Source organism: Oryza glaberrima, chromosome 1 (genome assembly GCF_000147395.1).
Source record: "Oryza glaberrima chromosome 1, OglaRS2, whole genome shotgun sequence".
NCBI classification, from domain to species: Eukaryota; Viridiplantae; Streptophyta; class Magnoliopsida; order Poales; family Poaceae; genus Oryza; species Oryza glaberrima.
In genome coordinates, this window is record NC_068326.1 from 27,798,726 (window position 1) to 27,909,210 (window position 110,485).

Sequence of the window (110,485 nt, forward strand, 5' to 3'; positions counted from 1 at the left end):
GGTGAAGTAAGTTACATCATGTAGTGGCATTAGACAATTTAATAGTTTACTGACACTAGCAATACGGTAGGGAGGGGACAAAAATTGAGTTGCTGCTGCGAGGTGCAAAGAGCAGCGATGTGCGGCGCCATTTCGCGTTGAATCTTCAGTACTATTATTCACTAATCCGATTAAGCAGACGACCCTAGTACAGTACAGGTATGGGTAGGAGTTTACGCGCGGTTACGCCGTGCAAGTGCGAAAGCTCAGCGGTGGGCGATCGCTGCCAAGTCGGTTGATACCAGCAGAAGTGCTCGTCCCAGGAGCCAATGATAAGAGCCAAAACCGACGGGCTCATTCTCCAGCTTAACTCTCACAGGTGGTACTAACTGCTGGCCTCTGGCATAACTCCGACTGGCCGCCTGCCACCACCCCCACGCTTAGTAGCATTCAAACAAGATGCACGCCAAGCCTGGGTCAGCCAGCATCCAAATCCAACTCACTCGAGCGCGAGCTAGCCCAGCCGTCACATGGGAGATATCGTGCGTACGCTTAACTAACGAGACAAAGGGCCACATAATTATGCGGGGGCTCATGACCAATTAATTAACGGTGTTTTGCATGCGAGTGCGACGCCGCAGCGCTGCACTGCACTCCACTCCACTCCACGGCAGTCTGCAGACGCGGATAAGCGTTTCGACCGATCGGGCCGCGGCGCGAGGGAGGGGATCGGTGCGCGCGTCGTAGTCACGCCCGTGTCGGTGGTCTCCCTCCCCCTCGCGAGCGATTCAGGTCGCTTTCCGTGGTCGAACCCGGCAAATCCCATCGTCCCATTCATTCGCTCACTCATCGACCCGCCCTCCCCCTCCGCCGCTGCCAGATTCGCCGCGCCCCCTACCAGGCTACCACCTTTGCCACACCCTCCCAGACCTCGCATCGCACACTGATGCGTGATGCCCGCACCGTGCCATCTCTCTCTCTTTTTTACTTCTCGGGCTTTCCTTAGTTTCCTTCGTTTTCCCACACGCCCACGCGCGGACGCCGCGTACTTAGCTAGCAAGGCTAGCTAGAAGCTCCCATACTTGCACGTACGCTTTCCCATTCTCTTTTGCTTAAACCGAGCTAGAGCTTTGCTAGCTCAGTTCGTCCATGAGAGCAGCAGCGGCGGGTCGGCAGTCTCGCTTGTAGCTAGCGATAATGAAGGTCTACATCACGTCGGCGGCGCCGCTGGCTGGCGAGGCAACGAAGGCGATGGCGTCGCCGCCGTCGCCGCCGCCGCACCAGCACCAGCAAGCGGCAACAAGGCGCGGGTGCCGGTCGGCTGTCGTGACGGGGCTCCTCGCCGGCGTGCTCCTCTTCCGCGCCGCGCTCCTCACCATCGAGGCCGGCGCATCCCTCTGCCCTTCCACCACCGGTAAGTTTTCACTTCGCACGCACCGAGGCCACCGGCGGCTGCTTGGTGAATTGCCCATTTTCGTTTGCGATATGATCATCTCTGACGCGATTGGCCAATGCTCCAGGATGCTTGGACTGGAGGGCCGGTCTCGGGGACTGGCTGTACGGCGGCAGCGGCGACGCGATGGAGGTGAGTCTTTACTGGTCACTGGTGGTGTGCTAGTGTTAGGCCGGCGCGTGCACTGACTGCACCTTCGATCGTGCGAGTAACACAGTCAGAGTGCGTTAGGAAACAGGGTGACTTTTATGCGCCGGGGTTTTGACATTTGTTTTACTACTTTTGCGCGCGGCGGGGGAAAGCTGTAGTACGGGATGAAACACGCCGTTGGGCACGGAGCTCCTCACGCGGTTGGGGCGATTTTTTTTTCCGCATGGTTCGGCTCGCTAGCAGTAAGCGCCATTCACGGGAAGGGGAATGGAATGTCAGGGCCGCGTCGGCAACACGTCGCGGCGTTCCTACCACGTGCCCCGCGGCCGCCCACGCTGACAGGTGGGGCCAGTCGATCCGATCCAGAGTGCTGCATGCTCTGGATTCTCAGTTTTTTGTTAACCACTGTCACAGTCGGCCGTTGTCAGCTCTCGCCTCTCGGTCATTGGTCAATCCATTTCGCCCCCAGCTACGGCTCACCGGCTGAATTCAAATGCAGACCAGTAAGCCAAGTACCACCCACTAGTGTTGTTTTGCTCTTGGAGAAGTACCCCAAGTTGAATTACACAAAAAATTCGTGAAATTAGTAGTACTCCAGTACCTTTCTCAGTCAACTTGTACCAGAAAAACGGCCTAATCCGACGAGGAGTTATCTATGCACTGGTTGGCGATTTGCGCGACCCTTGCCATTGGCATCATTCCTCGAGGGCCCTAACATAGTTGGTGGCGGCTTGGGATATTGTGTTGCCAGCCGCTACGGTGCCCGGCACTTGTGACGTGCTCGTGAGGATTCTCTCGCGCTGGTGGCCTGCGCTCCAGCTAGGACATGCTCGTAAAGATGGCGCCCTTGCGTTTGGAGCTACGTGGCCTTTTCAGTTCCGACTATACAGCGGCCCTTTTGGCCCGTGACCGTGAGCCTGAGCCACTAGCTATTCATGAACGCGTACGGTAGGCATAACCCCTGTGGTTTTTAGTGCTCTCGTGTCACATTGTACATGGACTGGACGCCTAATGTACGGGATCCAATCAACGATGAGCTAATCAGTACTCTAGTACTAATGACCATTTTAAGCAAGACCATGTACTGTGACAGTTTGTGTTTTTTTTCACTGGGTGTGACTAGTTATATACTATATCCATGTTTTTCCTTTTCTTTTTTTGAGAACATACTATATCCATTTTGATTGAGTTTATGAATATAAGAATGCTGATTTTCGATCGATGCGTGGAATGGTCAGGAATTCATGAAGGAGTGGAGGAGAGGTCGCAGGGAGGCCAGCCTGTTGGATCCCGTGGTGGTGGAGGCGGCACCGGATTCGCTGGACGGCCTCATGGCGGAGATGGACACCATGCTGGCGTCCTACGATCGGCTGGACATGGAAGCCGTGGTGCTCAAGATTATGGCCATGGTATAAAACTTATCAGCCCATATTCCGACGCGCTTTCTCTATTACGAACTTTGCTAATCTTTACTGAACTTTTTATTAGTCTTGTATCATGCTTGCATGTTACTGGCACCTTTGCTGAAACGAGTGCTTTCCACGCCTAAAGACCACACATCATATGGTCCATGTGTCTTCCATCCTGCCTTGAAATTAGAGAAGCGGAACGTATGGTCATGCATGCTCTCCACTAAATCTCCGGTTAAACATGCAAACGTCACTTTTTTAGGCGTGTCCAGTTGAAATGACTGCAACTAGAAGCGTTCTTTGGCTGTGTTTACTTCCTAAAATTAGAAAGAAGTTTGGTGAAAATTGCTAGTTTTAAAAAAAAGTTAAGAGTTTATGTGTGTAGAAAAGTTTTAGATGTGATGTGATATGATGGAAAGTTGAGGGTTGGGGGAAAGTTTGGTGTGAACTAAACATGGCCTCTTTTGTAGGAGTAGGATTAGATTCTTTTGTAGCTAGGGTTAGGATTAGACCGTGTTGACACTTGACACTACAATCCAAAAATGAATTATCGAGCTTTGATCCATTAATAGTACTCCTATATTGCAAGTTGCAACAACTATATTCGTCGATTTTTTATTGGGGATAATCTTGAAGCAGCTGCTGAAAATGGATCGGAAGGTTAAGTCGTCCAGGATCAGAGCCCTGTTCAACCGGCACCTGGCCTCGCTGGGCATCCCCAAGAGCATGCACTGCCTCACACTGCGGCTTGCCGAGGAGTTCTCGGTGAACTCCGCGGCCCGCTCGCCGGTGCCGCTGCCGGAGCACGCGCCTCGCCTGGCCGACGCCTCGTACCTCCACGTCGCCATCGTGACAGACAACGTGCTCGCCGCCGCCGTCGCCGTGGCTTCCGCCGTCAGGAGCTCGGCCGAGCCGGCGAGGCTGGTGTTCCACGTCGTCACCGACAAGAAGAGCTACGTGCCGATGCACTCGTGGTTCGCGCTGCACCCGGTTTCCCCGGCGGTGGTCGAGGTCAAGGGCCTCCACCAGTTCGACTGGCGCGACGGCGGTGCCATCGCCTCTGTCATGAGGACGATCGAAGAGGTTCAGAGGAGCTCAATGGAGTATCACCAGTGTGACGCGTCAGTTGTCAGGGAATACAGGAGGCTCGAAGCCTCCAAGCCAAGCACGTTCTCTCTTCTCAACTACCTCAAGATCCACCTCCCAGAGGTATAAATCAAGGCAACAATTGGACAAAGATCACGCCTACATGCCTACATTTGCCTGACATTAATTTGACGTCTGGAGATATATCTGATGCGTTTTGCTTGAGCAGTTCTTCCCGGAGCTCGGGAGGGTGATACTTCTTGACGACGACGTCGTGGTGCGAAAGGACCTGACCGGGCTGTGGGAGCAGCACCTCGGCGAGAACATCATAGGCGCCGTCGGCGGGCACAACCCCGGCGAAGACGGGGTCGTCTGCATCGAGAAGACGCTCGGTGATCACCTGAATTTCACTGACCCCGAAGTGTCAAACGTACTCGAAAGTGCGAGATGCGCGTGGTCGTGGGGTGTCAACGTCGTCAACCTCGACGCATGGCGAAGAACAAATGTCACCGACACGTACCAGCTCTGGCTAGAAAAGGCAATTAGCTCTCTGATTCTCTTGAACATGGATGCCGTTTTCTTGGTTACAGTACTAATGACAAAACATTTTTTTCCCCTGTGACTGTCGCGTGCAATGCAGAACCGGGAGTCGGGATTCAGGCTGTGGAAGATGGGCTCGCTGCCGCCAGCGCTGATAGCGTTCGACGGCCGGGTGCAGGCGGTGGAGCCGCGGTGGCATCTGCGGGGCCTCGGCTGGCACACGCCGGACGGCGAGCAGCTGCAGCGCTCAGCCGTGCTGCATTTCAGCGGGCCGAGGAAGCCCTGGCTGGAGGTCGCGTTCCCGGAGCTCCGGGAACTATGGCTCGGCCACCTCAACAGATCAGACAGCTTTCTACAAGGATGCGGCGTAGTCGAGTAACACAGTAAACGACACAGCAGCAATTGAGCTGAGAAAGAGTTTAAGTATAGACGATTTGGTTCGAGATCTCCATGTGGCGCAGAGCTGGGTTCATGTCTTCATGAGGAGAGGGAAGTAGGTGCTGCCTTCAGTCTCTCCTCGCTCTGGCTCTACGTGCAACACGTTCAGTGACACAGTGTAGAATTGTATAGTGACGATGTATATAAGGGCTGTTATCTATTTCTTGGTTATAGAACTAAATGAAAAACTAGATGCAACCACACGCATTTATAGAATAACTATGTCACTGAATGAAAAACTAAATGAAAAATGATGCTAGACATGGTAGAATAACTATGCTAAACATATTAGAACAATACTAAAATTGAATATCAAGCACAGTGTAGTGCTGGTGCATTTGTTTGGTAACTTAGCAGATGTACAATATGAATGTGCTAGTATATGATTAGTGATTACACTGTAATATAAAACTACTTTTCTGAGAACAAAACACAATCAATTAATCACGCTCTCTCAGAAAGACTCCACTTGAGTAGTAGAATAGATCATTCTTAATATTTTCCGATACGGCCAGACATATATAATTATGGGGAAAAAAGGCTTGAAATTTACAGCCAAATGTTAAGAACTGACAGAAAAAATGGTAGCTTTGGAACCTTGATCGATTGCTACTCCATCCGCTTGAGATTATAAGTCGTTGTGACTTTCATCAAAGTCAAACTACGCAAAGTTTGACTTACACAAAGTTTATAGACAAATACAGTAATATTTACAACACCAAATTAGTTTCGTCAAATCAATAATCTATTATATTATTAAAGGAATAGAAAAAGAAGCCTCCAAGTTCACTCTAATGGCCTAGAAATTCTCACATTAATCGGAGAAAAAGAAACAAACAGAGTCCATATAGGAATACAATTTAATAATAGCTGAAATTCAGAATTAAGAATAAGAAATATAGGAAGGTAAGACTAGAGTCTATATCAGTATACAATAGAACTAATGGAAATTCGGAATTAAAAAATAAGAAAAAATAAATGTAGAGGTTAGAGTCCATCTAGAAATATAATTTAGAAATTAAAAAATTCAAAATTAAAAAAATATTGGATGAAGACTATAGAGTTCAGATAGAAATAGAATTTAAAAATAATTAAAATTCAGAATTTAAAAATATTGAAAGATAAGTTTAGAATCCATATATAATATAATTTAGAAATAATAGAAATTAGGAATTAAAATAAGGAATATTGGAAGAAGAGTATAGAATCCATACAAGAATTTAAAATTCAGAATAAAACTAATAAAATTAAAGTAGAATTTGGAGTACTAAAATTAGAAATTTAAAAAAGGAATATTGGAAGTTCGCTCTCATGAGACACGCAAAATTATGTTGTCATTTTAATATATTTGAATAATACATTGAGAAAACATATATATTATTATAAGACAGAAAATATAATATGATGCTAGCCGCGCAATCTGCGCGGGCCACCATGCTAGTTAAATATATTTTAACAATATAGTTGTCTTGGATTAAAAATGTTACTACCTTTTTCTACAAGCTCAATCAAACTTGGAGTAGTTTGACTTTGATTAAAGTCAAAATGACTTATAATCTGAAATGGAGGGAGTACTTCTTAGAATCAGTAGCACAAGTAAGGTTGATGTAGCAGGAAAAAAATCAGCTGTTTGAGTTGCTGAATAATGCCACATGATTCTTGTATTTTACCTGTTAAGATAAATTGTTTTAACAGGTAAAATACAAATAAGTTCCTGATGTTAGCTCCAACGGCCGAGATAGCAAAATATTAGAGAATATACTTTCTGCATTCTAGTATCACATGGCAAACCAAATGTTGGCATGTTGCCAAATAATTGAAGTGATGGTGGTAATACTGAAAAAGAAGTTGTATCATCTGATTCAACGTATTAGCTCATCGCAGGATATTTCTTAGATAAAATTTGCTACAAGACATCCAAAGATTATGGCCTTACGAGACACCCGAAGAACGTGAATTTTTTCATGGACACTGTAAAAATGTGGTAATTAGCTGCTGGACACTTCTTTCATTATTTTATTATTTCTAGCTGAAACGGAGAGGGAAATATTTGTAAAAGGCAACTTTGCCCTTGGGTCAATAGTGTTTAGCCCGCTGTAGTTGGTTTGAACAGACCCATTCCCCATTCAGTCTGATGATCCCCTATCCTCCAAACCCTAGGGTTAGGTGCGGCGGCGATCTGCGGCAACGGCGGCGAGCTCCGGTGACTACGGTGGCAGATTGAGGTGGCCGGCGAGCTGGGCCGCTAGCAGATTCGAGCAGAGAAGTACGATGGAGGGGAGCAGCGGTGGAAGCGGTGGAATCGAGCGGTTGATTCGAGCAGCAGGGGAAGAATCAAGAAGCGAGATGGATCAATCATTGTACACGGGCTCATCGTCAACGCGTAACCCAGTCACAGGCGAGGCCGCGGAGGCAGATGCAGCAACGTGAGGATGGGCGGCGGCGGTGGAGGCCGCGGGCTGTGCCTACGTCTGCTCAGGCTCCGGTGGCTCCGCCGCGCTGTGGCGCTGTGTGGCGGCTCGCGGAGCTCTGCGTCGTGGCGCTGTCTGGCCCGCTCGTGGCCGGGGCGGCGGCGGCGCCCGACGCGCCAGTACCGTGCGCCGTCGTCGCCGTTGACTCCTACGCCTTCGCCGCGCCGTTCGTCCCGGCCGTGCTGCTGAAGCGCGCGAGAAAAGGCTACTAATTACACAACGCCTAAGTACATATACATATACGTGACAGTTTATTAACACCAATTATATGAAAGCTATGAACGCTATAAATTCTGTCCAATTCTGTACTTCTGGGTGTATACAAGCCAGCCGATTGTTGATCCATCATTGAACCGATTTGGTGCCTGAAAGTTGTGACGTTAAATCATGTCGACCAGCGTTTACGAGCAAATCGGCGCAGGGGGCATTTTGGTACTTTCATCATTCTTTCTCTCTCCGCTTCAGCTAAAAATAATAAAATAATGAGAGGAGTGTCCAGCAGCTAATTATCACATTTTTATAGTGTCAACGGAAAGATTCACGTTCTTCAGGTGTCTCACAGCAAAGACCACAATCTTTAAGTGTCTTGTAGCAAATTTTGCCTATTTCTTATACTAAGGCTAAGCCAAAACTTGAAGTTTTTTTTAATAGCTACTCCTCTCCTCTCTCCCACCGCCGCACCGCGTGCTGCTCCTCTCGGCCACTGAGTTTGCGCGCTCCATGGCCGACAACAGCCTTGGTGCGACTATCATTGCCGGATCCGACAGAGAACTCGACAGCTCTCCTTCTTTGCATGTGGAGAGGGAAAAAGGTGGCGGGAGGCAGTGGCCAACCCTTCTCGCCATCGAGGGGAGTGGGGAGGGAGGAGGCAGGGAGGCTGGCGAGCGGGCGGAAAAGAAATGAGGCCAGCGAGGGGGGCATGGAGGCCGGGAGACGAGGAAACCGGACTACCCCGCGACCGTCGCCTTCAGACATCGATCCTGGCGAGCAGGCATCAGGGAAGCCCGGAAGGGCACGGGGATCGTCGTCGGGCCAAAGGTGGTCGTCGCAGCAGCAGGGGAGGTTGGGCTCGTTGTACTTCGGCGGGAGCAGCTCGGACGACTGCAGCAACAACGGGGATGACTCCGATGACTCTCCTGGCCTCGCCGCCTCCTTCCTCTCCACACGCTCGTCTGGTTTTGACTCACCGGCCATTGCCCTTCTCCCTCTCCGTCTCTCCATGTGCTCTCGCACGTGGAGATAGAGAGGAGAGTGGGACCCACTGACATGTGGGTCCCATTTTTATTTTTCCTTTTGTTTGACTGGCATGTGGGCCCATATTTTAAAAATAATTTATACTCCTACTTTATATTTTGCTTACAATGCCACATCACAGCCACCACGTAGGATAATGACCAAGTCAAATCAGCTATGTAGATGCCACGTCAGTCAGAACCGCCATCCAAACCGCCGAGATTCCTCATCCACACCGGTTTATCTGTATTGCAGTTAAGGGATGAAAATTGAACTCGCGTCAAGTAAAGGGCCCACGGGGATTTCGGCCCGCCCGAAATGAACAAGCCCTCGGCGTCGGCGCTCTCCTCCTCCTCGTGAGTTCGCCCGCCGCCTGCGCCGATCCCCATCCATCCCGCGAGCTAGCAGAGGCGCCGTCGTGGTCGCCGTCGTTCGTCCTGCTGCTTCCGCCGCATCCCGGTGAGCATCCATCAGTTACGCGCATCCTCTTGCTCATCTCTCCCTACCCACGCGCTTTTTCCTCCAATTTGAACACCCTTTGTTTCTCTTCTAGACCTGGAAGCTCTTCTCTTAATTTGCCTTAAACCTCAATACTAATAGCAGTTTGTTTGTTCCCCCAGATCCGCCACTGCTGAACGGGGTGCTTTCGCCATGTCGAGGCTGCGGGCGCTGTGGCAAGCCTCCGTTAACGCCACCAGGCGAGGTAGCTGCCTGCCGCAAACCTAATTTTGCCGCGCTAGTCGTATGCTGGGTTTATTTCCTCAAACGAAACTCCTTTACCTGCGTTTGCTCATTTTTAAGGCCATTTGAAATGTTTACTGGAAAGGCCATATGAGATCCTCAAATGATGAATAACTATGGCATAAGGATTTTAGACACGGGATGGGAATTCAAGTGTGTAACAGCTCAGTACTAGTTATGTTGATGTTTATCCAGACAGTTGGAGGTTTCTTCTAGCATTTTGATTTATTTAAAATGGATGCTGCTGGATCGCAAGTTGGCTTCAGTTGTTAGCTATGACATTCTAAGATGCTTTTAATCTTCATTTCGAGTAATAACTCATTATGTTTGTCTATGTCATAATTCTTTCATCCTACATACGAAATTTGCAGCCATTGTGTGGAATTCAGAAGACCTAATCCCACCAAGTGAAAAGTACATCTTCAATTTTAATTCAAAAGATGAGCTGAAAAGGTGGCACTTGTATTCAGATTCCGAGTATGGAGGTAATGCCTCACTTTCAAGTTTTTCTTTGCACGAATATTAGTTTTCGTGATTGTCCTGAATAACTGAACGGTAGAATAGACTAACTTATATTGTATATGTTGTGATTGTGAGGTACTCATGGAATATTCATGTTCTAAGACTTTGCCTGGCACTGGAAATGTTCCTTTGTTTTTATTCTCAGAATACATGGGAAAAATATGCAAATTCCCAAGGGCTCAATTTTTATATGTATATGTTACGATTCAAAGTTTCATTGTGATTCTAATTCTATGCATAGAACAAAAATGAATAAAGCTAGGAAAGTTCTCTTTCAGAGAACATCAGAAAAAAAAGTTTTCTCTTGAATTCTTGTAGCTCTTGCAGCTTTCTAACATAGCTCCTGGATATTCTGACATAGTTACTGGATTAGTCGATCACTTTTAGCTCCATTCTTGTCAAGAGGCTTCATTGTATACTTCTCTCAGACGATACATTTCACTATTTCAGTGTAAATATTGCATGCCAATAACTCATTGATTTAATGAGTTTTCCCTTCGTTTTTCACCTACATTTGGTCTTTTACTTTGTATTACCAAGAATGTTCCACAAAGGGCTATATCTAATACAAATATATGTGGCTTACTATCTGCTATAGTGATCCAAATGGGAATCTGCCTGCTCCTTGTGCTTTCATTCCCTGGATGTTCTACAACGGATACATCAGTGTAGTATCAGTTGGTAGTTGCTAAACCAGTGGATTAGATAGTCTGGGATGTAAACCTCCTTCAATATGATGGGTAGATCGTTAATGCTTCAGTGTGTTGTGATATGCTGGTGCCTTAGCCTCACAATAGTACCTGGAATAAACAAATGTTTATTTCTTTGTGTCTTTTGGGTGGGTGACCTTTCTGGCATGTTCATTAAACTTCACTAATATTTGTTGGCACATTTTGTAACTGATAGGCAAGCTCTTTATTCACATCTATGGAATGATTTGATTGAAAGGAATTGTTATCCAGGTTTATCATCTGCATCATTGGAGATAACTGATGGTGGTGCTGGTGGGGATACTTCATCAACTGGTACTCTGAAGTTTTGACGTCCCCTTTTTCAGGGTTTCCTTAGAGTGCATTTTCAGTACAAAGAGGGAAAACTGGAAAATAGTTTATTTATCTGCTGTTATATATAGCTTATGAGTACAAATTAACCTGTTGAACTATGGAGTGTCTTCTAGTGTTGTTATTCTCATGAATCTCATATGTCCTTGCCAACTTACCAGATAATACCAGCTTGCTGTCTTGGCTTTTGTAATTGGAAAGAAAGCGGCCTTTTTTCATGGTTTTGTTAGATTGCATGCCTGATTCACTTAATTTAATTTTTATAAGCTTTGACAGTTTTGCAACTATTTTTCCAACATATGCATTCTGGAAGGTCTCTTTTCTGGCAATCTCTCTTTGGATATGTCTGAGGGATCAACATGGAAGATAAGGCGTAGTGGTTTCTGTGGAATGAGATCAAAGAAGGTAAAGTGATATTGACTTGGTCATTGCTCAATATCTGTAGATGCTATTATGCTGATAAACCCTTATTTCTTTCTCCGTTTCAGTTTAATGGTTTCATTGATCTTGATGCATATGATACTATAGCGATGAAACTCAGAGGGGATGGAAGATGCTACATATCTACTGTATGTATCCTCATCCTGAGACAGTATTGAATGTGCGATATCAAGTTAATACGTTGCTATATAATCTGAATCTTAATTAAACAGATATACACAGAGAACTGGGTGAATTCACCTGGACAACAGGAAGATAATTCGTGGCAAGCCTTTGTGTACTTACCCCAGGACAGATGGCAAATCATGAAGGTAATTTCAATTCGAAGTTGAAAGATATGGTTTTTGATGATACGACAGCACTTGTCCTTTCTTTCAGATCCCTCTTGATTTGTATCTACCCACATGGAGAGGAAATGTGATCGAAGCAAAGATGGAAATGAACCCTGCTCGTGTTGTGGGAATGTCTCTATCCGTAAATGCTGAGGGCGGTGTACCTGGTGCAAAGACTGGACCAGGTGATTTTAGGCTAGAGGTTGATTGGATCAAGGCATTGAGGACACTCTGAATTTGTGGTTTCCACAAATCGGTCTTTTTGTAGGATTTCTCAGGGCTGGAAATTTCTTACCGGCACTTTTTCATGTGATAATTGCTGAATATCACGAGGCATGGAGATGCGTCATGCAGTTTGTATTACTCCTAGTCAATACAATGGGACATCGAAAGGAGGCAACTCTTCGGCGCAGATGAATAATGAGGTCTCTTTTGCTTTTGGGGGAAATGAATATACAAATGTATCACCTGTTTCTTATGGCTGTCTGAACATACGTTACTTCCTTGCTACTGTGTCCGATGAATTTTTATCCATTCCGCATCAACTGATACCTGCAGGAGACGGTTTGTACTTGGCTTCCCATTTTGCGGTGGAACTGGCGAGCTCGTGCTTGGTGGCGGCTTTGCCCGCCTGCTAAATTTGCACGTTTTGGTCAAACAACACATGCATTCATTTTCAGGTTTCCGTAGCAGCAAAAACACCATGATAAATTGGCAGTGCACAGCCGCAACGGAAACTTCTCAGTGCAATCGTGCGTGGATAAACAAACAACGGTGGATATTTCAAAAACGATCTTTCAAACAAAAAGGTTGATATTTCAAAATGCATTTTCAGGAACTGTACACAAGACACACTTGAATTAGTCCATAATCAGAATCCTAACTCAGGCACACATGGTGAAGCTTCCTTTCCTACAAGAGCAATATTTGCTCATGGACCACACGTCCACACCATGACACCGCAACTAATTAAGGGGAACGAACAAAAATGGGAGCACCCAGTGCAAGCCGAGAGGACGACGGACGGGTGTTTGGCGACCAGTCGTCGTCCACTCCTCTGCATGCATGTGTGCACAAACGACGGGTCAGCCGTGCCGGGTCATCCTTCAATGAACCCGGTCATCCGCAGCACGGAGTTGCGCAGGTGGCTGAGGTCGCGGCGCGCCCGCCCGGTCCCCGTCCGCAGCGAGAACGCCTGATCCCCCTCCTCCGTCGACCGCCTCCGGGACACCATCACGTGGGGCGGCACCATCGTCCCCCCGCCGCAGTCGTCGCCCTGGTCGCCGCCGCTCCACCGCTGCGCGGCCCTGGGAATGTCCACCGGCCGAGAGCTCGCCGTGGAGCAGTGGCGCGTGATCTGCTGCTGGCCCCGCCGAGCCGGCGTCGGCGCGGTCGCCGTCGCCGTCGCCGGGACGACGTCGTGTGGCGACTGGTGATCCGGCCACAGCACGTCGGACTCGTACAGCTCCTCTCCCATCGTCGCCATGCGCGCGCACGCACGCACAAACCAAGCTACCTGTGAAGCGTCGATGCGTTTGGGGTTTGGACGTTTGGGCCTTGGTAGTTTGGTTTAGCTTTTCTCTCTGTGCGACGACGAGCGCCCGCGGGGCGTATATATAGGCGTGGTGCGGCTGGCGCCACCTACGTGTCGAGTAGCTTGCGACGTACGACTAGCCGCCCGCCGAGCCGCGCGAGGAAGGAAGAGATGCGCCCACGGAAAGGGATCCGGGTTCTATCGGGTCCGGTCGTTCGGATCGGATCAGATGACGAATTCAATTACGGAGTCAACAAAAGGCTCGTGTCGGTCAATACAACCAAAATAAACGTGGCTCGTCTCTTTGCCAGAGCGGCCGCCTCCATCTTTTACTGCCCGACATGATGATGAAACGGAAATTGGTCGTACGTGCATGCGAGGTAAGGAAGGTGCATGCTTGCCACCTGCACTGTACAGCTAGTACATAACACAGCGGGCACGGGCAATGTGCTTATTACTCGTGTGGGTAAGTTCTGACGGGATTAAAGATTTCATTTGTGATTACAGACTTGAACCCAGGTTAAATCGAAGACTAACCTCGGGTGCCTCAGGGTCATCATCGCGGAGCGTCCACGCGTCCTCTGCCACGCATGTACTCCTACTCGCGTAATCTCTTGCATGCCTTCCGCTGGGAAGCAAGAGGAATCTAGGGGTTGGCATTCTTAATTCCAGCTTTACCTTTCTCTTAACCATCTATATCACCGCTAAATATTGCAAATTTATTCGTGGTTCCTTGCTAGCAACGCACGATCGCGATCTCTGTTTCGTCGTTTGCGTGCGGCCACCGAGTCCGCACGCACCACACGCGGATATGCGTACGCGGCGCCCGGACGGAAGAAGCATCAGGCTACAGGCTGGGAAGGCTTCCACGTACGCTGCACTCAACGCGTCCTGTGCCGAATTTTTTATTTATAATAATAAGTAATATTTAAATTAAATAATTAGTAATTCTCTAAGAGGATTAACCAAAATATGATGGACGATCATTCAAACAGCGTCCAGACATGGACGCTACTAGAAACAACGTCCACCTTCCTGGTGCAGTCAGACCATCACTACGCCACCAATACGCTAAGAGAAGTATCTATCTATCTATTATATATTAAAAGTCCATTAAACTTTCTATAAACGCTCTCAAGCCGCCACGTGGCGCTCCTACAAACGCTCCTAGATCGGCACGTGGAGCTTTAACATCCAACCATCGGTTTTCATTTAATCTGGTGGACCCATTATTTTTAACCACTAGATTTTTATTTTAAGAAAAAAAACAAATCAATCTATCTAAAAAAATCCCACGTTACTCGGCCGTGTCCCCTGGACCTGTACGTCCGTATGTCTGATGTACGTACATATCCCCTCTATGTCCTTTTCTTTTTCTTTCTTATATACTTAGATTAGATGAAAAACTAAAAAGTTTATGTTAACCATATGTTTTAAGTTGTAAAAATATATGTTATTTTAAGTTTTATTCTAAATAGCGCATCTCATTGAAACATCCATAAAAAATATTAATAATTAACATTATAGACTATATGATTGTATATCACAATTAAATTGGACTTATAATTAAAAAACAATTTAAATTTTGAGTAGCATTTTAAAAATTTACTCACTCCCTATTGTGTAATACTGATATATCCAAATAACATTATTAAATTTATCAAGAATGTATTTTCATATATTCTATGTTTCTGTATTCATATTTTTTTTTGAAAAATTAACAACCATATATATTTTTTACACCATGTGGATGCCCTTTTATCTCTTAAGCTTCATTCGGTCTATCTCATTGGATGAGCTTATCTAGGACACGCGAAACAAAGCATGCCATCAACGTAAGATTAATTAAGTATCAAATATTGCATATCCCGTGCTTATCTAAGAAAAAATATATAGAAAAATGGTTCTATATACACCCAGGAGTACGTACTGTATATATATAAGGGTCATCCTATATATAAAAAATAAAATCTAGCTACTTATTTATACATAACCCGTGGATATATTATTTTCAACCATTATTTTATATCTATATCTACACAAGAGATGTCATAAAGGAAAAAAAAGAAGAATGTGTACAAGATCAGCTCCATCGAGTAGTTTTTTCTTTCTTTCTTTGTGGCTCTGAGATTTTCCTCAAATTGTGCATATGAGTAGCAACCACCCTTGGCGAGTTTGTCAAAGAATTCATGCGGCCGCAGCACCGCTTCACGCCATCTCGCTAAATTTTTTGAAAGTATTTTTTTACTAATGATTTATAAGGCAATCACGTTTCCTTAAAAAAAGCAATCACGAGCGCATATATAAACGTGTGCTCACCCATCATATAAATACACATACACACACCTACCCTAAGAGAAAAAATATTTGTCTCCAAAAAAGGGAAAAAGTATGTGCTTAGTATTTGCTAGAAAAAACATATACACATATCATCGAAAATGCCGCATAGAACCACATTATATCTTTGTAATTATGTCATTCTCATCTATATAATGTTAATAATTAGGACAAATAATTTTGACAATATAGATTATTCCATCGTATATTACCCATGAACATACATAGGTAAATCAGATGTATAATAAAAGAAAAAACAAAACAAAAAATATATTAGTTTATATGTTTGCGAATGATGGTGAGAGATCAGATTATATATAACCGGGACAATTCGTACCGTTCTTATTATTTAAGGGTGTAATTCAGACTTTTTCCTTAAAAGTCTTCCACATAAGGATTTATAATAAAAAAATAATCAACACTAAACTTCCTACAAACGCTTCTAAGCCTCCACGTGGCATCCTATAAATGTTCCTAAGTCGCCACGTGGCATCCTATAAATTAGAGAAATTCTTAAAAGGACACAACATATAACCGTTGATTTTTATTAAATTTTGTGGACCATTATTTGTAACCATTAGATTTATTAGAAAAAAACATATACTTATCCCTAGGCCCACCTCGGCCTTGGCAATTGCATGTACGTACGTCTGCTCAACCCCCCCCCCCCCCTAATTCTTTCACCCCTTTTTTCACCTATTTTTTCTCCTATTTTTAATCTTTTAGAAAAGAAAAAAATTGTATGCCAAACAATTAAGCAAATGCAGCATCTAAATTATAATGCTAATATTTGATCTGCTTATGTCTTTAGATATTTTACATTTTAAAACTCATGTCCTCTTTAATTCAATTTAATTCAACTGTAAAGAGATAAATGTCATATTAATTGGGGCTACATTTTTTGACTTTTGCGTGTCATTTAAGCAATTTTAAAACTATAAAAATTAATGATATATATTTTTGTCATCGTATATAACTTGATAATAATTAAATTATATCTAATAAAAGTAAAATGAACAGATCTATGAGTAATATTAAAAAAATAGCCCCCGCCCCAACGTTGTAACACAGTAAAAAGTACGCATCTTATAAATACTTCTAAGATATTATGCCGTTCTCTTAAATCAGAGAAAATACACTCTTAAGATATTACGTCGTTCTTTTAAATAAGAGAAAATCGTAAAAATTCTGACAAGAAAACAAAACATTCAACCATCAGCTTCGACTTAAACATCTGACACATAATTTTAGTTTGTTAGATTAATCATTTAGAAAAAGAACATCTGAAATCTCCCTTCCTCCCTGCTCGCGTACAACGTGCGCCATTCTTTTCTCTCTATTTTTTATCTCCTTATCAACTGAAATTAAAATTATCTTTATGTAAAAAAGACACAAATGGACCTCCATCTATTACTTATATCTTGTCAGGCATCTAACGACTTTCTACTAACTTAATTAATTTCTGTTAACATGCCTATGAGGGCTATGTACCTATACAAATTGACCTTGATACTTTTAAAACGATCTTATTAGGAGATAAATAAATATTCATAAGAAAGATGATCATAGCATCCCAATTACACATATGATCTATGAAGTCACTAATCATAATAGGTATTCATCTAGCAATATAGACAATAGGTTAAAAATAAATGTGTGGCCAGTTGAACATCATACAAATAAGTATGTGGGTTGCACCTAGAAATCTTAACAGTGAAACAACCTTGAGGCGGCCTTTACAATTGGAAATTGAGCAAATGTTGCTAGATTTAAAACCCACTGTAAATAGAAAAATTCAAACATTTTACGAGTTCTGTTTGAATGAAAAAATATATAAAATAAAATACAATCAATCAAAAAATTGATATTATTGGATTTTTTTTGGGTTGTAAGATATCCTACTGGGGAGTTAAATATCCTGAATTTTCTTATAGGAACCACCTCCTTTGTTTCGACACAATATTTTCTCATCAATTGAAAACCGCATGTTCTCAAGTAATTTTATTTTAGAATTTAAATGTTACGAGGGTAATTATAAGAAAATAATCAGCGCTCAAATCACACAAAATACATTTAACTTTATAATATAATAAAAAATATTTTAATAAAAAACACCCACACATAAATATTCATAATAAAATTTCACTCATTATATAAGAAGGTGCCCGCGCATGTGTGCGGGCTATCTTTCTAGTTGAAACAAAAGTTGTTCAACCTAGCTAGGGTCAGGGATCACCGGTGTCGTCGTATTCGCCTTCGATCGGGGGGCTATATTCCATACGCTTCACCCTGCAAACCACGTCGCCACTGTTACTGTCCTTGTCGACGCTGGCGCCTTGGATTTGTCCATTACTCAGCGCCATCAATCCAGCCACGGCGTCTTGAGCGGCAAGTTCATTGGCTGCTCGCCGGCGACAGGTGAACTGCAAGACATGCATGTCTTTCACATTGATCTACTTATGTCTTTCGGTGGGAGGCAACAGGTGCCCATGCATATGTTAGCTAATTACCATTGATCAGCTGCTGTATACATTGTGTTCATACGTACTTTATCAGGATAACGGAATTCAATGGTCTCCCAGGAGTCGAGCAGATAGCAACAGCAGCCTTCGGGGAGGACAACAACCTTCGGCCACCCCAATTGGAAGCCGCCAATGGCAACCTCCTCTGGAATCGATGCGGGCGGTCGTGAGGGCCTCCCGGGGGGGGGGGGGGGGGGGGGGCGGTCGTGAGGCAAACGGTGGAAGGAGGCAACGGCGGCGGCGGCAACCTACCCTAGCGCCGCCGTAATTTTTCTTCTTTTTTTTCTTTCGCTTGGTTCGCTGCATTTGAAGTGGCTACACCAGTCTAGACGTCGTTTGGATTAGCGTCCATCCGCGGACGCTGTTTACAGGAGCGTCCTGATGCGGAAGCTGTTTAGAATAGCGTCCTTCTTATTTTGGTAAATACTCACAAGGAATTACTAATTATTTAATTTAAATATTATTAATTATTATAAATAAAAAATTCGGCGTCCTGTGACAAGGAAAGGGGAAAAAGGGGGACAAAAACTAAACGAGAAGAAAGCAAAAGCTATTGGCTGTGCGAGACATGGCCAAATGGGAGGGTTTAACTTAGCGTACGTGAGGCTTGGAGAGTAGCCAGATGTCCAGATAGACGCTCTCTATCAGGCATTTTAATTCTCCAGTTTCCGTTTCCCTTGAAGCAATGGTTTTGCTCTGCACTTCGGTAGTGGAGTAGTACTTTCAGTTTCATATTCTAAAGATGATGAATTGATGAATTACGATATATGATGGATGGTGTTCAATGCTGATGCAGGTCAAGTTATGAAGTTAATGTTTTACATTTATCTTTAAGCTAGACATGCGCCAGAGTCTGATGGAGCAAAGCATTTCAGATTTTCAGTAACAACTTGGGTTTTCTTCAGTCGCATTTCCAAGCCGAAAATGGAGATGGTTGACAGTGACACCATAAAAGAAAAAGAGGTACTTCATCCGTTTTTTAATAGTTAACACTGTTGACATTTTAACACATGTTTGACCATTCATCTTATTCAAATTTTTTTATATAAATATACAAGGTATAAATCATACTTAAAGTATTTTAAATGATAAAATAACTCATAAAAATAAATTATAATCTATTATATACTAAAAGTCCATTAAACTTACTATAAACGCTCTCAAGCCGCCACGTGGTACTACTACAAACGCTACTGGGTTGCCATGTGGCTATCTAATAAATTGGTGGACCCACTATTTTAAACTATTAGATTTATCTCAATAAACTTTTAAAACCTCACGATCCATCTCTCTCCTTTCCCTAATCGGCCGATGTCTACGTACGTAGGTTTTTCTCCGGTTCTATGCCGGTGGACCCAAAAGGAAAAGGGCCGGGAAAAAAAAACGGAAAGAACAGATTTGTACGTACATACCCGGGGAGCCAAAAACAAGCACCACTATTCGATGGGAAAAAAAAACGTGCATAGGCACCAACGATCGAGTAAAACAAACGATCAATAATTTCAATAAATCAGTGAATCCACTATTTTTACCCCAACAAAACAAGTACACTATTCGTTATTTGACAAAAACAACACGAAGAAGAATTGTACGTACACATGCGTATACTATCTGGAATAACAACGATCAATCCAACTATATGACTATTTAAAACATGGCATATTTATCTTATCTATAATAAAGAAAAATATATATTACATCACTTCTACAAACACACCTAAGCTATCACGTGACACTCTAATAAATTAGATAAACCTTACAAATTCTGAGAAAAAAAATCCAATCATCGATTTTTATTTAATAAAAAAGGAAATAAAACGTAATTACGATTTAGAGAAGGATTAGCCCTACCACAGTCCCACCTAATTGCTACGAGAGAAACGTACTGTTCACCAAAAAAAAAAATGAAAAATACGTACATACTACGCACTGTCTTTCCCTACTTGAATCTTTATGCATACAAGTAACATCCAATTGTCCCTAATAAACTTATCTAAATTAGATGTGTATAGTGAAAATATTATGACTATATTTGATATTAACTATATTTCAATTTAAAAATTATCACATGTAAGCATATTTAGCTCTTTGTCCATTAAACATCCTATAAACGCTCTCAAGCCGCCACGTAATACTTCTACAAACGCTCCTACACCGCTACTTGGCATTTTAATAAATTAGAAAAATAAAAAATTATGAGAATAAACAAAACATCTCGCAGTCAATTTTCACTAATATACGGTGGACTCATTGTGCTTACGTACCTCCCCACATATTTCCTTTCTCTCCTATTGTCCTCTCTTAGTTAGATGGAAAAAATATTTTACGATAAAGAATTTTAAACAACTATATTATCTAAATCATATATAGCTAACTTTTTAATTAGTGTACGCCATTATATTATCTACTATAAAACTTAAAATTGAAGATCCAAGTTAACTATATTATTATAAAAAAATTCATTACTTCGAGTCATATATATTCTGTGGACTAGCTATTGTTCACCGATCCATACATTTTTAAGAAAAAATCAAATAAATTTTTAAACCTTCTGATTAATAACATACACTTAAATTAGAACAATTTAAAACATTTTAAGTAGTTTAATTAAAATACAATACCCAAAGTATTTTCTAATAGATCTAAGATAAAATTATAAAAATAGAAAACTCAAAACTATGACATATTCAATCTATCTTAAAAACAATAATCTCCTCCCATCCTCCTGCTTTACTTACACCTCTACCCTCCCCCTATGACTCTCACATCCTCTCCTCTCCAATTCCATTATCTCCATTTCTACTTTTTTTTAACTAACATAATGCAGAAATAGTCATAACTATTATTTTATTTATAACTAAATAATAAATCAAGATCACACTAGCTATATTTTACTATATAAAAGTTAAAATACATCATTTGAGGGTAGACCCTACCATTTACCTTACAAATAAATAACAACAAAAATTAATTGAACATATGTATTACGTTATACTAAATCACTGTACATAATAAAAATCAATTAAATGCCCCCAAAGCGCTCATAAAACACAATATATTATGTCTTAAGATTCTAAGAAAAACCAAATAAATTGGCGTATCCATTATTTTAACTATTAGATCTATTTTTAAAAGAAGTCTTAAGTCGCCATGTGTCACGTCATATAAAAAACAGAAAAACCTTAGAAATTCTTAGAAAAAAATGAAACACCCTTTCATCGGCTTTCACTTAAATCATTTAGAAAAATTAGAAAAATAAAATCTCCTACACCCCCTCCTTGCCTTCGCACGCACACAACATTGTCCGTCCCCTCCCTATTTTTTATCTATTAAATTAAAAGAGAAACGATCAATAATATTGGATATTTTTTTGAGAAACAAAGTACAAACGTACGCAGGCGCTCACAACGCATGCACACTCACCACTATGAACGCACACACGCACATCCTACCCCTATGAGTACTTCTGAGAGACTGGGTCCACATATTTTCATATTGACAAAGTTGCCACGAGCACCTCATTATCGACGAGTATATCGTCTACCACTGAAAGAATTTGATAGTGTAGGACTTGAACCCGAGTGGGCAAGTTCCACCACAAGGAACCTAACCAGTTGAGACACGTCTACTTCGCAATAATGTTGGATATTAAAACAACCATAATTTTTAAGCTACATTTTTGGAATATTCCTATGCCTTTTAAATCGGTGGAACCATTATTTCTAAGAAAAACTAGCGTGTATGTATGGTACATCACATTTCAAAAATATTATTGTGCAATTATATTTTATCATTATTGTATTCATGTTAGGTTGCGTAGAACCTCTTACCCACTCTACATAAAATGTTCATAGATAGACCACCTCTCAAACTACATCAATCATACTAGGCTATATAGAATTTAGTGGAGCTTCATGTCTGACCCAATTTATCCTCTAATAAACCATGATAATATATATACATTTAGAAAAAAAAAAACCTTACTTTTACTTTATGCTTACTTTTACTTTCGGTGACATATTTTCTAAAGAAAATTAGTCTACCTTCTTTTCAATGAAGAAGATTATAAATAATTGCTTATAGATATTACTTATGTAATATAAAGCTAATAGGTTAGAAAATTATAAAAGCAATTAATGCCAATGAAAAAGACGGAGAAATCATGGCATATGTTCTCCGGTTAATATTTTGCTCTTATAAGTATCTCAAACTTAGTGTACGATGCATATCCGCGTATTCGCGCGGGCTAACTTCCTAGTTATGTAAATTTTTAATAAAACGAATGAGCGTGTAAAAAAGAGCCAACAACATCATCTAGGTAATAGTACTAATTTTCAAGCTCCAATGTACTCTTGCTAATTCAATCCGACTGCATTATCCATCGTCTTGCCACGCAAGACAGTTGTGGTTGTTGCGTTTTGGATGAAGACACAATCGACGCTTCCGGTAAGTCAACGATCAATTGATGAGTTGTTTAGTACAGCACACTACTGCCACTGAAAAGGATATGAGGACACAAGGATGAACAGGCGGATTGCAAGCTGAAAGAAAAATAATGCATATTTTTCCTCAACCTTGCCATTCTAAGCAAGAAACGTCAAACATCACGCTTACGCTGCTCACATTCCGATTGGGCCCAGGAAACCAATGGGGATAATCAGTGCACTGAAGTAAGCCACAGGTTAATGTGAATATGTGATGTTCACATCTCACAAGATGCCAATGAATCAACAGGCACTTGTACAGGATGAATTGCATGTAGGCACCTGTACCGATCTGCATCTGTGGGGATACTTCAGATGGAGGTAGGAGAGAAATGTCGACCAATTATTGCGTGCAGGAAGAAGATAAGGTTTTATATGACAGTCCAATTGTATGTTAATTTGGGAGGACGTAATTTAATCCATAGTTACTTATGCATAGGTATATACACGTCCTTAACAGCTGTAAATCTTATCAAGAGTGTTCACAATGAAACTTTCCAAGATGTCTTGAAAATATATTATAGTAAATTTAACAAAACTACAGATATTTTGATAAAATTAGCATAGAGGTACATATTTAAGCTATAGTATCATAAGACTATAGATTTAGAAATGATTTAATTACAAGACTACATATTTAAGCCATTGTGTCTCAAAAGTTTAGATTTAATATTGCATTTTCACAAAACTATATATTTTTAAGATATGCTATCCCTACACGTCTCATCATGGTAAAGTTTTAAAATGTATAGTTTTGCAAGAAAATCGATCATCCATCTGTAGTTTTGTGAAAAAAAAAACATGACATCAAATTTGTAGTTTTGAGATATAATGATTTAAATCTATAATTTTTTGATAAATATATTCTTAAATTTGTAGTTTCGTGATAATTTTATCAAAATATATGTAGTTTTGCAAAATTTACTCAATATATTAATTCCTTGTTGATGCATAAGTTACTACTCTTAACTTTTTGACAGAAGGGATTTTAACCCTACTTAGTTTTGGTACTAAAATTGTACTGGTAATTTTTCAAACTTCTACTCTTTTTTTATGTTGGTCTTCGTGTCCATAACCAACACCAACAGAGAAACTTTCTTGGATGACCTTCTCTTATTTTTGTATGAAATTCTCACGGACATTAACCAACAACTGACTTCAAAATAGATGACGTGAATATTTATATGAGCGTCAGTCTTTGCTTTTGTACCAAACTTATGAAAAATAAAATTAAACTAAATAACTTTTTCTGAGGAGGAAGGTAGGGGCCACATAAACTTATTTACAAAAATATACTACTACACGTTTATATCTCGTTACCTTCACAGAAAAGGAGAGATGTAAACAGATACTCTGTTTTAAGCAAATACGACGATCATAAGGGATTTTACTTAATAGAACACAACGATGACAAATGACAGTGAAGAGCGGAGAAGCAATAGGCCTGTAAAGGAGTAGAGTGCTGGCGGTTGATGAAATATCTAAAAACTATAAACAAAACCCCAAATAGAATCCCAATGCTGATCAAGAGGAGTGACGACGGGCATGCCGTTAAGTAACATGGTCACGACGGTTGGCGGGACTTATGGAGAGTAAAAATAAACTCCAATAATAATTATGTTCGATTTTTAAAATTTCAATGACAATAGGGAGGTGAGGCAGCAGGCGGGCTGTAGAGGAGTATAGTGTCGAAGCCACTAACGATTCGGCGAGACTTATAGAAAGTAAAAAAGAACATGAACAATAGTTATGTACTTATGTTCGATTTCTAAAATCCCAATGATAATAAAGAGATGTGGTAGCGGACATGCCGTAGAGTAGTAAATTGGAGATGTTTGATGATACTTCTAAAAATTATGAAAATGAAACCCAACAAAACAATGAACTCTAAAAGCTATAAGACCTAATTTTTAAAATTCTAAAGAGGATGAATAGAAATAATGGTAGATCGAGTAAGCAAATAAAAAGGTAACAAAGGAGTAAGGGGTAGCGACTGACGTGGCTTTTAAAAACTATAAAATTATTGGAATCATGGGAATGATAATTTTAAATAAAATCATGTGTAAAAAATAGATAATTTTAAATTGATACTAGCTGCGCAATTGCGCGGGCCGCCCACTAGGTGATATATCTAAACCATTGATATATCTATCTATCTATTATATTATTAAAACAGCTTTGAAAGAAGACATCATGTTCGTGGAGGCTAGAAATTCCCACCTTAATCGAAAAAAGAAAAAGAGAGTCCATAAAGGAATACAATTTAGAAATATCTAAAATTCGGAATTAAAAATAAGCAATATTGAAAGAAGAGTCCACATAAGAACCAAATACGAGATTAATTAAAATTCTGAATAAAAATAAAATAAATTCTGAAATTATAAAAAAAGAAAAGAAAAGTTCAAGTAAAAATTCAATTTAAAAATAACTGAAATTCGAAATTAAAATAAGCAATATTGAAAGTATAAGAACACAATACGATATTAAAAAAATTCGGAATAAAAAATAAAATAAAATCCAAAACTAGAAATATAAAAAAGAGAGTTCAAATAAGTATGCAATTTTGAAACAACTGAAATTAGAAATAAAAAATAATAAATATTAAAAGAATAATCATATAGAACACAATGCGAGATTAATTAAAATTCAAGGAATACAATTTATAAATAGCGAAAATTCGTAATAGAAAATAAAGACTAATAAAAGAAACAACCATCTAGAACGCATGACGAGATTAAAAATAGATAATTTTATATGAATGCTATCCGCGCAATTGCGCGGGCCACCCAGCTAGTTAACCTGAAAGTATACCTACTTAATAGAATTATAGCATGATATGTTTGGAACAGAAACAGCTGGCTTCAAAATATTTATATGAGCATCAGTCTTTGCTTTCCGTACCAAACTTATAAAAAAATAAAATTGAACTAAACAACTTTTCTGAGGAGGAAGGTAGGGGCCACGTGAACTTATTTACAAAAATATACTACTCCACGTTTAAGAGGAAACTTAGATTCAGGCGCCCGATGGTTTGGGGGAAAAATCGGGCGCTGACGTCAGCATGACGCATGCAAGAAAAACATTTTAAACTATTTTTTCTCTTAAATTATTTATCCAAATCATGATCCGCTTGCACCATTAAATTCGTTACAATTGAATCTTTAAAACAAGACCACACATGGATATATTCTGTTGAAATTTTTTTTAGCTTATTATTGAATTATTTTTAAATGTCGCACGATGTTCCACCAGGTATATCGGTGTTGTTTCACTAAGTAGATCGAAAATGTTTCAATCGTTTAAACCGGGCGTTGTTTTACCTTATATAAAAATAATGTTTTAGCAAATAGCGAAATAATGTTTCACTTCACTGCAACATTTGATCCATACATAGTGAAATATTATAAGTACACTAGGTGAAATATTTTTGGTGGAACAAAAAATGAAACGAATTCCCTTAATAGAGCATTTTCAAAAATATGTGGGTGATCTGTTGCAAAAGAATGTTTCAATTCACTACAACATTAGATCTATACATAGTGAAACATTATGAATACACTAGGTGAAACATTTTTTGTGGAACAAAAAATGAAACGAATTCCCTTAATAGAGGGTTTCCAAAATATATAGGTGATTTGTTGCAAAAGAATGTTTCAATTCACTTCAAACATTAGATCTATACATAGTGAAACATTTTTTTTGAAGACACGTGGTAGGTGGGGGCAGAGACCATGGTGGGGCCCAGGCGTCACGTGTCACGCGCGTGAGGGGGGGAGCGCTTGATTTTTTTCTCCCCCCACCGGTCCACCGATCGCTGGCATTCTCCCTTTTAAAACCTCTCATCGCAAGGAACGGAACGGAACGGGCTCGCACCGCACGCACGCACGCTCGCTCGATCGTCGATGGGAAACGAGTGATGCGTGAGGAAGGGGCGTCGCACCAACGGAAACGGAAAAGAAGGGGGCCTAAATTTACTGGAGGCAGAGGTAATAGAAGAAGGATGGTAGCGGATATGAGTGGTTAAAATTTTTTTTAGCTTATTATTGAATTATTTTTAAATGTCGCACGATGTTCCACCAGGTATATCGGTGTTGTTTCACTAAGTAGATCGAAAATGTTTCAATCGTTTAAACCGGGCGTTGTTTTACCTTATATAAAAATAATGTTTTAGCAAATAGTGAAATAATGTTTCACTTCACTGCAACATTTGATCCATACATAGTGAAATATTATAAGTACACTAGGTGAAATATTTTTGGTGGAACAAAAAATGAAACGAATTCCTTAATAGAACATTTTCAAAAATATGTGGGTGATCTGTTGCAAAAGAATGTTTCAATTCACTACAACATTAGATCTATACATAGTGAAACATTATGAATACACTAGGTGAAACATTTTTTGTGGAACAAAAAATGAAACGAATTCCCTTAATAGAGGGTTTCCTCAAAATATACGGGTGATTTGTTGCAAAAGAATGTTTCAATTCACTGCAAACATTAGATCTATACATAGTGAAACATTTTTTTTTGAAGACACGTGGCAGGTGGGGGCAGAGACCATGGTGGGGCCCAGGCGTCATGTGTCACGCGCGTGGGGGGGGGAGCGCTCGATTTTTTCTCCCCCCACCGGTCCACCGATCGCTGGCATTCTCCCTTTTAAAACCTCTCATCGCAAGGAACGGAACGGAACGGGCTCGCACCGCATGCACGCACGCTCGCTCGATCGTCGATGGGAAACGAGTGATGCGTGAGGAAGGGGCGTCGCACCAACGGAAACGGAAAAGAAGGGGGCCTAAATTTACTGGAGGCAGAGGTAATAGAAGAAGGATGGTAGCGGATATGAGTGGTTAAAATTAGGATCCCAGAGGATTGTGGGAGGCAACTTAGAATCGGTCGCCCGATGGGGAGGGGGAAAAATCGGGCGCTGATATTAGCATGACGCATGCGTGCAAAAACACTTTTAACTATTTTTTCTCTTAAATTATTTATCCAAATCATTATCCGATTACACCATTAAATTCATTGCAATTAAATCTTCAAAACAAGACTACACATGGATATATTCCGACGAATTTTTTTAGCTTATTATTGAATTATTTTTAAATGTTGCACGATGTTCCACCAAGTATATCGGAATTGTTTCACTAAGTAGATCGAAAATGTTTCAATCGTTTAAATCGGGTGTTGTTTCACCTTATATAAAAACAATGTTTCAGCAAATAGCGAAATAATGTTTCAGTTCACTGCAACATTAGATCTCTCTACATAGTGAAACATTGTAAATGCACTAGGTGAAATATTTTTGGTGGAAAAAAATGAAATGTATTCCCTTAGTATAGGGTTTCTAAAATATGTGGGTGATTTGTTGCAAAAGAATATTTCAGTTCACTGTAACATTAGATCTATACATAGTGAAACATTATGAGTGCACTAGATGAAACATTTTTTGTAGAATAAAAAATAAAACGAATTCCCTTAATATAGAGTTTCCAAAATATGTGGGTGATTTGTTGCAACAGCGTATATGCTAAGGTGAGGCGGCGTGTGAGCTGGAGGCGAAGGCACGCGAGTGAGGCGTGGGCGCCCGAGGCGGCCGATTTTTTCTGCTGGTGTCGGGCGCCCAACTATATATTCTTAAATTTGTAGTTTCGTGATAATTTTTATCAAAGTATGTGTAGATTTGCAAAATTTACTCAATATATTAATTCCTTGTTGATGCATAAGTTAGTACTCTTTTAACTTTTTGAGAGAAGAGATTTCAACCCTACTTGTTCTTGGTAGTTTTGGTACTTAAATTGTACTGGTAATTTTTCAAGCATTTACTCTTTTTCTTATGTTGGTCTTCGTGTCCGTAACCAACAGAGAAACTTTCTTGGATGTAACTTTGTCATATTTTTATATAAAATTCTCACGGACATTAACCTGAAAGTACACCTACTTAATAGAATTATAGCACGATAATGTTAGGAACAGAAATAGCCGGCTTCAAAATAGATGACTTCAAAATATTTATATAAGCGTCAATATTTTGCTTTCTGTACTAAACTTATGCAAAAATAAAATTAAACTAAACAACTTTTCTGAGGAGGAAGGTAGGGACCACATAAACTTATTTACAAAAATATACTACTCCACGTTTATATCTCATTAACTTCACAGAAATGAGATAAAAGGAAAGATGTAAGCAGATACTCTGTTTTAAGCAAATACGACGATAAAAGGGATTTTTCAGTTTTTTGCAATACGACGATCAAATTAGAACGGTGGGAGTAGATTTGAATACGTCATACAATGTTAATTAAGCTCTTTGCTTAAAAGCACCACAAATCCTGAAGCAATAATCCAAGCGGAGCGATGCTTTTGGAATTCATTTAACTTTTGAATTAATAGGATGAGTCCAAAAAGAATTTGCAAAAGAAACCAGGAAAAATAGCTGATCTGAACTGCATTTTACAGCACGGAAAAAACTGCGTTTTCACCTTCATCGCTCGTTCTTCCTCTGCAATGTTCAGTCACTATTTGACAATGGATACATGCATCACGGAAAGAACAAACATTACACGAACTTGGTTGCACCCACGTGAATTCATCAATTCAAACAAAACGAACTCAAAAACTGTTCAGAGCGAAACGAACATTTCCCTCAAAAATTTTCAGCACTACTCACACATCACCATCTTCCTCGCCCTCCCCTTCGGCACGACGAGCATCATCATCGCCTTCTCTCTCTTGGCCCTCCGGTGATCAACGATGACATGCGGCGGCACGAAGACATGACTGCCAACGAAGAAGCTTCCGCCACCGGCGCCGGCGAGGGTCTGGCCGAATTTGCTGAATCCCGCCGGTGCTCTCGCGCCTTTCGCACCGGCAGAGCTGACCTTCCGGGCGGGGATGTCGATAGGGGAAGAAGCTTTCTGCCGGTTGCCATGCTGCTTCACGGAGAGGTGCTCGTCGTCGTCCTCGTCGGCGTCGACGAGAGAGTAGTACATCTGGGGAAAATCCAGGTCTTGTGCTGCATCTGGCCATAGGATATCTGCCTCTTGGAATTCCTCTTTGTCCAGCTGCTGCTGCTCAATGCGTAGCATCTTCTTGCTTGGGGTGTAACTAGAATTAGGAGAGGATAAGCACGTATTAAGTAGTACTAGTAATATGTACACACAGCTCGAGTGAGTGAGCGACCAGTCATATATTTTGCGTGTCGTGATTTAATAATAGTTGGGGAGGGCTAGAAGTTATTACTGCCCAAGTGCCCATAGATATCTTGGCTGTCTGAATGCGTCATTCCTGAACTACATCATGCGAGTCACAGTTACTGAATCAGCAGCAAGTCAGCAACGTGTACACGTACGCGGGTACAAATTACCCCGTAATTAACCACAACTTGCATTATATTTTTTGACAATCATTCGTTAGTCTCATCGATACGTTTGCAGCCATCAACAGACATATATATATTCACCTCACATTTCGAACCAATTTTACAAAATGTCATCGAGGAAAATGCCTCGCAGATATGACATAATAAACCAACTAATTAATCTGGTCGCGTGACCATTTCGGCCAGGCCAAGTCTCGCGCGCGCGCGCATGGCCGCCCGCCGCCCGCGCGGCGCGCTAGCTCTCGATGAAGCCGGTCATGCGGAGGACGGAGTCGCGCACGCGGCGGAGGTCCCGGCCCTTGAGCGTCCGCCCCTGCCCCGAGCACATCGAGAACGCCGCCCTGCGCCGCGCCAGCAGCACGTGCGGCGGCACCACCTCGCCGCCGCAGCCGCTGCCGCTGCCGCCGTAGTCACCCTCCCCGTACTCCGTGTCCTCCCGCCTCGCCGTCGCCGCGCCCGAGGGCGCCGGGATCTCGATCGGGTCCGTGAACGGACGCCGCTCCTCCGCCCACGACGCGGCGGCGCATTTCGCCGACACGGCCACGCTCCGCTGCGACGCCGCCATATCGCTCGCCGATCGATCACTCCGCGGTTACAAGCAGCTAGTATCAGCGCTATGAGCAGGAGCGGAAACAGATGCGACAAACTATCGCACGCGCGCCTGTCGAAATCTCTAGCCAACCTTTCGCCACAGCTGGTGCGGCGAGGCGAGAGATTTATAGGAGACGGCGCGAGAGCGAGCTGGCGCGGCGAGCGGGGCAACCAAGCTATCCTGCCCATAGGCGCCCTAGGTAGGCAGGTGCCGTGTGGAGCTGCACCGCTTTGTGTGACAGAGAAGTATGCGGCTTTGAGCTTTGACGGGGAAGGGAAGGAATAATTCCATTGATCAGGCTGGAGAGATTAACCCCTAACTCAGCTTAGATCAAATGCCTTTGCGCTAATTCATCGCCAACTAATGCGAATCATTTTGCTTTCTGAACCAAAAACTATTGCAAAAACTAGCCGATTGGCATTGGCTTTCGGTACGGTTCAGGTTCAGACGCTCTTAGTTTTTTATCGCTTCGTCGCGTCTATTGTTTGGTTGCATAACGGCGCAAGTTTACTGAACCGCGCGTGCTACCAAGGTGCTTAATTAATTGAAAGATAAATCAATAATCTCGTGTGCCTTGTTGAGATCCCATGTGTTTGTCGTAACGCAAAGAAAGCCAGTACACTCCTGCTCCCGCGATGTTAGCTGATGATTGGTTTAGTGATCTGATCCGAAGTGTTTGATTTCGTGATTACACCGTATTCCCACGTGTATATATATGCATCTGCGCTGCATGTGCACGTTATGATGATGCACACTGATGCAGACGCCTCGAGAGAAGGATTTGCACGCGCGGCACTGCGTGGTGCGTGCACAACTACACACTCCCATATTGGCCCCCCCAAAGAAAATGTCATGTGTTGCACTCAACCGCCAAAACTGTGACCTAACTGGTATTCTTTAGATGCGCGGATTGGTTAGAGGAAGCTAGGTATCCCTTGTTTGGAAAATTGCACATGGCTATAAGCCTATTCGATGTCTGGCACGAGTGTACTGTGCACGGTTTTCATGCCAAAGTTCACTTCACCGACCGAAATGAGAGCTTTTGCTAGCGTGGTGCTTTCAGTCTTTCAGCTATGGCCTAGGGTCGATCGATATGTATAGCTTATAACTGACAAAGGGACCGGTATTGAAAGGGAAAAAAAATCTACAGCTGAAATCGTCTCATGTCCATTATTAATGTGTTAAACTCTCCTTAGAATAAGGGAGGCAAAATTGTTTATTTACTATTTATATGCAACCTAATAAAATGATTTCAGTGGCGTGTCATACGGACGTACAACGACAGTTAATTATGAGTAACCAAGCAACAGGCGCCAGCTGCAGGTCAGATAGGTTGCATAACACAGCTAGATCTATAACTGCTACTTGTAGCATGCCAAACACGCAACTTTCTAATGAGCAGTTTGATTATGACAAGAACCATCAACCATACAGTTCACACTCGCCTGCCCATAACGAACTTAACGTACATAAACGGGTTTAAGTTAGGGATGGGAGCTAAACACGTCGATGTCTCAGACTGAAAAGCAAAAGCAAAAGTGTTGTGTCACGTTGCTTGACTCGATGGGCCGGTCTTGAGATTTTTAAGCTTCTGCACGTACGTTAATAGGCTTATCCGTCAGGGCATACGTGCATCCATAGATCGACACACGGAAGTGCATGCTTCTGCTGAAAATGCTTTCGTTTGATTATCCTCTTTTGCATGATACGCCCCTCCATTTCGTGGTTACATTTTATAACCCTGTTCATGAATTCAGATTGTGTCAGATCATTTGATCAGTACTGATCCCTAGTGATCATCTGTTCTTGTGGGAACGACTGAAATTAAAAGATCTGATAATGGGGCATATGCTCCCTGCATACTAATTAAGTCTGGCGATCAATGTTCAGCAAACCACTGATCAAGGGAACTGTAGGTTCTGGATAAACATGTCAAACAAATCCTCTGTCATTAACGCAAACGCGAAACGTGCATGCATCACGCGTGCCGTCGTTTTCGAGTACTTTATGTAGACAAGAACCAAGTTACACCAAAGCAGCCGATGAATTTTCAGCGTCTTATTACTCGCGAACGGACAAACCTAGCTACCCGACGGTCCGTACAGATGAACTCATCGATCGAATATCCTGCGATCCTGTTCTGTAAGTAGCTACGTGTCCCGCGTCGACGGGATTCTACCGTGGCAGCGATTCAACGCGCACGGTGTCGTGATGGCCTACGCTACCGCCGTGGATCATACACCTGTAACGCTTGTTGCAGCTTGGACGAGGGGACAGGACAAATGGCGGATTGGCGCGCTCAGCCTGTGGTAATCTGCACGCCACAGGCACCGAGCGAGGAATGAGACGGTATTACTGCGTTTTGGATAAGGATATGGGTAAGGATTGACGTTGAATGATTGTTAGACAACAATGTTATGTCAAATTTGGAGCGGATTAGTTTTACAAGGATTTTGTGGGACATGGAATTTTGCTCTGAACACTTAAGTTTGCACTTTGCAGACAACGACACAACGTATACTACGGATCCTATCAAAGAGGGAAGAATATATATAAGTCGTGTTCGCTTTCTTTTCGCTGAATTTATCTGCCACAACATGGTTCCAGCCTTCCAGGCTTTCGGCTAGATTTCACTTCTTTCAAGCAATGCATCCTAAGCAGTAAAGAGTAATCAATCTAACCTAAGAATGAATCACGCGACAAGAACGACAAGAGGGCTCCTCACAACATGGACACCGTCGCTCCACGTATACGATCCCGCCACGAACTGCCCGTTTACACGCCAACCGCCTCTCCCTTTGGTGGCCTCGATCTTTATCCTGAACGACTTCTTCTCGCCGGTGCGCGCGAAGCTGAGGCTCCTCGGAGACACCTTCACCGAGACCCCCATCGGCTCGACCACGGCGACGCTGTAGCGGGCGCTGCCCTGGCCGACGTTGGTCACCGTCCGCTGCACGGTGACGGAGCCGTTGAGGCCGTGGATGGCCAGGGACGGGTGGTTGAGCTGGTACGGCGGCGGCGGGGTCGCCGGGCAGGGGAGGGAGTGGTCGAGCTGCGCGCCGCCGCTGGCGCACGCGAAGAGGAGGTAGTCCTGGTACGACGCGTCGTAGACGAGGCCCGGGTCCAGCGCGTGCTTGGGCCTGATGTGGCCCGAGCCGTAGTCCATGGGCCCCGCGACCGTCCCGTCCGCATCCATCATTGGGCCGCCCTCCGCGTTGCTCGTTGTGGCTGCGAATCGAATCGATACATATGTACGTGCAAATGGGTTATAACGCCGGTGAGCGATGAACGGGGAAAGTTGAATTGTACTAGTCAGGACGAGACGTCACCGGTGGTCATGATGGCCGATCGGATCGCGGCGGAGCTCCAGCCCGGGTGGGCGGACTTGAGGAGGACGGCGGTGGCGGAGACGTGCGGGCACGACATGGATGTCCCCGACATGATGTTGTACTTGACGACGCGGTTGTCGCCGTCGAGCTTCGTCGGCGACGATGCCTCGCTCCACGCCGCCAGGATGTTCAGCCCCGGGGCCGTAACGTCAGGCTGCGTAATACACAGGCTAGCATCAGCTCATAGTCAATGTTTGCCGTAATCCGACACGGGCATTGAAACGATCGAGATGCACCTTGAGAATGTTGGGCTCATTCACGTTGGGGCCGCGCGACGAGAACTGCGCCATCACCGGCGACGGCTTGACGTCCACGACGGTCCTCGAGGGATCCAGCACCGCTGTCGGGCTCGAGCTGGAGTTGATGTAGCGGATGATGGCGTTAACGTCGACCGAGGAGACTGCGGTGCCCGGGAGCACATGCGCGTCGACGGGGACCTCGCCTCCGAACGCCGGCGGGTTGCCGAGGATAATGGCCGCGCCGCCCGCCTGCTTCACCTCCAGGCCCTTCTCCACCCTCAAGCCAGTACCCCTCAAGCACACGACGATCTTGCCCCGCACCTTCTCCGGCGCCAGCGATTTCGGCAGGCATTGGCTGCAACCATATCGTAGAAAACAGTAAGATCACATTGGATTTCAGAAAATGTGTTACTAATTCAGTTGGTTGTGAGTTGCTGTACTTGGAAACGTTAGCGGGAGTGCCGGGGACAACGGCGTCTGCTGCATAAACCAACGGATACGGCTTGTTGCCTGGTAGCTGGTACGGCGTCACAGTTTGACCCTGACACGCACGTACAACAAAAAGAACAAGTCAGGACAGATGAACAAGACAAATATTTGTTGGTGGACGTGCCACGCATAGTACGGTCGATGTTGCGTTTAGCAGGTAAGGAAATTTGTAGCGTGGTGTTTATTACCATGATCACCATGCCGTTGCCGAGCTTGATCGGCGAGATGAACGCGCGGTCGATGCTGCTCGCGGCGACCGTGAGCATCCACGGGGCGAGGTTCGACACGGTGGCCGGCTTGGGGCCGGAGTTCCCGCCGCTGCACACGAGCACCACGCCGCGCATCGCGGCGTGCAGCGCGCCCACCGCGATGCCGTCCTCCGCGAACGGCAGCGGCTTCCCCGTGGACCCGATGGAGACGCTCATCACGTCGACGCCGTCGCCGACCGCGTCGTCGATGGCGGCGAGCATGTCGGCCTCAAAGCAGGTGTTCTCGATGTTGGGGTTGGGCCCCGGGATGGGCCAGCACACCTTGTAGACGGCCACGCGGGCCAGCGGCGCCCCGCCCGAGGCCGTGCCCGGCGCGAACCCGCCGAGCGCCGCCACGCCGGGCACCGTGCGCCCCGCGACGGTGGACGCGGTGTGCGTGCCGTGGCCGTCGTGGTCGCGCGGCGAGCGGTACGCGTTCGTGGTGTTCACCGCGCCGTACCTGGCCTCGTACGCCTTGACGTAGTACCTCGCACCGATGATCTTCCTGCGTACACACGCATGTACAGTACGTACGTTGGCGCCAATCAGAATCAGGTCATTTTACCACATCTACATTGTCTAACCTACGGATTAGTATTAGGCGAAGTTTAGTTCCAATTCTTTAAACTTTCAACTTTTCTATCACATCAAAACTTTTCTACACACGTAAACTTCAAACTTTTTTATCACATCATTTCAATTTCATCTGAACTTCTAATTTTGACGTGAACTAAACATACCCTTAGTTTGATTAAACAAATGTGAACTGCGCATGAATCTTATGTCGAACTGCAGAGCTCGCTGATGCCGAGGGAGGAACATTTGACAGGGATCTCGTTTGGGGCACGGTGCTAGGATGGTGTCACGGGGTCACCACCTACCATGTTCTGATTCGTGCAGTTGCTTCAGAGGAAAACCTACTCTGCTGCAGAGGTTTGTACGTATGCTAAGGTCACGTCTCGGTGCCGTCCCGTTGTTTGTCTCGTTGCATGCATGGGTAGGGGTCAATGACAATCTGCAGTGACTCGAGAAGATGCCAAGCTGGAGACTTGCTCCTGCGTGGCCCACACAGCCTTGGGTTTTCGTTTGGAAGTGTATGCTGGTCCTGGATGGCTGGATCACAGCATGATTTATCTTGTTTTTCCAAACATTTTGAAATAGGAATCAGTGGTCGAAGTTGTATTCGATCGTATCGATATAAAGATAACATGTTTAGGGATCGGATTGGATTATGTTTAATCTTTTTTTTTTGTATTTTAAAGACGGAATCGATGAAAACAATAATACTACTATGTTTTAGCTAGCTGACCTGTTGCAGGAAGAGGGAGAGAAGGAATCCCCTCCTTGGCACACCCCTTTCCACCGAGCCGGCATTGGTCCTAAACCTTCGTCGCCGAAGCTCCTCGACTCCGGCCAAATCCCTGTAAAAAAAAAATCACTTTTCATGCACATCCATATCAATGTTACCCAATGATAGCCTCCTTTTCTTATGCATGTCACCCCATGTTAATAGAAAAGCAATGCAAGATGTAGTAAGAGCACCCGTAATGATAAAGTAAGGTGTTCTCTATAAAATATGTACATCTCAGCAATAGACTAGATTAATAGTAAACCACCTTAATAGTAAGTCTATATGGGTATCTATAGCTTTCTAATCCATTGTCTCGTTTTTCTCTATAGACTATCTCCAGGTTAATAGATAGCTTTGCTCTCTCTCTTCATTTAATCTCTTCCAAGTAGGAAAATATGCTGATATGAATCTCTTGTAGAGAGCCTATAAATAACCATTGCGGATGCCCTAACACACAGCAAACAATTTTTTTATATTTTTTTAGAGAATGGTATTTTTACCCGGTCTCTATATCTAACCGGATATATGCTTTATCATATTAGTCAAATCGACGAAATATGTATGATTTAATTGATAGATAGACATACATCGGACTACTCACCGGAGTCCAACACGCCCACGATGACATCCTCGCCGCCGGCTTTGTCGCCGGGCGGCAGCCGGCCGGTGTCGTCCGGACCTCGCACCCCTTCCTCCAACCCCACAAACTCCCAAGACCTCGTGGTGTGCGGGCTCCATCTCCCGTTACTCGGAAAGGCAGACACCACCTCTGTCCTCGCTGCACACACAGCACTAATCAAGCATGAGTACGAGCACAAAGATACAATCTATCACTTGCAGGCCACATGTAATTGATTGTTTTAGCCACTCCTGAATAAAACACAAAGCATTCATTTCATCATTTGTACTAGTACTGTATTACATACATGTACAGTCAGCATTCGAATTGTTCTCATCATCTCTGCGTGTCACTGTGCGTGTGACATGTACGTACCTGACAGCGCTGTGGCCTCTTCCTCGGAGAGAAGGGCCGCGAAGCCATTCAGGCTGTGCTTGTAGCTGTACAACAGCGACGCCCGTGCCTCCTCCTCACTGTTCGATGGACAGAGAGCGTGTTGCATGATTAGTTTAGTTACTGACTTTTAATCGAAGCAAGTATAATCCGTCAATCTCACATCAGACAGCTGATGGAGCTACAGGAGAAGCGCATAATTAGATGTCAATGATGGTTTTTGTATAATTGATTTATTGCATTTTTGTTTACCTGCCCTTGACGGAGAGCAGGAGGCCATGGTGACCGGCGAGGATTTCTTCCTCTACCTTCGCTCCGGCATGCTCGCCCAGGTACACCACGTACACCTATTGGCAATGGCGAGATGAAAGAGGAGTTCGTCTATTCAGTTCATGGAAAGTAGGAGGCCGGAGACTGGAGACTACGGCGCCATCATAGCCGGACCGGAGAAATGAACTGACGATCGATTACCTGGCGTGGCTTGGTGAAGGCAGCTGAGGCTGTGGAGAAGGAAGAGAGAACAAGGAGGAACAGAAGGCTCGACGTGGCCATTGACCCTCCCATCGTCTTCTTCTGAAGATGCCCGTATCCTGCTCTGTAATTTGGCTGATAGGCCGCTTGGTTAGGACTTAGGAGTAGGACTTCAGGTGTTTATATAGTACACAAAGCAAGTGCTGCCGATTACAGTAGGTGTTTATATAGTAGTACATTGCAAGTGCTGCCGATTAGGTGATAGATAATATATCGAAAAGATATGTTACATAGTATGTATAGGACGGGGAAGCAGAGAAATCAGAGATGGACAGTGGAATCTGAATGACTGATCCTCCGGGGCTGACATGATACGAGAGTATCTTTCATTTTCTAAACCTTTTTTTTACCCGCGTTTCTAGTGCTCCCTATCTCGTTCATTGCTTGCAACTTGGAGTAGTGGTGAACCTATACTTGGGAAAATCTCTAAGGCTGGATTGGACCAAGCATACACTACTACAGTGTTCTGACACTGCAACGCACACATGTATTCACCATCCACTAGTTTGATGCCTGCGTGACAGCGTGAGTGTTCTCATCAGAAGGACTGAAAGAGCGAAGAGAATCATCATCAGGCATGCAGTGCCTTGTTCGAAGGGGAACTGAGTACCGATTGATGCTGTGACGATTGGTTGCATCGGCCGTATTGGAATACGAATACGATGGCTCGACGCCGAGCACGTACGTCTCGGCGTCTCCTATTGCACATACTTCTCTTTGGGCGTCCACATCGCCCTTTTTGTCCAGCGTCAGGCACGCCGCACGCTCGCAAAGCTACGATCGGAGACGGTTTGGTTTGGCTGATCGGCGTTTGGATAGATGGAAACCGACCGGTTCGTCGTCTCCTTCTATATGTGCCATACTGGCATGCGTGTGTATGTATAGTTGACCCGATACGAAGGCTCTCTATCTATTATCCGGGCTGATCACCGGGCATTGTTCAGTGGATAAAAACATGGAGGAGTCACTCAGAGTGATATGGCCGCTGGTCCCTCGTCACTTAGCAGTGCCTATCACCTATCTTTGACAAGAAGGTTGTCAAACCTAGATGGAGTTGTGCAGATAAATCTATGAGGTGTCAGGCCAATCTATGGTAAGCACGCCTTGCTCGAAGTCTACTTGCATACGCTCCGTGCAATCCTTTTCAAAACAGACAATACACATCGTGAAACTACTCGCTTTGTAGTTGAGAGTCCGAGATCAAAACGACCTTGGTTTCATAGGGAATTTCTTACTAGGTCGTAACTATGGACATGTGCCACATCCAACCTATAAATAGTCCAGTTTAACAGAGCAGCAGAGTTTGACAACAAATCAAAGCATATGCTTGGCAAACAGTAGTGTTATCTTCTTTTTTTTTAAGGAAACCGAAGTGTTTGTATGTATACAGAAACACATATTTTGTACGGGTTAACACTTAATGAATGGGATATATAGGTCAGAAGTCCTAAAATGCTTAGCATTATTGTGAGGAATAAGTTCACTTTGACTCCCATAATTAGCGACCGAATCTGATTTGTATCCTTAACCATAATACCGGATATCTCGATCCTCCAACTATTAAAATCATTGCAATTTGACTTAGCGGTTTTGGAGGATGGTTTTGCTAACGTGACGTCTACGTGGCACTGTTGATCTAGTCTGCAATATTGACGTGGCATTAGAATTAAAAACATATATGTGGGACCTATTTGTCATTCACACAAAAAGAGCCCTACTGACATGTGGGGCCCACATTTCCATCCCCTATCTCATTCCTCCTCCCTCTCTCTCCCTTCTCTCTCTTTATGTTTCTCGGTCGTCTCCAGGGGGATCCAGAGCGGCGGTGGCGGGCGGGCGAGAGCCGGAGCAGCGGTGTCGGCGTGAGCATGGGAGCTGGAGCGCGGCGGTAGCAACGGCCTCATGGCTCGTCAAGTCATGCATCCCAGCCGACCTCACTGGCCACATCGCCATCCCCATTCTTTGCCCCCACCCCGCAACCACTGCGTCGTCCCTCGTCACTAGTCCTAATCTCCACCCTTCCCAACGTCGAGTGCCTTGCCCGTGTCCCTTCCGCCTCCCTCCCTCCGCTCCCCGCGGTCTACCACAGTCCACAGCTTTGCCGTGCTCCTCGTCTCCGATGCCTTCCTCCACCTCTGTCGCGCCCACACCTACCTCCACCCCTCCCTCCTCACTCTCTCCATCTTCGAGGACGGTTGCATCGTGCAAGCACTGCTCTAATTCGACGCCTCCGTGCCCATGATCGAGGTCGCCATGCTGCTGTTGCCCCTGACCCCGCTGCATTGCGACGGCTTCTTGTTCATGCATGCCCGCGCAGTGTGATAGGCCAGGATGTCTTCCTCATCGGCCGCGGGGCCGACGAGCTCACCGGTGTGACTCAAGAGTGCGTGCCCACTGGAGCCAGAAGCTGACGCGTGGCACGTGGTCGGCGAGGCGCTGCGGCGGAGGGACGGGTGCACCGGTGCAAGTGCGGGAGGGGTGTTGTACGTCGCTAGGGGCATCGTGGTGTCTGGCCTAGAGATGGCCGAGAAAGAGAGAGAAGGGAGAGAGAGAGAGGAGGAAGAAGGAGAGAGTGGGCCCTACATTTTTTTTGGTGTGTGTGAATGACAAATGGGTCTCACATATATGTTTTCAATCCTAATGCCACCTAAACGCCACGTCAACATCACATATTAGGTCACACACTGCCATGTAGACGCCACGTCAGCAAAACTGTCCTCCAAAATCTTCAAGGTAGTCAAATTGTACCGGTTGTAATAGTTGAGGGATCGAGATATCCGATATTGTGATTTAAGGATACGAATCAGATTCGATCACTAGTTAAGGGAGTCAAGATGAACTTATTCCTTCTTCAGATCCACTTACGAAGGCGGTAAGGCCCATGAAAAGAATGGGCTAGTAGCTTAACTTCCATAATTCTTTTCTCCAGCCCAAAACCTCCCCTTCGGCTCTTCGCCCCTCGCTACCTCCGATTTCCAATGGCCCTAGCCGGAGCCCCTCGCCGCCGGCGAGCTACACGTTCGCGTCTCCCCCCCACTCTCCTCCTCATCGTCCTCCTCCTCCTCGGCGGGGCTCCTCGTGCTTCCGCGCTCCGCGTCCCGCTTCGCGAGGTCGCCACCCTCCTCAACCTCTCCCGCTCCCTCCTCAACCGCGTCGCCGCCGCCCGCGCGGCCCGTGGAGACGACTTTGCGGCGTCCCGCGCGCGCAGGATCGCCTCCCATCTCTCCCTCTTCTCATCCCGCGGCGCGTGGGCACTCTCTTGGGACTACCTCCGCCACTACGCCTTCTCGTCGGCTGCCGGGTGCGGCCTCTCCTGCGCCACCGCCGCTGCTCGCCTCCTCGCTGCTGCTGCGGAGGTCTCGCGCCTGCATTCCGACACCGACGCCGCCCAGTGGCTGCGCCGCAATTACGGGGACGTCCGCGACGCGGCCGCGCAGCTCCTCAACGGTCTCCTTGTTGCCTTCTCCGAGCAGGTATATGACTTGACTTGGTACTCGTGATTCATGAATCATTGGCATCCAAATTGCAGCAATGTTCAGTTTATGGAGATCTGTGTTGTGGTTTAGGGGCCTTTACGAGAGGTGGTGATGGATGTGAAGTGGGAAGTGGAGGAAGGGGAGCTGCTGAAGGATTGCCTCAAGGTGGGAGCTAAGGACTTGGAGGGGTTGCTTGTCATTGCCAAAGATCTCTTATTTGGGGCCACAAGGACTTCTTCGCGCCACAACGAACTTTGAGGTTTGGTACATTGGAGACTCGCTGTGCTCCTGTTCTTTCATTTGAACTAATGAAATTAAACTTAAGTTCAGTATTAGAAATCCAGAACTTCGGTTAACATTACATCCTGCAGACCACCTAGTAACTACCGGTGTGATATTATACCCAGCGTTTCATACCCGAGAAAATTTTTGTGTGAAGATGCATAGTTGAAATATACTCCCTCCGTCCCAAAATACTTGTCGTTTTGAGTTTTTGTTTGTAACGTTTGACGACTAGTCGTATTCAAAAGATTATGGAATTATTATTTATTTTGTTTGTGACTTGCTTTATTATTAAAAGTACTTTAAGTATGACATATTTTTTTTATATTTGCACTAATTTTTTAAATAAGACGAATGGTCAAACGTTGCAAGCAAAAAGTCAAAACAACATCTAATTTGGGACGGAGGTAGTATCTTCTAGTGGTTAATGAATCGTAATCATTGCGAAGTGTTCATTATCGATACACATATTCTGGTGGATAATTAATGAAAAGTTGATAACCATTGCGAAGTGTTCATTATTGATACACGGCTTCTAGTGGTTAGTGAATACTGAATGTTAACCGTTACTGATCATTCATGGTTGACTGGATTTAGCGGTGATCTCGTATATAACTCATAATCATTCTATGCTGTTCTTTTTCTATATAAATACATGCGAGGAAAATTATGCATTTTACATCCACATGCCACGGTTGACTCTATCAGCATGGAAGGGGGTGTGAAACAAACTACCGTCTGTAAAGTTTACATCAAGATAACATAACATCATGTACGGTGACAGCTATTCTTCAGTTAACAAGTTCCTGATGGGACAACATGCTTGTTAATTAAATTGATGGCGAGATGGTAAATATAAATAACAAGGCTATTCCTGATCAATCATGCACATCACCGTGCCACAAATTATGCCATTTTCCCTTCATCTGTTCCTTTTTTCTTCTTTCTTGCTTATGATACATGATAGATGTGCTTGCGTAAGAAACAAAAAGGTAAAGTATCAAAGAGAACTCATTCGCCAACATACTAAAGGATTGCCCTTTAACCAACGCCATGCACACCTCAACCTGTATTGCAACTCATACAGCCTTCCATGGCTACAAAGTACTCTAGTCTGGTGCTTTTTTTTTTGGCCCAATTTTTAATACTTGTGGCAATTTAAATTTCAACTTTAGTAGCAAAATAAGTTTAGTATATACTAATCATGTAAATATGTAATGCCATATAGGAGTAGTTGCTTTTGGCACAATCTTTATACCTTTTTCCCTGAGAAAATGAGAATCATATACAATTTTTCAAGTTTAAAAATGATCATACATACATATCTTTGAATCCATTGCAATGCATGGGTATTTGGCTATTTTTGTGTAGAATCCGAGAATCCATACACTAGGTGTTATGTAACACAGTGCTCATAAAAACATTTTGTTTATATGACATTTTGGAAATAAGTATTTACTGCCGCAGATACTCGTTTGCGAACTTTTCACTTAATGAAATGGGTACAAGTACAACACAGTAGCTAATGTAATAATCTGTATTGACTAACTCTTTGTTTTTTCCCCTCGATTATCTGTTATTACTATGCTATAAAAGCAAACGGCTATAATTCGAATGAAATTTACAATATTTAGAAGCATTTTTTTTTCAATTTCATAAAGCAGTGATACCTATTGAAGTACATTGCCACAAACCTGCAGGATTTCCAGGAAATCTTTTTCTATAAGACCTTAAGCTTAAAGGTCATAGTCTCATTCCTGATGTGTTGCTGAAAGCAATAGTAATTGCTAAAATATTCTGCAGCATATCATATTGTCCTAAATAAGAACAGCTCTGTCTTGATATAATCTCCGTGCAGTTGAGGGCATACTTTGTTATGTGATCCCTCTTTTGCGGTTGAAATTATTCAGATTTGAGCTATGTACATTATTATTGATCACTAATAGCCATATCCAAGCATGGAATCTAGAACACGAAAGTATAGAAGTTCATTATGTCCTCCACCAACGAAGAATGCTTCTGATTCAGCGGTTCTTGTCCAACACATTTAATGCCTCTCCAATTTGGTGATCCTGACAGTTTGTAGTTTGATCACTTAAGCTATCTTATAGTCTTCAGCAGAATATCATTTGCTAATATAAAAAAATAAAGTACCCTAAATATTACTGATACTGCAACTCAAACTATGATAAAATTTTGTTCCTTGGGAACCAGTTTGGCTTAGTTGAATTTTTGACAGTATAACAGTTATTCCTGTTTGTGCCAATACAAAATTTCTGTACTGCAGAATCGATGTTTACAAGGTTGTGCCATAACTAGGGCCTTGATTTATGGTGTTGCATGCAGCAATGTTATGCAGCCAAAAAGTACATTATTGCATTAGCCACTAGTTACCATGATCCATGTTGCTTCATCCACAAGAAGGTGTTTTCAGCACAGCAGATTTATTTATTTATCCTTCCGAACACAGTTTGCTCCTTAGCCTCTTTGGAACAAAGGAATTTTACAGGAACTGAAGTAATTCCTTCAAAAATCCTGTAAAATCCCTAATTTCCAATGAGCCCTAATATTATTTTAAATACTCATAAACCGTGAAGGCCCTTGTACTCTTGTTTCAAATATAAATCGCTATCATTCCTAGGATGGTTAGACTGATAAGGATCTTATGCCTTCTGAATGGTGGATCAAGTAAAACCTTTGTCAATTCTGATTACAATCATCTTTAATATTTTGAAAAAAAAATAAAACAAAATATACTTGTCTGTAGTGTTGGCGTGTTGCCACTATCTTGCATTTACAGGTCCAAACAAGGAACTTCTGATAAATATCAAGTAATTCTTATTAGGCCTATCCATACCTAGCTTTACCTATACAAATTTCAAAATTAGCTTATCTATACCCAAATAAAATGGGTGTTACCCAATGGGTAAGACAAGAAACATATGTGGACCCCCACATACATAAATGGCCCATAAGTTGCACAAGGTTGCTCTTCTATATAATAATAGATCACCCCTACGAAATTCATCCTAATTTGTCAACCTTTTATAATGTGAATGTGAGCTTAAAAAATTTGGGAACGTAGTTCTACTTCTACTCAGATTGAATGGGTACGGTTAAAGTGGGAAAAGCGGGGTATTACTCTCCCCATACCCAAAACTCAAATGGGTGTAATTCCTCCTTGCCCATACCCTCCCCAGTAGTAGCCCTACTTATAATCATCTTGCTCCAAATAATCCTCTTCCACCTTGAACTGGTTAGGTAAAGCTGTTGTTGACCTTATATTGAAAAGGATCAGATTGGACTTTACCACAATTAATGGTGGACATCCAAACAATTGAAATCCAAAAATTCTGAGATATTCTGCATGCAAGATCTTGTGAACTTTAAACCACAGTAAAGTGCATATCAAAATGTCTATAAACAATGTTTCAATCCAACCATGAAGCACACAGTCCATCATCTAAGTTCATACAGAATTCACTGCTTTTCAGCTTAAGGATAAAATTACAATGAAGAAAATATCTTGTAGCAACAGACCCAAAGATAGTGGTTGGCTAATTTTGTCTCCACTATGCTTGAGGAAATAGTAAACAAATTTCCACAGGGAGAATGTTCATGTAACTTTGCTATAAGAGCAAGTTTAATAGTATAGCCCACTACTAGCTCCAAATTATTTATAGCCAATGTAATAGCTAATTCATAGTACAACAGTTGCTTACTATACTATTAATACCTGGTCCCACCTGCCATACACACATTACGTCTTGGAGTCTGTGCTGCAGCTGGCTACAGATCTGTAGCCCGCTGCTCTTCTCTCTCTTCCTTTAACTCTTTAAAATATGTTTATAGTTGGCTTATAGCCTGCTATTGTACCTGCTCTAAGCACATTTTCTATAAAGATGCCATTAATTTCATTATCTTCGTTGGTTGCTGAAATATCTTTTTGTTAATTGGTGCCCTTTGGCCTGTTCCTCATTGTTATTTTTATGTATAGCTTGAATTGTAGCTAGGGTGACATATTATTAGTAGTTAAGACTGTTGACTACTCCCATGTTCTTAAATGCTGCCTTTTGTGCAGTTCTAGCATGCTGTACTCCTACAATCCTACATCATTTCCTGGTGTCACTTTCCCAGTAAGCTGTGCTGAATTAATGAACTAGGCCTTATTTGCGCTTGTATTTAGGGTCAAGTTGAATTGAGATGCCTTTTATATCTATTTCTAATAGCTCGGGTCTTGCAATCTAACATACCTGTTTAATTTTGTCTAATCTTACAGTTAGAATTCCTGACAATTTACAAGCAGACTGAGCAAACAACAGAGTTCTACAAGACTTCACTGCTGGATACAGATACTTTGAGCCGAGCATTGTTTAATTAACATCAGTCTCCATCAGTTCCCAACTTTTGCTGGTAATGCACCAAGTGAAACTTAAATGTGCCCCATGTACAGCTCAGGACGTCTCCAAACTTTGTTAGTCTTGATTAATCTATAATAAAGTATCATAAATATAAAATCCCGATGATTACTGTATTGTACAATTGATGCTCCGCTGCCACCTTTGTTTTCCCTTTTATTGTCATGCCCTAGACTTCTAGTGTTAGAATGTGTTGCGGTAGTAAACCACAAGTTCAGTCAAAAACTTCGGCGAAGTACTTGGCCACTTGGGTTGTTGCTTGGTCTGATTGGTTAACACTAGATTTTGTACAAAATTCAGGCCCAACCCCATGCTGATCTCTCTGGGCCCTGCTGTGAAGTTATCCTTATTGCTTACTGTCAATGCAGGGACAAACAACTTCCTCCCCCGTATTGAGCGTGCAAAAGAGTTCAATTGAAAGTTTAACCACTGGAAAATGCTATTATGTCTTGTCTTAGCAGGCTTGAATCAGTGCTAGTTGGAATTAGTGGTTGGCTGGGCTCATGCACTGTAAGTGGTTACTTATTTGTTGCAATGTGAGCGTTTATTCTGTAATTCGCGTATGCAGTGTGACCGTTTCAGCGTTTCTGCTGCGTGAAAGTTAGGAAGGATGGTGTCTGGCTGCTTGCCATAAGCCCATAAATTTCATGCATGCATTTAAAACTGCTTCAGATTGAGTGCAGATATTTCAAACTACAAGGCCAGACGTTTCTTCAGCAAGCAGCTGAGCACTTTGATATCCATCAGGTAACTAATAGTAGTATATTGGTTTTGTTTGGATCCTCCGGGCTATTAAATAGCCCTTCGGAATCTTGCTATTTAGGAGTATTAAACATAGATTACTAACAAAACCTCCTTAGGCTATTTTGCGAGATGAATCTAACGAGGTATATTAATCCATGGTTAGCGGATGATTACTGTAGCATCACTGTAGTAAATCATGGATTAATATACCTCGTTAGATTTGTCTCGCAAAATAGCCCAGGGGTTATGGAATGGATTTTGTCAGTAATCTACGTTTAATACTCCTAAATAACAAGATTCCGAAGGGCTATTTAATATCCGAAGGGCTATTTAATAGCCCGGAGGATCCAAACATGGCCATTGAGGCAAAAAAAAAAAAAAAGAAGAAGAAGCAGGAGCAGCAATTATGCGGTTGCTTCGCTCATCATGCTGATAGTGTTCATTACGCTACTATTAGTAGCTACTTCTTGCGTTTCAAGCTGTCTAGTACATAAATGTTGGTGTTTGGCAATACGATTGGAGGAATTAAGGCAAAAGAGCACCTAACCATGTTATATGTTTCATGCATTTGTTCATTAATGCAGCTTGATCCGGCGTTAAAATTGGCTTGATCGGACTGCCGTGGTCTGTCATCATCCCTGAACAGGTCGGTCGACATCAGATCTTCACCTATATTGGAGGCTAAGTTGTTCACCAACTCATTGTGTTTATTGCTAGTATATTCGATCCCCTTTAGACATACTATCCAATCAAACGAAGCCTTGCTACTGTGCGGAATATAATGTGCAGTTGTGCACTAACAAAGGCCAAGCGGAGTCACTATGAATTGCTAATGGAGCTAGACTTGTAAATGCCGAATAATAAGACGCTGGATCCAGAGTTTTCTGACTTTTCTTGTTGGAGCTGGACTGGAGCCGGGATGTTCCCTCGTTTTTAAAGAGAAAAATGGCCCGGGCTTAGGATCTAATTAAAGATAGTGGCCACATTATGAACCATGTTTGCACAATGTTGCAAATACAACAACTTACCATTTTCCAAGCTAACTAAAAGCTAATGACCCCCAGTCCCCAGATCCCTTAATCTGGCAGAGGGAAATTGCTGGGATCAATCATACTCATACATGCATACGACTCCAGGTCCAAACTCTCAGCTGTGTCATGTGTACACTGGAGTACACTGCAGAAATCTAGAGAATAGCAGGTCCAGGATACTACCGGTCTTAACACTAGCTGCCACCCTCCTACTCCATCCACATCCATGACCATGCTAGCATTGCATTGCACCACCCGCCTACACAATTAACATGTTAATATTACTCCCTCCATCTCATAATATAAGGGATTTTGAAGGGATGTGATACTTTCTAGGACTATAAATCTGAACAACCATGTCTAGATTTTGTCCATATTCAATCTGAACAACCCTGTCTAGATTTTGTCCAGATTCATTGTTTTAGAAAGTATCACATCCCTTCAAAATCCCTTATATTACATGGAGTAACCAGAAAGAGTCTCTCCGTTGCTCGTCCGCTGTGGTAGTACGAGAGCTCGTGCGAATGAGTTTGGCAGGAGAGAAGAGAAACGCGTCGCTGCAGGTGAGAGTAAAGCGCCGCCGTGGTAGGTCAGGTCTCCTTGCTGACCCCGGCCGCTATCTATCCATCCATCTGAGTCTCTACTAGAATGCTACCTTAGCTAGATCTCCTGTCTGTCCCTGATGCATGGAGGTACGCATGTGCGCCATGAGTGTCTTCGAGCGGCGAGGAAATGGAGGCCAGCTCGATCGATCGGCTCAGGAGAGGAGAGACGCTGGCTGCTTTGCGAAGGCAAAGCCCGGGGGGGGGGGGGGGGGGGGGGGATTATTTGGGAGGGGAAAATGATTTGGGGGGTTGCTGTACACTGTACCGTCGGCGCTGCTGGCACTTGAAGGCGGTCACGGCCACTCCTCCAACCGCCATTAATGGAGCTGCTGCCCAGCTCCATGTAAATGTATGTATGCTCTCCTCCTCCATGCTGCCGCGTGCTTCATCTTCTTCCAAATTACCTTTTTTTATTACTGTTTGTTTGGGAGGAAGAAGAGGAGAGAAGGGCAGCTGCAATGCTGCCTTATCTCACGGGGTGATCTAGCTGGTCCAAGGTGCATTTAGCAGCTACAGGTAGCAGTTATCGGGCACTGACGAGCAAGGATGTCCCACCCCAGTGTCAGTAATAACTGCAATGACAAATTTGGCGCTTGGGGTTAGATTATTGATCGTGTTGTCCCGGCATTGCAGTGTAGGAGAAAGCTTTGAAATTTTCAACACTACTGTATACTAGTAACTTGGAAGTACATGCTCCAGAAACTTTCATACTAGCATGTGGCGAAATTGGATGGGGTTATTTAATCCAGAAGCTTTCCCTTGTTAAGTACCGAGCTTTGATTGTTTGTTAGTAGTAGTAATTTTCTCATGGAACGAAACGCTTTTGCTAGCCACATTAAAAACAGTGTTGTCAAGCACAGTGACGGAATCACCCTATAGCTACTCCAGTTATCTACAGATTGTCGGACCACGTCGCAACAAGGGAGAGAGAACGAGAGATCCACATGCGCAAAAACACCGCAGTACTGATCGAATGAACTGAGCCCCACACAACTGTTTACTGCGACTCCACTGTCTGCACGTACGCCACTCTACACAGTACGCACCGCATCTCACGCATGCAGTAGTAGTAACTGATTTGACTCGCGCGTACACGCATCGCAGTGACAACAGACTGTGCTTCTCTTCTTCACTGCGCGCTCGCGTCGTTGGCCGCCGGCGCGCGGCCGGAATAAATGAAGTGAGATCCACCGGGGCCGGCCGTCTGGTTAATTAAGCTGCAGATCCAGGTACGCACAGCTGCCAGACCAGTGACACCGACGAAACTTCACTGCAGATCACTCGTTATCTCACTGGTCGACGACGGACGGACGTACAGGTAACTTCTGCTTGATGACCGCACCATGCGCGAATGTGTCGTGATGTTGAATTGGTTTTTAAGCGAGAGGACACACGGCCATGCATGCACGTTACTGCAATTCAATGCACGGTTCAAGAACAAAAAAAAAAAAAAAAAAAAAAAAAAAAACTAGAGTATCACAGGCTATGGCACTACCACTTGTACTAGCTGGAGTAGTACGGACTTACAGTTTACTGGTAGCTAGCCTCCAATGCATGCATGCACAATTGTGCGCCCCGGTCCTGCAAAAGTTAGCCGCCGGTAGCCCTGCCTTGCACCTATATAAACTCCTGCGTGACTCGCGCTCCTCAGGGTTATTCGAGTGATCGTGCCCACATATCTCCCCCTTCTTCCTCGGCTGTGTGCTCTGCAAGTGTAGCTGCTGCTAGCTAGAGCAGAGCAGCAATGGAGTTGGGGCGGTTGGTGACGGTGGTGATGGCGGCGGCGGTGAGCTCGGCGCTGGTGATGGTGGCGAGGTGCGACCCGCAGGTGCCGTGCTACTTCATCTTCGGCGACTCGCTCGTCGACAACGGCAACAACAACTACATCGTTTCGCTGGCGCGCGCCAACTACCCGCCCTACGGCATCGACTTCGCCGGCGGCCCGTCCGGCCGGTTCACCAACGGCCTCACCACCGTCGACGTCATCGGTAAGACACCAACGTTGTGCTATCTGCGGCTGCTGCTGCAGCGGCAGCTACGTGTAAAGTGTATAGTCATGCAGATTTTAGCTAGCTGATCTCCAGGGGTTTATGGCCGTCATGGTGATGCACATGCTGAGCTCGTTGAACGAGCGATCGATCAGCTGATGTGGAATAGAAAATTCTGAGCAGATGTTAGTTAGGAGAATGGGGAGATGGTAGCTTGTTGCTGTGGTAAGCTTGCCCGTGTACGTACGCAGCAGAGACGATTTGCAATGCATATGCCAGTACAGTTCGGTGATCGTTGCACGGAATTTAATGGGAGCCAGGTGTACAAAGATCCATTCCATAGTCTGATAGTCGTCGTTAAAGTATGCCTACATGTGGAAGTTTCATGGCGTGTACGTGCCAGAGCACATAATTAATTACTAGTACTTCCGGAACTTTGCATGATCTCAAATCAGCTACTCCGTGTATTAGTACGTGCATTAATTAGGTAGATGTTCGAATGATTCTCTAATTTTGTGGACTGATTTTGCGAATTAATGCCGCAGCTCAACTCCTGGGCTTCGACAACTTCATCCCGCCGTACGCCGCCACCAGCGGTGATCAGATCCTCAACGGCGCCAACTTCGCCTCCGCCGCCGCCGGAATCCGTGCCGAGACCGGCCAGCAGCTGGTAACGTAGTACAAGTATTACTCATCAGATGGCACGAGGTGGTGGAAGTTGTAGCTAAACTAAGTCACTCATGCATGCTTGGGATTTCAGGGTGGCCGGATCCCGTTCGCCGGGCAGGTGCAGAACTACCAGACGGCGGTGCAGACGCTGATCAGCATCCTGGGGGACCAGGACACGGCGTCGGACCGCCTGAGCAAGTGCATCTTCAGCGTCGGGATGGGCAGCAACGACTACCTCAACAACTACTTCATGCCGGCGTTCTACAACACCGGCAGCCAGTACACTCCCGAGCAGTTCGCCGACTCGCTCATCGCCGACTACCGCCGGTACGTCCAGGTGCTGTACAACTACGGCGCGCGGAAGGTGGTGATGATCGGCGTGGGGCAGGTCGGGTGCAGCCCCAACGAGCTCGCCCGGTACAGCGCCGACGGCGCCACCTGCGTGGCCCGCATCGACTCCGCCATCCAGATCTTCAACCGGCGTCTCGTCGGCCTCGTCGACGAGATGAACACCCTCCCGGGGGCGCACTTCACCTTCATCAACGCGTACAACATCTTCAGCGACATCCTCGCCAACGCGGCGTCGTACGGGTTCACGGAGACCACCGCGGGGTGCTGCGGCGTCGGGAGGAACAACGGGCAGGTGACGTGCCTGCCGTACGAGGCGCCGTGCAGCAACAGGGACCAGCACATCTTCTGGGACGCGTTCCACCCGTCGGAGGCGGCCAACATCATCGTCGGCCGGCGATCCTACCGCGCCGAGTCGCCCAACGACGCCTACCCGATGGACATCGCCACGCTCGCCTCCGTCTGAGATCGATCGGATCGGTAGCTGCTCGCGGCTCAGTATATACATACATACATACGCACGCAGCCACAAGATTCCCCGCGCCCACAAGCTAAAGGGTGTAACTCTCTCTTTTTTTCCCCTTTTTTTGAGGTGGTTATATTACTTCGGTTTGTACCGGGTAGGCAATAATTGTTGTCATAAGGATTGGTGTCTTCCTAGTCGTTTTCAACCTACTGCGTGCCTGGAATCTTGATGGGTGAGAGAGGAGAGAACAGGCATTCGGTTCTTCGGTTTATAGATGTGTTCAGTGCTGGAGAGAGCACAGATAAATATGTTCAGACAAGATATATTTTAGATTCGGAGATTTTTCATACAACTGTACACCGAATAGATGTATTCCTCATTCTTTGTATGCATGGCAACCTTTTTCTCAAGTATCCAAGTATCTTGCCAGTTTTGTAGGAGAGGTATCTTTGCCATTGCCAAGCCAACGAACATTTCAGACACACGGCACACACAAGTACAGACGAGGTGAAGTGAGCTGCAAGCCTGCAATACACGGCAGCCATTACACAATTCCATTTACTTCTCCCCGTTGGAAAGAATGCCTTCAGTTCACCACAATCTTAACCATCGTTACGCTCTCTTTGCCTCCTCTTCAGCCTGCAAAGCACAAAAAACCAGACATGGCATCAGAATTCAGAAAATGAAACAGACATTCCAAAGCCTGCAGATGCATGCAGCAACCGGCTGGTCTGAACTCTGAAGAATCACTCACAGCTCGGATGATCTTGTCGAGGGCGTCAGGGCCGTGCGACTCGATGAATCGTTCGACGGACTTGCGCGCGTCGAGGCTCATCATCTGGAGCGCCTTCCGCTGCCGTTCGTTGTAGTTGGGGCTCACGTACTGGCCGATCTTGAAGTAGCGGCGCACGTGGGTCTCGTAGATGTAGGCCGCGCCGTTGAAGATTGGCAGCACCAGCCAACAGCAGAAGAGGAGCTTCATGTACGGCCACAGAGGAAACCTGAAGGATTCAGAGGTAAAAAAAAAAAAAAGATTCAGTAACCTGACCACGTTGTGCTTTTGATCTCTGCAGGAATGAGTGAATGTGTTGCATACCATTGGAGAACTTTCCAGCATGAGAGCTCAAAGAGGGTGATCAGGGAGTAGAGGACCCAGTAGGTGAGCCATTGCTGATCATCCAGGGTAGAAGGGCTCTCTATCGCACGCATCGACGCGTATCTAATCGTTCAAGAAAAAAAAATTCTGTTAGAACTGATAGCACAGTGCTGGCTTTTTTCCCTTTCTTTTCACGCCAAGAAATGTTTCTGAAGAATAGCTATGGCTTCACTTACAGAGGGTAGAGCAGCATGATTCCTGGCCTGCCGGGTACAAAAAACAGCAAGGACAAGAATTTCAGAAAGAAACACTTAAAAGTTCATATGGGAAGTAACATACATGAAAGCAGAATGAACAGAACAGCAATTGCTGTCTGAAAACTCTTATAAGAAAAACATAAGGCACATAATGAGAAGATATTGCAGCATGTTCTTACCCAACAAGGGCATCCATGTGCCTAGCAAGGGCACCTAGAACACCCATGATCCGCTGTTGCGATCGGTGAAGAGCTTTGTTCTGAATTTTCTCGATGTCCTCGATGAGCCGTTGTACTAAGGTGTAGATAGCAAGCGATAGGCTAGATGGTTTTATACTTCTGCAGTGGATTTTAAATATGGGATTAAAGTAGCAGAAGGAAGGCATCCTTGCAGATACTGTGCGAAGTCTTCTTTACTCTTGGTCCAAGGAAAGAAAGAACAAAACTGGGCTGGATTTTGGGAGGTTCTCAAGCAACTGCGTGCATCTGCACCTTGTCAAAGTTTCCATAATCAGAAGACTACAGAGGAGAGGCATCTGAACTCAAGTTTAGTGGGCTCGGTTCAGAAATGGCGCGGCTTTCTGGAAGAAGCCAGTACTTTTTCCAGCATCTGCTTTTGTCTCACCCGTGCTAATTAGCTGAAGGCAAGACGGATGAATCTAATAGTAAGAGAGACACTTTCACTATAGCCACTTTCAATTGAAAGTAGGACAACACGGGCAGAGTGGCAGACGGGCAAGCTCAAAGGTAAACTAGCAAAGAGTTCAAAGCAAAGCAAGCGGCCATTTTCAGCAGCAATGTCTCACTGACATTACTGATCTAAGTATCCAACTAGTAGTGATAATTGCTCCAGTGGTACAAATCGTACACCGCTCACGTTCAAAAACAAAACAAATGTTGTAGTAGTAACTGATACCAACAAAAGAAAAAAAAAGAGACAAAACAAACCTTGTACAAACTGATTACTCTACTTTTACTTTCCGCTCCTCCCGGATCAAAAGCCGCAGCACAGAATGGTCCGAAGAAAACATAACCTGCGAGACAGAACGCCTCCGAAATACACAATTTGTCACACTTTTTACAAATCAAGTGTTACCTTGCTTGTGTCAGATATGGCATGATATGTATATTTAATATCGTAATGAATATTCTCCAAATTTGACCGGAGAAGTTACAAAATAGAAGTAATCCAGTAATAGCTAAACTAACATGTAGAAATGTCGAACAGCTGATACAACTCTCTTGCGCTAGCAGTATCCTTGCGACTATTCATATACCAAAAACTCCATAACTGAAACTGGAACGAGAACACTTGGCTGTTTTATTTCTTGCTTTCCACTATAATACAGCTGAATTAATACTGTTATCAACCGAGAATGTGGAGTATAACAGCTTGGAATGATCATTAAGAGTTTGATCTGGCTTCAACATGGTTCTAGCTGCTGTAGCCAGCCTTCCAGTCATTGACCTTGTTTCAAGAACAGGAACTGGACCTGAACTAGCCCTTACACAATTGCTTTCGTTTGTTGACATTTCCAAGCCATGTCCTGCTACTTTACTACCAAAGTCAAGTATCCGAGGACCAATTGCATCATCCAGTGACCAGCCAAGTGAACGATTTTTCGTCTCTTCAAACACTGGTGCCACTAAGTCCTGTTTGTTCGCCATAAGTTTCTTTGCAGGTTCATGTGCAACATTATTGATGTAAGCTGGTCTCTTTCTTTGATTGGTGAAAACAACACCCTTTCTGCAACCTGTGTTAGTAGGTTTGACGGTACATGTTGGGCTAACGGTCGAAACAAAATTAATTGGCAAACTAGTAGCAAGAGAAGGGCACGCTTGTGGTAGAGATCTACTAAACTCAGCATTATCAGTACCATAGTCTAGAAAGGATATCATTGATGTGGAAGATAGCTTTGCTCCAGGTACCTGGCATGACTGGTAAATAGGAGCAGAGGTAGGATCAACATAAGAAAATGTGGATTTCTGGTACTTTTCCTGGATGCCCGTATTTAGAGTCCATTGTGGAAAGGAAGAAGATTGAGTTACTGCTGGACCCAAAAAACTGCAATCTTTCCCACGTAAGATCGATGGAGTGCTTAACTGACAGTGTTGATTCTGGGATGTGCTTATCACCTGTGGCGGTTGATGTAGGTTTATATGCCTGGCCCTGGAGTTGACATTGATAGTGGTTGCCCTTTTTATTTCAGCTTGACGAACAGATTGACTGCCAGAGTTCCAAATGCAATCTCTGACACTTGAAGAAACAGTATTTATTGGTTGCAGCCTTCGGTTTTGAACATTGCCTATAGTAGCCCTTGCCTCTGGTAGAGTAACACTGGGAATCCTTTGTAATATATCAAGAGATCCCTTGACATGAACACTTGGTGTCACAGAATCCTGACAAGGAAACAATCTCTTTTGTGGAAAATGACATGAAGTTGATGATGGGTGGTCTTCAACAATGGTACTGTCACTCCACCCTTTCCCCATAGTTGGCACCCTGTGCTCCTTGCTACGCTCACAAACTGAGACAGTCTTGCCCATCAAACGCACTGTTGGTTGGCAAGGATGATAAACATCTTGCTGTAAATAACCATTTAAAACTTTTTCCTGAACTTGAGAATCACTGAAATCAGTTTTTCTCTGGCCTTGCATAATATTGGGCACACCAATCACCGCCTGCTGTTTCTCGCATCTTACTATATTTGCTGGCCGCCCATTGGTACTCATGTTTTCATCTGTCTTAATATTGCAGCTTGAGATCTCTATTCTTTCAAGACCAGGTAGCTTCATAAAAGCTGAACCAATGCTTGCTGGAGTGCAAACTGGGTGAAGTTTTGAGTACCAACTACACTGGTCCTCCTTTGATAATGATGTGCATGTATCAACAGATTTCCTACTTTCACGGAACAGATTACTTGCAAAGGTACCATTGAGACCGGAAGTGGGAATACTGTCCTGGGAAGGTATACTCTTGTAGGAAGACATGCCATCCGCACTGGTTGCTGCACTGGCAGAACCTTGTGATATTGCTGAGGACAAAACACTGCCTTCAGATGAAATATGGCACTCCGTTGGAACCAATGCACAAGAGATACTGGTGCTCTTCTTGCTATTGACTGCCATATCTCTATCACTTTCAATTGCTTCTGTTCTGGTTCTTACAGTGACTGAACTTGTAGCAATACTAGTACCGGGTTTTCTTATTTCCTGACAGTAGTTTGTATTCATAGAAAAACAATCTTGTTGAGTATGGGCCGTGTTGCTAGAACCAGATTTTAAACCTTTGTTAGAATAAGAACTTAAGGCAGGAACATCAGTAGATTTCAGCTGAGTATCACTGAGACATGTTTTCACCATGTTGATACCACTATGATTTAGGCCATCAAACTCAGCAGAGGAGGGTAGATTCTTTTTTACGTCATTGCGCGAGATGCATATTGACTTTTTGGCAGGAGTTCCTTCCTTTTTCACCAAGTCTTTGAGGGTGGATGATGTCTGTACTGACATGTCAGAAGGTGGTATTAGTTTCAATGATACATTTTCTGATATGGCTTCTGGTCCACTTTGATCTGTTACAAAAGAGTATTCTATAACAGTAGGGAGTTCATCAACTCCAGAATGGAACATTACTTTAGAACTTTCCAAAAGAGGGAGATCTCCAAAAATATCATCCTTAGGAGGGTAGGCTACATTCTTCACCAATTCACATCCAGGATTTAGAGGATAGATAGTTGATTCACTGGCCTTTATGTTTTGTTTATTTACAGAAGAGTTTGCTGCCTCTTTCCTGACCAGGTTGCTGCCCATGCCAGTAGAAGGATCCATTCCTCTGATGTACTGCTTATTCAGGTTGTTTTCATGAGTTGACATGCAATCATGTGTATTTTGAAACTTCTTCTGTGCTGAGAGTTCTTTCTGTGTACGCAGGGTAGAACCTTTGTGTTTACTCAACAGTTGCTTATGTAACACATAGTGAAGTAAACGAGATGATGTTTTCTCCTGTTAATGAAAATGTCTTACTATGAGATGATGAAAAGGAATGTAAGACAACTAGGCATAGAAATATGAACTTCATGCAAATAGGTTGCTGGTTACTAATGAGTGTCTGTAAACCAATTTGATAAAAAAAAAAGCATACGGCGGGCATATTCAATGATTCAACGTCGTCATCAAAGCATTCCCATGCAGGAAAAGATTAAGAAACGTTTGTTGAGCAGATATAAATGTGAATTATCATTTGACAGATAGCATATTGTCTGAGAACATCTAATTTTTTATCATATAACTTAAAAAGGGTTAATATCAATAGTCAACAAATTGTCTTCGTGATGCATCCAAGCTGAATGCTATTCCTGTTTGCAATCAAAGCGAAAATAATGACCTAAATGCGAGAAACAGACCTCTTGTAGCACCAACAGGACATGAACAAACTTGAATAGATTAAATGGCTAGTGCCGAACTGGCTAAAAATTGGCACATATTTACTGTCATGTTCGACGCATTGTAGTGAGTGTTCATGTCTTCCAGCACAAAAATACTTCTACATTTGAACATGCAAGGATCATACATTTCGAATGTTCTTAGGTCCCTCATAAACCCTAGAAGCCCACCACTTGAGCAGCAAGCAGCACACAGACCCTGAAAAGCAGAGGCACTGGCATACCTTCCGCTTCGAAAAGAGGCCAAATTGGAGAGATCGCCGCCATTTCCTGGCCCTCTCAGCTCTGACTCTCCCACGAGATCCCTTCCTCTTCGCCCCCTTCCCGGAACCACCACCACCCGCAACACCGCCTCCGGCATCCTCTGTACCGGTCGCGCGGGCCTCCTGCCGCGCCCGCTCCGCCGCCAGCTCGTGCGCCCACCACCGCGACCGCTTCGGCGGCTCCATCGGCGGGAGCGGCGGAGGCGGCTCCCCATCCCCGTCGCCGCGGCCGAACGGCCAGCACTTGGACGCGTCCACCGCCCGCATCCCCGCCGCGAACCCCCTGCGCCATTCACTCCACCAGTTAAAGCTCCAGCCGCGCGCGCTCACAGAAACCAGTCCACTCCACCCACCCACCCACACGCACGCACGCACGCGCGCGCGGGCACCCAACGAACACGTCAAAAGCAAAGCAGACGCGAGGAAGAAGCGGCGGCGCAGGCGCTTACCGTATGGTGAATGGCTGGAAGGCCGGTGCCGCAGCCATCTTTGCCTCTTCTCCGGCGGCGCGCTTCGCCGGCGACAGGCGGCGGCGCGGCGGGGGTGTGGAGCGGGAGCCGGAGGAGACTGATGCGAGCAGAAAGAAGGGAAAAAAAAAACTCGGAAAGCGCGGAAGGAATTACGAAAAGGGGAGTGGGAGGGAGAGTGACGAGGGTAGGCGGGGGAGGTGGGGCCCAAACCGCGGCGGATTTGACGGCGGGGCCCTCCGGGGAGCGTCGTCTAGCCGTCCGGTCCGCCTACGGGCGTCGCTGCTTTCCATTTACTCCGCCTCGGGAACCGCGCGTGTTCCACGGTGGGAGCAGCAGCAGCATCGTGTGCTCTGCCGCTGGCTGGCGTGGTGGCGGGTGGGCCGGGGAAGAGGGGTGGGAAGCGTCACGTCTGTCACGGCCCGAGTCCACGCAACGCATGTCTCTTTCCGGTCTCGACTTCTGGACCAGGCGACCAGCAATGACAGAGGAGAGAACGATGCCCAAAGTTTTCTGGCTGGCTGGTCTCAACTCTCACCTGCCCCGGCTGTTGGATGGAGTAATTATTTCAGCTGCTGCCAACATGTGACAAAATGGAGTTCGAATTTTGAGCTCGTCCCAACCATGGCAAAATAGCTTTGCAAACGAAAACTTTTCCCCCCGGTCACATCAAATATTTAATCGAATATTTAACATATATATATATATATATATATATATATGAAGTATTAAATATATAAAAATTAATTACACATATTACGTGTAAATTGCGAGAGAAATCTTTTAAGCCTAATTACGTCATGATTTAACAATGTGGTGCTATAGTAACAATCGTTAATGATGGATTAATTAGAATTAATAAATTCGTCTCGCGGTAGAAACTGTAATTTGCTTTGTTATTAGACTATGTTTAATACTTTAAATGTGTGTCCGTATATCCGATGTGACACGCAAAAACTTTTAAAAACTTTTCACTCTGAATTAAACAGAGCCTCATGTACTCCCAAACTCTGTATATTTCATTTCAGTTAAAAGTACAAAAATTTCACATGTCAAAAAGAACATAAAACTACATACTAAAATTTAACGAAACTATCACTAAACTATAAATTTAATTTAAGAAGGTGTATCATAAAAATATAGATTTAGAACCAAATTTATCAAAAAAAAACTACATATTTTAGATGGAAGATCCCAAACTACTCCCTTCGTCCCAAAATAAGCGCAGCCATGAGTTATCGTGTCCAGTTTTAATCATTCGTCTTATTTATTTTCTAAAAAAAACTGAAAAACATAAGCCTCGCATAAAGTATTGTCATGGTTATGGATACCACATACCCAATAGTTTTATACGGAGTCATACCTCATATATAGAATGAGTTCCGGATAAGGAATGACGAGTAAAGTTCTGTATGGAAATGACAATGACTACTCGGATTGTATCCATATTGGTCTCCCTAGTTATATTTGGACAGGAGGAAATCTATGGGTATAAATACAAGACCCCCTAGGAGGAGAGAGGGCACAACAGATCGACACACAAGTCAGAATAGACACCAACACAAGCCAAGACAAGCCAAACATCGATATCAGAGATTAGCCTAAAACAAACCCAATCTGGTGTTAACAGAGGCCGACAAGAGGGATCTAGCGTCATCTCTGATCTCGATAAGTTCGTACTCGAGGAGTAAGACTACACTGTCGTCGACTACGTATTGGTTATCTATGCTGCCAAGTCGACGACAACTAGATAGGTTATCCCAAATATTGTACTTGCGTATTTCTAATGAATATAGAGCAACACCGGCTTCGGCCAATAGGAGTAAGGCTATTGCCTGTCAGATAAAGGGTTCGAACATGCATAAAAATCCTTGTATTTATCTCTTCTACCCCAATCTCGCATATACCCTGGTACCGACGATCTTCATACCATGTAAATATCGTAGTCGAGACCTCAAAAAGTCGACAAGTACCATTCATGTTTTATAATATAATAACAATAAAAGTATTGATCATAAAAAAAATACGGGCGATCAAAGTTAGACAAAAAAAAACTCATGGTTGCGCTTATTTTAGGATGGAGGGAGTACATATTTAGTAATAAAATTATCACAAAACTACATTGTTGGCACCATGTTAAGTACAAAACTTGCAACATTTATAACTCTAACGTAATATTAGTGGTAGAGATTTAAACTATAAAACCTGTAGTTTTGTGATAACTCTAGTATTAAATCTATAGTTTTATACTTGGCCCTAAATTTGTAGTTCTCTAATAAATATTGTGTTAAATGTATAGTTTGTGACAATTTGATTAAAATACATGTAGTTTTATGAAATTTATTCATATAGATTTAGATTTCAGCATGTACGGGGTAGCTTTATGTTCTCCTCGACCGAGATCACTAGAGCTTCTTCAATTTAATTGGAGAACCGTACTGTGGTTGGAGAGTTAGCACGGTGTGTGGTGCGTGGGTGTATGACGGCGAGAGCTCGAAGGAGAAGCTCTGGAGGATGGTGGCGAGCGCCATCTTGGCTTCCAGCATTGCAAAGCTCTGGCCAAGGCAGATCCGAGGACCCCATGCAAACGAAAAGAACGCGGTCTGAAACTTCGTTGCCTTGGAGACTCCGTTGGCGAACCTTTCCGGGTTGAATTTGATTGCATCTTGTCCCCAGATGCTAGGATCGTGGTGAATGCATAGAACAGGCAATGTGAAGTTCACTCCTTCAGGGTATTTGATGCCACCAAGCTCTATTTCCTTGTGTGTTGTTCTTTGGAGGAATACCACCGGTGGGTACAACCTAAGAACCTCGTGGAGAATCATCGTTACCTGCAAAAATACAACAAAGATAAATGCGGTTGATACAATTATTCTGAGCATTTTTAGATGATGAAAGTATAACTTAAAGCCTCTACACCAACTAAACATGCGCAGGCGTATTTGTAAACATCATGATTTGAGTTAAAGTCATGTACCCACAACTTCACCACTGTCCACCATAACAATGGTACAAAGATTTTAAATTTAGGCCCCGTTAGACCTTCACATTTGGAGATAAATGTAGGTTGCACACAAAACGAGAAACCTCATTAGTACATGGTTAATTAACTATTAATTATTACAATTAATGAATTTATTTGTTTTTTAAAAGCAACTTTTATATAGATTTTTTTTTTAAAAAAAAGACGCACAATTTAACAGTTTGAAAAGCGTGCTAATGAAAAACAAGGAAGTTGGAGTTTGGAGTTGAAGAATAGAACAGGGCCTTGGAACATACTTCCTTTGTCCTAAAATGTAAGTTTCTTACATGGTCTTCACATATTAGAACTTTAGCCATTAATTCTTTTTTTTTGCATAACATATATCAAAAATTACATAATCAGCATCATATAAATACTTTCAAATAAAAATCTAATGATGTTATATGCATAAAACTAAAAATATATATTGCTAATTTAATTACTAGTCGAAAGTTGTAAATGTTGTGTTTCCTTAAAATATGGACACCTTACAATTAGGATGAAGGGAGCAAATCTCTGGAATTAGCTAGTATTTCACTTGATTGCGGAAAAGATAGATTCCAGAAGCATATTTACTAATCAATTTTGATGGGGAATAGACAAAAGGTTGACATGTTTTTGAACAATTTGTTCTGAAGCTGTAGAAAATTATTCTGGCAATGAAATCTCAAAATGAACTGAAGTTTATATAAACTACTTTGCTATTTTGGAAAACATCAGAGAATGTTGAAGTCATACTTACAATCTTTAGACGACTCAAGCCATCATGATCTGGTGTGGTTCTTCCAAAATGGTGCATCACTTCCTCTCTTGCCTGCTCTTGCCATTCAGGGTGCATGCTTAGCAAAATTAAAGTCCAAGTGAGCAACATTGATGTTGTCTCCGAACCAGCAGCGTAAAATAACTTGCATTCCTCAATCATATCTTCTATACTCATTCCCACATCTTCTTTTTCATTTGATTGCCTCATATTCGATTCCACCAATAATCCCAACAAATCATCATTGCTACCTTCACCATTTCTAACTGCCTTGTCTCTTTTTACTATTATTCCTCGCAGAATTGTGCGGATTTCTTGATCAATTTCCCTGATCCTTCTGTTGTTTTCGATTGGTAAGTACCTACAGAAATATAAAAAGGATGAAAAAAAAGTAGTTTTGACATCTGTATATATGTATGCTGCATCAAAATGTATGTCCACAAACACATTCATTCTCTTAGAAAACAAAAATCAACTATGTACTTCTCTTGCAAATCCTTTCATCTATATATAAAAAAAGAATACTACTTTTCTTTAAGCTTCTGTATTTCGTGTATCATATGCTTTTTCATTTCACAATGCACTAGAAAGCTTATAAAACGGTGTGTTATGTCAAATAGTCCAACAACTTAGTTTATAATTATCTTTCTTACCTTCTTAATCTTGCCTAATAAATAATGATATTGTTCTCATAATAAAAGGACTTATATTTTCCATTTGCGATATAAAATGAAGGGTAAAAGAACAATTCAATCTACTTTCATAATTGTCTGTACTAATCTAAAGAATTACTCTATATTAGAGGGGAGGCAAAAGTTTTTCCTTATTTCAATGATAGAGAAGATAATAATAGCAACTGTTTGTCAAATTATTGGAAATTTACTCCCAGAAGTCCATTTTCCCCCTCCAAATGTATAAAAAGCAAAGTACCAACCAGTAGCCTGGGATAAAGATTCTCTGAAAAGCTTTAAGTACGCGTTTAGCTTGCTCTTCTTGTAACTGAAAAATTCTCCACCCCTCCTGGTAGCTGCTCCCAAATGCCGTTCTTGAGATGACATCTCCAGTAAGATTTTGAAATTCATCCCAAACGTCTAACTCAGATATTCCTTCTGAAGACATTGAATTCACCCATCTAGTGATCATTTTGGTGCAACATGCTAAAAACACTGGCAGCATCCGCTGTGAGCAAAAGATAACTGTTAATCAATTCAGATTTTAGGGAGGGCATATCCCACGAAAAATAGTATGAATTCTACACTATATAAAGTTAGAAAATAAAAGCAGCGGAAAACAATATTACTACACGGACCTATCATGTGGAAATATGCTGTGCTAAGAGTTGAAAATGTGAAAAATGTGCTGCAGTCCTTGATTTTGATTTGTTGTGAGCAGTATTTGAAAAGGTTGCGAGTACTTGTACATTGCGCTATTGCACCATCCCACACATGTTGTGCAACATCTCCAAATATTGCTCGCGACAAATCAAATCAACAAGTAACAAAATTTTCAGCAGATTGGCTCTCATATGGAACAGCTACCTTTATTTTCTCCTGGTGGAAGGCAGGGTTGAGAATTCTCCGATGTTTTGCCCATTTCTCACCTTCATACGTTACAACTCCGCCAACTACGAACTTAGCAATACCCGCGGTCGTTTGCTTGGCGAAATTGCCAGACTTGTTGGACAAAATCTCCCTCGCTAAGTCAGGGTCTCTGATAATCACGAATGGCTTTGGGCCAGTCCAAACGAACGACAGTTTCCCTGCAATTGAGCTAAAGAGTCTGATGAGAAGGGAGACAATATATTCTACGTATCCTACTAAGGTGAATAACACAGGATATTTGAAGGGTCTATCCACTTTAATACTAAAATTAACCCTTTCAAAATTTGGCAATACCAAAATTTGTCAAAATTTGATAGTGCCAAAATTCAGTAGAATGAAGTATGTGAGTGTTGTCAGGTTTGCTATCATGTCGAAAAATTTTGGTTAGAACATATTATTTGCTCAACTCTTCGAAAATATGTTTTCTAAATTTTTTTTTCTTATTCTGCATCGCTTAGACCACTTATTTTGAATCTAAATATTCGATTTATCTCTATATCAAGTACTCCCTCCATTTCACAATGTAAGTTATTCTAACATTTTCCACATTCATGTTGATATTAATGAATCTAGACATATATATCTATTTAGATTCATTAACATCAATATGAATGTGAGAAATGCTAGAATGACTTACATTGTGAAACGGAGGAAGTAGATAATCTGCCACAATAATCCACTGAATAATTTAAAAAGAACATGACCTTAAATCTGACACGTAAGCCACCTGTTAATAATGCACAAACGGAACTACCGTTTGACCCTTCATATCCGGGACAATCCCTCCCCGAGAAGAACGAATTGCGACGAGGCGACGAGCGATGCTAGTCGCTGGTTCAATACCAGAAGCGCGCGGCGTTTTTGACATCACAAAAGCCATGGGGAACATGGTGATCAGCTGGCAGTGGTGTGTTACCGTGCTCTTTCAGGACGTTGCAGAAGAAGGGCATGACGCGCGGGACGACGTCGTGCGAGCCGAGCGGCAGCGGCCTTGACGCGGCCTCTCTGTTGAGCCGGCCGTTCTCGGCCACGTCGCCGATGAAGAGGCTGTACCTGGTGCCCCGGAGGCCCTGCGCCCGCAGGGCCCGCTCCAGCCGCCGCGGCGTCCACCACGCCCACTGCAGCGTCCAGGCGCACAGCCACAGCAGCGCCACGGCCGCGCCCGCGCCGGCCAGGCTCCACGGTGAGGCGGCCTCTCCCAGCATCAGCGACGCGCCGGTGCAACTCTCCTTCGCCGTTGGCGGGCTCTCAGCCTCCGGTGGTGTCAGTGCAAGCCGAACAATCGGTGGTGTCGCAAGACCGCCCTGCGTGCGTGGATGTACTAGTACTTGTAATTTTCATAGACGACGGGTTTGGTCGACGGCGTACGCGGCTCGTCCACTGCCGTTTTTCTTCGAGAAATCGAGGTTGTTGACGTCTTGACGACGCCGTAGACTAGTACTCCCTCCGAAAAAATAATAAATAAAATCAATCTAATATTTTGATTAGATATAATCTAATACAACGAATCGAATTTAGTATTCTAATTGGATATAAATCTACTATAAATAATCTGAATAGGCTGTTTATCTAGATTTGTTAGACTAAGATTGTGTCCAATCAAAATATTAGATTGAGTTTTTCTAGAGTATATACTGTTTTTCTCGAAAATGGATGGCTTCAGCGCCATGTCTCGAAAAGTCTTTGTGCAACGTCGAGAGATGGCATATGGAAAGTTACGTACAGGAAGTGGAAGTCACTGCACACAACTTAAGACACGCTGACATTTCGGACCCTTTAATTCGCGAAAAGAAAATTTTTAAGTCCACATCGAATATTTAACTAGATGTCGGAAGACGTTTTCAGACACGAATAAAAAAAATAATTTCATAACTCGCACGGAATCCATGAGACGAATCTTTTGAGCCTAATTAATCCGTCATTAGCATATACGGGTTACTGTAGCACTTATGGCTAATCATTAACTAATTAGGCTAAAAATATTCGTCTCACGATTTCCCCCCTACTTGTGCAATTAGTTTTTCTTTTAATCTATATTTAATGCTTCATGCATGTGTCCATATATTCGATGTAATATTTTTGAGAAAAAATTTTAGGAAACTAAGGCCTATAGTTCTATGTGTCATCTTGGGGGTTGTGCTTGATGCCCATAGTACTCGTTCTCAATGACAGAGGAGAAAGCAATGCCTAAAGTTTTTTCGTTGGTCTCCCAACTCTCACCTGCCCGACTGTTGGGTTGAGTAATTATTTTACATGCCAACATGTGAACAAAATGAAGTTCAAATTTTGAGCTCGTCCCTACCAAGGAAAAATAAGACAGTACTACTCGTACTGTACTCTTATCTCATGTATTCACAAACTCTGTTTATTTTCATTTCAGTTCCAAGTACAAAAATTTTACATGAAAAAAAAAAGAAACATAGAAACATATTCATATTTCAGCATGTATAGATAGCTTCATGTTCTCCTAGACCGAGGTCATTAGAGCTTCTTCAGCTTAATCGGAGCACCGTATTGTGGCTGCAGAAAAGTTAGTATGGTGTGTGGTGCGTGGGTGTATGACGGTGAGAGCTCAAAGGAGAAGCTCTGGAGGATGGTGGCGAGCGCCATCTTGGCTTCCAGCATTGCAAAGTTCTGTCCAAGGCAGATCCGAGAACCCCCATCCAAACATAAAGAATGCGGTCTTAAACTTCGTTGCCTTGGAGACTCCATTGGCAAACCTCTCCAGGTTGAACTCGCTTGCATCTCCTCCCCAGATGCTGGGATCATGGTGGATAGATGGAACGGGCAATGTGAAGTTTGCTCCTTCAGGGTATTTGATGCCACCAAGCTCTATTTCCTTGCGTGTTGTTCTTTGGAGGAAGATCCCCGACGGGTATAACCTAATAACTTCGTGGAGAATCATTGTTACCTGTAAAAATACCACAAACATAAATGCAGTTTAACTTACAATGTTTTTTTAATGACAAAAGACTAAGAACCTGTTCGGCACAGCTCCAGCTCCACCTCTCCTAGAGCTAGAGCCCAGCCAAACAATTCCAACTCCACCTAAAATGGGAGCAAAGCTGGGTGGAGTGTTATCACAAAATGAACTAGATAGGTGGAGTTGGGTTTAGGCTGCTGTGCTCCACAACTACACTCTAGACCTAACTTCTGAAGCTAAAATTAGGAGTTTGCCCTAACTTCTGACGTCTATCCAACTAAGTGTAGGTAGGCTTATTTGTAAACACCACGATTTAAGATAGATTCATACACCCATAAATTCACCACCAGTCCACCACAACTATGGTACAAAGATTCTAAACCTAAAATATACTTTCTAGGTCCTAAAATGTAAGCTTCACAATCTTCACGTGATCTTTAGCCATTGGTTTCTTACATAATATATCATCAAAAATTACATAATCAACATTATATAAAAATACTTTCAAATATAAATCTAACAATGTTATATGCATAAAACTAAAAAATATTGCCAATTTAATTATTAGTCAAAAGTTATAAATGTTGGCTTTTCCTCAAGATAAAGACAACTTGTAATGAGAAAGGAGGGAGTAGATATCTGCATTTAGTTATTATTTCGGTTCAATGTCCCAAAGATGTATGCGAGAAGCATATTTACTAATCAAATTTGATGGGGAATAGACATAAGGTTGACATGATTTTGAACAATTTGTTCTGATGTTGTAGGTAATTATTCAGGCAATGAAATCTCAAAATCAAACTGAAGTTTATTTAGACAAAAGGTAGTACTTTACGGTTTTGGAAAATATCAGAACATGTTGACGTCATATGTACAATCTTTAGACGGCTCAAGCCATCATGATCTGGTGTGGTTCTTCCAAAATGGTGCATCACTTCCTCTCTCGCTCTTTCTTGCCACTCAGGGTGCATACTTAGCATAATTAATGTCCAAGTGAGCAACATGATGTTGTCTCCGAACCTGCAAAGTAAAATAACCTGCATTCCTCGATCATCATCAATCATTAACTCCCCTAACCCCACCTTTTTTCTCATTTTTCTGAATTCTTTTTGGGCTATCTTATTGATTTACACGTGGCCACTAACCCCTCCTGCTCCTCTCCATCCGGATTGGGATTCGGTGACATTCCCCTGTGATATTCTCGGTGACATTGAGTCACTGACACGTGGGACCCACATGTGTCTGGTCCCACACGTCAGCAACTGAATGTCACCGAGAATATTACGGGGGAATGTCACCGAATCTCAGTCCTCGCACGCGGGGGCAACCGTCTGTAAGCGGTGGCCGGTTAATCAAAATTGGTGTGCATACGTGCCAGTTAGGCTGGAGGGTTGCTCCGGGTGAGAGGGCTGGGCTTTTTTTGCAAAAAACTCCTCGTATTTGCACGGAATATCGCATACGTCCTCAGACCGGCTGACATCCCGTTTTGTTTCTTACGTATAACCCCTTGTATTCCATAAAAATACAATGCAAAGAAGATAAAATTCCGCTTCTAAGGGTAGCGCTGTAAACATAAAAAAAATAGGGGTTTTTATGCAAAACGTCCTACACTAACCCCCCAATCCGGAAACCCTCCCCCCATTCTCTCCCTCTCCTCAACTCTCCTCTCCTCCCCTCCCTTCCCAGCGGTCTCGGCGTAGATTCCGGCCGGAGGGCGGCGGCGCGGAGGGTGGAGCCAGCGGCGGCGCCCCTACCTCCTCCCAGATCCGGTGGAGGCGGCGTGGAGGGTGGATGCGGCGGCGGCTCCGCCAGGAGGGGGGGTGGGGGCGCTGGCGGCGGCGGCCCTCCTCTCCGGATCTGGCGCGGCGTCGGGCGGTGGTTGCGGCGGCGGCTTCAGCCGGAGGGGAGGAGAAAACTGACATAAAAATAGGAACTCCCCCCGCTGCCGTCCACCCTCCCCCAGTCGCCTCCGTCGTCATCCGCCCTCCACCCGCCGCTGCCGACGTCGTCCGTCCTTGTGTACCCCGCGTCGTCGGAAAGGGGAGAGTGTAGGGGCAAGGAAGGCGGCGTACAGATCCGCCGCTCCCCGTTCTCGGAAGAGACTGCGGCGCGCGGATCCGGTGGCCTCTGTCCTCTGGAGCGGCCAGGCGCGACTGGGAAGGACGGTGGCGTGCGGATCCATCGCCTCCCGTGCTCGGGAGCGACGGCAGCGCGCGGATCTGCCCGATTCCACCCGGCTTAGGCGGGCGGGTTCGAGCGGCCACGGCGGCGGCAGCTGCGATAACGACGACGGCCATTGTGGCTGCGACGACGACAACGATGGGCGTTTGGGGTGGAGCGGCCGGTCCGAGCGAGCGGAGAGGGAGGAGGCGGGGAGACCGGCGAGCAGCGCGGGGATGTTGGTGAGCGCGCGCGGAGAGGGAGGCGGCGAGGAGGCCGGCGAGCGGGCGGAGAGGGTGGAGGCAGGCGCCGCTCCTCTCCCCTCCTCCGTCGTCGCGCCGCGCGCCACTTCGCCACCGCGCCGCGCGGCGCTCATCTCCGCCGGCGAGCATGCCGGCCTCCCCGCCTCCTCCCTCTCCGCGCGTCCGCTCCTCTCCTCTCCTCCGCCGTCGCGCCACGTCCCGCACAGCGCTCCTCTCTCCCGTGCGGCGCTCGTCTCCGCCGCCAAGCATGCCGAGGGAGCATCATGCGTCTTGTGCCATAGACGGCAACAGCGGCGAGCAGGCCTCGACTCGCTTGAGCTACAAGCAGGCGGCAGGGGAGGAGGCAATGAGCAGCAGCTGAGGGACCTTCGAGCTGGCGCTAGGTATGTGAATGGTCGCTCTACTGGGAGGAAGGTGAGTCCACCGGCATAGATGTGGATTCGAGTGATTTGTTGGAGAATTTTTCTCCGTTTCAATGCAGCGCTACCAGCAATCCTACTAATGGTGCTAGAAATTCGACGAACATTGATTCGATTGATTTTTTGGAGGCTTTCAGGTCATGGACTTCTATAAGATGATTGATTTGTATGGACATGTGAGTTGTTTTGGAAATCTGACATAGTTTCAGCGGATTTGGCTGCTGCTGACGATAGCCACCAACAGCTCGGGTTCTCTCTGCTATCGATGCTTCTTACTATTTGGTATGAATTCTGAAAGCTCATTTGGCGTGTTATCTGCAAGAGAGTTTATGATGACATTTTTTTTTTGGTTTCAGACCAGTGCTTCTGTTTATAGATTTGTTGGTCTACATATTAGTAAATTCAGATGAGCTGATGAATCAGGGAATTCAGGTAAGATCATGACTTCCAGCAATTTGGTACTATACAACGAAGTTTTGTCCAATTGTCCTCTTTAATATGTATTTCAGTAATGCTGAGTTTATTTTCTAATTTGTCAACCATAGCGAGAGATATCAGTAAACAAATATCGCAATTGTTTTTGTCGAACTGCCACTGTTAATAAGAGTTCTGGAGTAATATATATTTATAATAGGTACACAGGATGGTTAAGTAAATGTACTTATTTAGATTGCTATGCCTAACATCCTTAGTTCATCTGATGTTGCTACATCCTTCTTCAACTTTAAGGTCTGCTGTGCATCTTTGTATTTTGAAATCATGGGCCATTGAAAATGTAGCACTAGCAATTACTCTCTCTTGTCCAGTACCTTTTCTAGATTTCTATTATGTACTTGTTTGGGATGATTTTTTTTGTTACTTCGACCAACTAGACTCTAGAGCGCTGTGTGTGTCTTTTGATCAATGCTGAACAGTGCTTATAAAATAATTGTTGTAAACACAGTGCTGCTTTGATCATGTATTTGAGTCTAACAATCTCTAGATGCACCATGCAAAAGTAGTTTTTTTGTTATGCTCTTATAGCTGTTAGACATAAGAATTTCCTTACTGTTCGACTAAAAAGTTCTCTTTCTACTTCGATAAAAGAAAAACTTGATGTGACCAGGCATACATGTCATCAGTGCTTCATACAGTAGTTGATCTATGAAATTTCTTTAGTTTCAGGTATAAAAACCGACTTGGACTTCTATTTCATGGAGTCATGGTTAACATCAATATTCCTTATTCCCAAATTTGAGGACTCTAGCATGGGCATCCTACGAGTTCCTACACCGGTGCTCGTTCTCAAGAATTCTTCAAGCCGAGTTGTTTCTTTCTTTTTTTTTATCTGATCCTTATCTCACATGGAACCATTTATTTCCAGGATATTAACTACATCATTCAGATCCCACAGTAAGCTAATTATGCATTCTTTTATGGCTTTCTTTTCTCAGGTACCGCCCAACGATCTAACACAATTCTTTTCTCAGCTAATTATGCATTCTTTTCTCAGGAAGAGCTGCATTCCTGGTTCTGCTGTAACTGAGGGTTGATCTGCCTGATGTTGATGGAGCTACTGCCTGACGTTGATGTGCTGTTCAGCTGTTGCTGTTATGAAGTGGGAAGCTCTATTACCAAATGATACCTTTCTTATTGTTGCCTCCTCTGATGGCGTATTTGAGAAAGTGACTATGCAGGATGTCTGTGATCTGATGTTGTTCGTGAAACTTGGTGTTAAGCAAGAATTAGGATCCTTTGCATTAACACAACAGAATTTGGCAGATTATGTTGTTGATCTTTCTTTATAGATAGGGACAACAGACAATGTAGAAGCTGTGATTGTTCTATTGGGATCTCAGTATAGCTTTAAAGTTACACTAAAAGATTGGTACATATGCTTGAAGAAAATTTCAGGACATCTATTTCATCATTACAAACCATTCCAAATCAACGGAAGTCGGGTAGGTTTAATGTACAAAAACTGAGTTTTTTTATCGCAATCACTTGGCAATTGTAGTCATGACCACTTGGGCAATTTGTACATTATGTTTTGTTTAGAAGATTGAGCTTTTCATTAGTTTTGAGCAATAATAAATTACTCCAATAATTTGCTATTGTATTATACTATCTATTTGTTTCAAATACATCTTTAAAATTGAAGCTTATTTTGTTTACATGGTAGTCATCCCCTACATGTTTAGGGTTTGTTTTAATTAAGCTGTTAAGCATCCTTTCGTGCGCTTATACCTTATACCTTATACTTCTAGTATCTTCTATACTCATTCCTACTTCTCTTTCATTTGATTGCCTCATATTTGATTCTACCAATAATCCCAATAAATCATCATTGGTATTTTCTCCATTTCTAATTGCTTTGTCTCCTTTTACAATTAATCCTCGCAGAATTTTGCGGATTTCTTAATATATTTCCCTGATCCTTCTGTTATTTTCAATTGGCAAGTACCTGCAAACATATACGAGGATGAAAAAAAAAAGAAGAAGAAGTAGCTTTGACATCTGTATAGATGTATGCTGCATCAAAATGCATGTCCAGAAAATATTGGATCTCTTATAAAACAAAAATCAACTATGTACTTCTCTTGCTACTCCTTTCATCTATATAAAAAAAAAACTCCTTTTCTTTAAGCTTTCCGTATTTCGTGTTTGATTTTTCAATCCACAATGCAGTACAAAAGCTTATAAAACTATGCGTTATGTGAAACAGTCCAACAACCTCAGTTTAATATGGTTGTCTTTTCTTACCTTCTTACGGTTGCCAAATAAATAATGATATTGTTCTCAAAGGACTCGTCTTTTTTGATGTGCGATATAAATGAAGGATAAAGAGCAATTCAATTTACTTACATAATTGTTCGTACTACTCTAAACAACTGGTGAAACCCCGCGCATTGCTGTGGGAATTTACTATGATATCAATAAAAAAAATTAACGTGTAAAATAACTAGATAACATCAGATTAAGTAAATTAATGTGATTTATAATAATTTAAATTTAAATAGTATGTAGAATGGTGATTCAAACGTAAAAGTAAGGTGGTATGACTTTATGGAAGAAGAAAAGTAGGAAGATAGTTTGGATTAATCATCTAAATGCTAAAAATAATTGATGTGATATGATTTAATTAGAGAAAAAAGGGAGAAAGATAATTTGGACCATATATTAATCATTTAAACACTAACTAAGCGAGGATGAACTATATAAGTATATAGGATATTATAAATAATAAAGATATACATTGAAACATTATGTGAATTATGTTGGATGATAATTTAACATGTTTATATTTGAAAAGCTTTTAAATTATAAAAACTATAAAGATATAGCATGTTTCTATAATGTTTAAATGTGATGATTGTTAGTGGATGATGATGTGGCATCTTGTTAGTGGATGATGATGTGGCATTTTTGCATGTTAAGCTTAAGGAGTTACTGGGGGATAACTTTATAGTAAGATATGATTACTCTATATTAGAGTATAGTTGGCCATTCGGTCCGAGGCCCGACGACTCGACCCACGGCACGGTATTTTGGCTCGGCCCAAACACGGCCTGGCCCGACGGGGTTGGGCCTGTGCCGGCCCGACGCGGCCGCCGGGCCGTGCCTGGGCCCCTCCATCGGCACATTGGGCAGGCCCGGCACGGCACGATGGGCCGGTCGGCCAGGCCGCGCTCGCCTCCTCCACCGCACCCTGCCGCCGCTCGTCTCCTCCGCCGCACCCCGCCGCCGCTGTCGCCGTGCTCGCCTCCTCTGCCGCACCCCGCCGCCGCTCGCCTCCACCGCCGCCGCCGCTCCCTGTCGCCCGCCTGCCTCCGTGCGCGTGAGTGAGAGAGAGCGAGAGAAGAGAGAGAGAGAGAGGAGAGAAAGAGGACTAGTTGGATAGGAGTATGACAGGTGGGTCCGACATTTTTTTAATAAATAAAATGCTGACTGGACTGCCACGTGTACGCCACGTAGACCAAAACCACCGCGGATTGGGTCGAGGGGGGGGGGGTAATTCGTCCGGTTTACATAGTTTGGGGTGAAGAATGTCCGATTTTGTGGTTCAGGGGGGTAATTCAGACGACCGCGATAATTCGGGGGTGTAATTCGTACTTTTTCCTATTTTATATTGCTTTATTGGAAGGAGGTACTCAGGGCATGCCCAACGCAGGGAGCACCCCCACCATCCATGTCAGCAAAAGTGATCAAGGACCCAGCTAGAGATATGCCTCACATAGTGTAAGCCATACCTCTATCTTATTTTACAATTCAGCACCTGCCAGTCAGTCACATTTTGCATTTAAGCCCTTAGATTATTTTTATTTGTATATAAGTCCAATATTTGCAATATGCCCCCTAGAAATCACAAACATATATAAACATCAACCCCTCCTCTTATCACCATATCTCCCCAAATTCTCTAGCGCCTCCTCTCTCTCCGACGATCTCTTCCCCGGCATCGCCTCTCTCCCTGCGCCTCCCCTTCCCGGTGGTGCTGCCTCTCCCCAACCCCGCCCTCTCCCCCTAGTGCCGGATCGAGCGGCGATGGTGGTGGATTGAGGAGGAGGCGGTTGATCGAGCGGCGGCAGTGGCGGATCGAGCGGTAGCGGTGACGGATCGAGGCGGCGGCCGGGATCGAAGCAGCGGCCATGGATCGACGCGGCGACGGCTGGGACCGATGCACTATATCCTGTCATTCTCCGATGCGCCGATCTTCTTCTCCCCACCGACTGGCCTCGAGCTCGTCGGATCTGCACGGCGGCGACGATCTCAACCTCGACTGTGATGGCAATGGCGTGGGAGCTCGAGTTGGGCGACACAGCTACCCAACGCGCATCCTCATCGATTCCTCCAGATGCCAGAGCAGTGCCGCTGATAAGGGTGCGTGGAACTCCTACAGCATTTGCACACCCCTGCAGGGACGCGGCTCCTTCCGACGTGGCGCGAATATTCGCTTTGGGAGGTGTGAGACCACGCTCCAAGGTGGAGCGTTAGGCATACCCTTAGGGCAAGTGCTATGGTAGATGTGACTACCACCTTTAAATTTATCCATATCAGTCATTTATGAACTAAGATGCAACTCATACAATATGTCACCTATAGTACACAAATACCAATGTCTTTAATACTCTCACACCCTTCTTGAAATTTGTGTGGAGGTTGACTCTTAATTTACGGGTGGCTCATCATCTCTCTCCTCACTTGTCTCCTCCACCTCATTATTTAATCTAATATGGCATTTTTAGGAGCAGCATATAGAGCATTATAGTACTTGCCCTTATACATCATTTTGATTTTATATTGTTATTGGAAGGAAGTAGTACCGGTTTTCTCGAGGTCGATGGCTTCCGCGCCATTCTCCAAAAGTTTTTGTGCAACGTTGCTATAGAGAGACATACTGCTTTATTGGATATTGGAAGGAAGTAGTACCGTTCTTCTTGAGGTCGATGTCTTCTGCGCCATTCTCCAAAAGTTTTTGTGCAACATTGCTATAGAGAGAGAGAGAGACGTGGCACATGGAAAGGTACAGCATAGGTAGCACCGTAGCACCATCACAACACACAACTTTAGATAAGCTGACATTTCATCCAGACTTTTCGTTTCATATGTGTGCAGCGAACTTGTCAAGTACAGCGGCAAATCAAGAGCGTCTTCCTCTCATTTTCACGGGAAGGGCGCGTGGCGCTTCATCTCGGTGGCGGTGACGTCGATGGCGAACCCCTTGCCGTGTAGGCGCCAGTAGTCGGCGTTCGGGTTGATCCACTCCGGCTCGTCCATCTCAACCCTGGCCCCCTTCAGCCCCTGCGCCGAGCTGTCGATCTTGTACCTCTCGTCGCGGCCGTGCACGAGCTCGGCGCGCACCCGCCCGGGCTCCACGGCCTGCGGCGACACCATGAGCGCCGGCGCGCCCAGGGGCAGCGCGTCGCCGCGGTCCACCTGCCAGGTGCACCAGAGCTTGCCGTACGTCTTGGCCATCCTCGCCATCTCCGAGCTCTGCAGCGGCTCCGGCACGCCGACGTCGGTCCACAGCCCGGCCTTCACCTCGTACGCGTGCGAGTGCCACAGCTTCTGCTCCTCCGGAGGCAGGCTCTCGAAGATGGCGTCCGACACGATGTACTCCACGCCTACACGGGCGAGTTCGCATTCGCAAACTGAATTAATCACCACGCCAAGCAGAGCGATGGTGCAAAAAATGGAGATCAGCAAAGGCAATCTGTACCGATGAGGCGGGCCGAGGGCTTGTCGGAGTCGTAGACGGCGCACTGGAGGACGTCCTGGTTGAGGCGGGAGACGAAGTGGTGGACCTCGACCTGGCGGCTCAGGTCGTGAGCGTACAGCGCGAAGCTGCACGCGTGCTGCTTCATCTGGCGCACGGGCTTCAGCGCCTGCACCGCTTGCGCGCCCATGTCCAGGAGCTGCGAGGATACCGTCGTCGCCCTGCCTGGCGGCGGCACGGACGTGCCGGTGCCGGACGCCGGTGTTGGCGATGGGTTCTGATCGCTAGAGGACATTTTGCTATCTTCAGAGGTTCAGACGACGAACTGGCCGCGCTAAGGATGTGGGTTTATCTTTGTGAACCGATCCAAACTCTCCGACGCGTGCCCCTAAACGTGGCATCTGGGATGCAACAATCGAGGCGCACGGATGCAACCAAGGAAAGCACTGGTAGCATCAAGGAGCTACACGCACCAGAACGTTGGCATCTGTCGACAGATACACGTGTCTAAGGTTTTGGAAAAAAAAATTGTTACCTTAAAGACAAAGGACATTCTAACATGAATAAGATCCCCGCTCAACGTAGATATAGATATTGCTCGAGTGTATACGTGGAAACTTATGTAGAGGAAAAATTAAGTGTTTTACGTAAATAAGGTGACACTAACATATTTAATTGAGTTTTAAATATTATAAACTTAAATATATATATTTATCTGATATTTTAAAGCAACTTTTATATAATTTTTTTTTAAACACATATTGTTTAGCAATTTAAAAAACGTGGCACGAATTGAATTTTATCTAATTTTTGTTGAAGCAAAGAACGGGACCATTAACGTCACACGAACTATTTGTTGCTAATTTGGATGCCGTGCTTGTCCCTTTCTACAAACATGAACTATGTATAATGCTGTATAATATTTTTCTTAACAAAGCCCTGACATGCAACAACGCATATAAAAAAAGGAAAATTTGAGAAATACCAAAGATATTATGTTGTAAGTTGCAAAATAGTACTATCATACGTGCTGGTATTCCGATGTGCTGAATAATATGAGAAACCTATTCCTTTTGTTATGGTACCGTATATCCCAAAAGCAAAATGTCTTCATATTAATCTATCTAAACGTCGTGGGAATGCTTGAGAATAAGCACGCCACATCAGCCAACTTTTACAAAAACAACCCTGCGCTTTCAGCTAATTACACACTGATCCCCGCTACTATCCACAGTCTAATCTGTCCATAGGATCGATCTGGCTGTACACGTGTACTACTGTGGCGGCCCTTTCGCACCCATAGGATTGTTGGATTGTGAATGAATGGCGTGGATTTTTCTAGCCCACGCGAAACCCTAGCACCTCGCCCACAGCGTCGCATGCGCCCTCGCCCTCCTCTCTCACGCATCACGCGCGCTGCCTCGCCCTCCTCGGCTTCTCCTCCCCTCGCTTGCATCGTCGCCGCCTCAGCCTCCTCCTCCTATCGCTGCTGCGCCGGCGCCACCCCCTGTGGATCTAGCCACCCAGAGAAAGGAGAGGGTCGTCTTCTTCTCCCCTCTCATCTCCAAGCCATCACTGCCTCCCTCTTTCTCTCCCAATCCTCGGTGAGCTGCAGATCCGGTTTGGGGGCCATCGGAATCGATGTTTTTGGCCTCCCCAACGGTCTCCTTGCTGGTGAATCCGCGCCCCTCAAAGGTGACGCATGGAAGCCGAAGCCACCCCCACCGCCGTCTTCTCCCGCCACCGCCCATCCTGGCCTCCTTCTCCACCCTCTTCCTCACCTTCTCCTCGATGCCAGATCTTGCTTTAGGGTCGTCAGATTTGGTAAGGGAAGGACATAGGAGCGTTGGGGCTGAGTGATTGGAGAGGCAGCAGCTCGGGCACGACATTGACGACGGTGGTTGCGGCACGGCGACGATGGCAGGGTGCAACGACAACGGCAGCAGTGGCTCGGTTTGTCCTGCTTTCTTTGTTCTTCTCTTTTTATTTTTTTCCCGTCTTATTTCGCTCCAAGAAAGGCAGCCCGACAGTTAATGCCATTTTATATAGTATGTAATGGCATGTCATCTCGCCTGGATGAAGTGGAGTCAAACTAGACTAATATTGCATTATTAGATTAATCTTACTTCTCTCTCAGCAGCAATATGCTTTAGGCTTAATTCATTGTGATGAATATATATATACGGATATCCCAATTTACATGTCAAAGATGTTAGTGTGAAGCAATGTTTAGTTGTTAACTAAGTTGCGTTTAGTTTTATTTTCCTTCAGCCATATGGGAAACTCTAGATGTGGTTGCAGTACATATATGCCAGAATTCAATCTATCAACTTATCAAGAACTGCCATTTTGTATTATGTGTTCAAAATTACCTACTCTCTTAACATATAAAATATCCACCTGTTAGAACAATTATTTAGTTTTTACTTTTTGGAGAGGAGTTCACCAAAATTGTTCTTTGGCAATATAACATGCCAGGACTATTTTGTAGTTTCCATATGGAGGTTATGCATTTAGTAACATATACCTTGATCTGTAGATTTCATGGGGCATGGTATCTTAGGCAGTGCTTTGTTTATATAGCATTTTACATGACTATCCACAAACATTAAGAAATTGTGATTCTGAAATAATATGGATGGTTATATTGTCCAGTTGCTGGAATGTGTTTATGTACATTTTATACTTGCATGGAAATCCTTATCTAAATCTTTACTTCCAACTTTAGGTGATAGATTTACCATGTTTCTGAAAATATGTTAAAGTCCAAAAAGATATCTATTTATCTTCAGTAAAATTTAAAATGTAATCTAATTTAGGAGTTCTTGGATCAGGTTTTTCTTGGATTGCATGACCAATTAGCTGATGAATAGTTTCATATTCAACACTGAATCATCAATAGTTGGTCAAATTTTACACGCAGAATGTGATATTTTACTACTCTTAGATTGCCACTGGGATAATTGGCTCACTTCTGTTCAGCTCATTATTTGTGGTTCACATGATAACTTTTTTTTTAAGTTAACTCATTTTGCTCCATCCTAACAAAGAATTGTGTGCTTCGTGCCTCGGTCTAGCGAATCTTAGAAGAGGCAAATACACTTAACAACATGAAATCATTTTTATGTATTGTGTTTTATACACTTTGAGCTAATATGGCAACTCTAAAATTACAATATTACAATGCTACCCCATGATTCTCATTCCAAATTTTGGTATGTACAAACCATTCATTGTAGTTACCCCGTATAACTCAATAGGATACTAGGGGAAAAATGGTTGCTTTATGATGGAGATATAGGGTGGTAGCATCCTGCATAAAGAGATAATCTCCACACCTCTTCATTTTCAGTTTTTGTTTGCATATCCAACATATGTATATAAATTCAAAACAATAATTATTTTTGAGTGAGAGAATTGCTTTTCTTCTTTTCTAAGCTAGGCAGCGTGATCTGCAATCATTGGTGGTGATTTCTTCTCCAAAACAAGCAGGTGAGGCCAATACTTATTTCCTAGCTTAACAAACTGAAAAGTGGTTGCATGTGCTACAAAAAAAAAGAATATTTACAGAATGTTGTTAATTACAGTCCATGTGATCTATACTTAATTAGTCTATCTTCTAAATCTAAATTAGTAACCTGCAAGCTCACAGTACCAAAATATTTGCAATTGAAAACATATGTGACTTTCTATAGTCCACCAAGGAGTGATGGCAGGATAAAAGTGACTCTTCTCTACCATGGTGATCCATCCTAGAAAGCTTCTCCGACCACTACATCCTATTTTACATTGAGGTAAAGCCAGTATAGAAACATGTATTCTCACCCACTTTAGCATATTGCTAGCTTTTTTGAGTACTACAAAATTAACTATGTTGTTTATATGCAGAGTTCAGGTTAAAGTTTCCAATCCAACCATACGCTCATTCATTTCTTCCTTAAAATAGAAATATTTGTGTTGGAGCATTTTCAGAATTCAAACAAGCAAAGTTCTGTATAGTATCACAACTACCTAGCATCAGTGATAAATATAGATGCTACTCAAAGCTTTTTAGTATAGTATTCCTTTTCACCAGAGTTGATATGGGAGAGATATTATAGAACTCCTGGAAAGTGATGCAGTTTTGTATAAATGTGGGATATTTAAGTATCTTAATCTGTTGATTTAAAATTATTGTCATTGGCAAGAATTGATGATTGATCTTATATGTCATTGGTAAGCATTGATCTTATCGTTGCTTAATCACTTTTCTTTAATTTGTATTGAAATTAAAGACTACTGGGAAGTATTCAATTCTTAGCACTACTTAACACTGATCCAATACAAAGCTGATCTGATTGTTCACCATCAAGTGAACACGATAGTTTACCAGTACACAATACGTTGATTTCTCTACTTTCAGATTTATGTGCAAGTTAATGGTAATTAAGTCTCTTCAATATGTTACGATAGTTATGCTTGATACAATGTTCAATTATTAATTCTCTTAAACCAGCTTGAGCAATTATGTATACTCAATTCAGCAGCATCATGGTCAGGCGCGCCAATATTTCTAGTTAGTATCAAACCTCGCCTCTAGGAAATTGCATATGCTTTATAGCCAAAAAAAATTTGACATGCAGAGATACAGCTAAATCTTGTAAGCTCTCGAGACTAATAGAAAGTGGTTACCATTTGATTCCGACCAGAATAAACTATTATTTGGCATTGAGCAAGTTTAATAGTATAGCCAAGTATAGTCAACTGCTGGTTTCAAATCATCTATACCTAATCTAAGAGCCCATTCATACAATAGTTAACTATAAAAATATACTACACCATTAATACCCAGTCTCACCTCTCATACACATATCAATAGTTAACTATAAAAATATACTACACCATTAATACCCAATCTCACCTCTCATACACACATATCATCTTAAGTTTGTGTTACAGCCGGCTACAAATTTGTAGTCTGCTTTCTTATATCTCCTCTTTTCTTCTTGATATGTAGTTATAGCTTGGTTTGGACTTTTTCTTGTTCCAACAGCAACAAAAAAAAAAAAAAAAAACTTCGTCGCGGCTACTGTACCTGCTCTGCAAGAGGAGCTTCAGTCTTCGAAACAGCTGCGCGTTTTCAAGATCGGTGACTTCAAAATTCTACTGTGAATTAATGAATTGAATAGGAACATGAGGGGCACCGGAGTTCAATAGGAAGTTGTCTCAAACAAACTCCAATTGTAAAGAACTTGACACAGTCACAATCTGCGTGCGTTCCGCTCAGGAACACGGCAAACGGTACAAACCAGTTGCTGCTGGAAGGTATTTTACACCGCCACAAAATCATAGCAATGGATATCAGAAAGGCAAGAATTAGCTTGAGTATCAAATAAAGGATATATTCTTGAAAGACCAGTACAATTTTCATCAGAAATGGAGCCAACTCACTGAGCAGCAAGATCAATTCCAATTATGCATGAGAACAGCAAAGCAGAAAAACAAAATTACAACAAAGATTTACCCTGGAAGCTTATTTTGTGGAAACATCCAGTGAAATCCATCGAATAAAGTAAAAACCTATGAAACCCATACCTAAAAGTTCTCTAATTTCATGAAAAAAAAAACAAAACCTATACCTAGAAGTTCTTTAAATTCATGAATAAAAAATACTAAAGATACAATAGGCATGAAATACAAAGTCAATTTCATCTGGGACGGAAAAAGCATAAATTACAAGCAAATATTATCATGTTATTATTTACCCGAAATTTGTCCTTTTTTTTTAACTCCCAAATGGAGTTAAGTTCGGATTTGAAATTTGATGATAATGTATTTCATGTCCAGACATAACTCTAGTAATTTTTTCATGAATTTATATAACTCTTTTATGTCTGAATTTTACGGGTTTTCATCGGATATACTTTAACAAAGCATGCTCCTTACTGAAAGAAAAATTGTCAACACTGTTTAATGAAAGTATTCACTGTGCAAAGAGGGGCTGACATGATAGCAGCCTGGATGAATAATTGTCATAATCCAAACTATTCCAATTTCGCAGGAATCATCTGCAGCAGAGGCACTAATTCAACCAAAAAGGGAAAACATACTTGGGATATTCAGGTAAAATATATGTATGCATACAAAGACTTACAATTGCAGCGGATTTTGTACTTTAATGCAACATGTTCCCTGCTGAAAGAATAATGGTCAATATTTAACAAAAGTGCCCACCACTCCGCATGGTAGCTGCCAGGATGAAGAACTTGATGTATAATTGTCATAATCCAAACTGTTCCAATTTCATACAAATTGCTAGCGGCACTAATTCAACCAAAATGGGAGAAAATATCGAGGATGATTATGTAAAGTAATGTGTACCTCTGTCTCTGTGGAAAAAATGTCAAGTTAATTTGCCGGTGTTAACTAGCATATCAAGCGCTGTCATTTTTTTAGCAACACGAGCACTCATAGTGAAGTAGTACAAAACAAAAAGGCCAGCCGCCAGCCATATCTAGTATAATTCTTTATAATCTACTGATATGGGCAATTTTTTATGTAGGTCTGCATTACAGTACTGCTCAAGATGCTGAATAAAGGATCTAGAATCAGAAACTGTCCAATTTGATTTCTAGAATCAGAAACTGTCCAAATTCTAAGGTGTATGGTATCTATTGGTTTTAGCATGCTAGCATAAGTCAAGCCCATCTGTTATGCCATTCTTATCAGATCAATACTGAGCTTAGGCGGTCTAGTTGAATAAACGTTTGCAGTGCTACTAATGATAGTACTAGTAAGTAACATTTGATGTCAAACATAACAAATATTACTCTTTTTCTTAAAATTAAAGGTAGGGCAAACATTACTGCCTCTGCCTCAATATGCATTATGGATATAGCATAAAACGAATGCAAATTACCGACATAGCACTGCATCTACGTTTGTACTGAGCAAGGCAGTTTATTCCTGAAGTTACTAGTAAGTAAGTTGCCATCAGAAGGGAAAACAAATCGTTTATCTCACCGCATTTAGGCCACAACTGCCTATGATGCTCAAAGCCCTTGCGCAATAATCCCAGCATCACTTGGCAACTCAAAAATTGTTTTGACATCACCGCCTCACCCAACAATACAAAACCCCAACCCTACGAAGCAAAACTCGAAAAGAAACTCAAAGACAAGTTCACAATTCGACGGATCCAAGGGAGAAACGAGCTGCTGCCATCAAAAGGGAAAACACATAACTTTAATCTCATCGCATCAGGCAGAAACAAGCCATGAATTGCTCAAAGCCCTTGCGCAATAATCCCAGCATCACTTGGCAGGACAGCACAAAGCATCCCTTCTTTTCCGAATTAAAGCAATGAATACACATCAGATTAGCGATAAGGAGAGAAAAGTCTGGCAGAAAGAGAAGAAGTTCGAGAAGAAACGCGGGCAGATTCGCACCCGAGACTGCGAGAGCTGTTAGGGTTTGGGGCTTACGGAGAACGCCTGGCGGCGGCGGTCGGCGGAGAAGAAGGGAAGGCCTGGCTATATATTTCCCCGGTCTTTAAGGACGGAGACGAGCCCTGAAACTGAAAGCCCGTAAACCCAAAGAGAAAGCGTATTTCAATGAACCAAGCATACTAGTGTGGAAGGCGTATTTCAGAAACACACAGGCGGCCGGTCATGCTTGGCTGCTTCGAGTTCTCAATTCTCGCAGTCACAGTCGCGGAGTCGGTAGCATCGGGGCGAGGACTTGGAGGCGACAATGGCGTGCTCTCTCCTGCCGCCGCTCGCTCCCGTTTCCCCTCCGCCTCGTCTCCTCCTCCCCTCCTCCCGCTCGGCTCTGCTCCCTCGCGGTCCTAGGGTTGCGCCCCGAGTCCCCGTTTCCCCACCGAGCGCGCTGCCGGACACCGCTGTGGGGGCGGCGGAGGCGCTCCGTGGCGCGCTCGCCGACGCCTTCCTGGCGTCGCCTCCGACGTGGAGGTCGGCCGCCGTGAGCAACCTCGCCATCTTCGTCGCAGGCTCCCCGGTGCTCCTGTCTGGCCTCTCCGCCTCCGGTTTCGCCGCCGCGTACCTCCTCGGCACCCTCACGTGGCGCGCCTTCGGGCCCAAGGGGCTCGTCCTCGTCGCCTCCTACTTCGTATTGGTGAGTGGATCCGGTGCTGCATTGACAGTTTGGCTGTTCGTAGAGGTGGTTCAGTGATAAGTATGGAATTAAGCTACACTAACGCATTGTAGTTTGTTTGGAGATTAGTGATTGTGGGATTGTTGTGGTTTGGTGCTCCTTATTTTGTAGTCCTAGATTGAACTTGTAATGGCCTATGAGAACGTGACTGATAATTCCAATGTTAGATCCATGAACTAGCTTTGCTCATAGGATAAGTAACAAAATGGAGTAATTTGTTCTTTTCATTATGTTTTAGATGAATCAGCCTAAAATTTGAGTGGCACCAATACTGTACTTTTGAGATTAGAAACAAAGTACTGAACTTTTGAGCGTTCTGAATCTATATAGTAGGTATGAGAGACTAGTGCTTCCTAGTAGGGGCTCCAAACAATTCTTGAATATGGCGATGGTCTCTCACATAGTGAAAGAAATGTGCCAGCCATTGTGCCATTCTGCATGCTTCTTATAAAGAAATCTGGGCGTGATGATCTCATCTAGTGGGAAATTAAATAAGTGCTAAAACTTCCTAATTTAACTTTGTGGTACTGCTCAAGTACTCATCTGCTCCCAGAGTGTGCTGACGAATCTATGGTTATTGGATGTATGGTTATATTTTTGGGAAAGCAATTCCCCCTTTTTCCCACTATTGTTTTCTAAGAATGCTGAGGTAGTCCACTAGAAAAACACTTGAATTGCAATTTGCACTTGCTAAAGTAGGATAGAGTAAGTATTACTTTCTGAATTGTTGTAAATGCTTTTCTATGACTTTAATACGCATGCGGATTATCCTGCAGTATGATTTTCTTCTAGAGGGGACTGGAGAATCGCCACCCTGTATTTCAGTTTTTTAAAGGTTCAGTTGAAATAAATCAAGTTTTTGCAGGGTATGGATGCAGTTGCACTTGCTCTTGAGAATCAGTGACCAACCTGAATTAAATGATTTGTGGGTTCATTGGTTCATGACTGAATAGTGGCATGACTTCCTTAGGTTGCCCATGCTAAGTGACAAAACCAGCTAAACAAAGTTCTTATGTTTATATATCTAAAGTTTGGGTCATAGTGGGTCATCAGTTTTTAAACTTTTGGGTGCAGGGCACAGCAGCAACTAAGTTGAAAATAAAGCAGAAAGAAGCTTTGGGGGTGGCGGAGAAAAGAGGAGGAAGGAGAGGGCCTGGAAGTGTTATTGGTTCCAGTGCTGCTGGTTGTGTCTGTGCTCTGCTATCAATCTACAATGTAGGCAGTGCAGCGTTGGCTGAGCTCTGGAGACTTGGCTTCGTTGCTAGTTATTGTACTAAACTAAGTGACACAGTTTCCAGTGAAATAGGGAAGGCCTACGGAAGAACAACGTAAGATTCCTGTCACTACACAGCCTTCAAATAATTCATGGTTCCACATCCATAAACTTGTGTATATATTTGTGCACTTTTAGTGAACTCAATGAACTGTACTTAGAGCTCAGTTTTGGTCTTTTTGTAGAGTAGGTACCTGGTGACAACACTTAAGGTTGTTCCGCGAGGTACAGAAGGTGCGATCAGTATTGAGGGTACTCTAGCTGGAATTCTTGCATCGATAATTCTTGCAAGTGTTGGTTATCTCCTGGGGCAGGTAAATTATTTATACAGTAAACTTTGCAGAACAGCAGATATTTTGGAAAACCTACAGATTTAGCACTGAATTGTCACAGAACTTATATGGAAATGACAGTGATCAGTGAATATATAGTCCTTACCGTTTGCTCCAATACACTCATATGATTATTGAAAAAAATAAAACCATGCATTTTATCGCAGGTTAATGTATCACAAGGCGCAGTATGTGTCCTTGCATCCCAGATTGCAAATTTTTGTGAGAGTTATATTGGTGCCACACTACAAGATAAAGAAGGTTTTGAATGGGTGAGTTTCCACTTTCAGCTGATTAAGTACTCCTTTTAGAGTTTTCCATGTAAACTGAATTTGTCTTTTGTTTGTGTCCTAAATTTTCTTCTTGTTGAAGACAGTACCTTGTTTCATTTCCTGAATTAGCTTGCATTTCAATGACGTAACATTGGAGGCCTATAGGTTGAATGCTATGATGAAAATTTTCTAATAGGACCTTATTTCATGTATGCTTTAACTATACTAGACATTACCGCGCGCGTTGCGCGCCCTATCAGCTGGCTAAAGAATCACAAAGAAAAAGCTCTTGGAACCATCATATTGTTAACCTCAATTCACACCATTTCCATTTATTCATGGGCATAACCATTATACTTGTAACAAAAATAACATAAAACTTAATGTGTGCCTCAAGCTAATAGGTTTTACAGGTGTCATAAAGGGCACACTGAAAAGACAGAAAATGAGCATTAGCAAGCACTGTTGTCTTATTACAAATGGGGATTTAATTTACAGTTCATATCGACCATAGGGCCTCAGACAGAGCAGAGCTTTTCAAGAATCATGTTCTCGTCGCCGTCGACAATCTTCAGAGCACTCCTCACGATGTCTTCAGGGAAGCCCATTTAAAGTTTTAAACCAACTTATGCACATGTGGTCACAGTCACAGATAAGTTGTACTCCGTATATCCAATGGAATAACAAATACTCCGTATAACTCGGTAACAATACATTTTCTTCCATACCGACGGAGGTACTCTGCAAAGGCCTCTATCCAGTAGCAGAAAATATGGAATAGTCACGCAGGTACTGCAAAAATGGATTAAAACAAACATTAAGAGCAGAACACAACCTCAACACTGATTCCTTAAAACTTGTTAATTAGTTTTGACCATGTCTTGAGGTTAGGAATTTCTGAATTTCTGATTCTGAATTTATGACTGGAATTTCTGAATTTTTGATTCTGAATTTCTTATACTCTGCATCGCTTTAGTCACGGTACAGAACTCAACGATTTACTCACCGGGGCCCATTAATTATACAGCCAAGATAAGGTGTAGTTCAGATTCCGAACTCTGGACCTAGATTGAATAACCAAGTGACTTTACCAATATAAAGGTACACTAAAACCTAAGTTGGCTCTCTCTGACCCAATACCTTCAAGAAGAAATGAAAAAAGAAAAGGAAAAAAGGCAATGGAAATATAAAACATGTAGAGTATAGCATGCGCAAACACATCTCTAAATTCTAGTATCATCAATGGTCCTTACCCAGCTCCAAGTGCCATCATTGGTCCACACTATAGCCACCATGTTTTCATCTCTACCTTTTCCCAGCAATTTGAGAAGCTATGAAACAAACAGCTAGAGCTGCAAAATTTCTCCATTACAAAGCTTACCAGAGCCCCGACCAATTTTATATCTTCAATCTCACCTGCAAGAGCACCAACCAGTTTTCAGTCTTCAGTCTCCATTCACTGAGCATGAAGGAAAGCATGGAGATAATGACTACATGAATACACCGTGATGGATCCTCTATCATGCAACAAATGACCAGATCCAGTGTGGTCATCAGAAGAATGCAACAACGTCGACAAGACTTCTTGAACCAGATACACTGCTAGCCATTGCAGCCACAAACCGTAAGAGGCAGGGTAAAGAAAAAAGTGCATTCTTCTGAGACCAAACTGCCTCTTACTCCCTTCTTTTCCCCTTCCTCTTACAAGTCAAATTAAATGTTCACATGATAGAAAAGGAAAAAAAGGAGTACTTTGCCAGCACAAAGTGCATTCTTTTAGGCCTTAGCCAAAAGTCAAGTGAGCAGCCAGCTATATATGCAAAGTAGCAAATTAGTGACAAATCAACGGAAAACAAATCTTAAACCAAAGAAACAAATGTAACTGCATCCACCAACATATCCTCCATTGTCATTCATCGTGCTGAAAAGAATTTCATTAGGATCAAAATCTATTCGAATCTTGTTGGTTGGTTTGTGCTCTCATCAATTGGGTTTGTAAAGTAGTTAAACAATGTTGTTTTCTTCTCTCTTGCAAGTTTATCAGTAAATAAAAAACTATTAAATAGAAGGCTCTGTTTCTCATTCAAAAGATAAATAGATTAGAGTCCAGAGTCTACCTAAATGCTACAGAGAAATAGGGAATACTCACTTATTAGTGCCATTAGCTGATTAGAAATAGCATGTGAGCACTTGAGTAGAGTAGCAGTAGCAGTAGCAGACCAGGACGCGACCATGCGCCCGTGCACTGGGCTGTTGCTAGCTGCTGCTGCGCCCGCACGCTGCGCGTCGACGCTGCCTCCGCGCGTCCCCACCGGCGACCTGCTGCCTTGCGCATGCTGCGACTGCGCCAGCTGCTGCACCGCCGCTGCGCACCCGCGTCCGGCCTGCTGCAAGCCACCACTCCAAGCCAAACCCTAGCCACCGCCAGATCTGAAGGTGGTGCATCCTCGGGTCGGGGCAGCGACGCTGCGACGGAGTGGGAGAGGGGCGATGAGACAGCGGGAAGCAGAGGATGGCGTGTTGTGGTGTGGGAGAGATCATCGCCGACGAGGAGAAGCAAGCCAGGTGGAGGGAAAGACGGGGCGGCGGCTGTCGCCCGTCGCAAGGAAAGAGGAGAGAGCGAGAGAAGGAGAGGGGAAAGGTAGGGAACAGTGGCAGCTAGGGTTTCGGGTGGGGTGGGGTGGGTAGGGATTTTTGTTTTTTCAGAAAAACCCCTCACTTTTCGTTTATCAGAGCGCAGCCCTATTTTCCCATTTTTTCCTTCTTCGTATAAGATATAGTAGGTTGTGGAGGGCTTTTACATAAGAATACAGAACATAGAAACATATAGTGAGGGACCTATTACAAATTATATATAAAACAAAGGTCTTTTTTGAAAAATTGCCAGCTCGAAAAACCTCTCCGCCTTCCAGCGCGCGGGGCGACGTGGATAGCGCGGCGATCGAACATGCAACTCCAAATCGTTGTGGGAGGTTCAATTGGGGGCAGGTTTTAATATAACCGATTTTTCCTTCTTCGTATAAGATATAGTAGGTTGTGGAGGGCTTTTACATAAGAATACAGAACATAGAAGCATATCGTGAGGGACCTATTACAAATTATATATAAAACAAAGGTCTTTTTTGAAAAATTGCTAGCTCGAAAAACCTCTCCGCCTTCCAGCGCGCGGGGCGACGTGGATAGCACGGCGATCGAACACGCGACTCCAAATCGTTGTGGGAGGTTCAATTGGGGTCAGGTTTTAATATAACCGATTCATGTCCTCCATGCTCATCTTTCTCTGTTCTCTATCGTGAATCACTAGATCATTTACAGCATAAATGAGTGATGGACGTTTTCATTATATGGGACCATGCAACTGTCACCATGTGATTTCTGTCTGTTAGAGCACCCGCAATGGTAAAGTAAGGTGCTCTCTATAAAACATGTACATCTCAGCAATAGACTAGATTAATAGTAAATCACCTCAATAGTATGTTTACATCGGTATCTATAGCTCTCTAATGCATTGCCTCGTTTTTCTCTATAGACTATCTCTAGGTTAGTAGATAGTTTTGCTCTCTCTCTTCATTTAATATATTCCAAGTAAGAAAATATGTTGACATGGATCTCTTGTAGAGAGCCTATAGATAACCATTGCGGGTGCCCTTAGTCTACTTATTATATCTACATAGTGGTGGGTAATTTTTTTTCACCTTTTCAGCACATGCCATAACAGATATGCCATTATGTCATTCTTTTTTCTAATCTGTGGGTATTGATATTTTCTTAGAGAAGTGTATTTTTTAGCCGGCCTCTACATCCAACCGGATATATGTAGTATTTTTAAATTGGGAACTTAGTCCATCAAATAAACCAATATGAAATTTGCTCCTATGGAGATTTGAACTCATGATCTTGGGGTGCTACTCAGGTTACTGCAACCACTAGACTACATGACCTTCCGCTAAAGAATAAACATTGATGCTTCTTGTTGACAAGTAGATGGCAGAATTCGCTAATTTTATATCCTTGGCTCATTGAGAAAAAGGGCATCAGAATAGAAATTAACTCCAGCAGCATCCAAGACACTGAACATCACTATTGACTTTTGTTTTTAGACATGCAGTAGTCTGGGGACATTTCACTTATTAGAATTCTTTCCAATCTTTTTCACCTGAATAATACCAGGAAACCTGTCTTTACAGTGGTGTATAATAAGCTGATATTTGGTTTGACCTGTAGGGTTCACAAAAAAAAAAAAAGAAGCTACTATGTACTTTACTTTGTATATAGAGAAGTTTTCCCACAACTAACATTCTTATGTGGTCATGTGCAGCTCACCAATGATGTTGTCAATGTACTAAATATCTCAACTGGTGGTATATTGGCTGTTCTGATGCAGCAGTTGCTAGTAAGTTGGCGCTCTTGAATACTTTTTTATGACTTCTTTTGTTCAGCCTCCGTTATTATAACTTATTATGGAGAAATGACTGGTTGATGGCAATGTTCTTACATGCTGTTGCCATGTGAAATGGAAGTATAAATTCCGGTCTAAGAGATCATATTTGAGCGGATAAACATTTGTGGATGTAGTTATCTGTGTCAATCCTTCTGGTATATCCATAGTTCGGTTTCTTGTACTGCTAGTAAAATCTGTGAGCGTGTGATTGGGTACTTGATTGTAGAATGATAGAATGAGATGCGTTTTGCTCGTGCCATCCCCAAACAATGGGACTAGTAGTAAGGTGCATCCGTGTATGGGTGATGGGGCTTGCCCATGATCGTGAGGTGATGCTGTCGCAGGCTCAAAACCCATCGTTCTGGCAAAGCATCACATGGTGCCTGCCTTTATGGAGAATCTGAATTTGATCAGTCATCTCAACCTGCTGCTGCTATGCGGCGTGTGGTCGTGCCCGTCTTTCCTATTGGGATGTTTGGGCGTCTTTTGTCAAGTCAGCATTCAGCTGGGAGGTGTTGTCACGGCCCACACCTGAATGTGTACTCGGAACTCTCGGAGGGATGCATGGAGGACTCCCTCCGTCCTATAATATAAGGGATTTTGAGTTTTTGCTGGTAACGTTTGACCACTCGTCTTATTCAAAATTTTTTGAAATTATTATTTATTTTATTTGTGACTTACTTTATTATCTACAGTATTTTAAGCACAACTTTTCGTTTTTTATATTTGAAAAAAAAATTGAATAAGACGAGTAGTCAAACGTTGCAAACAAAAACTCAAAATCCCTTATATCGAGGGACGGAGGGAGTACCTATTCTGGTCAGGCGAACTCACTTTTTGTGGCCTCCTTGGTCAGTCGACAATGTATTTTGAGAATTTTTCTCAGCGTGGCCTTTTGTGTTTCTTTTTTTCCTGTAACTTTCTACTCTTCTCCAGGAATTGTTTTGGATCATAGTAGTAATACTAGTACTCCCTCCGTCCAAAAAAAAAGGTAAACCCTGGGTTTCCGTGCCTAATTTTGACTGTTCGTCTTATATGAAATTTTTTTATAATTCGTATTTTCATTGTTGCTAGATGATAAAACATGATTAATATTTCATGCGTGACTTGTCTTTTTAATTTTTTTTATATTTTTTTTAAATAAGACGAACGGTCAAACATTGGGCACGGAAACTAGGTTTTGTCTTTTTTTTTGGGACGGAGGGAGTAGTTCCGTACGAAGGGAGCTGGGGCTAAATGAGTGGCATAGCGCATAGGACATGCGCCTAAATCAATTTTCTTGCCAGCAGTTTTTTAGTCACTGCCAGGACAGTCAAATTACGTACTTGCACTATCTGTCATCCTGTATCTGGGACCGCATTGCTATTTACGGTTCCTGTGGAAAATACGACGTGCAAACTGTGTGCACAATGCCACTATGCACTGGTGCCCCCTTCTGCGCAGGCAGCACTTTAACTGCACTCGTCTGGTTAGCTTAGCGTTGCCCAGTGCAGACGTTGGACTCCGAACTCGGCGTGGGTGTAATGGAGTAGTAGCTCGTCGGAAAACAGTGTAACGGCCGAGATTTTTCCGCGCCATCCAAGCCCGCGTGGGAGGCTTGCGTGGCTCTGCACCGTTCTGCTTCCATGTCCGGGAAGGGGCCCCCCTGGTCTCAGTGCCTCTCGTCCCGTCAATCACAGCACCAACTGCTACCGGCGGGCGCACGAGCGAGGTCTCCTCTTAAACCCCACCAAAACCCACCCTACTGGTCCACCGGCGCAGGGCAAGCCAAGGGATGGCAGCCTCCGTCGCTGTGTTCGTGTGCCTCCTGTCCGTGGCCGCGGCGGCGGCGTCCATGGACCCGGCGGAGAGGGAGGCGCTGTTCCTCGTCATGGAGGCGGTCTCGTCTGACCGGGACTGGCGCTCCGAGAGCCCCGACCCTTGCGGCGCGCCGTGGCCGGGGCTGGAGTGCAAGCCGGCAGCCGGCGACGCCGCGGCGGCGCTGCTGCGCGTCACGCGGCTCGACTTCGGCGTGGAGCCCAACCCGTCGTGCAAGGACACGGCCGCGTTCCCGCCGCTGGTGTTCTCCTCCCTGCCCCACCTCCAGTCCCTCTTCTTCGTCGGCTGCTTCAAGAACCCGGCGGCCAACACGTCCCTCGTCCTGCCGCCCGCCGCCAACCTCTCGATCTCCAGCCTGCAGCAGCTCAGCATCAGGGCCAACCCGTCCCTGTCCGGCGTGATGCCGCCGCAGCTGGCAACGCTCAGGTCGCTCCAGGTGCTCACCATCTCCCAGAACGGATTGATCCGCGGCGAGATCCCGCAGGGCATCGGCGAGCTCACGTCGCTGGTTCACCTCGACCTCAGCTACAACTCGCTCACCGGGCCGGTGCCGAGCGAGATCAGCGAGCTGAAGAGCTTGGTCGGTCTGGACCTGAGCTACAACTCGCTGTCCGGCGCCATCCCGAGCCGGATCGGTGAGCTGCGGCAGCTGCAGAAGCTGGACCTGAGCTCCAACAATCTCACCGGCGGCATCCCGGTCAGCATCGCCAACCTGAGCTCGCTTACCTTCTTGGCGCTGAGCAGCAATGGCCTGAGTGGTCACTTCCCTCCTGGACTCTCCGGCCTCCGAAACCTCCAGTACTTGATCATGGACAACAACCCAATGAATGTCCCCTTACCTTCCGAGCTCGGTGGTCTCCCTCGTCTTCAAGAACTCCGGCTGGCCGGCTCCGGCTACTCGGGACAGATACCCGCGGCGTTTGGTCAGCTGGCGAGCTTGACGACGCTATCACTCGAAGACAACAACCTCACCGGAGAAATCCCTCCGGTGCTGACCAGGCTGACAAGGATGTATCACCTGAACCTGAGCAACAATGGGCTGGGCGGCGCCGTGCCTTTCGACGGCGCATTCTTGCGGCGGCTCGGCCAGAACCTCGACCTGAGCGGCAACGCGGGGCTGTGCCTGGATGACCGGATGGTCGTGCGGGGCGTCGGCGTCGGCGCCTGCCACGCCGGCGGCGGCGGTGATGGCTCGTTGGCGCCCGGAGGAGTTACGGGGGCAGCAGCAACGGTGAGGGGTTCCGTGGACGGTTACCCGTTTCGGCTTCTCGGCCATGCCTGCTTGGTCGTGGCCTGTCTGGTTTCTTTGAATTAGTACGTGTAGCTTTTGTCTCACTGTACGATGTACTACTACTTCTGTCTAGAACTAAGTACGAGTAGCTGTGTGTTCAAGCGCTAATTAATCTGCAGATAATCATTAATTAGTAGTACACGCCTACACGGAACAGACCCGCATGTTCATTTCTCTTCTCTTCTCGCGCTCTATCGCCTGCCGGCCAACAAATGCTCCGCCAAGCAAACGTACACGCACAAAAAGACGTTTCCGGCCAGGCACCAGTGGCAGGGGCAGCACCAGCCGCACGAACAGCGAAGCGCGAAAGGGGAAGGTGAGCGAGTGAGCGAGCGCGCGAAACAGTGGCGACTGGCGAGGACTGTGGACGCAGCATCTGCCGGCCGGTTCAGTAGCTTTCGCCGGACCGACCCATCGCCGCATGCCGCGGCCTGTTTGTCTGGTCACTTGGGCCAGCGAAGTGGTACACGCCACACGGGGCGACGTACACTGTTGCGCTGCATGAACCTGACGCTGTGCGTGCACAGCGACGACCAACGTGGGGAGCGGCACGGCCGGCGGCAGTCAGTGGGGACGCCGCAGGGCAGGGTCAATTGACGAAGGGGGAAGGAACAAGCACTTGGCGGAGCGTGTGTTGCCGTGTTGGGGATTATGTTTTTTTCTTTAAACTCATGTACTTTATTTATTTAAAGTAAAGTACAAAGTGTACATGAGACAAGTTAACACGGAGAACTTTCCGATTACAGAAAAGCCTTTGAGAAATGGGTAAATTAACATTACGATGCAAAATATGCTGAAAAAGATCTAAAAAAAACTTAAAAAGCAATTAGGTCCTTGTGCCTCTTCCACATAAACGGCGAGCCATCTTATGCAGGCAGTGATGGGGAGAATGATTTCATGGCGAGCTGCAAAGGAGAGTCGAGGAGCAAGCCTTGTTGGAGCCTCCACGGTGAAGGTTGAAGCTACCTTGGCGAAACAAGCAGACCACAACTGCCCCTAGAAGATCCAAAACCAAAGACAAAGGAAGAGAACACTGTTCTTTTGTGTGTGGTCGCCGGAGAAGAGTTTGACGACAAGTACAACCTCTTCACATGCAAATCTGGAGAACTCGAAGCTGCACACACTGAAGAGAAGGGCGTCTAGTACTTACGCAATGACTACCGCTGGAATAGGGACTACTGAAACAAGTTTCAGCAACTCCATCCCTGGCTAAAAACCTTCGGGCTGAAGGATGACGACACTTACTTCCTCCCTCGAACTGCACAAACTACAAGAAAAAAACCCTGACACCGGAACAAGCCCGACCACTCCCCGGAACCCCTCCCCCCCCCCCCCCCCCTTTTCTCCTCGCCGGCAACCCACGGTCACCGAAGATGGACAGGACATAGGGCCTGATAAACAAAGGAAAGAAACAACTCGAGAGCTCTCTTGCACTGTTCAAGTGAGGAGAGAGAACGAAAGGATAAGAATGACCCGAGATCCATCAAAACATTGAACTCGCTACATGGCTCATGGTGAAGGGCATCTAGGTAGGGGTGTTAGTGGCACTGCTTATTTTGGCCTATAAGTGGGTTCACCCAATTAACCACTTACACCTTTACATCTAGGTCATCTACAAATGCGGTGATGGTGGCGGCGGCAGTGGCAGCGACATGTCAAAGAAACAATGCGTCATCATTAGACATTCAGACTTCTCTTAGCATCGTGAAAGAAGAGCCCTGAAGGAACAGGAGAAGACAATGCGGCCTAGCTTGTACAATGGCACCAGGTTAAGAAGAACGACGACCTTCGAATGGCCTGTATGGTTGAGGAAAAAGATGTAATAAAGAAGTGACCTCTCACTTACATGTGGACCCTACATGTTTTTAATTTAACGTTAGTTAAACCAACTATCCATCATGGAACCTGACTCGAACGATTTTGTTAGGATGAGAGTGAAAATTTATGGTATTGCGGTTTAGGGATGTCAATTAAACATAACGTAAAGATGAGAAACATCAAGTGGACTTATTTCCGTTTTGATGGGAGCCTCAAGTACATTGGGACCTTAAAGCTGTCGATCTCGCCATCCCCTGCACGGACTGCACAACCTAGTTCGGAATAAGTTCACTTAGGTCCCTCAACTTGACATCGAGTTCGAATTACATTCTCAAACAGCAATACCAAATACAGCACGTCCGTCAACTTGCAAAACCAGTACAAATATAGTCCCAAGGCAGTATTGTAAGCGGTTTTAGCTGACATAGCGTTGACGTGGCACCGAAGACAAAAATGAAAATTAAAATAAACATGTGTGCCTCCCATGTCAGTGAAACCAGAGCTTCTTTCTCCCATGTCAGAGATGGGAGAGGGGCTCCCATCTCTCCTCCATCTCTTTCCAGGGTGTTCGGCCGACGGGAGAAGGCAACATGAGCGGCGCCCGGCAGGGAGAAGGGTAGCTGAGAGGAGATAGGCGGCAACGGTGCTGACGAAGTGGAGCTGGGCGGCAACGACGCTGACTGGCCAGCAAGCTCGAGCTCGCTATCTCATCAGCAGAAAGGCGCTAGTGGCGGAAAGGTGACAGCGACGAGCAGCAGGGACAGTGGAACTGGTCGGTGAAAAGGCGGCAGTGGCGAGCTTGGGGTGAAGCCGGTCGCCATCAATGACCTCGCCTTGCCGTCGACATCGGGCTTGTCCGCCCGCACCTTCCTCCTCCCGTGGCGGCGCACAAGACACGGTACCTGCCGCCTAGAACACGCGGTGCACGAACGGGAGGAGCAGCGAGTAGTGTCGGGGCATGCGTCGGCGCCGCTGCGACCATCCCGAATCTCAATAGTGGTAGCAAGGGTGGGCTTGCGACGACATTATATCATGGATCGAGGTGATACAGAGTACTAACCTAGATTCCTCTCCTTCTAGGTCGGTGGGCTGGTATCATATGCGGGTCATCGTCATGGTCATTGTTGTCCTCATGTTCACTGCCTCGTTCATGTAAGGTCCTCTAATGAGGTCACGACCATCTCTGTGGCTCGACCTTTTGCCGCTCGCCTCCTGCCAACAACCCATCGGTTGTCACCCCTCTTCACACCACCCATCACCCGCCTTGAATTTGTGGGCCGATGATGACGAGGAAATGAAGAGAAGAGGAAAAACATAGGGGTGATGACGTGGGTCTCACTATAATTTTTTTATTTATAACCGGACACTCATTTACATGTTGGTTTCATGGTTTTTTTTATTTACTTAAGTGCTATGTCAATGGCACATCAGCCGAAATCGTTGTTCAAATCATCATGGGATCTTATTTCACTAGTTTCAAAAGTTGAGGAATGCTTCATACATGGTATTGTGGGTCAGGGTTAGATCTTAGACTTGGAGATAGTAAGGGACCTAAGATAAACTTATTGCACCTAGTTCAGATGGTGGCCCAATTCGCTATAGTCGGTCCTTTCTGGGAATTGGGATGCCATTTGCCACGAACAATTCAACCTCGGGACACTTGGTGACAGTGAGACGCCATAATTTGCAGGTGATTTTACATGCCACCTGCGCCGTTGATGTTTCACAATAGGCCTAATTTTCAAGTCGCTGACAATTTGTTGGATGTATTTGGTAGGGTTCTAAATTTTAAATTTATAGTCTCATTGTTTTGCTTTTTCATATGATTATCCGAATCACTTATTAATAAACAAAATATCATTTACGTATCTTAGCGACTCAAGAGCAAATGTTGTTAAATAAACTATGATTAAAAAAATAAAAAACCAAATTCAAAATTATATTTTAAAATTTAAATTTTAGTTTACAAGTACAAGAATAAGCCAAACACTGAGGCTCGCTTCAAAAACTGGTGAATTGGAGTTATAGAACAGCTTAAAACCAACTTCATTCTCTTTGTAGTTATTTCATAAGAGTACTTTCAACCATGGTTTCTCCTACTTTGGATGGAGCTCCAAACAGACCAGTAGACCATGGTACCCGCTTATACTATTTTCTCTTTCCTATGTACAACATGTATTCGCATTTTACTTGTTGGAAAATCAATAATCATTCCTACCAGGTGCAGCACACGAATGTGCAGAAGGGTACTCTTCCTTATTACTTCTCCCGTTTAATAATAAATTTATTTTTTTCCTCCTATTTATTCTAAAGTAAATTTATTTGTAAATAGTCATTTGTATCGAAATTTATGAAAATATAAAATAATTCAATTGGAAGTAGATAAAGTAAAAATAATTACATTAAAATTTGATGAAGTTTGAATATTATAGTCTTTTTAGTTTTGTATTGATCCGTGTGAGATGAGTGAAAAATAGAGGGAGGAGCTCGGTGTTGCTGATAATTCAAGCACGACGGCAATTCGCGTAGCGAGAGTACGGCGATTTGAGGGACGATAAAGAAAGATTAAATCTTTCGTCAGTTCCTATTTGTCTTGGCAACTCAAATTTTGTCGCAGATTACTCAACTCAAATTGCAAATCTTGAAAGAGTCGGTATCAAGCATCAACAATCAATAAAATCGATCGGCAGATTTCTGATCAAAACATACATTACAGAAAAGTAGAGTGGAAAATCGTCTATGTGGCATCGAAGGATCTGGAGTACTTAACACCAGGAAACCGTAGTTCTTAAATTCTCAAATCCAACGAGAACAGAGGGGGAGAGGGTACAACAGATTAATCGCGAGCAAGACGACAGCAGTGGCCGCCTAGGCTGCATCGTCATCTCCGGGCGTGGGCGGCGCCGCCGGCGGGCGGGTCGCAAGAGAACACCTGGTTGGGCAGCCTCCACGCCTCGGCGGCCCCAAAGCACATGTCATCGAGCGCCTCGCTGCGGCACCACCGGCACCTGCTCCCGCCGCCGCTCGCCACGCACTCCCCCCGCGTCGCCAGATCCGAGCACGCCACCTCCGCCCGACCCGCCCCGCCCTTCCCCTTGCTGCCCGGTACGGCAGCAGCCGCCGCCGCCGCCACCGCGGCGCAGACCAGGAGCAGCGCCAGCAGCACCCCGGATCTGGACTTGCCCATGGCGAGCGACGCGAGGCGGAGCCGCGGAGGCGAGATGGAGTAGAAAAACTGCGAGCAAGACAGCTGCGGGAGGCTCGGTGGGCAAGGCAAACAACCGAACAAGTCGACGGCTTGACGACTTCTTTTCTCTTCGGGTTTGAGACGGCCGAGCCGACGCATGGGCATTCAGCCCACAGTAGCTAACCAATTAACCCTTTGTTTTACCTTTGTTTATTGCCGTGGTTGTGGACTTGCGGCTGTTTCTTTTTGGGAAGTTTCGGCACAAAAGAAGCATCTCTCCAGGTTTTCGGCCAAAAACCAAGGGTAAAATTCAACAACAAAGAATCCAACCATCCGATCTCACATAGGGAAGTAAAGCAACTGTGGGTCGATGCCCTTGGGAACGTGTCTAGCAGGAGTGTTATCCAGACATCCGCCCAAGGAGTCGGCCAGGCTCCGTGCAAATGCCATGTAGCTCCGGTACTCGTCCTCTGCTTTGACCCGTCCACTAGAAGCAGCAGCGGCAGCATTGCTGATGGCGTTGTTGTTTGCCAGGACACGACCGAAGCTGTGGTTGTACTCCCAGTCCCCGGTTTCCCAGTCGAAAGCGTAGAGCGGCAGCAACCGGTGGCCGAAACTGGCGACGAAGTCGATGGCGTCCAGCACGAACTCCGCCTCCCGCGTCGACGTGTAGTAGGCCAGGCTGACGCGCGTCCACCCGGGGCGCACGCCGTGGTAGCCCATCTCGACGGCGGATTTGATGGCCTTGGCTCGCGCCGGCGTGATGCCGAGGAGGCGGTGGCCGTAGGGCCCCGCGCAGGAGCATCCCCCGCGCGCCTGCACGCCGAACAGGTCGTTGAGCAGCTTCGTCACGAACCGGCAGTGCAGCTGCGGCCGCTCATCCTGCTCGGAGCCGTCGCGCGGTGAGTACACCACGAAGGAGAGAACGGGGAGACAGCGCCCTCCGCTGGGCCGGTCGCCGCCGAGCAGCAGCCGCAGGTTTGGAGACGCTTGCATCCGGCGGAGAGCAAGGGCGAGCATGTGGTCCTCGCGCGCCTCGATGCACGCCTCGCCGACCCACTCCTTCACCCGGAACGCCAGCGCGGCCCGGACCTTCTGTATGATCGCCGGCGTGCCGGCGTCCTCGCGCTCCTCCGTGTCCTCGCAGTACACCGTGTCGCCGTATGCGCTGACGTAGACGACGGTGCCCCCGCCGCTGGTGGACGGCGCGGTGCGGCGGAGGCGATAGAGCCGCTTCGCCATCGCCAGGACGCCGGGGCTTCCCGGTCCCCCCAGGAACTTGTGCGGGCTCAGGTAGACGGCGTCGTACCCGTCCTCCTCGCCGGACCGCATGTCGATGCCGACGTAGGGCGCGCTGCACGCGAAGTCGAAGCAGGCGTACGCGCCGTAGCCGTGCAGCAGGCGCGCCACGGCGCGCGTGTCGGTGCGGATGCCGGTGACGTTGCTGCACGCCGAGAAGGATCCCAGCATGGGCCGACCGGCGCGCTCCGGCGCCGCCAGCGCCGCCTCCAGGGCGTCGAGGTCAAGGTGGCCGTCGTCCGGGCGCAGCCCGATCTCCACCACCTCCGCGAGGCTCTCCCGCCACGTGAGCAGGTTGGAGTGGTGCTCGTACGGCCCCACGAAGACGACCCACCGCTCCGACGGCGGCAGGACGTCCAGCGCCACGGAGCGCAGCGTCGGTGGCACGGCCATGCCCGTCACCTCCTGGAGCCGCTTGATGGCCGCGGTGCAGCCCGTGCCGCAGAAGAGCAGCACGTCCTCCGCCCCGGCTCCCAGGCTGCGCTTCACGTACTTCGCCGCCTCCGATGCCAGCTTGCTCGTGTGCAAGCCCACGTAGCTGTCCACCGTATGCGTGTTCCCTAATAAAAACCCATCATTGAGTTAATTAATTACATTTTCACGACGGATGCAATCGCAGAGTAGTCTGGTCCATATGGCTAAATGGCACGCACCGTAGTAGGGAAGAACGTTGCGCTGCACGAAGTCCTCGACGAAACGCAGGCAGCGGCCGGACGCGGTGTGATCGGCGTACGTGACGCGGCGGGTCCCGAACGGCGACGCGAACTCCGCGTCCGCGCCGATGACCTGCGACCTGAGCCACTCGAGCTTCCTCGCCGGATCGTCGGCGTCGGCGCCCGTCTTGTCGTCGCCGCCGTAGCCGAGCACGAGATCGTCGAAAAGGTGGCCGTCGTCATCGTGCGCCGCTGCTGCAGGACGCGCGGTGCTAGCGCAGGCAATAGGACCTGTCGAAATGGGTACGGGCTGCACGATAAGAAGAGGCATGCCTGCGCCCTTCCTGTTTTGGTACAGGATTTGGTTTGGAATTCTGTACTTTTGTGTGCTAGCGGTAGCTGTTCGGACCAATAGGGAAGGCAGGAGATGACCCGTTAATGAATTGATGGATAAATGAATGTTTGAGGGAGCGTTTATATAGTGCTTAGACTAACGCTGTTTTGACTTGATCTGAATAAACAAGAAATACGCAGTAGTATCACGCACTATACAGCAGGAAGAAATGATCTATGTGCTTCTTCCGGTAGAATTAGCTGGCTCAGCACTTGCTGTGATCGATTGGATGATCTGTATCTATGCAGGTGCAAGTGCTGGTGCCTTGCCGTGGGAGATGGGCAGGGAGCGATGAGAGTAAAGTATCAAGGAAACAAAAGCCGGAAGTCAAATACCAGCCGCAAGAGGTAAGCAGTTGACGGACGCCGCGGGCCGTTGCCGGTTAAGTGAAGTCAGGTTCATGCCCGCCTGCGCACCGGCGTGGCAGAGAGGTGGGAGCGAAACGGTGGGGGTGGACACGATCGATCGGTGGGCTTAGGCTTTGCCTTTGCTTCGCATATGAGGACGCGTCACGCGACCAATCAGGGCAAACCAAGTCATTGCGCCAACGCTGTGCCTCGGCTTGCTTAGTCAGCAACGTTGGCCCATTGATCCAAAAAGGAACAAACGGTTGCTGAAAATAAAGATGTTTCTAGTACCGACACGCCCGTAAGCTCAGTGAATCACAGTGTTTACGGATAAGCCGATGAAGTTCATAAGAATCGTATTAACAAGATATTGACATATGGAGTTACTTTTTTAGCCTGCGTTCTAAAGAGCAACTAGCTGCGATAATTTTCTAATTCTTCATGATCACGTTTCCTGAATTGATTTTCTAATTCTTTATTTTTTTCAAAAAAAATACAATACTATCCACGAGTATATCACATATCACTAAAATAATAATTAATCATAAATACAAGTATGTGTATGAAGTCTATAACTTAAACTTAGATAAGTAGATTGTACAACTATTCAGAGGTGCGTGAATGCTTTTGGTGTTTGCGTTTTTCCTTTGAAAAAGTCCGAATACCCCCTCAACTTTAGATAGAAATCCATATAGCACATTGAACTTTTAAATCGGACATCCAACCACTAAACTTTGCAAAACCGTTCATATTACCCTCTAAGGTGGTTTTGTGTAGTGGTTTTTATCTGATTTGTATATAACTTGAATGAGTTTGATCACGTGACATACATATTGGACATATATATTAAAATCTCCACTTCAGTCTTTCTTTTTAATCACTTGTTAGCTCTCACTTAGAAACAAGTTCCAACATAATAATAGTACAATATCACTGTATAAGTATAAATTGATGACTTACAATTGATGGTATACAATTAAGCTATATTATTTATTAAAAGTTGTTCGTTTAAGATTACAAAATATGCAAAACCACTTTAGGGGTAATATGAACGGTTTTACAAAGTTCAGGGGGTTAGATACCCGGTTTTAAAGTTTAGGGTGGTAGATGGACTTTTATCCATAGTTTAGAGGGGTATTTGGACTTTTTCATTTTTTTTTTCCTTTGCAATTGAATAATACAGTGTTTGCTAGAAGTGGTAATCGATCAAGAAAAAGGGAAATATGGGTTGAATCTTGAATCTATCTACTTATCTAAAGCTTGCGCTTATGGCGCTAGCTGATTGGTTCAACCAATGGTCCTTTAGTTTTTAGTTTTTCAACACATGGAGTAAAAAGAATGGACAAATTGTTGTTGGTCCTGTTTGGAGGAGTTTCTAGCTGCTGCAGCTTTTCTCAGAATCAAAAGCTCCCCAAACAGTACAGCTTTTGGTCCAGATTTTAAGAAGCTGCAGTTGTAGAATTCTAAAATGAACTACAAGCCAGAAGCTTGGAAACTCATCTTTCTCAGGTTCTCATAAGCTGGCTACCAACCAGCTGCTTCTCATAATTTAGCCCCTAAACAGGCACGTAGTCGCGCTCAGTGTGAGCAGTGGGTCTCTCTGGCCAGGCCGTGCGAGCTTGAGCTTGGACCTTTCCATTAACGTGCTTGCTCCTGCGCGTTCGCTCAAAAGGAAAAAAAAACATCGTGAAACTAGCATGTATGGAGCCAGTATAGGAGAGAAAAAATATAGATAAATATAACATAAATAAAAATAAAAAGAGAAAATTAATATTTAAATTAGATTTAGAGATTTACAGATGTGCTCCTTTTCCCTTACTATTGTACTTTTCCTTGGATGTTAAGAATTCATTTATGTTGCGATAGGGGGAGTAAGTAACAACAATAATCTGCTATATATATGGATATCTAAAATCAAGACTATCTTTACCATGTTGATGTCCTTTATTTTCTATAAAAATGAAACCAGAAATAAATCAGTAATCCAGCACATGTTTATTTTAGATATTTATTCCATAATAACAAGCTCCATTGTTTACATGTATATGAGAAGTGTGCTGAATATTAATAAAAACAAGTTTTTTACACTAACATATGTCATCGTTAGTGAATTCTTCAAGGCAAACAGTCCGTTTAGGTTGATAAGACCATTAATCAGGATAATTGTACTATCCTATTTGTTCCACAACTTTTACAAACACAAAATAAAAACATCCTTAAGGCTGAGTTTGACACCCCATCTTCCCAACCCACATCTCTCGTTTTCCGCGTGCACACTTTTCAAACTACTAAACGGTGTATTTTTTTTAAAAAAAAATTCTATACTAAAGTTGCTTTAAAAAATCATATTGATCCATTTTCTTAAAACAATTAGCTAATACTTAATTAATCACGTGTTAAAAGGCCGCACCATTTTGCGTGCAGGAGGGATGGGTTCCTATCCTGCACTGCCAAACACACCCTAAATAATCCCTTTAAATGCACGATTTCTCTTTTTTTATGAGTTAAACTATATTTTTAAAAAAAATCCGTTACAAGACTGCCTACATTGATAATAATACACACGGGTATATATTAGCCAGCGTGCTAACTGGCACGCTCAGTTTCGAGTATACTTGGAGGACCTCTTTAGCATCCAAAGCGAAAAAAACTCAAGGGGGCTCCATGATTTTCAGGTCTGGCTGAGCTCAATGTTTGGACTTTTCAGCCGGCATTTTAAGCCCAGCCCAAATATAGTCCGAACAACATTTGAACAAGTCTAGGAAATTATGAGTATGTTTTTTTTGCAGCTTTAATTTGTTACGTCTAAAACTAAATAAGTTTAATTTACTTTGGCAACTATTTAGTTGTAGTCATAGCTATAATAAGATTCCCTACCATCAAAACTAGAACCCACATGTTAATTACTCAAAAAAGTGTGACAACTTTTTGTTAGATTTGTCAAGGCGTGGTAAACATTTTAAACACTTAACGACAAGTTCAAAAAACGAACAATCCTAAAGTGGGCAAGGGCCTCCTTAATTTTGTGGTTTATACAACTTTTTCTGTATTTCCCATCGTCGAGCCAACCCGGAATTATGGGTCTCAGAAGGTACACCGGCCTTGCAGTCTGGGCTGACCATCCACATAAGGCCCAATAGTTTCGCAAAGAGACTTCTATGAGAAATATCTTAGGCCCATCTAACCTGAAGTCCCAGTAATCAGGATCATTTACACAATGCAAATTCGAGTAAGATCTTGTCCGCCTCACTGAAGTGATCTCCAGTTCTCGCCTGCTATAGGATCCGAGATAAAAAGATGAGCAAATTGCACACATGGGGCAAGAACTTGTCAATTGGATGCGTTAGAGATGGTGGTGGGCGACGATCGTGCTAGGCTTCTCAAAGCAAGCGTTAGCCGTTTAGATCATTTTTTTTAAGATAATAGATTAAAATTCCGTCCTCTACATCTAACTAGATGTACACGGCCAAAGCTGTTTAGATCATGCTGGTTAATTTTTTACAGTCATGCTTCATTGTTCAATTGATATTATAACTATGAATTAATTCACGAATCAATCAAGAGATTACAGTGCCCTGTATGATCTATCAACGCTAAATCTTGACTTATAGAGCTTTTGATTTGATATTGTTACCATCGAACTGGGGATGTTTGCTAAAATGGACCTTCAGTTTATCTGTCATTCGAAAGAAGCAGCAAAAACATGTTACACGAATGACATGTCTTACTTAGGTGGCCAAAAATTTCATGTGGCATTCACTTTGATAAAACAAAAAGGTACCATCTAGCCAAGTTGGTGCACCGGTTTGCTCAGTTTTGAAGTTCCTGCATTAGCATACATCCATCTACCAAGTTTTTTTTTTAACATTGAATACAATTTACTCTAAAAAATTAATGCTATAAAAGTCTAAATTTTAAAGAGACAATTGCTTATTTAACCCTATTCTGAAGAAGGGAGACTACAAAATGGTTTACCATTCCAATGGAATAGCTAATATGTGTTGATGCCATGCTGACATCAGCATAATATATATATCAACTACTAGTCAGATATCTATTTTTTAAAGTTTGCTCATTTGATCCATTTTTTTAAAATCGGAGTTGTCATTTTACCTTGTTTCGAAACACCATTAAGATTTCATCTAGAAAAAGAAAATAAAAAATAAATTTATGTGCCGAACTAACAAAAATGCCCCTAATAACACAACAATACTATCCCAAATTCTTTCTCATCCAGTCATGTAAAAAAACTAGTGTAGTAGTTGGAAGCCGGGGCAAAGGGAGTGGCGACGACACGAGGTGGGAGCGAGGGTGGTGGCATGCGGTGGGAGAGGGGTGGCTACGGCGACAACGACAGCGATGGAGAGGAGACAGGGGGTAGCGACACATAGCTCTCGACTATGAGTTTTTGTTTTTTTCTGTACTTTCTTCATTGGATGTAATTTGGAATGGAGAAAAAGACAATATGATGTGAAAATCTTTTAAAAGTTCAGACATAAATATGTCGTTTTTTTATTTTGATCTTATCGAATTTGTCGATTTCAAGCCAAAACTATCGAACTTATCTCAAATTTGTCAAAGCTAAATTTATTACAAATGTGTCAAAAGTTTGGATAAACAAAAAAGAAGCATGGTCAAATGGGTAAGGGTAAAAAGGATAATTTATCCCTTAGTTAACACTGTTATCTTATCTTCACGGAATAGGGTCAGTTTTTTTTAAAATATACAATGGTGATGACTTTTAAACATGCCAATACACCATACGTATTATTAAAAAACAATTGTGTAAATATAAAAGATACAATACATACTTACAATATCGTGATAAAACAAGTAACACTAAAACAAAATATTTTTTAAAAAAATATTTTCTAATAAGACAAATGATTAAACATTTGTTCAAAAGTTACTAGTGTTATATATTTAAGGCAAGATTTGCTCTATGACACGCTGTATGTATTTATATTTTAAGACACTATAGTTTTATAGCTTTGCAATAAAACACTTTATTTTATGATTCTTTACCAAAATACACTCCAACCATCATTTTAATACTTCCTTTTCCAATAGAATGTTGCAAAAGATGGCTTTACCCTTGTTCCCCCTTGATAGTTCAAATTGAAGTATCCTATATTACTACGGCAAAGCCATAAAAATAAAATGCCGTAGGATTAAATGTTACAAATTTAAGATGTCATACTGTAAATTAATTTTTATCTATATTAAAAAGGAGTTAGTATATCTTAAGCTTCACACCAATTTAAATTAGACTTGATCTACCGATCTGTCTCCTTTAGAACCCTATCAAAACGTCTGAAATACTCCCTGAAAGTCGTCTGAAGCACACTAGTTAATTGGTAGATTTAACACGGATACTCAGCCTAAGGAAAATATATAGGCGACAGTGTGACAAATCGTTTTCGTCGAAGAACAGTAGCATGATAAATCCCATTTGGCAATATAACCTGAGCTCACAGTTCCTTTCGACACATCACTCTCATCTCCGTATATAGTCTTAAATGCCGGCCTTAATTCTTTTGTTATGCAACATGAGAAAGAAGAAAAAATCGTTCGTGTTTCGATGGCCTAAAATTTTGACAACTAAAATATCTACCTGTCATGCGCAGCCTGCAAGTGCAAGCCACCTGCCTTTGACATGGCAAGCTATCACGTAGAACAAATTGCATAAGCCATAAGATGTTGCCCACCAGGCCACTACAAGATCATCACGATTAGAATAGAGTTTAATTAGTCGTGCATAAACTATAACGAATCGCGTAATCGTGAACTCTAATCTCTACCAGAGAGTAACCACGCACTTTAATTAACAAGGGGAAAAGGAACGCATATCAAAAAATTGAAATTAATTAAACATTGGAGCGCCCCTAGGGGGCGGAACCCTAGCCTCCGCCGCCGCCCCTCCTCCTCCCTCCTCCGTGCTTCGCCGCCGCCGGAGCTCGTCGCCGGCAAAGCCGGGCGACGCGCTGGGATGGCGGCGGCGGGGCCATCCTCCTCGGCTCCACCTCGCCCCGGCGCGGGCGTGGCGACGATGGCGGCGGGACGGCGAGGTCGCGGCGACGGGGACGGCGCGGCGACGGCGCGGCGTTGGGCGCGGCGGTGGGGCGCTCGGTGTCGGCTCTCCACGGCTCCAGCGACGGGCGACGGCGTCGCCCGATCTGGTCTCCCCGCTTGGCCGGGGTGACCGGCGATGGGCTCGGTCGACACCGGCGCCGCTCCGCGGACCTAGCAGGGGGGTGGCTTGCGGCGGCGATGGTGGCGGATGTGGCGGCGACGAAGTTGGCGACGACGGCGGCGGACTGCGGCACGTGCCGCGACGCCGGCCCTCGTCAAGAACCTCGCCGCAACGAGGGAGGCGCGGCGCCCTTGTCAATGCTCCGGCTGTGAACGCCGTGCCCGTGACGCCTTCCTCCATGATGCCGGCGACCCGCGCTTCGCGCTGCACCTCCGATCCGCGCCACCCCGGTTGGATCTGGACGGCTGGCGTCTGCCGGCGCTGGCTAGCGACAGTGGCGGCTGACGGTGGCGGCTGGACGGTGGTGGCTGGACGGGGGTGTCCGTGGCGGTGGCGGTGGCGGTGGCGATGGTGGCTGACGGTGGCGGCTGGCGACGGTGGTGGCTGTGGCAGTGGCGGTGGCGGCTGTCGACGGTGGTACCTAGGGCGGCGATGGTTGAAGGCCATCATCCGGCTGACGGTGCGTCATCGTCGGCGGCGGTATGTGGAGGCGGGGAAGGGGTCTAGCGGCGGGGAAGGAGGAGTCCGGGTGCGGGCGCGCCGTCGACGACGGGAACAATTGTGGGCGGTGGCCTTGGCTGAATCGATGAAGGGACAATGTTGTTGACCGACGACGATCCTTCTTGTGCGGATTGGTGGTGTGGGTTTGGACAGGGAATCGCGGGCGAAAGCCTTGCTGAGCCATTTGGCCGGCTGACAACGGCGACGCCGTTTGGCGTCATTCCCCTCCTTGGAGGCGTTGTTTTAGCATAACCCTTTTCTTTTCCTACCATATTCTCCGGGTGAAAACCTTGCTTCGGTTCCGAACGAGCGGTGGCGGCGATCCACGTCGCATCCTCCTTGAGGGCACCACTTTGGAGAAACCTCTTCGTGCAAGGATATTGTCATTGGTCTATGCATTAGCTTCGAACTTCAGTCCTAGGTCTGGACGAGGCCTTCTAGCTCTACATTTTGTTTTGCTTTTCTCAGTTTGGGTCATCTCTTCTCTTGTTTGGTGTGTTCAACTTGTCTTAACTATACTCTCTTCTGGAGTGGATCTTTGTAATAATTGGCTGTAGTTCTTTTTGAGTAAAGGCCGGGATATTATATTCCTTTATCTAAAAAAATATAGAAAATAAAGCAAAAGCAGCCCAAACAACGGAACGGAAGCAACCATCTCGGATGGTTTGATTATTTGCCGGGCGCCTGGGCAAGCAAGATAAATGGAGTAGCCGGGTAGTAGTAAAAAAATTGAACTTTCCAAACCAGCCCGATAATAAAGCCACTAAGTTTTTTCGTCAGGTTAAAAAAAGTTAAACTAAATTTATTTATTTTTCAAAAAAATGTGGATTTTACTGTGAATTGACGGTTTTAAAATGGTTTCAGAAAAACTGGAAAACCGTTGACCCCCATTTTTTTTGGCACGGTATCAGCTTGGTAAACCGTGGTCAGGGTACCATAGAATTTTCAGAAGAGTGAGTGGGCCCGTTGAAAAATCTAAATACAGTGTGTGGTTATATTTTCCTTCTGTTCCTCTGCCAAGGAGCTTCCACCCAATCAATCACAAGTTGTTTTCTTTTCCTCTCTTTCTTACTATCCGCAATAACACATCACAAATTCACGGAACTTCCCCAGATTCTCCGTTTCTCATGCATCACCTGTGATTGTACTGGTAGACATTAGCAGTAGCTTACTGGATTTTCAGTTGATGGCTTGTCATCAGATAAGCGCGAGAGATGCAGATATATCCTCACTGGTCGGTCTTGCGTATTCTGGAAGGACAGCGACATTGGCTCGCGTTTCACTGCTCCATCGACAACCATAATCTGGGCTGCACAACTTGTTCCTTCGGGGCGGCTGTATTTTTGCCTTTTCTTTTTTGACGTGTCTACAACGAGACCGTTATCTGTATCGTCATAACCAGCTACCTCAATCTCATATCTATTTGCTACTAGTATACTCAAAAATGCATGTATTTTTTTTCTTCTTATGGTATTTTCTCTTAGATTACTCATCCGATTTACGATCCGATTACACCATTGTGTTCATAACAATTAGATCTTTATAACAAGATCTCACATGACTATATTTTTATGAAAAAATACAAATTACTTTCATAATATATCCAAATTACTTTTAGATTTCATTAAATTACTTCTTAGTCATAAAAGTAATTTAATAAAGCCTGAAAGTAATTTACCAATATTATAGAAGTAACTTAAAACAAAAGTAAAGTAACTTGTTACGGCATTTAAAGAAATCTATACATTCATAATGTTATTCATAATATTTGTCGACGTTTAATGTCGCGGTTCCAGTATTTACATGGTATGGGGATCGTTGGTACTAGGATATACGCGAGACTGAGGTAAAAGAGACGGAGACGAGGATTTTTATACAGGTTCAGACCCCTGAGTTGTCAGGTAATAACCCTACATCCTATTGGCCGAAGCCGGTATTGCTCTTATTCATCATAATCACACCAGTACAATATTTGGGGTAGCCTATCTAACTGTTGTCGACATGGCGGTCTGAAGATCTGACTCGTAGTCGACAACAGGGTAGTCTTCCTCCTCGAGTTCGTGCCCGGCAAGATCAGAGACAGTGCAATGTCTCTCCTATCAGTATCCGGAGACACTGTAGGGGACTAGCCGTGCCTATCCCTTAAGTCGATATCCGGCGTCTTGTCTTGGCGTATGTTGGCTTGTATTGGCTTGTGGCATCTATGTTGATTGTCTGCGTCCCCTCTCCTTCTAGGGGGCCTTGTGTTTATACCCATAGGTGTCCCCTTGTTCAAGTAGAACTAGGGAAACCAATATGAATACAATCCGAGTAGTTCTTGTCGTTTCCATGTAGAACTCTGGTTGTCTTTCCTTATCCGGAACTCCCTCCATATCCAAAGTCAGTTTCCGTATAAGACATAGTATGTGGTGGGTCCTGCCGAGATTTAGTCAACTACTATTAAGTATGTGGTATCCATAACCCTGACAGTATTATGAGTTGTTTATTTTATAATCATTTTTAGTCAGTGACGCAATTTGTGCTGATTAAATTTAATTTCTATATAGACTCATGTTGTTACCTCTATAACGGATTTACTTTTGATGTCGTGATA

At 44.2% G+C, this 110,485-nt stretch overlaps 16 protein-coding genes, 1 long non-coding RNA gene and 2 pseudogenes across 20 annotated transcripts; 7 read left to right on the forward strand and 12 right to left on the reverse strand.

Moving 5' to 3' along the window:
- Positions 1–814: 814 nt before the first annotated feature.
- On the forward strand, positions 815–5,474 carry LOC127763192 (probable galacturonosyltransferase 15). Its single transcript, XM_052287831.1, has 6 exons — positions 815–1,393; positions 1,500–1,564; positions 2,821–2,991; positions 3,631–4,200; positions 4,307–4,615; positions 4,718–5,474. Exons 1-6 carry the CDS (start codon positions 1,177–1,179, stop codon positions 4,994–4,996), a joined length of 1,611 nt encoding a protein of 536 aa, XP_052143791.1. The 5' UTR covers positions 815–1,176; the 3' UTR covers positions 4,997–5,474.
- Positions 5,475–9,067: 3,593 nt separating this feature from the next.
- Positions 9,068–12,364, forward strand: LOC127761425 (probable complex I intermediate-associated protein 30). 2 transcript variants are annotated; one of them, XM_052285721.1, is made up of 8 exons: positions 9,068–9,218; positions 9,380–9,462; positions 9,872–9,985; positions 10,985–11,047; positions 11,397–11,488; positions 11,572–11,652; positions 11,737–11,835; positions 11,903–12,364. In XM_052285721.1, the coding sequence occupies exons 2-8, from the start codon at positions 9,411–9,413 to the stop codon at positions 12,089–12,091; spliced, it is 690 nt and encodes a 229-aa protein (XP_052141681.1). In that variant the 5' UTR covers positions 9,068–9,218; positions 9,380–9,410; the 3' UTR covers positions 12,092–12,364. The 2 variants fall into 2 exon arrangements, with proteins under 2 accessions (XP_052141681.1, XP_052141686.1); XM_052285726.1 differs by having other exon boundaries at positions 9,102–9,232.
- A 320-nt stretch (positions 12,365–12,684) lies between these two features.
- Positions 12,685–13,455, reverse strand: LOC127761442 (uncharacterized). The gene has a single exon (XM_052285737.1). It carries the CDS (start codon positions 13,340–13,342, stop codon positions 12,956–12,958), a length of 387 nt encoding a protein of 128 aa, XP_052141697.1. The 5' UTR covers positions 13,343–13,455; the 3' UTR covers positions 12,685–12,955.
- Positions 13,456–29,177: 15,722 nt separating this feature from the next.
- LOC127760449 (uncharacterized) lies at positions 29,178–29,920 on the reverse strand. The gene has a single exon (XM_052284713.1). It carries the CDS (start codon positions 29,818–29,820, stop codon positions 29,395–29,397), a length of 426 nt encoding a protein of 141 aa, XP_052140673.1. The 5' UTR covers positions 29,821–29,920; the 3' UTR covers positions 29,178–29,394.
- A 241-nt stretch (positions 29,921–30,161) lies between these two features.
- Positions 30,162–30,791, reverse strand: LOC127760065 (uncharacterized). Its single transcript, XM_052284275.1, has one exon. It carries the CDS (start codon positions 30,676–30,678, stop codon positions 30,349–30,351), a length of 330 nt encoding a protein of 109 aa, XP_052140235.1. The 5' UTR covers positions 30,679–30,791; the 3' UTR covers positions 30,162–30,348.
- A 2,349-nt stretch (positions 30,792–33,140) lies between these two features.
- On the reverse strand, positions 33,141–38,164 carry LOC127760131 (subtilisin-like protease SBT5.6). The gene is made up of 10 exons (XM_052284379.1): positions 37,905–38,164; positions 37,686–37,780; positions 37,416–37,513; positions 37,023–37,199; positions 36,380–36,491; positions 35,011–35,575; positions 34,774–34,874; positions 34,331–34,688; positions 34,035–34,248; positions 33,141–33,933 (listed from the first exon to the last, which is right to left on the reverse strand). The coding sequence occupies exons 1-10, from the start codon at positions 37,995–37,997 to the stop codon at positions 33,398–33,400; spliced, it is 2,349 nt and encodes a 782-aa protein (XP_052140339.1). The 5' UTR covers positions 37,998–38,164; the 3' UTR covers positions 33,141–33,397.
- Positions 38,165–38,942: 778 nt separating this feature from the next.
- On the forward strand, positions 38,943–40,840 carry LOC127752801 (F-box/kelch-repeat protein At5g26960-like; annotated as a pseudogene).
- Positions 40,841–40,907: 67 nt separating this feature from the next.
- LOC127760555 (uncharacterized) lies at positions 40,908–46,446 on the forward strand. 2 transcript variants are annotated; one of them, XR_008015104.1, is made up of 4 exons: positions 40,908–41,437; positions 41,531–41,699; positions 45,804–45,858; positions 46,002–46,446. XR_008015104.1 is itself a non-coding variant. In XM_052284835.1 (3 exons), the coding sequence occupies exons 1-2, from the start codon at positions 40,943–40,945 to the stop codon at positions 41,696–41,698; spliced, it is 663 nt and encodes a 220-aa protein (XP_052140795.1). In that variant the 5' UTR covers positions 40,908–40,942; the 3' UTR covers position 41,699; positions 46,002–46,446. The 2 variants fall into 2 exon arrangements, 1 of the variants encoding a protein (XP_052140795.1); XM_052284835.1 differs by lacking the exon at positions 45,804–45,858.
- Positions 46,447–50,160: 3,714 nt separating this feature from the next.
- On the forward strand, positions 50,161–52,192 carry LOC127778538 (GDSL esterase/lipase At5g45670). Its single transcript, XM_052305162.1, has 3 exons — positions 50,161–50,508; positions 51,054–51,178; positions 51,269–52,192. The coding sequence occupies exons 1-3, from the start codon at positions 50,265–50,267 to the stop codon at positions 51,989–51,991; spliced, it is 1,092 nt and encodes a 363-aa protein (XP_052161122.1). The 5' UTR covers positions 50,161–50,264; the 3' UTR covers positions 51,992–52,192.
- A 140-nt stretch (positions 52,193–52,332) lies between these two features.
- Positions 52,333–53,654, reverse strand: LOC127778550 (HVA22-like protein f). The gene is made up of 5 exons (XM_052305171.1): positions 53,524–53,654; positions 53,324–53,350; positions 53,088–53,210; positions 52,746–52,992; positions 52,333–52,630 (listed from the first exon to the last, which is right to left on the reverse strand). The coding sequence occupies exons 1-5, from the start codon at positions 53,568–53,570 to the stop codon at positions 52,604–52,606; spliced, it is 471 nt and encodes a 156-aa protein (XP_052161131.1). The 5' UTR covers positions 53,571–53,654; the 3' UTR covers positions 52,333–52,603.
- Positions 53,655–53,983: 329 nt separating this feature from the next.
- Positions 53,984–58,664, reverse strand: LOC127778522 (uncharacterized). 2 transcript variants are annotated; one of them, XM_052305144.1, is made up of 3 exons: positions 58,501–58,664; positions 58,013–58,334; positions 53,984–57,348 (listed from the first exon to the last, which is right to left on the reverse strand). In XM_052305144.1, exons 1-3 carry the CDS (start codon positions 58,536–58,538, stop codon positions 54,682–54,684), a joined length of 3,027 nt encoding a protein of 1,008 aa, XP_052161104.1. In that variant the 5' UTR covers positions 58,539–58,664; the 3' UTR covers positions 53,984–54,681. The 2 variants fall into 2 exon arrangements, with proteins under 2 accessions (XP_052161104.1, XP_052161111.1); XM_052305151.1 differs by lacking the exon at positions 53,984–57,348 and having other exon boundaries at positions 57,355–58,334.
- Positions 58,665–60,557: 1,893 nt separating this feature from the next.
- On the reverse strand, positions 60,558–65,175 carry LOC127764639 (cytochrome P450 CYP72A616-like). Its single transcript, XM_052289549.1, has 5 exons — positions 64,818–65,175; positions 63,839–64,059; positions 63,235–63,479; positions 62,283–62,661; positions 60,558–61,349 (listed from the first exon to the last, which is right to left on the reverse strand). The coding sequence occupies exons 1-5, from the start codon at positions 65,104–65,106 to the stop codon at positions 60,924–60,926; spliced, it is 1,560 nt and encodes a 519-aa protein (XP_052145509.1). The 5' UTR covers positions 65,107–65,175; the 3' UTR covers positions 60,558–60,923.
- Positions 65,176–66,382: 1,207 nt separating this feature from the next.
- Positions 66,383–68,043, reverse strand: LOC127782364 (cytochrome P450 CYP72A616-like; annotated as a pseudogene).
- A 6,944-nt stretch (positions 68,044–74,987) lies between these two features.
- LOC127760192 (oil body-associated protein 2B-like) lies at positions 74,988–76,281 on the reverse strand. The gene is made up of 2 exons (XM_052284412.1): positions 75,866–76,281; positions 74,988–75,770 (listed from the first exon to the last, which is right to left on the reverse strand). Exons 1-2 carry the CDS (start codon positions 76,155–76,157, stop codon positions 75,310–75,312), a joined length of 753 nt encoding a protein of 250 aa, XP_052140372.1. The 5' UTR covers positions 76,158–76,281; the 3' UTR covers positions 74,988–75,309.
- Positions 76,282–81,848: 5,567 nt separating this feature from the next.
- Positions 81,849–82,407, reverse strand: LOC127753527 (uncharacterized). Its single transcript, XR_008012589.1, has 2 exons — positions 81,996–82,407; positions 81,849–81,909 (listed from the first exon to the last, which is right to left on the reverse strand). It is a non-coding gene; the product is annotated as an uncharacterized LOC127753527 (long non-coding RNA).
- A 918-nt stretch (positions 82,408–83,325) lies between these two features.
- On the forward strand, positions 83,326–90,464 carry LOC127753517 (protein VTE6, chloroplastic). The gene is made up of 5 exons (XM_052279007.1): positions 83,326–83,974; positions 85,088–85,341; positions 85,477–85,600; positions 85,786–85,890; positions 90,209–90,464. Exons 1-5 carry the CDS (start codon positions 83,594–83,596, stop codon positions 90,299–90,301), a joined length of 957 nt encoding a protein of 318 aa, XP_052134967.1. The 5' UTR covers positions 83,326–83,593; the 3' UTR covers positions 90,302–90,464.
- Positions 90,465–91,469: 1,005 nt separating this feature from the next.
- On the forward strand, positions 91,470–94,166 carry LOC127753508 (receptor like protein 29). Its single transcript, XM_052278997.1, has one exon. The coding sequence runs from the start codon at positions 92,106–92,108 to the stop codon at positions 93,462–93,464; it is 1,359 nt and encodes a 452-aa protein (XP_052134957.1). The 5' UTR covers positions 91,470–92,105; the 3' UTR covers positions 93,465–94,166.
- A 3,748-nt stretch (positions 94,167–97,914) lies between these two features.
- LOC127768719 (uncharacterized) lies at positions 97,915–98,634 on the reverse strand. Its single transcript, XM_052294350.1, has one exon. It carries the CDS (start codon positions 98,608–98,610, stop codon positions 98,140–98,142), a length of 471 nt encoding a protein of 156 aa, XP_052150310.1. The 5' UTR covers positions 98,611–98,634; the 3' UTR covers positions 97,915–98,139.
- Positions 98,635–98,740: 106 nt separating this feature from the next.
- On the reverse strand, positions 98,741–100,728 carry LOC127768729 (uncharacterized). Its single transcript, XM_052294361.1, has 2 exons — positions 100,398–100,728; positions 98,741–100,304 (listed from the first exon to the last, which is right to left on the reverse strand). The coding sequence occupies exons 1-2, from the start codon at positions 100,726–100,728 to the stop codon at positions 98,785–98,787; spliced, it is 1,851 nt and encodes a 616-aa protein (XP_052150321.1). The 3' UTR covers positions 98,741–98,784.
- Positions 100,729–110,485: the final 9,757 nt, after the last annotated feature.

Coding starts and splice junctions, on each gene's coding strand:
- LOC127763192 (XM_052287831.1), top strand. CDS start 1,177: ATGAAGGTCTACATCACGTCGGCGGCGCCGCTGGCTGGCGAGGCAACG. Junction 2,992..3,630: donor TGCTCAAGATTATGGCCATG/GTATAAAACTTA, acceptor ATCTTGAAGCAG/CTGCTGAAAATGGATCGGAA. Junction 4,201..4,306: donor TCAAGATCCACCTCCCAGAG/GTATAAATCAAG, acceptor TTGCTTGAGCAG/TTCTTCCCGGAGCTCGGGAG.
- LOC127761425 (XM_052285721.1), top strand. CDS start 9,411: ATGTCGAGGCTGCGGGCGCTGTGGCAAGCCTCCGTTAACGCCACCAGG. Junction 9,986..10,984: donor TTCAGATTCCGAGTATGGAG/GTAATGCCTCAC, acceptor ATTGTTATCCAG/GTTTATCATCTGCATCATTG. Junction 11,489..11,571: donor GTGGAATGAGATCAAAGAAG/GTAAAGTGATAT, acceptor TCTCCGTTTCAG/TTTAATGGTTTCATTGATCT.
- LOC127761442 (XM_052285737.1), bottom strand. CDS start 13,342: ATGGCGACGATGGGAGAGGAGCTGTACGAGTCCGACGTGCTGTGGCCG.
- LOC127760449 (XM_052284713.1), bottom strand. CDS start 29,820: ATGCTACGCATTGAGCAGCAGCAGCTGGACAAAGAGGAATTCCAAGAG.
- LOC127760065 (XM_052284275.1), bottom strand. CDS start 30,678: ATGGCGGCGTCGCAGCGGAGCGTGGCCGTGTCGGCGAAATGCGCCGCC.
- LOC127760131 (XM_052284379.1), bottom strand. CDS start 37,997: ATGGGAGGGTCAATGGCCACGTCGAGCCTTCTGTTCCTCCTTGTTCTC. Junction 37,200..37,415: donor AGAGGCCACAGCGCTGTCAG/GTACGTACATGT, acceptor CTGTGTGTGCAG/CGAGGACAGAGGTGGTGTCT. Junction 34,249..34,330: donor ATGAGCCCAACATTCTCAAG/GTGCATCTCGAT, acceptor TGTATTACGCAG/CCTGACGTTACGGCCCCGGG.
- LOC127760555 (XM_052284835.1), top strand. CDS start 40,943: ATGGCCCTAGCCGGAGCCCCTCGCCGCCGGCGAGCTACACGTTCGCGT. Junction 41,438..41,530: donor TTGTTGCCTTCTCCGAGCAG/GTATATGACTTG, acceptor GTTGTGGTTTAG/GGGCCTTTACGAGAGGTGGT.
- LOC127778538 (XM_052305162.1), top strand. CDS start 50,265: ATGGAGTTGGGGCGGTTGGTGACGGTGGTGATGGCGGCGGCGGTGAGC. Junction 50,509..51,053: donor CACCACCGTCGACGTCATCG/GTAAGACACCAA, acceptor TTAATGCCGCAG/CTCAACTCCTGGGCTTCGAC. Junction 51,179..51,268: donor CCGAGACCGGCCAGCAGCTG/GTAACGTAGTAC, acceptor TTGGGATTTCAG/GGTGGCCGGATCCCGTTCGC.
- LOC127778550 (XM_052305171.1), bottom strand. CDS start 53,570: ATGGGTGTTCTAGGTGCCCTTGCTAGGCACATGGATGCCCTTGTTGG. Junction 53,351..53,523: donor CACATGGATGCCCTTGTTGG/GTAAGAACATGC, acceptor TGTACCCGGCAG/GCCAGGAATCATGCTGCTCT. Junction 53,211..53,323: donor ATCATGCTGCTCTACCCTCT/GTAAGTGAAGCC, acceptor TTGAACGATTAG/ATACGCGTCGATGCGTGCGA.
- LOC127778522 (XM_052305144.1), bottom strand. CDS start 58,538: ATGGCTGCGGCACCGGCCTTCCAGCCATTCACCATACG. Junction 58,335..58,500: donor TTCCAGCCATTCACCATACG/GTAAGCGCCTGC, acceptor TGAATGGCGCAG/GGGGTTCGCGGCGGGGATGC. Junction 57,349..58,012: donor GCCTCTTTTCGAAGCGGAAG/GTATGCCAGTGC, acceptor TTTCATTAACAG/GAGAAAACATCATCTCGTTT.
- LOC127764639 (XM_052289549.1), bottom strand. CDS start 65,106: ATGCTGGGAGAGGCCGCCTCACCGTGGAGCCTGGCCGGCGCGGGCGCG. Junction 63,480..63,838: donor TCCACCAGGAGAAAATAAAG/GTAGCTGTTCCA, acceptor TTTTGCTCACAG/CGGATGCTGCCAGTGTTTTT. Junction 62,662..63,234: donor ATCTTTATCCCAGGCTACTG/GTTGGTACTTTG, acceptor ATATTTCTGTAG/GTACTTACCAATCGAAAACA.
- LOC127760192 (XM_052284412.1), bottom strand. CDS start 76,157: ATGTCCTCTAGCGATCAGAACCCATCGCCAACACCGGCGTCCGGCACC. Junction 75,771..75,865: donor GCCCTCGGCCCGCCTCATCG/GTACAGATTGCC, acceptor TCGCCCGTGTAG/GCGTGGAGTACATCGTGTCG.
- LOC127753517 (XM_052279007.1), top strand. CDS start 83,594: ATGGCGTGCTCTCTCCTGCCGCCGCTCGCTCCCGTTTCCCCTCCGCCT. Junction 83,975..85,087: donor TCGCCTCCTACTTCGTATTG/GTGAGTGGATCC, acceptor TTTTGGGTGCAG/GGCACAGCAGCAACTAAGTT. Junction 85,891..90,208: donor ATAAAGAAGGTTTTGAATGG/GTGAGTTTCCAC, acceptor GGTCATGTGCAG/CTCACCAATGATGTTGTCAA.
- LOC127753508 (XM_052278997.1), top strand. CDS start 92,106: ATGGCAGCCTCCGTCGCTGTGTTCGTGTGCCTCCTGTCCGTGGCCGCG.
- LOC127768719 (XM_052294350.1), bottom strand. CDS start 98,610: ATGCCCATGCGTCGGCTCGGCCGTCTCAAACCCGAAGAGAAAAGAAGT.
- LOC127768729 (XM_052294361.1), bottom strand. CDS start 100,728: ATGCCTCTTCTTATCGTGCAGCCCGTACCCATTTCGACAGGTCCTATT. Junction 100,305..100,397: donor CAACGTTCTTCCCTACTACG/GTGCGTGCCATT, acceptor GGTTTTTATTAG/GGAACACGCATACGGTGGAC.